General features: G+C 34.1%; 1 long non-coding RNA gene and 1 other non-coding gene across 3 annotated transcripts, besides 1 other annotated feature; one reads left to right on the top strand and one right to left on the bottom strand.

Annotated features, from left to right (window-relative positions):
• The first annotated feature begins 28470 nt into the window (after positions 1 to 28470).
• On the top strand, positions 28471 to 115991 carry LINC02445 (long intergenic non-protein coding RNA 2445). 2 transcript variants are annotated; one of them, XR_007063369.1, is made up of 4 exons: positions 28471 to 28533; positions 30490 to 30574; positions 37430 to 37561; positions 115845 to 115991. It is a non-coding gene; the product is annotated as a long intergenic non-protein coding RNA 2445 (long non-coding RNA). The 2 variants fall into 2 exon arrangements; XR_945092.2 differs by lacking the exon at positions 30490 to 30574 and having other exon boundaries at positions 28493 to 28625.
• On the bottom strand, positions 34093 to 34227 carry LOC124900319 (U8 small nucleolar RNA). The gene has a single exon (XR_007063622.1). It is a non-coding gene; the product is annotated as a U8 small nucleolar RNA (small nucleolar RNA).
• Positions 39302 to 40501: an enhancer, noted in NCBI's record as "CDK7 strongly-dependent group 2 enhancer chr12:74163268-74164467 (GRCh37/hg19 assembly coordinates)". NCBI's record gives its function as "activates an origin of replication core promoter dependent on BRD2, BRD4, P300/CBP, MED14 and CDK7 cofactors, with strong dependence on CDK7, by STARR-seq in HCT116 cells {active_cell/tissue: HCT116}" and the evidence as "EXISTENCE:reporter gene assay evidence [ECO:0000049][PMID:35650434]".
• Positions 115992 to 144179: the final 28188 nt, after the last annotated feature.

Consider the following 144179-nt stretch of genomic DNA (forward strand, 5'->3'; position numbering starts at 1 on the left):
GTTTGTCAGACTTCATATCCAAGCAAGGTGTCCAATCAATGAAGGCAGATTATCTCCTTTCTTTCCCTGTAGTCTATTTTTTATCACAGAAAATATTTCCCAGAATCCTCTCATCAAACTCTCTCTCAAAAAAATGTGTTTTAATGGTGTTGCATCACTTCCCATTTATAAACAAATTTTGCTAAGGAAAATGGCATTGTTATAATTAATTATAGATGGTTGTTTAGAAATTCCAGATTACCCAAATATAATTCTGACATTACCATTACCAAGGAAGAAGCTACTGGTAGTCATAAATCAGTTTATCACAGAACTATGAACCAGCCTGGCTGAAACATTTCAAGTCAGAGGATGAATTGTTAAAAATTAAATAGAAGTCATTTTCTCTGTTCTTTATGAATTTAAGACTTTTGAAACCAACCAAAATGTACATAAGAAAAGTATATGTAGAGTCAATACACATATAAACCAATTTAATAATGAAAAGTAGCCATCAAAGTATCTAGTATAGTATACTAAATTAATTTTACTAGTACATTTTATTTAATACATTACAACCAAGATGTTTTTACTTCAACATGTAATTAATTTGAAGAATATTTTGAATATATTTTGCATAATTTTTCATACTAAGTCTTTGAAATCGAGTGTGTATTTATGCTTAAAATACTTCCCAATTTGGGCTCGCCACATTTCAAGTGTTTAATAGATACGTGTGGCTAGAAGCTACCAAATTGAAGAGCTCAGTAAATCGTTTCAGAAACTATAACTTTTGTAGTTAACATGCCAGTTTGATACTCCTATCTACAATTCCCAGGGAATAATGCATACATGTTAAGAATGATGTAGGTGGCCAGGCGTGGGGAGGCTGAGGCGGGCGGATCACGAGGTCAGGAGATCAAGGCCATCCTGGCTAACACAGTGAAACCCCGTCTCTACTAAAAATACAAAAAATTAGCCCAGCATGGTGGCAGGCACCTGTAGTCCCAGCTACTCGGGAGGCTGAGGCAGGAGAATGGTGTGAACCCAGGAGGCGGAGCTTGCAGTGAGCCGAGATCACACCACTGCACTCCAGCTTGGGTGACAGAGGGAGACTTGGTCTCAGAAAACAAACTAACAAACAAACAAACAGAAAACCAGAATGATGTAAGTATATTTAGAAGAATTTAACAATGGCTTTTCTAGAAGAGTCATCTATTCTACTTCTGAACTGAATGATCTTAGACAAACTGTTTTATCTGTATAGGTCTCAGTCAATTCATCTGTAAGATGGGGATCATAATTCTACCTAGTAACAGTGTTATCAGATTGTTATGAATATTAGGCAAAATGTTCACAGATAAAGCACATACCATCATGACAAACAAGCTCTAATTATAAAATCAGTGACATTAATTGTTGAAAATTAATTCAAAATTGTTAGCTGAATTTTTTTTTCTGTTTTTTTCCAAAAAGGAATGTCATCATTTACATATTTAAATCAATATTTCCATATTATGGCTCCCAATGGCTAAATATAAGTATTTTGCATTTACTACTTAAAATCATGCTAGATAACAAATATATAATTAGGAAAACATAAGTTTTGATTCTGTCGGAGTTTATTCTCACTTTATGAGTCATAGAACATACAGGAAGTTCTTTGCAGATAATTGCTCCCTGTGGTCCAGAAGTTAACAGATTGAAAGTAATAGCACATATTTCTCAGTACCTATTTAATTGACTCAGTAGACTAAGTATGTAATAACTCCATAATATTCAAATGTTTCAGAATATCTGTCTCAAATAAATCCTATTCAAGGTAGTGCCCAGAAAAAGATTTAAAAAAAAAAAAATAACAGGTCCCAATTAGATACATTTTTCTATTTAGCTAAAATCTAATCTGCTGGAAAATTAAATCTTTGAAAGCAGCAAATCTTACCTTTGGTATTATTAAATGACTTGTGGGCTCTCTAGCTAAAAGAGAGTAATATGAGTCATAAGCTATTGTATCTTTTGCTATGATGTGGGTCTTGAAAGCAAGGGGAATAGAATAAGTTAGAAATGAACAGATAAGTGAAGTTTAGGGGACATGTTCTTACTTTTTCATTTCCAGAAAAAAAGAGTAACAGAATAAATAAATCTGGCTACAACTGGGAAAAAAGTCAATAAATCAAATTCAGAAATTTTGCTATCATTACATTAAATATACTGATTGTGTGATGAGTACTGTGCAAAAAGGACGCAGGTATTTTGATAAAGATATTTTACATAAATCAGTCAAAATATATGTCTTGACCTGTTTGTGTGACAAAAAAGCATTAATTTGCTGCAAAGAGATTCTCAATATTTCATTCAAAGGTTTTTTTCTTATTAATAAAAGTTGCTATCACTGCACAGGGATACATTGTTTGAATGCTTAGGTTGATAGTGTGAGAAATACATGGTGGAACTAATAGAGATACAAATAAAATGAAACCAATATAACTCGTGTTGCATTTCCTACTAGATATGATAAACATTATATACAAATAAAGAATTAGCATAAAAATTAGAAAAACATTTTTAAAACTTACAGCATATATTTCAAAACATGACAAAAATACATAGAAGAAATGATGTCATATTTCTTCAAAATCATTTTTGGGGTTAATATTTATTTTGTAATATTATATAAAACAAGGAACTATTTGTTTCATGCTTAGGGAATCTAGATATCTTAATCTGACCCTGCTCATTATGCAGAAAATGAGCCATGTATAGATTTGGGCCTGATTGACTGTGAACAAATTAAAGAAACTACTTCAGGTCCCTCAAATTGTTAGGGCTATTAAGTCTGAAATAGGTTACAGAAAATAAATGATCCTCTACCAAAGTCATTTCAGGGACTCTTAGGAAGGAGTTGGGTTGGCTTGGGTTGAGAAAGGTCAACCAAAAAACAAAGATCAAATGCAACAGAAGGCAGCATCAGATTCAACAGAATGGAAGGATTTATAGTGGTGAGGAGGGGAGAAATGGGGATGGTTAACAGGTACAAAAATATAGTTCGATAGAATGAATAAGATCTGGTATTTGATAGTACAACAGAATGACTACAGTCAACAATATTTTATTGTACATTTTAAATAACTAAAAGAGTATAAATAAAATGTTTGTAACACACACAAAAAGAATAAATGCTTGAGGCGACAGATACTCCATTTACCATAACATAACTGTTACTACACATTGTCCTCCTGGATCAAAATATCTCATGTACCCCCAAAACATATATAGCTACTATGTTTCCATAAAAAATAAAAATAAATAATAATATAAAAAGGGAGGTAAGGAAGCATTTTCCTCTATACTCATTAGTCTGTGTGTTTCTGCAAAGGAGTGAACTGTTTTTCTTGACCAGTTCTTCAATAGAAAGAGAAATCCAAGAGTTTGCCTGCATGTTTTTAACAGTCTAGCAGAATGTTTCCTGACTACAAGAGACTAAAGAGATCAATTTAAAACTATATGTGATCTTTTATTAACAAAAGAAAATTCATGTTGCTAACTAATTTTTGAATCTTGATCTTGGCTATCAAGAAACTCAGAGATAAACATTTAACTACTTTTAATTATTATACATTTTTTTTCATTTCACAATTTATTGTGTAGATCTTTTCATATTCACATGTTTAGATGTAATAGGGTATGTCTTGGGTACTGAGAACCAGTAAGAAGTGACTAGAAACACATGAAAGCAAACGGACCAACAAAAAAAGCCTGAGTTTCAACCTCAACTCTTTTTTGCTAAAAATTATCTCTACCAAACTTTCCAATTAGCAACAGCTACAACAAAACCGCAGCAGTGAACATTTATTGAATATTTGTATATGTTACTGACATGATTATTTTATTCAATACTCACAATGCCCTTTAAGATATATACTGTGGCTATTCTCATTTTACTGATGAAGAACATGAGGATTAGAACAATTAACTTGCCCAAGGTCACAGAACTAGCAAAGTGGTGGACTCAGTATTTAAACTCTGGACTGTCTGACCCCTACAGCACATTCTTAATCAGTTTGTCTTCCCATTACTGGGTATATACCCAAAGGATTATAAATCATTATACTATAAATATGCATGCACATGTATGTTCATTGCGGCACTATTCACAATAGCAAAGACTTGGAACCAACCCAAATGTCCATCAATAATAGACTGGATAAAGAAAATGTGGCACATATACACCATGGAATACTATGCAGCCATAAAAAGGATGAGTTCATATCCTTTGCAGGGACATGGATGAAGCTAGAAACCACCATTCTCAGCAAACTATCACAAAAACAGAAAACCAAACACCGCATGTTCTCACTCATAAGTGGGAGTTGAACAATGAGAACATATGGACATAGGGAGGGGAACATCACACACCGGGGCCTGTTAGTGGGTGGGAGGCTAGGGGAGGGATAACATTAGGAGAAATACCTAATGTAGATGATGGGTTGATGGGTGGAGCAAACCACCATGGCATGTGTATACCTATGTAACAAAACTGCACGTTCTGTACATGTACCCCAGAACTTAAACTATACCTTTAAAAAATGAGTTATGTACATGAATACTCAGGTTGAATAATTTATATTTAAACTAAAAATGGAAGGAAAGCCACATCCTTAGAGTACAGCATTCAATTAGATGAATAAATCTTTTTTATTTTACCATTCCTTTTATCAGTTACATTCACTATAATTACCTTGTGTGCACCTTATATTCAGATATACTTAGTATATTATTAATTTAATAAACATATTAGTTATGAATACATATGGATGATATTCAGATTATATCTAAACAGAGTAGATCTAGTTTATTTCCAGGCTAGTTATATTGAGTTGAAAACATACTGTGCTACAATAAAAATAATTCAAAATATACTGATTAGGTCTTTGATCAAAGGCCTTTATTCTTCAAGCTGTTAGAGAGGAGGTTAACTAATTTATTAGTGACTGTTAGGAGTACATGAATATGAGATATTAGTTAAGCCCAAAGGAAAGGAAGTTGGTTTATTTAGCATTTAGCTTTCTTCGTATGCTCCTTAATTATTTGTTGCAAATTTCAATACAATCTACTTATTGCTTTATTTGCTTCCCTGTGATCATTAATTTTGTTGCCAAAACAAGAATTTTAGGTTTGCATAACATATAATTTCTAAATAGTGTGCACACATTACTTTACCTCTCCCTCACAACATCCATGTACAGTAGGCAGAGTAGAGCTTATTTTCTAATTTATTTACTGATCATGAAAATGAGACTTAGTCAATCTGGTCAAAATCCTTGGCTACAAAGTGGAACATTTAGAACCAACCACAGGCCTTTTAATTTCATAACATAGGCTCTTCCCCAACACATTCTATAAACAATTTCTAGCTTCTAAAGTTGTAAAGCCATATTTTTGTTTTATCTTCACCTTGGTGAGGTATTCGTAATTTCAGGATGGTACTAATAAAGTGAAAGTAGAAAACGTGAAATCAGAATTTTTCAAATTCTTGTTGTAAAATATCAATTTTGCTCCACTTCTCAACTTCATTAGTCTCACTACAACCATAAAATCAAGACACATCTACAATATATAAAATACTTGGTAATATAATACATTATGAGTATACAATACTTAGATATCAAAAAGAGTATTTTATCTTTCAATCTAAAACTCCTAACTTTATGTACCAGTTGTAGTCATTTTTTCCTTAGAAATATGTTGCCCAAACATCATAAAATTTTAGAAATGTAAGCAAATCATACATTATAAAACATTTAGAGTTGTAAGAAAAGCAGATTGAAAAAATAAAATGTAATTTGTCTTTCTAGAAATAACAGTGACTAATATTTTAAATGCTATTTTAATATTTAAAATTATTATCAAATTAGTATTTCACATTCATATTTTATTGCATTTTTGTGTGTTCATATTATTTATAAATATTTATAATATTTTACATGTGCCTATGCAGCCATGTACATATAACAATGTTTACATAATTAGAAACATTGTTTTATTTTATTTATTTATTTATTTTGAGACAAAAATCTCACTGTGTCACCCAGGCTGGAGTGCAGTGGCATGATTTTGGCTCACTGCATCCTCTGCCTCCTGGGTTCAAGTGATTATTTTGCCTCAGCCTCCCGAGTAGCTGGGACTAAAAGTGCACCACACCTATCAAATTTTTGTATTTTTAGTAGAGATGAGGTTTGACCATGTTGGCCAGGCTGGTCTCAAACTCCTGACCTCAGTTGATCCGCCCGCCTTGGCCTCCCAAAGTGCTGGGATTACAGGCATGAGCTACCACACCAGGCCAGAAACACTGATTTAAATATGGTCTCTCTTACATAGTATGGCATTGTAAAAATGTTTCTGTTATCCAATTTTTTCAAATATTATTAAGAATTATTTTTAGAGTATACAAAAATACCGGAGACTTGACACAGCAAGACTGACACAGCCGTTCCACAGTGGCTGAACCTTAAATTGCTTTTTGGTATAGAAATATCTGATATACTAAATCCCCATTTTTCCTCTCCCATATCTGGTCATCTAGCATCCATCCAGTTTTCTCCCCTCCAATGCATTTCATAAAAATAGAGTGCTTTTTACATTCATTTTTGATAATACTACTTCCCTAAATTGCTGCCCATTTTTCTCAAGGTATAAATTAAGACTTTGTCAGATCATACAAGGCACTGCATGAATTTGCCCCCCATGGTTTTGTCATTCTCCTAACAAACCTCCCTATTCTCACAATGCAGTTCCAACTGCATTGGTCAGCCTCCCTCCCACACCAGGAATAGCATATGCATCTTTCTGTCTGCCAATAATCCTACACAAGTGTTATCCTGGCTAATAACAGCCAGAATAGTAGCTAACACTTGAAAATCTTGTGCAATAGATTGAAAAATACTAATTGCTGCAGGCTGAATAGTGTTTCCTTGAATACATGTGTTAAGTCCCTAACTCCTCATGTGACTGTATTGTAGAAAGAGTCTTGGAAGAGGTGATTGAGGTTAACTGAGGTCGTAAGGTGTGGAGTTCGAATCTGATAAGGCTGATCCTCACATAAGAAGAGGAAGAAACACCAGAGCTCTCTCTTTCTCTACTATGTGAGAACACAGCATGATGGCTATCTTCAAGACAGGAAGAAAACCTTCACCAGGAACAAAACCCTACCAGAAATGTTATCTTGGACTTTCTAACCTCCAGAACCATAAGAAATAAATTTCTGTTGTTTAAGCCATACAGCTTATGGTATTTTGTTATAGTAGCCCAAGAAGGTTAAGACAGATTTTGGTACTAAGGAGTAGAGTTTTCGTGTAAAAAATACCTAAAAATATAGCAGTAGCTTTGTAACTGGATATTAGGTAGAGGCCAGAAGAGTTATGAAGTATATGCTAGAAATACATATAGATATTATAGGAAATTTTGGTGATGTCTCAGAAATAAGAAACAGATTACTGGAGGCCGGGCACAGTGGCTCACGCCTGTAATCCCAGCACTTTGGGAGGCTGAGGCGGGTGGATCACCTGAGGTCAGGAGTGCGAGACCAGCATGGCCAATATGGTGAAACCTCATCTCTACTAAAAATATAAACATTAGTCAGGCGTGATGGCATGCACCTGTAACCCCAGCTACTCAGGAGGCTGAAGCAGGAGAATCACTTGAACCCAGGAGGCAGAGGTTGCAGTGAGCCAAGATCACCCCATTGCAGTCCAGCCTGGGCAACAAGAGTGAAACTCCATCTCAAAAAAAAAAAAAAAAAAGAAAAGAAACAGTTTACTGGAAACTGGAGGAAGCTAAGACTTGTTATAATGTGGCAAATAACTTACCTAAGTTGTGTTCTAGTATTTTGTGGCAGGTAGAAGTTGTAAGCAATAAAATGTTTAGCAGAAGAAATTTCTAAGCAAAGCATTGAAGGTGCAGCTTAGGTTCTTTTTATGATTGTAGTAAAATATGAGAGGAAATAGATGAATTGAAGATGGAATTGGTGATTAAAAAGGAACAAGAACTCAGAGATTTGAAAAATTCTCAGTTTATCTATGATACAAAAATGAGAAAGCTTGTTCTTTAGAGAACACTAAGAATGTGGCTGAATAACCATTTGATAAAGAGATCATAGGTGTGATTCATGGACTTAATTACCCATTTAAGCAGAAGCCAGGAATAGAGATAGAATTACACCAGCAGAAACACTGCCAACTGGGACTAAAAGGGGCAGAAAAAAAAAAAAAGAGATAAAATGAAAGAAAGTGTCAAACTTTTTAGATCCTACATGACCCAATCATAAAACTATTCTACTGTAAATGCACTATTCTTCAAAAAAAAGAAAGAATGACCTTGAAGGTAATTCAGAGATCATCAGTGCTGCCTCCTCAGTTTCAAAGGATGGGTCTAGTGCCTCTGTTTTAATAAGCTAAACAGTCTCCAGCCAGAGATGTGGGTGAGGGGTTGCCTAAAGCCTTGAGTGTGGGATCCCCTCCTAGCAGAGTGTTGGGAACATGACAACTGCTCAGTAAAGCCATAGGAGCAGATTGTCACCCTAGTGGGTCCAGAAGACAGGGAAGCAAGCCAAAGAGGATTATTCTCAAGTCTTAAGTTGTAACATTTGTCTTGCTATGTTTTGGACTTGCTTAGGACCCTTCACTCTCTTTTTTTCTTACTTCTTCCTTTTGAAATTTTGGAAACGAGTAACTTGCCTGGTTTCACAGCTTCAGAGCTAGAGAAGCTTAAGAAAAATTTTGCCTCAGGATGAACTGTACCTTAAATTTTACCCATAACTGATTTAGATAATATTTAGATGAAATTTTAGACTTCAGACCTTAGAGTTGATGCTGTAACGACAAGACTTTTGGGGCTGCTGAAATGGAAAAAATGAATTTTGCATGTGATAAAAACATGAATTGAGCTGGCAAGAAGGCAGGAAAATAATGCTGTGGAAAGAACTATATCTTGCCAAAATTCATAGTTGAATTCCTAACCCCCAATGTAGCTATATTGGAGTTAGGTTATTTTAAAGAGGTAGTTAAGGTTAAGTGAGGTCATAAGAGTGTAACTCTAATCCTGTAGGGCTGGTACCCTTATATAAAGATGAAGATACACCAGAGCTCTCTCCCTCATGTGAGAACACAATGAGAACACCACTGCCTGCAAATCAGGAAAAAAGCCCTCACCAAAACCAAAACCCTGCCAGAACCTTGATCTTGGACTTACCAGACTCCAGAACTGTGAGAAATAAATTTCCGTTGTTTAAGCCAAGTGTATGGTATATTATTATAGTACCTAAGGGGCCTAAAATACCAATTTAATACAACCCTGCATAATAGATCAATTAAATATAATGGCATATTTCAGATTAGAACACAGACATTTAGAGACATTAGGCAACTTACTCAATAGTCAAATGACTGGAATAGAACAAGGCCACTTGACTTTCCTTAGGAAGCTCCTATTCATCCTTCAGGGATCAGCTTAAATAACATCTTCTTAAAGGAAGTATAGCTGAACCCTGAACTAAGTTAGATAAGACTATTTTATGTTCTTAAATTGCAAAATATATTTCTATTTTAAAATTAGTATTCAATATTTATTTGCAGGTTGGTTTAGTTTCCTTATGCCTCATTTTGGAATCTCAGAATTGTAATTCCTCTCTTCTTTACCTCTCTATGCCAGCTACTATTGCAGTGGTCTCCATTTAGTAAACTTCAATAAATACTTCTTGAGTAAATAAACTCTTGACACAGTTGTTAAATATTTCATTGAAGTGTGTGTATAAATTTGGAATTGTTGATAAAATATATTATTATACCTGATGGCTAATTTTATGTATCAACCTGACTGGGTCATGAGGTGCCCAGATATCGGGCCTTGAAACTCAGACTGGAGCTTCAGCACTGGCTTTTCTCCATGTCCAAGTTGCAGATGGCAGACCACAGAACTTCCCAGTTTCCATCATTGCATGAACCAATTTCTTATAATAAATCTCTTTTTCTCCATCTGCCTCTTTCTCATTTTATGTACACACACACACACACACACACACACACATATCCTATTGGTTCTGTTTTTCTGGGGAATCCTGACCAATACACTATATATTTAAAATATTAGTTTTTCTATTTATTAAATTTTCTTTATTTGAAATTATGAAAAAAAGAAAAGTATGAATCACTAAACATCAAAATCCTATCACAAGAAATGGCTACTTTTTTATTTCCTAGATATTTATAGAATGAAAGGCTCAGTCTAGCTATTTAAAAGTAGCATTTCTTATTAACACATTCTGATTATAAATAAAATGTATGTTGATATATAAAATTGAGAGGTCACGGTGTAATGGGAATTAGATTAATGCCATAAACTAGCCCTGGTCTGTGCTATGAAAAGGTATGAGATGAAGTCAGAATTTACACTATCTTTCTACATCGGTTGTTCTTAGCAAGCCAAGAAATTAATTTAAAAGTTGACTAGAATAAGTACAAAGTCTTTAGGCCTAAGAATAAGTAAATTAAAACTTCTATTTGCAGCTGGGAGCTCTCACAAAAAATACAAACCTACATGTATGAGCATGCAATCATCTATACTAAAGATCACAATCTAAATCTATGAACCATATAAGGAAATGAACTAAAATCTGAGTTATCAAATTCAATATGCAGAAAAATTAGCTCCCCAAACTGGAAAACACCTATATAATAACTCCAATGAATATCCTCAATTTCAATCATCTCCTAGCCTATTTATTGTTTTCTTTTTCTGAAGTTTTCTTATGTTTTCTAAAAAATGTTCTCTTTATCACTAAATCAAGATGTCATTTTGTCAATTTTGGGCTTTACTGCTTCTAAAGAACTTATAATTCTGCAGTTGCAGTTTTAGCTTTCTATTATTTTCCCTGTGATTTCTCTTGTGATTCTCTCATAATTTTCTGCTTCTTCTTTCCCAGAGGACAAATCGTCATATTATTTTGAAACTATGAAGAAGTTTCTTAAATTCATAGGAATCAAGATGCATATTCCCCCAAGTCTTTAGTGTAGTTCTCTCTTTTCATTCCTCTTTTAGTTTGTTTGTTTACCACATATAGCTTTTTTTCCCTCCTTTATGTGTCTTTGACCAATGTACTAATCAAGCATTATTGGTATGCAGATTGGCTCAGGTGAAGGGAGGCTAAAATTACTTCCCAGATCTAAATGTAGAGAGTCATTAGATGTAGGATTCTCAGATTATTTTCTTCTTTGCCTCTTTCAGAGTGTGGCCTTCTTCTGTAGCTGCTGTAATATCCCAGTGTAGTACATAGAAGTATTAAAATCCCTACTCTCTGTAGTTGGCAGAGAGTTCCATGTTTCAAACACTGCCTGTAAAACTGTACATATTTTATTCAAGATCTTAGTTAATGCCTTCCATGTGATAAGTGATATGGATTTATTAGTAAATAGAGCAGACAAAAAGTCTGCCCTTCTGTAATATATAATCTACTTAGAAAAGTTCCCAGGATGTAACATGTTAATGCCAGTCATTCTATCTACTTCCATTTCTTACCATTGTTCTCTGAGAGTTATAAATTTAAATGGGAGTGGAAACATATGTAATGGAATAAAAAAGACTTTAGATGGATTAAAAAGTTGCAGCCACACAGTAGTGCATATCTATATAATTTTCCTGCTGTTTTAATCCATGAGTTTTTGAGTTTGGGACATGTACCATGTTTTATTTTGTTTCTTAATTTTGTTTGAGGGGCATCCATTTTATGAAATGAAGCCCAGTAATGCCAAAAAACAAAACATGAATAATGCTTTACTCTTGAAATAGGTTGGTTGATTTTAGAGTTATCCATTGTTTCCCCAGATTCCTTCTTTCTTTATTATTATTATTAGATTTATTATTTTTCCTTTCATTTTATTTATTTTATCTTAATAGTTATTTAAATGAAAGATAAAATAGATTGTGTCAGGATATTTTCCCAAACTCAATTTTAAATCAGAAGTTCTAAAGCTACATTTTCAAATAGTCTACATTTTTAAAAGCAGTATAACAGGCAATTTAAAAGTGTGCTCTCAGGAGTCAGTGTTTCATTGAGCATGTAATATTTACTGTAGTGTAGAAGCTGTGATACTTTCTTAGGTTACTTCACCTTTCTGTGACTTGGGTTCCTCTTCTGTAAAACTGAGTAATGACGCCATCCATTAATCCATTGCATAAATTAAATAATAAAATAACTTGTAGAACACTCAAAAAATTGTCAAGCGAATACCTACATTATCATTAGCAGATTACTATTATTTTTCTAATTGCAGCACAAATTCGTCAATGCAACAAATGCCTACTTTATGTTATGGAGAGTAAGTGATAGAACGCATGTATGGTACTTAGCAGAGAACCTGGGAAACAGTGATCCATGAGGGTTAACAAAAACAACAATAATGATACCATTATCATTATGTACTTTTGTATACGTGTGTAAGAAAAAGAAGCAAAAGGTAACATATACAATGCAAAATGTTAGGTTACTACTGAAAAGCTTTTCTTTCTTTTCCAAAATAGCACTATAATGTACTTTTTAACTCTCATATTGAACAAAATAATCCAAGCATGTTGCATCAAATTTCTGAGAGCATGAGCCTAACTTAGACCCCAATATACACTTTCAGAACTGATACCAATGCGCACGCACGCACGCGCGCACACACACACACACAGAGAGACAGAGAGACATACACAACACAAACACATGCCAGGTCTTTATTCACTTAAGATTTAGAACAGTTAAGACTTTCTTAGGTGCTTTGTGAAATTTAATTTCTAATCCACAGATGTAAAATTTTGCTATATAATGGAAAAATAACGTATCTGGGAAAGCTATACATGTATCTGGGAAACTATAATGTACCTGGGAAAATAATGTATCTAATAACCTGGAAAGTAGATACAAGGAGGTATCTCCAAGAGGCTTGTCATCTTGTGGAAAATCAAGAGTGAAATAACAGGCATTGAAAATAATTTATGTGACTCCAGACCCCAAGGAATTTTTTTAGCTAGCTAGTTTTACTGGCTTCTAAAGCTACTAATGCAATAAGTGATTTAATGCATTAATATCTTTGTGGGTTTTCAACAGTTTGCATAACTTCTATGGAATTCTGTGGAAACAAATCTGACATATTTACTCAGTGATGGTGGTATAAAATAATTCCAACAAAAAGTAATTTAATTTCTATTATGATTTTAACCTCACAACCAATCTATGGAGGGAATATTATCTCCAATGCAGTATATTAGAAGGAAAAGTTTTTTTCATAAATAATTTATAGTAGAGTGAAGCAAGTTTAATTTGGAAGCAAGGACCCTTCCCTAACACTAAGTTGATTCCCAAATATAGAAAAAAATGCAAGTAAAAAATTTATACAAAAAAGTTTTACAACTGCAGTGAGGTGTTGTTTCTCCATACAAAAATATTTTTAAAAATGAACAAAATATCTCATGCTATGTTCAAAACATGTCTTTTTTCCTCTATGAATTAAACAGCATCCCAAATATCCATTTCATAAAAGATGCAAAGGAAAGTCTCTTTGAATTACGGAAAAGTTTTCCCAGGCCTATTCTCAACTCTGCAAAGAAAACTGATTATTTTTATTCCAAGAACTGTTTTACTTTAGTCTTTGGATAATAAACCCTATGTATGACAGCCTTGATGTACATTCCAGAAAAAATATGTATTTTCATTTGTTCTATATTTGTTTTTCACCTTTTACCTAAGCCACATATTTGTATGCACTCTTTTAGCACTTCTGAATCTGCTGATGTAGATTCATTTTTAATGTTAAATTTTCATTACAGTGTATGTATGCTAGTTGTAGATGAATTAGAAGACAAAACAGTTAATTAACAGAGAAAATGCATTGTTTGTTGAAAGTTGAGTTATAGGAAAAGTAAATCAAGGAAAGAACATCAAGAGTGCCTGCGAGTTGCTGTAGGAGTGACAGAAGACCTCACTGAGAAGGTGACAGGATAAAACTGAGAGTGTGAAGGAGCAAGGGCTGTGGCTATCAAGGACAAAACAGGTGCCAAGTGATAATAAGTCTATTAAACACTTAATAGAATAGTCAGACTAACTGGAGGTGAAGGAGCCAGAGAGAAAGTGATAGAGATGTGGTTAGAGATGTAACAGGTGGCTGGATTCTCGTAACCCATTCTTCGCTCCTTGACTTGACTCTGAATATCTGGGGAGCCATTGGAGAGTTGTGAGCTGACATATATTTATAGAATCACTCTGGCTCCATTTTGAAAATAAATTCAAAGTGAACAAGAGCAAAAGCAGCACAACAGTTAAGAGGCTTTTGCAATTATCTGGACATGTCAGTAATGGCAAAGTTTATTAAACATTTATTACTCAAGGTCTTAATTTTTAAAATTCCTATTGAAGTTAAAAATTCTCAATTTTAAATACCAACTAAATCTTCAAGTCTTAGAATGTATGAATAGTAGCTTCCTTACCTCACTCTTATGTTCATTGCACAGAGGCAAGCATGTTCATGACCTTAAGGTGCCCCCATCCCCAGTATATTTTGCTCCTTATTTCTAAATCACATATTTTTCATGCAGTCTCTTTTCAGCTTTGGACACTATTTTTAGGCATTCTACAATGGAAAATAAAAATTTAGCCTTCTTACCTCCCCTTCCTACTGACAGACATGATACACACATGCTTATAAACATACATCCCATTAGCCTATTTTATAAATATAGTCAGATTTAGCTAGACAAAATATCCAGCAATTCCTTATATAAAATTTGTTTTTCTAATATTTGCATATCTTAAAAAATGTTGGAATGAAGGGCCTTGTTCACATATTTAGCAAGTGTGTTCAGTTATTGCCTTATGACAAATTTATAGAAAGGAGAGTGCTGGGATGCAAAGTATGTACATTTTAATTATCAATATATGGAGCCAAATTGCCCTTCATGAAGATTGTATCAACTTATAGACCCAATGGTACCATTAATACTTGCTGGTACTTCCTGTCGAGAAAAAATTGGCCACATCTAATTTTAAAATTGATCTCTTGTTATGTAACATTTGATTTTAATTTATTTTATACTGTAAATTTTCTTAATTTCCTGAAATATTGTTAACATTCTAGACTCTGTGCACGTGGAAAGAAAATGAGCTTCAAACTACAAAACAGAAGTGACAAGATATATACCTAAAGTATTCCTGAATAAAATTACTACCTCAAAAGCAGAATTCTCTAACTATCAGAGAATGTGCCTGAAGACTAGTGATTTCAAAGGGTTCATGCTGACCCAAGCCAGTTTTTTTTACATATTTGGAGTACTAATCCTCGATTTCATTAGAAATGCAATTTATTGCACAAATGAGCATAGTTTGTTAGAGAATAATTTTAATTTTTCACATTATACTGAAACTATATCATTGTAGGCTATGTAGATGTAACACATCCAATCATAATAAATTTTGATATGGTTAAAACACTGGTTTTTGTTGTTGTTGTTGTTTGCAAAACTTGAATGACTCTTCCCAGATAATATGCGTGCATTTCATTCTTAGCCTTTCATTTTCCCTTTGTGTGATTTGGTTAGAAAAGAGAGGCAAGTTGAACTCTAATTATTTCCACATCTATTGTTGTGAATTTTAATATATTTACAGACTAGTATAATTGTATACCACTTTTAAATTGAAAAGTATATTTTTTCTGAAGAAATCATACTCAAAATATGACAAGAAAATATGAGGCTCTCATAAACAAACTGTGATAAGTCATGTTTCAACCATAAACAGGAAAACCATGTCATCCCCTCCTTTAGTAAAGTATGCCACTTATTTCATGAGAAAAGTGACATAAAAAGCCCTTTTTAATATTATTTCAAATTCTTCTTTAGGTTTTCTCCAGCAGTGTTCTATTTGCAGCATTTTATCCATTCAAGCACTGAGATGGAACTTGATTTAGATGGCATGTATGCATATTTTGTTTTCTACTGTTCTTGAGAATTTTTTCCTATATGTATGCAAAGGCACAGCTATAGAGGTGTTAATGGATGTCTATTCCAACTAAGTCCTATATCAGCTTTCAATTAACTTTTCTTTTTTGTTTTATTTGCTTGTCCACATAGGAATATTATCTGTCCTGCCTATATTTGTATACGAGAGAGATATATATTTTACTATATTTTCTTACCAAAAATAATTCTTTTAAATTTTAGAAGATTCACCAGAGTTGTTATTAATATTTCAATTTGACAATTTATTTCTATTCTCTTTAGGAAAAAAATGAAAATATATAGGCGATCACTGCTCCTACATAAATAGCTGATTGATTTTCAGCTTCCCAGCTTAGTGACTTCAAAAGTAGAGAAAATGTTTAAGGTTTTTTTTATGCGAACATAGTGAAAGCATTTCTGTCATAAACTAACCATGCCTGGTTTTTGTCTGTCCACTTTTCATTACATTTCACCAGTGTCCTGGAAATTAATGCTGAGGCTATTCACCACAAAATAGCCAAAGTGGACTCCTTACCAGACCAGGCCTTGTTCATGTGCATCTCCTGGCCTGAGTTGGCCTTCCCTAATCACACTAAAGAGATTCATTAATGTCTTGTTTATTTGAATTGAAATAGTGATATTGACAAAAGTAACTTAAAACTCAGAGTACGCAAGTACAACAAGAACATGAGAAGCTGCAGCCCTCAACTCAAATTAACTCTTTATGCCAATTTTGTCTCAGTTTCTTTCTTTAGGTAGACAAACATCATTGACAAATCGGTTAAGATAATGTTATCAGTTCAAAGAATAATTAAGATTAATCATTGTACAAGGAAACCTGAAATTCTATGAAATTTTACAGCTCACATATAAAACAAATTTGATGGAAGTTTCTTTAAGTTTTCCTAAGGAAAAGACTAAGATTTTCTTGACATTACCAATAATGTAATGAGTAATAAAGCAGAGATACGTTTTCTTAAACTAATAATTTCTCTTTGCCAAATTTGCTATAGGAAAACCCGAATTCTTTTAATAAAAAACGAATACCATAAAATTGTTGTGAGATAGAGATATAATCAAAGATAAAGCAGCTAATGATTATAGAAAAGAATTGTAATATAAAAGTGTTTAAAGCATTTAATTAAAACAAATGCTAATTTTTGTTCTGCATTTTATGACTGTGGTGATGAAGATGGCTTTAACACATTTTTCTAAGCTTGACAAAGTTTAAACCAGACTTCTTTACTCTGGGCCTCTGATCTCTATTTACTTAGAGCATTTACTTTAGAAAACTTAGATTTTAAATTCTTTCTCTGCCCCTTTGAAATGCAAACTTTCTATATCTAGGAATGTCTTTCTCAGGGATCTGGGAGAAATTTCTTTGAAAGGCAATTATTTAAAAAAAAAAAAATATGGCTCTGTTTTCCAGTCTCCATGGGAGAATAAGAGCCTAACTTCATTAAGTAACAATTAACAAACTGATAAGGTTTGGCTGTGTTCCTACCCAAATCTTACCTTGAATTATAATAATTCCCATGTGTCAAGGGCAAGACTAGGTAGAGATAATCGAATCATGGGGGCAGTTTCCCCCAACTGTTCTCATGGTAGTGAATAAGTCTCACAAGATCTGATAGTTTTAAAAATGGGAGTTCCCCTGCACATGCCCTCTTGCCTGCTCCATGAAAGACATCCCTTTGCTCTTCCTTCATCTTCCGCCATGATTGTGAGGCCTTCCCAGTCGTGTGGAACTCTGAGCCCATTAAACCTCTTCCCTTTATAAATTACCTAGTCTCAAGTATGTCATTATTGCCACTATGAGAACAGACTAATACACAAACACAGATGGCCAATCATATTGACCAGCCTCCATCAATGTTCTGCAATACTTTTCCACTAGTTCAGCTCAGCATTTAAAAGTCCTCCTGCCTTTTGTTTCAACACAGTTGAGTTCAGTCTCTATTCCTTATTGCAATATTCTTGGCTCCTAGTGAAATAACCTTGAGTAAAGTCTTTCTTTCCACTTGTAACATATCCAGTGTAATTTTTCTTTAACAGTGGTGTTTATTAGTTTTCCAATAATGTATAATTTCTTGACTTTTTCTTCTCTTTCTAAATAAATGTTCACCTCTATATCTAATTTGTATTTATAAGTTTAATTTTGTTTTTTGTTAAGGATCACTAATCCAGTTTTATAAGCTCCAAATTCCACAAAACTGGATTAATCTTTCCTCTTGCTTTTCACCCTAATCTCAAGTATCTAAAAATGTATCAGTTTATCCTCAACACCCTGCCTTCATTCAACATGAACTCAAGGCTTGACAATATTTTCTTTACAGATTCACTCACCAAAGTACAACCAATACCTCAAGAACTGATTTCACCATCATTTTTGGAAAACTTTCTATGATCCTTCAGTAGGAATTTGCCTTTTTTCCTGTGTTTAATAGCATTGTTTGCAATCTTGTAATATAATTTATTATAGCCTGCCAACTATCAGAGCTATCTGTGTGCTTCCTCAAGCTTTTACAGTAGAGACTGTAAGTTTTTAGATTGCAGGGCATGTGTGTTATTAGTCTTTGTATCATCTTCATTAGCTAAAGCAGTAGACACAGAAATATATGTGGAATTAAATTGCTGCAACATGAATTTATTTGATTTAATTTAAAACCTGATTCTCATAAAAGAAATATTGAAAATTCTCCCAAGATAATAAGTTACTTGTAGAGGAAAAGTAATAATTGAGAAGAGAATATTCATGAAATCTTGTCATGTGTCTCAGGGAGATAACCTTCTTTAATGGGTCACAAATGAGCTCAAATTCTCCCTCTTCTCTTGAAGATATCCCTGACATTTTATAGCCAGAGTTAAACTTATCTCTTGGAATACTAAATTTATCTCTAACTATCTGACTTCCCTACTAAACTAGAAATTCTTGAGGTCATGGACAATGATCTTATTTGTCTCTTTGTCCTTGTTGCCTGGTTTAGAACTTTTTATCAACTGGGTGCTTGGTAATACTTATTAGAACAAAAGAAAGAAAAAAGGGAGGAAAGAAGAAATGGGAGAGGCAAAAAAGGAGTGAGAGAGAGAGAGATGACCCTATCGTAATCAGATTTATCCCCATGTTTATCTGATTCCAAAGTAATGATCTTTTTTTTAGGTTACAGCATCTCCCATCACAGGACCAAGAACCAGCTGCAGAGAAAACCTAGTTCTGACAAAAATTAAGACACACACACAGACACACACACACAAATATAAATGCCAACACCCTTGAAGACTATCATTTCCTTTTTCCATGTAAATTACACAGCAATCAGCATAAATAGATTGAATAAAAGATGTATAAGGAAGATGTTTTAAAAATCCAAAGAAGCTGTTCCTCCCACATCCCTCAATATGCATATACCATTCAAAGTGTTTTATTTTAAAGCTAAGAATACTTCTCTTTAGCCCGTGATACATGCTAGGGCAAACACAATTACCTACTCACAAATGGACTTGCAAACTCTCTCTTTTCTTGTTATCCCATTCATGTGTTCTTTTATATTTATTTTAATACAAATTTTCACTGAAAAATCACAGAATTATTTTATAAAATTTACAACATACAAATGAACAAAAAGAAAACTAAACCAGTCTAAATATTCAACAGAGAATCTTAGTCAAGATTCTGTTGCAGTGACTAAAGTGCTGGCAATAGAGACACAGAAAAATAGAATGCTGTTGCCTGCAAATTTATCATTTTCATATATTGCTAGCATATTATAATGTATTACAAATGAACAGTAAGATAAGAATCAAAGATGGATGTTTTAATCTTTGATAATAAAATTCCATAGACTGGGTGGCTTAAACAATAGCCATTTATTTTTCACAGTTTTGGAACCTAAAATGTCTAAGTTCAAGGTGCTGGCATATTCAATTTCTGGTGAGGCCCTCTTCCTGGTTTGCAGTTTGTTGCCTTATCACTATGTCCTCAAGGGGCACAGAGAGAGAGAGAGAGAGAGAGAGAGAGAGAGAGAGAGAGGAGAGAGCGTGCGCAAGCTCTAATCTTTCCTTTTCTTACAAAGACGCTAATCCCATCATGAGGACCCACTCTCATGACTCCATCTAAACCAAATTATCTTCCAAAGACCCTATGTACAAGTATCACTGCATCACTGCATTAGGAGTTAGGGCTGGAATTTAGGAATTTGAGGGAACACAAACATTCATCCATAGCAATAGCCCTGAGTTTACAGTGGTTGTTCCTTTTTAGAAACAGGAACAGATTTGAGGACAAATCCAGAGCTTTGTCTTTTTGCAATAGAGTATCTTATATTTGAGTTGCATATTATACATTCAAGTCCATTGGTGAAGTAAGCAGTTAGATATGTGAGTTAACATTTAAAGGTAAAAGAATCAAGGCTTGTCAGTTAAAATTGTGGAAAGTTGATTTGAAACAATATTTTGTAAGTGAAGCTGTTCAAATTTCAGAATTTGGTTTCTTAAGAAAACAGAGGGCTGGGCACAGTGGCTCACACCTGTAATGCCAGCACTTTGGGAGTCTGAGGAGGGAGGATTCCTTGATTCCAGGAATTTCAGGTTACAGTGAGCTATGGCCATGCCACTGCACTCCAGCCTAGGGATAGAGTGATATGCAGTCTCAAATAAGTAAGTAAGGGAAGACTATTATTTATTCAGTTGTTTTTTGGTAGCATTTTCACCTTACAATTCTTATTTTATAGCTCTAAAAACTTAAAAAAATAATAAAATGGATGGTTACTTTGAATGCTAATTCCCTCATTCTGGCGTTTCTGAAAAATTCTAGTTTAGATACTGAAAAAAAAAAAAAAAGAAGTGCATATATATTCAAGACAGTCACATGTAGCTGATTTTGCCAGAAGAGATTTGTTGACAAAAAGGACCAAACTTTGTAAAATCTTTGAAGAGAGATATTATGAACCAAATGTGAGTGACTATGACCTGAAGCACAGTGTTAAGAGGTCCAGATTACAGCTTGGTTTTGTACATTTTAGGGAGATATAAGACATCAATACATATGAGAAATACATTGGTTCATTCTGGAAAGGCAGGAAAATTTGAAGCAGGGGCTTACAGGTCATGGGTGGAGTCAAAGATTTTCTGATTGGTAATTGGTTGAAAGAGTTATTGTATAAAAACTTGGGATTAGTAGAAAGGAATGTCTGGGTTAAGATAAGGAGTTGTGGAGACCAAGGTTCTTATTACAGAGATGAAGTCTCATAGGCGGCTGCCTTTAGAGATAATAGATGGGAAGTGTTTCTTATTCAGAACTTTAAAAGTTGCTAGACTCTCAGTTATCTCTTTAGGATTCGGAGGGCCTGGAAAAATAAAGATCTAGTTGTGTTAATAGAGAATTTTTACAGATGCAAATTTTCCCCCACAAAAGATGGCTGTGCAGAATCATTTCAAAATATGGCAAAGAAAACTATTTCAGGGTAAAATATTTTAATTTCCTTTTTTATCTGTCATGTGATGTTATGCCAGAATCACATTGAAAAGTAAGCCACATTATATAGTGTTAAATAAAACCCATTTGATGAGATTTTATGGTTTGTAGAGCATGACTCCCCAAGCCCCTTAGGAATTTGGGCAAGAAAAATAAAAAGTCAGATTTTAGCCCTCAAGTTACTTTTTCTCTTGGTTCCGGAACACACCTTTTATGTTTATGGAATAATTAGCTTTCAGTAAGTTATACATTGTTCCATGTGAGAAAAAAAGATATCAGATTAAATTGTACTGAGTCACTGAGCAATTTGAGATTACATACTTATGTTAATCTCCAAGTAATGATTTACCAGTTGTTATGGACGAGACAATGGACTAGACATTCAGGTGCTTTGGGGAATTAAAAAATAATCCTAAATTATACTAGTTATCTCCTTCTCCCTAGTCTATTAGAAAGACTGACATATATATATATATATATATATATAATATTTCACATATATTTAAATAAACTGAAATATATGTGTGTGTGTACACAACCCCATAAAAAGATAAATTTGATGGAGAGAATAGTTAAGTTCTATAATGGGTCTGAAGAGAAAGGCTACATTTTGTTAAACCAACATTCATTGGCAGGTATTAGCTTGGCAAGGCATCAGGTCTACAAATTAATGTTAATATCGTATACTGATTGCACATCCTATGGCTAATTAAGCCTCATAAAATTGTCAAAATATATACTTCAGAGTGACCATTACTGTAGTATAAAGACATTTGTACAAAAAAGTGTTTTTTCCCTTTTTGATCTCTTGACTGCCCGTAATCTGGAATTATTTGATGATGTAATAGCCCAGTGTCTGTGATTTCTGAATTGATTACTGAGGAAAAAAATCTATGGTGAGAGCATGCGTATCAAACTGAAAGAACAGCCTGCTGATTACACAGAAGAACATTGCTATTTACATGCAAATATCTTTGTAATCAGCAGTGATAGGAAAGAAAATGTATGAGAATCTAAAACACTTAAGATTATAAGTGTTCCAACTTTCCCTAGGCGCCTACCTCAAAAAATGTTTTCTTATGAGAAGTGTTTCCAATGAGAAAGTTTAGTTCATTTAACAGAATCATAGCCATATCTCGTTTGAAACATAGGATATTAATGGGTCTTATCTCTTCTCTCTCATTCTTCTAATTTCTTTCTCAGTTTTGTTCTTACAATTCTGGGTTATCTTAAGCTAGATATCCTCTAGTCAATATTTTAGTCTTTGTTCAACAGCTTTTTTAGAAATGAATGCTTAAAGCCTTACTTTTGTTCTTTTTAAAAGGGAGATAATACTGACTGCAGAAGGTATTTTTAGGTTTAATTAAAACAATGTATACCTTAGTAGTTATCTGAGTGCTTGGGGTATCACTTAAGTACTCATAATTGGTGGCTTGTTTTCATGTCATGTGTTTGTTTGTTTGCTTTTTGATAAGCCTGAAATGAGTTTCCAATTCATGTGGCCGTAAGCATATCTCTGAGGAAATATTTTTTATGCACATGATTTTATAGGAGGTGAAGTACAATAGGCAATAAGCTACAATGTTTGCATAACTGTAGGACAACAATATTGGAGGTTCATGATGGAAGGGATTTCTTACAAGTAATACTATTCTACACACAAAAATGTCAGTTGATTATATTCCTAGTTTCAGGACTGAAATCCTGAGAAAAGATTGAAATGATCGTACTTGTACTTGGGAAACTGTTAAGGGTTAAAGTTTTTTGTTGTTGTTGTTGCCAAATGACATTACACACGGCCATTATTCTAAATTCGTGTGATCCAAGGTAACACAAGATATATGTATATATGTATATATATGTGTTATATGTATACATATATGTATATATGTGTATATATACACATATATAATATATAATGTATTATATATTGTATATATATGTGTATGTATACATGTATGTATATATACTATGTATATATGTGTATGTATATGTATATATATTGGGTATGTATATATATGTATGTATATATGTGTATGTATATATATGTATGTATATATGTGTATGTATATATATTGTGTATATATATGTGCATGTATATATTGTGTATATATATGTGTATATATGTATGTACATATGCATATGCATATATATTGTGTATATATAGTGTATGTATATTGTGTATATATGTGTATGTATAATATATATTGTGTATATGTGTATGTATATATATGTATATATATTGTGTATGTATATATGTGTATATGTGTATGTATATATTGTGCATATATATATGTGTATGTATAATATATATACATACACATATATATATTGCCTATTTGAGGTATGAACAACAATACACTAAAGTAGATTAGAAAAGCTAAGAGTTTTAATTGAAGTGACTGTCACAGTGTTATAATACTTGGCAGTAGGACAGCAGTTCTCAAAGGCAGTTCATGGTCAGATTCCAGGAGTCTTTGGAGTAAAAGATATTTTCAAAATAGTAGTAGGTACAACAAATACTGCTGTCAGCCAGATGCTTACATGCAAAAATATAAATTTGGGCACTTACCTCATACTGTACATTAAGCTCAACTTAGAGCATAATGCTAAAGGCAAGAGCCAAAACTGTAAAATTCTTAGAAGAAAATAAAGTAGTCAACCTGAATAAACTTGGGTTAGAGCATGATATCTTGGCTGTAAACCAAAAGCATAAATAATAATACAGAAGATTTTTAAGTTGAACTTAAAATTTTTGAAAGTTATACTTCAAAGGACATCATTATAAAAGTAAAAAGACTACACAGAGACAGAAAAAAAAATGTTGGTCCAGCCAAGTTAATACATAAAATTAACAATCATTACATATACCCAGAGTGTATAAATAACCCTTACAACTCAAAAATAAAAACGTAAATAACCCAGTTTAAAAAAAGACACAGAGTTTGAATAGTCATTTCTCTAGAGAAGATATATGAATAGATAACAAGATATGAAATAATGCTCAACATCTTTAGGAATTATGGAAACACAAATCAAAATCATAAGATACCACTTCATACACTGTCTAAAATAAAAAAGACAAACAATAACAAGTGTTGGTGAAAACATGGATAAATTGGAACCTTTATACATTCTCTGGTAGGAATATAAAATAGTATATTTGCTGAGGAAATCAGTTTGGCAATTCCTGAAAATATTAAACATAGATTACCACTGACCTGATAATTCCACTCCTGGATATCTTAGAGAAATGAAAATATTGTGTACAAACAAAATTTTTTTTTTTTTGAGACAAAGTCTTGCTCTGTTGCCCAGGCTGGAGTGCAGTGGCATGATCTCAGCTCACTGAAACCTCCGCCTCCTGGGTTCAAGCAATTCTCTGGCCTCAGCCTCCCAAGTAGCTTGAATTACAGGTGCCCACCACCACACCCAGCTGATTTTTGTATTTTTAGTAGAGACGGAATTTCACCATGTTGGCCAGGCTCATCTCAAACCTCTGACCTCATGACCTGCAGAGTTATTCACAATAGACAAAAGTAGAAAAACCCATCAACCAACATTAGTCCATCAACTAATAAATAGATAGATGTCATCTATTCACATGATAAAATGTTTGGCAAAAAAAAAAAAAAAGGACTGGCACATGCCACAATGTGGAGGAACCTCTAAAACAGTATGATAAATAAAAGAAGCAGGTCATAAAAGGCCACATATTGTATGTTAGTATTTATATAAAATGTCCAGAATAGGCAAATCTATACAGACAGAAAGAAAATTAGTTGTTGCAGGTTGCTGTGGGAGGGAAATGGGGAATGACAGATAATGGGTATAGAGCTTCTATTTACATTGATGAGAATGTTCTGAAATTCGATTATGGTAATTATTGTATAATTTAGTAAATATGCTAAAAAAACACTGAATTTCATACTTTAAACAGGTAAATGTGGTATGTAAATTATATCTCAATAAAGCTAAGATAATACTAAGGTGTCATTTGACTTTTTTTATCTCTTAACAAGAGTACAGTGGATATTTCCAGAGGCTACATGAGATATCACTGCAGATTAATATAAGGTCAGATATAAAAATTCTAATGTCTCCTTCTAAACCAAATAATAAAGAGATTTGCAAAAGGATAAAATAGTGCTTTAGAAAATGTAAAGCAATGTCTTGAAAAATATATTTATTTTTCATAAAAATGTATTACTTTTTGTTAACATATATGTAAGTTTATTATGTTTAAATGAATTAATAAATATTTGTTAAATGTTCTGAGTATTCATTTCTAATACAGTAAATATATAAAGATGTTATTTACATAAACAAAAGCTCTTTGGTGTCTTCAATGTTTTTAAAAATGTAAAGTTACTCTGAAGGCAAAATATCTGAAAACTGTGAAAATTGGCTAATAAAGAAACAAATTAATGGTTGTAATAGATAGTATAAGAGTGTGTCACCTTTCTATTTCATATACTGTGGCTGGAAGATGAATATAAATTGTACTGTAAGAAAATCCTCTTTTTCATATATTATGATGCATGAATGTTACAATGAAACTTTCTGATGATTACAGAAACATGAAAATAGAAAAGGGAAAATTATTTTTAGTGTAGTATAGTTTGTATTGTTTTGACTCACTAAATGATCATAAAGGCAATGGAGCAAAGAGATTGCTATTTTTTCAGACATGTTTCTCTCTGCAAAATCTCTCCATGAAATAATTAATGATAATAAAGTAGTTTGAAAGTGAATATATGGTATAGCTGTCTTTTGTGATCAAAGACAGCTCTGCTTATGAACATAGCAAAGAGCATATTTCAAGGACAGTAACTCTAGCTAAGAGGAGAGATGTTTTCTGAGTAACTTTGAATATTAAGTTTAGTCCAAAAAACATCCAACTAGGAAATAAATACTCAGGAATACATGCATACCTTAGGTGAAAATACACAGCAGAGGAAAGACACTATATGATGGTTCTTAGTATCTGTTGCTTCTTTTAAATTATACAATTCTAGGCAAATTCTAATAAAACTCTGATGAAATTTCAGATCTAGGCTTGACTCTGCCACTTAAAAAAAAAAAACTGATTTAAACTTATTATACCATTTTCCAACCTGTGAATTCATAAAAATAATGCAAATCTCATAAGAATTCTGGAAGACTTAAACAAAAACTGGAGTTCAACAAAATATTTAGCTTTTTCCATGGCCACTTTGTATTACATAGATAGGGCAATCAAGGCATTAAAGAATAGCAACTTGCCTAAGATAATACAAGCACCAGTAATAGGTGCCAGCACAGTTATTAGTTCAAATGCCCTGACCTGTTTTACAACACTCCACTTTATTTGAGAAGTGAAAAGAACTGCACAAATATAAGCTATTCTGATTACAAAAGTAAAATAAAATTAAAAGGTACTTTTTGTTGAATTTAAGAATCATAAAATTATGTGACTAGAAAGGTCTCCTAATGGCTGTTTCAGGAGTGTACTCAGATCAACTCCAACAGTTATCGTCTGCCTGTTTTCAATGAAAAAATTCAAATTCCAGTATTTAACAACTTGCCATAATATTTTTATTTTTATTTTTATTTTTACTTTTCTCAATGAAAATTGAGATTGCTTCTACCAAGGCTATAGTATTCACAAACAACACTTACTTGGACTTGAGGAGCCCAATTCAGTCCTTTCATTTTACAAAGTCACATAAGTTGGGATTAGTCTCTTTCTTATATTGTCCTAAGTCTCATTGTGCATGCAAGGTACAATAATATTCCTTATTTAATGAGGTAAAAATCTCAGTTTCAAGGACAAATGACTATTCTCCATCAAAAGTTAAAATATTCTGCATACCTTGTTTAGCCCAGTGGGACTGAATAGCAAGAGTGAGTTATGAAGGAAGGAAGGAAGGAAGGAAGGGATTGGGTGGGGGGGAGGGAGGGAGGGAGGAGTGCTTGATGATGGGAATGTGGACGTAAATGAAACATTGATGGAGCTGAAAATAGGTAGAAACACTGAAAGGCCTAACAACGAGTTTTACATGCCATGCCAATGTTTTTAACAAAGAAAAAGTTCAACTAGTTAATATTTTAAGGTGTTGTTATAAAATATTCTCAATTTTCCTATAAGTTGAAGATTTGTCAATTTTCAGTCTTCATTACCTCAAGGCAACAAGTATTTGGAGCTGAGTTGTGACTGTCATCTTTGACTGGAGTGACTTCTAAAAGTATAGTCTGCAGAACACTGGGTCTCTGATACCCTTTCAACATGTTCATGAGGTCAAAACTATTCTCATAGTTATACTAAGATGTCATTCACCTTTTTCCCTGAGTTGACATTTCCATTTATGGAACAACAGCAATAATGAGTAAAACTGCTGTCCTGTAAGGAGTCATCAAAGCAGTGGCCCAAACTGTACTAGTAGTTCTCTTCTTCATTGCTACACATTCATAATTTAAAAATACATATGGTTTCACTTTAAAATGTCCTTGATAAAGCATTAAAATGCTAATTTTATTAAAACTCATCTCTTGCTTGTGCATGTAATAGTCTTTGTAATAAAATGGGAAATATGTAGAAAGCAGCTCTGAAGCATACCACTCTATCATGTTTGTCTTGAAGAAAAGCACTATACAATTACTTGAGCTGCAAGCTGACTACCTGCTTTATTCGTGCAACGCTGCTTTACTAGAAAGACTCACAGACAAACTGTGGTTATTGAGGCTGGGTATTTGGTAGACATTTTCTCTAAAGTGAACAACAAGAGTTTCATTTAAAAGAAAATATCTTACTGTGTTTGATAAGAAATGTGTCAATCTTTGGAATATCTGCATAACTCAGTATACCAATATTTTCCCAATGAACAAAACCTCAAGGAACAAAACCATGCCTGGGTATCTGCCCCATTCAAAGTACAAAATGTAATGGAATAGAGCATGAAGAGTTCATTGTTATGAATTTACATTCCAGAATGCGACAAACTTCTAAGAAGTTACTACTTGTCATAAATTGATGCTAATCTTCCCATAGTACAGAGGAAGACAAGTAAATTTTATATGTAAGTGTTATCATTTTCATTCATATTAAGAGTAGATTGAATAGGCAAGTGGACTTCACATGTAATCACTGTTCACCTGAAAGCCTATACAGGTATATCATCATTTCTAAGACAAAATTGATTATTTTTGGTAGATGTGATACTATATTTAATTAATAAATTAATTACATTGTTTATGAAGGGTATGTCAATTTATCTTAAAAGCTATAAAAAGAAGCATTGAACATATGTAGTACCATATAATTGATTTATTTACATATATTTTATATTTTGAAGTTATTTGATTAGAATCAATTACACCTGTTTTAGTATTCACATAAGAATTTGTAAAAGATATGCTATCCATTAACTTTCAGGTATATAACACTAATTATCTTAAAATTTCAATATGTAAAAGTGTTAAGATGTTTGTTAAATGCAGATTTTTAGGTTGGGTACAAAATGCATAGTCCTCTTTATGAGAATAACTGCAAGATAATTCTCATCTCACTTTTTTTGGAACAATAACAAAAATATGGCTTTATGAGCAGTTGGATTTAATTTTAGCATATTGGGCGTATTTAGTCATGTGGTTGATCTCTTTATATTTTTAAAGTTCACATCACCAGAAATGGGGCTTCTCAGTAGCAAATAGGTATAAAATTATGGAATGCAATACTATCTTCGTTTCTGAAACTACTTGATATTTATTTTATTGCTGTACTTTTGGGACATGCATTGTGTTATTTTTTAATTATACTTTGATTGCTTTTTCTTTTTTTGAGAAGGAGTCTTGCTCTGTCGCCCAGGCTGGAGTGCAGTGGTGCAATCTCAGCTCACTGCAAGCTCTGCCTCCCGGGTTCGTGCCATTCTCCTGCCTTGGCCTCCCGAGTAGCTGGGACTACAGGCTCCTGTCACCACGCCCAGCTAATTTTTTTTTGTATTTTTTTTAGTAGAGATGGGGTTTCACTGTGTTAGCCAGCATGGTCTTGATCTCCTGACCTCATGATCCGCCCACATCGGCCTCCCAAAGTGCTGGGATTACAGGCGTGAGCCACCGCGCCCAGCCGATTGCATTTTTAATTATACAGGTTACATAAAAGTCCATTTTCATTGTAAAGAGAATAGAAAGGTATATGTTTGAAAGAGGGAAACTTCCATTTACCCCACACTCCAATTTTCTTTCAAAATATCTAAGTATGTTACATTCAAATATTTTTGTTATTAATCTTTGTTTTTTAAGTATTAAAAAGTGAAGTTTCCAACTTTTTAGAAGTGATTTAGATACATTTATTTCAAAAAGTATGTAAAATTTAAAATTTAGAAGTATAAAAATAAGATATAATCACAAATTTTCACTACCACAATTATTATTTTTAATAGTTACTGTCCATTCTTCTAGTAATTTTCTTATTAACAGTCTGTTGTATAAATGAGCCCATGCATGCTATCTTTCTTATGTATGAAAACAAAGTACTATTTGAAAACCTATTCATATACACATACAGTCAGATTTCTCAACACACCCACTCTGGTGTGTTTCATAAAAGCCACCTCATTCATGAGTTTGTGCTGAATTCTTCAAGCCCAAGTAATACACTGCCTCACATCTATTAATTTATGTTAATATTTAATGTTTAATATGGTTTTTCATTGGTATAGGGAAACACTCTCTGGTTTATATTTTAATGCTACTTTATTTTTTAGAGACGTAACCATGTTAATATATTTAATTTATTTCTTTTATTCTCAATAGTACATGTATACCATTCCTTTACTAATGGAAATTTTGAGTTATTACTAACTTTTGTAGTTTCAAACTATGCTTAATAAACACGGTTGTTCAGATTCTTGATCCAAAGGATTTTTTATACTTTACTAGAAATTAAGATCCTGGATTATAAGGCAGACAAATTTTTTATTAAATTACATACAGCTGAACTATAATGAAATATAACATCATGTGTTTTATCCAAGTACTATTTGAAGAACAGAGTTTCTAATCATTTTCCTGCTGCATGGAAACATTTGCTACTGTTGGACATATTACCTCTAATAGCAGGTAATGGGTAAAGAAAACATACATTGTTATTTTCATTTGTACTTCTGTATTTTCTCAGGTCACTAACAAAATTACATTGTCTTGTTCACTAAAAAGATGTTTTACTTTTATTTCTTTTCTTTTCTTTTTTCCTTTTTTCTTCTTTTTTCTTTTTTTCTTTTTTTTCGACAGAGTCTCATTCTGTTGTCCAGGCTGGAAGGCAGTGGCACAATCATAGCTGCTCACTATGGCTTCAAACTACTGGGCTCAAGCTTTCCTCCTGCCTCAGCCTCCCACCTAGTAGCTGGTACTGCAGACATGCATCACAATGCCCAACTACTTTTATTTATTTATTTTTTTGTAGAGAGGAGTTCTTGCTATGTTGCCCAGGCTTGTCTACAACTTTTAGCCTAAAGCAAAATTCCCACCTTGGCCTCAAAAAGCACTGAGATTACAGACATAAACCACTGTGCCTGGCCTATAATGTTTATATTTTACTGTGAATATGTTGTTTGTTTCTTTACCAATTATTTGTGTATCTGTCTTACTGATTTGAACATTTAATTTTTTGCTTACTTCTTATAGTTATATATATTGGGCACCCTTTGCAAGACTATTACTAAAATGCTAATTTTGTTGATGATGTCTTTCTGATACAATGTATTTTTCATTTTCTAGCAAGCAAATTTATCAAAGGCTTGATATTTCCATCTTTTAAGAAAATCAAACCTACTCCAAGTTGACAATACTTTTTACATATTTTTAACTTTTTTTGAAAAAAGAAAATTAAAAATTATTGGAGCAATTTTACGCTTACAGCAAAAATGAGCACACGGCACAGAGATTTTCCACATATGCCCTCTGATTCTAAATGTAAACATTGCCTCTCCTATTATTAACATCCCCTAACAGAGTGGCACGTTTATTACAAGTGATGGATCTACTTTAAAACATCATTATCACCCAAAGTCCACAGTTTACATGTTTACATTAGGGTTCACTCTAGGTGCAACATATTCGTTTTTGTACATACATTGTTGTGTGCTTATAACTTTTAAATTCCTTTGGGTAAATACAAATGAATATAATTTCTGGATTATATGGTAAGAGTTTGTTAAGAAATTGTCAAATTTTATTCCAAAATGGCTGTACCATTTTACATTTCCACCATAAATGAGAGTTGTTTTTTCTTCACATCCTTGCCAGCATTGTTTTTGTCACTATTCTCAATTTTTGTCCTCTAATGGATGTGCAGTTATATCTCATTGTTGTTTTAATTTATATTTCCATAATACTAAGCATATTTCCTATGTCTGTTTGTCATCTGTAGATTTCTTTGCTGAGTTGTCTGTTAAGGTCTTGGCTATTTTTTTTAAAATCAGGTGGCTTACTTTCTTATGTTGCGTTTAAGTGTTCTTTTTGATAATAGCCCTTTATTATATATGTGTTTGCAATGTGTTTGTGTTTCCTCCCAGTTTGTGGCTTGTCTTCTCATTCTCTTCACTGTGTCTTTTATAGAACAGAAAATTTTAATTTTAATGAAGTCCAGTTTATCATCTTTCTATCATGGATTGTTCCTTTTGTGTCATTATTTAAAACATCATTGCCAAATTCAAGTCCATCTAGATTTTCTTATGTTATCTTGTAGGAGTTTTATAATCTTGCACTTTACATCTAGGTTTGTGATATATTATGAGTTAATTTTTGTGAAAGGTGTAAGGTCTGTATCATCTTTTTTTTTTTGGTATTGTAAAAAGGAAAGTAGAGGTTCCTCTTCAAAGACTTTCCTCCCAGTCTAATTGGGAATAAACAGTAGCTTCTCTTAGAAGCAAAATTTATTCAAAGACATGCGCTAACATTCTTAAATATCTGCTAGCTGTCATAAAGAAATCAATGTACTTTATGTTCTTAGCTCCCACAATTTAGCCTAAATATTTGCCCTGGCATGCTTATACCGGTTCTAGCAAGCATTAGGTCACAACCTGTTCCTATTCCTTATTTGAAGGTGTTTTTACCTTTCTCAGCATTCAACAAGTTACTTCCTCCTTCCTTTGTTCTCCTATGCCTTTGCCTCTTTTAAAAAGTTCTAAGTTGCTAGCCAATCAGCACAAATACAGAATGTGAGGTCCCGTTCCCGCCAATGGAAACCAGACACAGCAGTAAGGTGGATGCGTCAGGTTATAAATGACCCTGTCTCCTTTGTTCAGTGTACTTTCGTGGCAAAACTGCTGGTGAGTGTAACCTTTCTGCAGAAAGTAAAAATGGCCTTGCTGAGGAAATTAAATTTATGTTCAAATGCTATTTCTTTATGGCACCAGGGAACAAGCATCTCTAACAGTATGTATGCCCAGTTGTTTACAGCAACATTTGTTGAAAAAGACTATCTTTTTTCCATTGTACTGTGTTCATTGTCAAAGACCAGTTAGCTATATGTGTGTATCTATTTCTGTGGCTCTATTGTGTTCCCCTGATCTTTTTTTTATTCTTTTACCAATACCACAATGTCTTGATTACTGTAGCTGTCTAGTAAGTCTTAAAGTTAGATAGCATAAGTCCTCCAATTTTGTTCTTCTTCAATATTGTGCTGGCTTTTGGGTCTTTTGCGTCTCCATATAGACTTTAGATTAGTTGTATTTTTGGAGTGTTTCAGAAGAATTCATATTAATTATTATTTAAATGCTTTGTAGAATACATCATTGAAGCAAGTCAACAGATCCTGAACATTTTTATTTGGTGAGAGATTATTATTCACCGATTCATCTCTTTATTCATTATTAGTCTGCTCAGATTTTATATTTCTTCATGATTCAGTCTTGGTAGGTTGTATGTCTTGAGGAATTCATTTATTTCCTCTCAGTTATCTGATATGTTGGTATATAATTTTTATAGTAGTCGCTAATGATCCTTTGTATTCTTGTTTTATGTATTAATAGCCCCATAAGTTTTAGTATTTTGTGTTTTCAATTTCATGTGTCTCAAAATATTTTTAAAATTTTTCTTTTGATTTCTTCTTTGACCCTTTGGTTGTTCAAGAGCAGGTTTTTAAATTTCCACATATTTTAAATTTTCCAGTATTCCTCCTATTGTTGATTTCCAGTTTCATGTCATTATGGTTAGAAAAAGTGCTTGACATAATTTCAATCTTGATTGAAATGTGTTAAGACTTGTTTTATGGCCTAATATATTATCTGTCTTGGAGAATGTTCCATGTATATTTGAGAAGAATGTATATTCTGTTGCTGTTGAATGCAATATTCTCTACATATTTGTTAGGTCTCTTTGGTGTAAAATTTAGTCAAGTCCAAAGTTTCCTTATTGATTTTCTGCCTTGATGATTTATCCATTATTGAAAGTAGTGTATTGAAGTCCCCTACTATTATTATATGGTTGTCTATTTCTTCCTTCAATTTATTTTTGTGTGCTAATGTTGGATGTATATATATTTACAATTGTTAAATCCTCTTAAGAAATTGGGCACTTTATCATTATATAATGACTTTCATTGTCTTCTTTTTATTATATCAAAATCATCAGAAAGAATGAGATAGGAGCAATCAGGATGTTTCAAGTCGTGATTATGTATAGATGTTGATCATGTTTCTTGCATCTCCAATAATCATGTTATAATCTGTCCTCCAAAAGGAAGAACAGGAAAAGATTATCCCACCTGATGATCATTATTTTCTGTTAAATTTTTTTACTTAAAGTCTATTTTGTCTAAAATAAATATAGCTATCCTGCTATCTTTTGGTTTCCATTTGCATGAAATGTATTTTTCTATTCCTTCATTTTCAGCCTATGTGCTTTCTTAAAGTTGAAATGAGACTTTTGTAGGTAATGCATAGTTAGGGCTTATCATTTTTACACATTCGGCCTCTCTACTTTTTATAATAAAAATTTCTGTTAAAGTTAGAAGCCTTGGCCAGGCATGGGGGCTCACGCCTGTAATCTCAGCACTTTGGGAGGCCAAGGCGAGTGGATCACCTGAGGTCAGGAGTTCGAGACCAGCCTGGCCAACATGATGAAACCCCATCTCTACTAAAAATACAAAAAAAATTAGCCAGGAGTGGTGGCATGTGCCTGTAATCCCAGCTACTTGGGAGGCTGAGGCAGGAGAATTGCTTGAACCCCGGAGATGGAGGTTGTAGTGAGCCGAGATTGCGCCACTGCACTCCAGCCTGGGTGACAAGAGTGAAACTCCATCTCAAAAAAAAAAAAAAAAAAAGTTTGAAGCCTCCTGGCAATTTAAGAAAACACACTTGTGTTCATATAAAATACGGTTTAATCCAAAATGACAGAAAAGAAAATACATAAAAGTAAACCTACTCACATATTTCTTGTCATCTTCTTACTTCCCATTTTCAAAGTCTATGTTAAATTTATATTTACAAAGTTCTACAAAATCTAATGTTTTGATTAAATTGCTTAACTCAACATTTCACTATTAAAATTAATTTTTTATAGATAAGAAGTTACGATCATCATTTTGTCTATCCTGGCTGTTTTATAGAACCTCCAACAATTTGTCAAGTATGGTTCAGGTTTTTCAGCCCACAAACTGAGCAGGTTTCCAGAAGAAGTTTCTGCTAGTGGGTTTTTGCCCTGATAGGTTGTGAATCTCTGTATTTGCCTATTGTTCTCTCCAGTTTGGGGAGCAGCAGTTTGTCCCATAACCTCACTTGTCTTATAGATGCAAGAAAAATTATGGATTGTTTTCTGTTTATTTAGCTTCCTACTTGTTAGGATAGAGTGGCAACTACCAAGTGACTTACATGTGAGGCCCCTATATATTTTTAAAAGTATGTTTTTCAGGCTGGGTGCCAGTGGCCCATGCCTGTAATCCCAGCACTTTGGGAGATTGTGGCAGGTGGATCACTTGAGGTAAGGAGGTGAGACTAGCCTGGTCAACGTGTTGAAACCTCATCTCTACTAAAAATACAAAAATTAGCCCACTGTGGTGGAATGCACCTGTAATCCAAGTTACTTGGGAGGCTAAGACACGAGAATTGCTTGAGCCTGGGAGGGGGTGGTTGCAGTGAGTTGAGAGTGCACCACTGCACTCCAGCCTGGGCAACAGAACAAGATTCTGTCTCAAAAAACAAAAACAAAACAACAACAACAACAACAAAATATATATATATATAAATATATATGTAAAATATTGGTTTTTCAATTATACATCTTAAACAATAAGATTATATTTTAGAATAAACTAAGCAATAATGATTAAACTTCTTTTCCAAAAAATATACTGATATTTACCTTTCTCTATACAATTAATTTTAAATTTTATTTATTTCCAATGGATCTGAACCAACATACACTGTACATAAATGACTAATATGTTTACCACAGTATTTTGTTCTCTCACTTTATTTGCCTAATACCTTACAAAGAACAAAGAGTTATAATTAACATACATTTAAATATGTCTTAATAACTAATTAGTATCATTCACTTAACTGCCGATTTTATTTTATTTTTTGAAAACAAATACCATTATTGAGTCTTTATAATTTCATGGGAATTTTATACAGTAATTCATTCTTTAAGTTCAATGAATAACATAGTTATTTTATAGATTGCCTGAAGTTAGAGATAAATTTGAGAGACTTTAACATATTTGTAATACTGATGTTTTACCTACAGAAACAGGAAATCACTCATTATTTATCCATTTAGTCAAATATTCATTAATGTCTTTCAATAATAATTTATGTTTTGGTCAATAAAGGTCTTGTATACATTTGTTATTATGTTTAATTTACTCCTAAGCACCCGAAGATTGTTTGCTGTTTTCTTATTTCATTTTCTAATTACCAATCCTATATAGAAATTCTTCTGACTTTTAAACATTAAACTTGAATTCCAATCAGATAACTTCATTAAATGTCATTTTATAAATGTCACATCACTTTATCAAAAATAAGTATCCACATTTTCTGTTTATTATTCAACAAATAACCTTTTGATTTTTATTATGGGCATGACATGTGTTAGGTACTGAAAGAGACACACACATGAAATAGAGATATCTTTAGTGATGCCTCACTAGGGTGTTACATTCAGTTCAGCCTGAAGTTGACTCCTTACATATTTTAATTTCAGCCTAAAGGTTTCCCTGTACATAATAAACTGCAACCTAACTGGATGCATAAACAGACTATAACCTACTCTCATGTCAATCACCGAGTTTCAGCCAACTAAGGGTGGCCAACTGTTCAAACCATGTTCAAATAAAGCAAATACCAAACTATATCTGGCAGTTTCTGTACCTCCCTTCCATTTTTTGTATGTCACTTTCTTTTTTCTGTCCATAAATCTTCCACCACACAGCTCTGTTACTGGTGGAGGGTCTTGACTAGGAGTTGTCCAGGTTTTCAGTGTTTTTAACGAAGAATTGGACAAAATGCATGAAGAAAGAAACAAAAGATGAAGCAACAAAAGCACAGATTTATTGAAATAAAAGTACACTCCACAGAGTGGGAGTGGGCTTGAGTGAACTGCTCAAGAGCACTGGTTACAGAATTTTCTGGGGTTTAAATACCTTCTAGAAGTTTCCCATTGGTTATTTGGTTATACCCTAAGTAAATGAAGGAGCGGCCAATGACCAGTCTGATTGGTTGCAGGAGGTGACCAATCAGAGCCTGAAGTAAAGTTACAAAGTTACACCCTATGCACATGAAGACTGGTTGTAGGAGTGGACCAATCAGACATACTTTCCATTTTTCATCTGAGAGGCAGTGGAAAGGGGTGGGGGTTGCAAAGACAGTAGCTTCTGATATTTTTGTTCCTTGGGTATGGAGAGTTGGGGTTTTCCTTTTGATTCAGTTCGAGGAAGTCAGCATTAACTGGCCACATGTTCCCTGTCTCCAGACCCTATTCTACTGCCTCAGCTCCACTGGAGTCTCACTGAGCCTACTCTGGCTTTGGAGGTGCCAAGTCACCAAGAGAGATTCTCAGAGGCCCATTGCATCTATTTCTCTCTTGCATCAACTGGGCATCATGGTAAGTTCTCTAGTGGATTCCAAAGCTCTGCAGATTTGTGTTTTGAGCTCTCCAAGTTTGAGCAAATTTCTGATCTAACCTGGGTTTGGAAGTCATGACAGACTGGACTGTTTCCAGAATTGGATTGGTTCTGGTAATTAACCGGATTAGATTCAGTTTGAGGCCTCTTATGTCTGACTGGGTCAGATAGAAACTAGTAATAAATGGCAATATTGCAGGGGCCGTAAACTTCAGCTTTTGAAAATTTGCAGGGATTTTTGTGTTCTACCTGCTTTGTTTATTTTTCTTGTGTGCTTAGCTAGGGAAAGGTCATTTCCTAGGTTGATCAAGGGGATCTGAGAGCCAAAGCCAAGATTCAAGGCAAAAAATGGGATCCTTAATTTCTAAAGAGCTGAGTAATCTGCTTTCCAGCTATGCCTAAATTTACATATATAAACGTTAGGCTCGGGAAGTGGTACACACTTAGCGAAATAGCAAAATCTTACTGAAGATAATTTAAAATTACAGTGAAACATTCCAAATGAATAACACTGCACTTTAAGAAGTGCAGTGGAAAATGAGGACTCTCAAATTAGACTCATACAGGAATGAGTGCAGATAGATATGCAGAAGCTTCTAAAAAGATTTCAATACTTTTATTCCTTTTTAAAAGACTCTTTATAAAAAGAAAATAAAAAGCTTACATGACTAATTGATAAGAAAAATTAAATCTGCTAACCTATGGCTTAGTTACAATCTAGCCCTGAATGTGAAAGAATCCTACCCTGAAGTGTTTATAGAAGATACGCCCTCAGGTAAAGTAGGCTTGCTTCCTTTTCTGATCTATCCATGCTGATTTTAGGTATGGAGAATGCTTTCTTTGCCTTGTTCTTTAAAATTGACTCTACCCTAAACCCAGTAATTTCAGCTAAATTAAAATACCTAAAAAGTTAAAATGCATCCTTCTGGCATTTAACTGGCTATCTTGAAAATACTTTTGCAACAGAAATGTACAACTTTAAAGGAAATCAGTATTTGTATGGGCATCTCTGTTTATACACTTAAACCACCAGGAACTTTATGAGGAAGACAATGGCTTAAAGTTTACATAACAAACTTTGCCTTTGTTTAAATCTAAGTTCTGTTTCTTAGAGGAGTAAATTTTCTACACTGTTTCACCTGAGTCCCTTCTTTGTAGATGTAAATTTTGAGCTGTCTCTCTAACAATTGTTGATGGCATGAAACAAGTAATCAAGAAATTGATAGTGGGGAGAAACTTTGGAAACTGGCAAATGAAGAATCTTGTAACAAATCTATAAGATCTGCTTCTGTCTGTATGTCTGTTACGTCTATATGTTTATCTGTTATGTGTATGTGAAAATATTTAGTGGCCATTGTGAGACATGGAGACATATTGAAACCATCTTTGCAAAATTATGACTGAAACAGTTAAAGCGATCTAACTTAATCAACTCCATCTTGCTTCTAATCTCCAGGCTATCCTTGTTGATTCCTAGGTATAGGCTGAGTTAACTTTAGGAGAAACTTAGCTTCTTATAGGAATTCGGTGAGGGTGGTGGGAAAAATTGTAGAAAGATGCAAACTTTCTTGGAAGGGTGGAAGGTTTTACAAAAGCATTGTGAAAGGGCTATGGCTGAAGGCAGTCTGATCCTCTTACCTTGAGCTAATAGTAAAAAGCAAATAACAAGGGAATGTAGGGGAGTTTATCTAAATAGCTTATTTACTCATGTGGTCCTAAGACCGACCTTTGATCATCAGCAGGCACATGACTGCTCTCTACTCGGGGCAATGTTAATTACCCTCTAGGGTGTTTACTCTACACATTTGTCATTTAACCTGTACTAAATAAATGCGAACTTTGCCAGCTTATTGAGGCCACTGCGGACTCTGGCAGCAGAGCCCGTTAGCTGTGCTGACAGGCAAAATATCTGTGTCAATGTATGTCTTTCATCTGCCGCTTGGTCAGGGTCTGTAGGTCAGACTTGGCAGTTTATAGTTTATATTTTAAACAAAGACAGTAACAGCTGTTTCCCAAAGCAGACCTCCTCCTTCTTGCCTGGAAACTAGATTGCCTTCATAGGACTAACAGTAGCCGCAAGATTAGAAATTATGATTTAGGAGTCATATAGCTGGAGGCTAGAAGATTCTGACTCTCCCTAAACTGCTCCTAAGATTAGTGCTTGAGATATTTTGCAGCCCCTGCACTTGTTAGATCAGCTGGTACCACCCAGATCAATAAGCTGGCTCTTCTGATCTTCTGGCCCCCACCCAGGAACTGACTCAGCTTGAGAAGACAGCTTTGACTCCCTATGATTTCATCCCTGACCAATCAGCATTCCTGACTCACTGGCTTCCCCCCATCCACCAGGTTATCCTTAAAAACTCTGCTCCCTGAATGCTTGAGGAGACTGATTTGAGTAATAATAAAGCTCCGGTCTCCCACACAGCCAGCTCTGTGTGAATTACCCTTTCTCTGTTGCAATTACTCTGTCTTGATGAATTGGCTCTGTCTAGTCAGTGGGCAAGATGAACCACTTGGGCAGTTACAATGTCCTCAGTGCCTAGACAAGCAGCTGCAATGCAGAATCAAGCCAAGTATGGCCCCTTCTTCCATGCCTCAGCGTTGCCTCCTGGCTATTTTAGGAGGGGTTGAATCTTCCAGGCATAGTCTTCACAGCTCTGTCTTTGAGGTCCTGAGCTCTGCAACTGATATGTAAATTCAGGACTCAGATAGGCCCTGACCTTCACTGGTATCTGGGATGCCACATGGCCACCTGAGACCCAGGATTACTGAAAATGACATTGGGGAAGGTACTTGTGTCATAGTTTCAAAGTTATTTTTAGTAATTCAAAATCTTAAAGTCATGTTATGGTAAATAATAAAATATCTGTTATGGTAAATAATAAAAATATCTGAGTCATTTGTAAAATACTAAATCATCAATTATTTAAAACAAGTTGAAGTTTAATATCTTGGCAAATTATTTTTATATGGCATAGAAAAGCTAATTATATTTAGATCTGTTAATAAACAAAATTTTATAAAACATTTTTCTATAAAATTATAAAATGGTTTGTTCTACAAATCCTGATATATAACCATTCAAAATTACTTCCTAGGGATTTTTTTTTAATTAAGGTTACTAAGAGTTAATGTAGTTAATATGTATAATTAAAACTATTAGATATAAAAAAATCTTTATAGAGAGTATGCAAACAAAAACAAGATATACTTTTGATTAGAAAAGTTGTAAAGGCCGAAAAATGTGTGTTTGTTAAAAATTTTTATCTAATTTGAAGCTAAAGGTTGTTTCAGATAGAAAAAATAAAAAGTATTTAAGTAAAACCAAAACATAAAAAGTTGAAAAATTTTAAATTATAAGATATTACAAAAGGCATAAACCTTTTGTATTATCGTAAGATAATCTGGTATGGCCAAAATTAATAGAGATTTAATTAATTTACTTACACAGTTTTACTAAAATTGACTTTATTGATTATATATAAATACAAAAGTAACATGTATTTTTCTCTGTTGAACAAAAATTACATGTAGTGTTAACAAGTGTGAGTAAAATACTTCTGTTCACCTTTTGAGTAAATTGTAAACAATAAAAAAAGAGTAAAGATAGAAAAAGAGGCAGATTCTGTCTCATTTTAGCTGTCTCAGTATTTTAGAATATTGAGAAAACTGAGTCACCTATTAAAGCATGAAGATTTTTGTTTTTAAAAATCTTTTAACACTTTGGCAAAATGAATCACTATTATTTTATAGTGACCTGTGATTCTACTTTGATTAAGTGTTTAAACCTTTTGTTGTGGTCTTTCTGCTCCTTAGCTTAGCTAGGTCTGAGTTCTTATCTCACAACCAGGAAGACTTAGGTGCACAGACCCTGGAGAGTGAGTGGAGTAAAAATTATTCAGCAAGATGGAAGCTCTCAGCAAAGAGGGAGTGTGGGGTGTGGTTCCCCTACCCAAAGGTGAGAAAGTCTCCTGCGTGGCTGGGTCCAGGGCCTTTTACGTACTCAGAATAGGGAGTTGCTGATTGGTTTGTGAGTATTCAAAAAAAGGTTAAAGCAAAGATACCACTTAAAGGTGGGCACAACAGTATAGAACACCAATTAGGAAAGGGTAGGTATACTTTAAATAAATGAAGGATGGGTATCAATCAGAGGAAACCACACCAAACAGTAAGAGAAGTTCTCAATTCAGTCTGAGGGTTTAAGTTTTAGCTTGGCTTTCAGGCTTTAAACTGTCTTCAGCTTGGAGGTGGGGTTTCACTAGGGATCCTTCCCTATCTGCTTGGGCATTTGGCTTCCTCCTGCCGCTCTCACTTTGACATATTTGAGAGACTTCCAAAAATCAAATTTCAACCTAAAAAGTAGGTCTTTTTTTCAACTCTAACTTTGGAATGCTACAGAGGGCCCCTGAAGCATCCAAAAGAGAGATAAAAAGTATTATTTGATATGTTAAATTATATGAAATGCATTGCCAAATAATAAGTGATGTTTAATCTTCTTTGAATTATATTTTATTAAACATGTTATTCATATATGTTCAAAAATTATATGGGATTCCTAAAATTTTGATATGTTTGTATATGCACTATCAGTCACAATTATGGTTATTATGTTAAATTATTATAGGCCATAGAAATAACTAAATTTTCTTACGAATTGTACCTTTAACTATGCCCATTTAAAGTCATTTCCACAGTTGATTGCTTAATTTTGATGCAATTTCTGAAAACTTCACAAGCAAGCAAAATCCTAGAATATTGTATCTTTAAGGAGGTTTATGAAAGGATGAAAAAGATTCTGGAAAGCACTCTTGTGTAAAGTTTTTGATAACTTTAGGATCATATCATTTAGACTTGGTAAGGATTCCCAGAACACCAATAAAAGGATAGACTGGTTTATAAAACTGGTAATCCAAGTGGTATAAGAATTAATTGAATGCCAAGAAAATACTTTGTCACATTTTCATGTTAAATCAGCCAGTACCAAAATTGTTAAGATGGGCAATTTGAATGAATTCAATGTTCCAAGTCAAATTATCTATGATAACCCATCTAAAAAAACAATGCTATGCACCTAAATTAGAAAAAACAAAATTGATATTTAGGATGTATGCCCAGGGTTAAGCATGGATCCTTGGAGAGCCTTTATGGCCACCTGGTCGTTCCTGAGTCCTTAAATCTTCCATTACTAAAAGCTCTGAATTTCATGACTCATCATGGAATGGGGTAAAATAGTCCAAAATATATGTAAATATATATTTGTGGTGACTATTTTAAATTGCTAAAATAATTTATGACCAATGTTTGGTTTTACAATCCCGTAATACTGGGCCAACGGTCAAAACTTTAGGCATATTTTTGCTACCTGATGGCTCATTTAAATATTTACAAAGGAATTGTATTCAGTTGTCATTTCAATGCATATTTCTGTTTTTATAAAAGTTTTCTGATGCAAGAGAGCTGATGTTATAACAGTAGCTACAAGGTTATTAGGAAATATGTTTTCCTCATGGGACATTCCTGGAGAAATCTCCAGTGATAAAAGTACTTGTTTCACTAGACAAGTTGTAAAACAGTTAAGTAGGATATTATAAATACAATAGCATTAGGCAAAGCTAGCTGCATTGACTGTATTGCCTTGGTAAAAAGTATTGTAGATTAATGGTAATCAGATCCACTTCCAGGGGAAGATATAAGTTGATCTCAAATGAAATAGTCACTGGAAGGTCTATGCACCAAATAATAGAAACTCATGTATCTTCCACTCTTAAACTCTAATATAGCTAAAGGCTTTAATGCATCATGCCAAAGTGTATTTTAACCAGTGAAAGAAAGCTTTTTGTGGTCCACTAGCTGAAGATAATCAAACTTTTCACAATCTAGGACCTGGAGATTGGGTCTTCTGAGAATGACATTAGAGAAAGACCACCCTTGCCATCTATACTGCAGCAAAATGTCCCGGACCTTGGACCTTGGGTTTATAATCTCACAACTCAGAAGAGCTCTTCCAGACTCTTGAAATTATATCCCTATCAGAGACCTTAAGATAAAGCTAGCCAGGAACATTTCTCCCTAGAAGTAGATGACATCCCAGATGTGAACAGCCTTTCCCTAAGATCACAAGTCTTAACTTCTCTGCTATAATGAAACTCTTATCTCTCAATTTTTCCATTGCCTAGGCCTCTATGAATGTAGAACTGAATAAGGGGTCTCTTGTGTGCACTCATGGGGTATACTTTTATTTTTGGAGGATTTCACAACCAATTTTATACATGGATAAACTTACACCTTGACAGATGGAAGAGGAAAGGCCAATGAGGGCAAGAAATTTTAATAGTACCTTTGCTGCTTTATAATCAGTCAGAAAAAGAACATTGATCCACTCCTGTTAACCTACATCATAGGTGAAAAAGAACATTGCCAGGAGGCCTTCACTCTTCTGGATGGGCATAATTTTTTAGGTCTCTTTCTTTATGGTTTGGAATAATTGTGGCAGTGATTAGAAATTTATCCCTCATAATAGGCTCTATAGAAGATTCTACTGAAAAGGCTGTGGTAGCACAATGTATTTTAAGTTCTCTTGCTAAAGTTGTGCTATATAATAGAATTCCTGTAGATTACTTGCTGCCTAAACTGAAGTAGCTGTGTAGTTACTGATGCTTTTAGTTGCACATAGAGAAATACATCAGGTATTATAGAGATTCAGCTGTAAAGAGATAATGAACAAGCTGCTTGTTTAAAATGAGTTGACTCTTTAGCTCATTCTTTGATCCATTTGATTTTAGTTGGTTTTATTCACAGGGACTTTTGCTAAGGAGCATACTCCAAACTCTTGGTATTATCCTCTAGAAAATCATAATAGTAGTCTCCCTGGTGGGCTATATTCTTGCAAAAGTTTTAAATATTTGCATGAGGCCATCTCTAGGATGACAAATGGTATGTCTTTGACTGGAATGACAAAAACTCAAATAAACGTGTGACCACGAGGATACAGTAACTTCTGAATGACATACTGAGACTAGAAACCCCAAATAATGGTAACTGAGGGTGGCACTATGCCCTAAGTTTTTATTACACTGTCATCTAAGAGATAACCTGACCTGAAGGTGGGAATTTTTTAATAAAATTATGGGACGCCATTGTTTTGAACTGAGCTCATGTGCTAGGCCCAAACAGACAAGACCAAACCAAAGTCAAGTCATCCATGCTAAATGTGACATAATTAAACTGAAACTTTAAGGCAAAAGATAGATCCTAAAACAAACCAGCCTTTTTTCTCTCCAAAAAACAGTTGATTCTAGCACAGGAAGAACCCGTCTACTCTAACTCTTACAAAAAATAACTTGAAGTCTGTATTAGTCCATTTTCATGCTGCTGATAAAGACATATCCAAGACTGGGCAATTTACAAAAGAAAGAGGTTTAATGGACTTACAGTTCCACATGGTGGAGAACCCTCACAATCATGGAGGAAGGCAAGGAGGAGCAATCACGTCTTACATGGATGGCAGCAGGCAAAAAGAGAGCTTGTGAAGAAAAACTCCCATTTTTAAAATAATCATATCTCATGAGACCCATTCACTATCATGAAAGCAGCATGGGAAAGACCTACCCCCATGATTCAATCATCTCCCACTGGGTCCCTCCCACTACATATGGGAATTATGGGAGCTACAAGATGAGATTTGGATGGAGACACAAAGTCAAACCATATCAAACCATCTTTTTTCCACATTACAAAAACCATTGTCCTGTTATTTCCCAGTGGAATTTGACACCAAATAAGTACATTTATGATGGTAACAGAGTGACATCAATACCTAAAGTTTTGGTCTATCTCTTAAAATTGAGAAGATGACCAAAAGGGTAATTGTAAAATTAAGTTTAGCCTAAAGCTGCATCCTTACATATTTTAAGTTCAGCCTAAAGGTTTCTCTGTATATAGTAAACTGCCACCTAATTGGAAGCATAAAGAGAGTATAACCTATTCTTGTGTTAATCACAACATTTCAGCCAATTGAGGGTGACATACTTTTCAAACCGTGTTCAAATAAGGCCAAACTGTAACCAGTCTGGCTGTTTCTGTACCTCACTTCCATTTTCCATAAATCACTTTTCTTTTTTATGTCCATAAATCTTCTCCCACATGATTGCACCGGACTCTGAGCCTGCTCTGGCTCAGGAAGCTGCCTAATTCATAAATTGTTCTTTGTTCAATTAAACTCTACTAAATTTAACTCATCTGAGGTCCTTCTTTTAAAAGAGAGATAAGCAAGTCTGATGAAAGAAATTTCAACATATCCTCTGCTCTCCTACTTTCTCTTCTGTCAGAGGATGACTAAAACAGGACATTTGATTGAGATTGGCACTTGTTCCCCTGGAGACATAAAGAAGTAACTGATAATGATTCTTAAGAAGAATAGTCCCCTTGGTAGAGAAAGGGATCACCTTAGCACAGAAAGGAGGAGTCATTAGTTAAAGAGCAGGAAAGATACCTCTATAATCTGACAGCCTTTTCTTAATACTGATTGAACACTCTACACTATCTCTAAAACAACCTTGTTAAGTGAAAGGGCAGGCTGTCATCCTCCATTGGTGATAAAACTCAAGTTGGAAGAGAAAGTCAAATAAGAAGATCCAGATTTTATTTTAGCTGCGAATTAGAGACTTGATATAGGGGATTAGTGCACCTGGAGCTAAGAATGTTAACATTTATAAAGATTTCTCGACCCACACTTGGGAAGTTGTATGAGATGGGATGCAGAGATGGGGTTTGTAGAGATGAGTTTGTAAGCCAAAAATAAAATCCTAAGCCTCCCAACTGACTGGATCTCTGGACCAAAGGAACCAAAGAGAAACTGAAAAACTGAATGCCCAGCCATGATGGAAGGGGGGTCAAATACACCTTGCTATACTCCTTCCCTTTTTGCAGTTTAAGCACAAATGACCAGCATTAACTTTAAAAGAGATATTATAAGACTGACAGAAAAGACTCTCTGGCAATAAAATACTAAATTCAAACATGACTCCAGTATAGCGTCACATGCCAGATAGCTGACCCTGAAGGAAATCAAAATATTTTACCCCAAAATATGTTTGATATATTTTGAATGGCTCTGCAAAGCAATATTTTGTGGGAGAAATTTCCATCTGTAGGGAATCTCCATTAATATAGTCAGGCCTTTCCTGGATCTAGGAGATACTAAGAGTCTGATACCTTTCGAAAGGAGGCTTTTAGTATCTATTCTCTCTGTAGCCTCTTACCTGGAGGCTTCATCTTCATAACAAAAACCTTGGCCTCCACAACAACCCCTATCTTAACTCTTGCATTTCTTTCTACTGACTTCAAGTCTTTAGAGAAAGCTTAACTCTTTCAACCAATTGGCAATCAGAAAATCTTTGAATGTATCTGTGACCTGTAAACCCTTCCTCTTCAAGATATCTCACTTCTTCGGGCCAAACCGATGTATACCTTTCATGTATTAATTTATAATTTTACCTACAATTCTCATCTCTCTAAAATGTATAAAACTAATCTGTAACTGGACTGCCTCTGGTACACTTTTTCAGGACCTCTTGAGACATATCCTGGGGCAGGGTCACTCATATTGGCTCAGAATAAACCTCTTTAAATATTTCAAAGAGTTTGTTGTTGTTGTTGTTGTTTGTCTACATGGTGACAGAACTATTCTTGTGACAGGGATTTTTCACGATAAAGGATTTCTAAGGAGTGACTACATGCTTGCAATACAGTAAAACTGAATTTTGCAATTTTTTTTGTGTTTTATAGAATAGCTGTCCATTGAAAGGGGAGGACTGAGTTTCTGTAAACTCCTGTATTTTACAGCAAATTAGTAAATGCAAAATATTTGCAGAAATTTGTTATACAAACTTGAAATACAGAGATGAGGAATGTGGCTTCTGCCACCATGGTGCTCAGTTTTAGCATAACATGCAGAGTAGAGGTATTATAAAATATGTAATAGATATTACATATATATGTTCAGTGCTGTAATAAATAAAAACACACAGGGTGCTCTGATAACACAAAGGAGAGCATTCAGTCCAGTCTATAGCACTATGTTAGTTTGGGTTAATCCAGGAAACTACACATAATATGTAACCACTAGGCTCTGACTTGAATGGTTCATAGTATTTAGGTGCAGAGGGAGCAAATGCAATTTGCAGATGGAAGAAAGGAAAGTTCTATTAAGAGAAAGGCAATTGGTTATATTCTAAAAATACAAAATTTACAGCAATGATTTTATAAATTGTTTGTACTCAGTTTATTATAAAAAGGGTATATTCCTACTTAGTCCTCATTGAGTCTTTACACTTGGTCACACAATTGGGTATGGTGAACAAATATTTTATTTTAATAATGTTACTAGTCATATATTTTATGACCCTAAGCAGTTACATTAAAACACCATACTCTGTTTACACTCTTCATATTTATGGAATTCATGGCATATTTATTTGGAGATATGATTATCCTTTAAATAAATGATGCATATTATAGTTTTTGTGAATGGCTCTTGAAAGATTTCCTATTTTTGTATGTTTGTGTTCTACTAAATTCATCAACAAAGATATTTTAAAGCCTGTATCTCTGAGACATGATATAAGTGACTATAAAAAAATTATTCCAATGTCTTTATTACTACTTAAAATTTTATGCTTATAAAGTAATTACATGTCCCACTGTTTTGGTCCTTAGATTAATAAAATAAATTTTAACATGTCTAATTAAAAGAAGAAGAATTTTCTTTCAGTCTATATTTCTAATCTTCATAATTGATTTAAATTAATGAAAATGAAACACTGAAACCCAAAACAAATACCAAAATGAAACCTTAATCTTTATTTTATTTATGTTCCTTTAATTTCTGGAATCATGAACTTTAAAAATGGCCAGTTTGCTATATATATATATATATATTTTTTTTTTTTTTTTTGAGACAGCCTCTCACTCTGTTGCCCAGGCTGGAGTGCAGTGGCATGATCTCAGCTCACTATAAGCTCCGCCTCCCAGGTTCATGCCATTCTCCTGCCTCAGCCTCCCGAGTAGCTGGGACTACAGGCGCCTGCCACCACGCCCAGCTAATTTTTTGTATTTTTAGTGGAGATGGGGTTTCACCGTATTAGCCAGGATGGTCTCAATCTCCTGACTTCGTGATCCGCCCGCCTCGGCCTCCCAAAGTGCTGGGATTACAGGCGTGAGCCACAGCGCCCGGCCTATATAAATATTTTCAATATACGTTTATCCTGACATTTTTAAAAATATAAATTTCTGTTAGAGTAGAAGGCTTCTGACTATTTAAGGAAAACATCATTCTATTTATATAAAATATATTTTAATTGAAGGTTTAAGAAAAGGAAATACATAAAAGTAAACCTCACATATTTGCTGTCATCTTTCTTCCTATTGTCAGGCTGCATTAAATTTGTATTCACAAAGTTCTACAAGATCAATGTTTTGATATGTTTGTTCAACGTTTCACAATAAATGTGACTGATTTGATAGCAAATAAAATTGAATTTAAAATTGTGAACTGCCAGTCATCTCAAAGATTACTTGACCTTTTTATATTATTTTATAATATAGTTTAATAATGTTTAGACCTGTCTTCTGTTTCTTTTTTATTATGTATAGAGAGGTCTAAGTAAAATTTTTTTCTTTCCAGTTTATACTTTGCCTCATTATTTTTGAACTACTATTTTTTAAAGAAAACTGTCTCCAATTCCATCTTTAAAACAAAAAGGAACGATTGCATAAAAGTAGAATAGTAAAGATTTGTGATGGCCCCTTTTGATTTTAATGCTTTTTAGGAGACCATGAAGAGCTAAAGTTCATATGTTATGAATGCTTCAGACAATTGGGTTTTCAAAATATAGAACCAAAATGTTAAAGATATAACATCTTAAATCCACACTGATATTAACCCTTAAGACATATGGTGGCCCTTTGATTCTGGGTTTTATAGATCTTTGTACCAAAGATAATTTTGACATGGAAAGCTATATTGTAGTTGGTTACAAACTGTCCAGTCCCTGGCGTATAATAAACTGTTCTCTACCAGATAGAATGCATGTTTACAATACTCAATTAATACATCTGGCAGACTTTAATTGCATTAGCTTTGTCGCACCAGAGGTGGCATAACTTTCATGTGACATAATTAGGTTTGCTCAATTTAAACAGACACATTAATGCAGCTCAGCAAGGCTCAATTAAATCTGTTTCAAAGCAAAATCACAATGTGAGGCATTGTGGGTAATGTTATGCAAATTATCATATTGGCAGAGAAACTGAGTAAGGTTTCAACAGTGCCTATTGGCATAAAATGAATTTTTCCATTTGGAATATCAAGGCAAAAACAGTAAGATGTCTGTGTTGTAATTTCCCTTTTTCAGGGCTTATCAAAGTGGTGCAGCTGTTGACCTAGTCAAATAAATTGTTTTGTCACTTTGGTTTTCTTTAAGTAATATTTTAAAGTTTTCATGATAACCAAAGTATATATTGTTTCAAAATCTAAACACAATTTGTCTTCTTCTAGGCACCAGACATAATCAAAGATTAATCTTTATTAGTCCTCCATTTCCAATAGGGGTGTTGATTAGTAAGTGAGGTAATACAGATCTAACCTTATTTAGATACATTCAGTGACCATTCTCAATGGGTGGCAACTTTAATTTGTTTGTGTAAGTCTATGTGTAATACTGCTAGGCAGTTGAAGAAAATATTCTTACTCTAATTAAATATATGAATATTACTAAAATTATCCATCACATGCCAGGAATATTTGCAATGATAACATTTTAAATTGACTTCATAATTGAAATGTCTAATAAGAGGATTCTGATTTTATTAAGTGTTTGAATTTTTAATATGTTAAAAATATAATTTATATTACTGGAATTCTGGTGTGATTATAAGAAGTTATCAATTTTTATTTTCTCTGTATCATATGCACACATACAAACATATTTAAATAAATATATTAAAATGTATAAAACATTTATAAGTAAAATATGTATTAAGTATGTAAAATACATATTGCACAGTCTCTATCATATATGCATGCGTGTGTGGATTATAAATTAGTTATATGGAGGAAAATACGAAATCTTATCTACCCTCATTCCATTACATAGAAATAGCTCCCCATTTCCCCCTTTTAGCTCACTCAATAGGGAGATATGATCACATTATTACTCTTTTTTTCTGACTCATTTTGAAAAATATATTCAAAATTAAAAATTTCAAGGGCCTGTTAATGTTCATTTTAAATAATACTCAAACATTTATTAGGAATATTTCATAATGTTTATCTAACATCTATATTCTTGAATAATTATTATATAATTTTTCAATAAGGTAACATCAGTGCAGAGATGTGAGCAAATCTATACCATCTTCAGGTTAGCAGAAAAGATTCTTATAAATAAAGAAATCAACATGATACAAGAATCCTTACAGTGAGGATATGATAAACAGGAACCTACTGAATCATTTTATATTTTTTTGTTATGGTTTCATTGTAGAGTTTATAATTTTTTTAATGAAGGATGTTACAAGAAAATAAAGCTTTGAAAAATGACTCCTAGTACTATAGTATCATTTTGATTATTCACATAGAGCTTGTCCACCCACAGCCCATGAGCCACATGCATCGCAGGACAGCTTTGAATAAGGCCAAACACAAATTCATAAAATGTCTTAAAACATTATGAGTTTTGTTTGTTTGTTTGTTTTTTTTAGTTCATCGGCTATCGTTAATTAGTGTATTTTATGTGTGGCCTAAGACAATTCTTCCAATGTGGCCCAGGGATGTAAAAAGTTTAAACACTCCTGATTTACATAAAATTGGAACAGTGAACGAACTTAGACAATCATTGTTTCCAAAAGATAAAGAGGTAACAGAAAAAATGCTTTACACCAGAGGTTGTGATCTAATTTTCAATATTAAGGTCCAGAAAATTGATGCCTAATGATACTAATCAGCACTATTATTAATAATCTCAATGTATAAAATGCCAAAATTACTATGCTGATAAAGTAAATTGCTGCAATATACCTGAGGGAAGTTTTTACATGAGGAAACATAATAATGATAATAAAAATTAAAAATAACAGAAAGATGGCTAAGCGTTTCTTATTTTAATCTGCATAGAGTCATTATAAATATTTTGTCCCACCATTGAAACATAAGCTCTGCTCTAGCAAAATGCAACAGTTTATGTTAAGTTGTATAAAAACATTACAATCTTAGTGTTGTACTAAGTGTACTAGTACTTAGTGTTGTACTAAGTGTTGTACTTAGTGAATCAAACTGAGTCCATGTTCTCAACTAATTTATAGCGTGCATGTGGGATTTTAAAAGAAACTCTTAAATTTTGAGATAATTATAAATTCACTTGCAGTTGTAAGAAATAATAGAGGGATTTCATATACGTTCATTCAATTGTAATGTCTTATATAACTATAGTATAATATCAAATTAGGAAATTGACTTTACCTGAGTTTTCACCAGTTTTACATGCAACGTGTGAGTATGTGTGTGTATTTACTTCTATGCAATTTTAGAACATATGTAGATTCATATGACCACCATCATCACAGCTAAAATACAGAACAATTTCATAATATGTAGAGGCTATTTTTAGTAAGATCTTTTACATATTTTGTTTTTTAAACAATTTTGATAAACAGTTTCTAAAATATATTACTTGGGTCACTGTTTAAAGACAATACACACACAACATCACACAATTTTGATAACTTGGAATAAATATTATGAACACATATTTTTATAATATCATAAAACATTTATCCACCAGCTTTATACACAGATATTTTCTTACCCTTCAATAAATTTCATTTCCCCTGTGCTCATAGTCACTATTCCTAATTCAACATTTTCTTTAGTCTACCATTTGTATGCATTAAGGTAAACTGAAAAACCAAAACTTAAGTCACTGTTGACCTCAAGGGCGGTGTATATGGTTTTGGTGCAATGTTTGTATAAAAAAATATTTTTGTGCCACTGCACTCCAGCCTGGGTGACAGAGTGAGGCCCTGTCTCTATTAAAAATAATTTTTGATCACTACAATTACTTGTTGGGACAAGAAATTTCAATCTTTGGATTTCCTTTGCAATTTTGTAATACTTGGGAAAAACCTAACAAAGAGTCTCAAATTTTTAAAAGAAAATAGGCTGTAAAAACATTTTAAAACAGCGTGTGTTGTTCCCCTCCCTATGTCTATGTATTCACATTGTTCAGCTCCAACTTATAAGTGAGAACCTGTGGCATTGGTTTTCTGTTTCTGTGTTAGTTTGCTGAGGATAATGGCTTCCAGTTTCATCCATGTCCTTGCAAAGGACATTATCTCCTTCCTTTTTCTGGCTGCATAGTATTCCATGGTGTATATAGCTTATGCGAGCTGGGCTTCACACCTAGGTGATGGTTTTATAGATGAGGCAAATCACCATGGCACATATTTACCTGTGTAACAAACCTGTACATCATATACATGCAACCTGGAACTCAAAATAAACAAACAAATAAATAAATGAGAAAAATATTTAAAAACAGTTTGTACTTGAAGGACTAGGATAGACGAAGTGCAGGTTTTCTTTCATTTTTCTACAGTAATTTTAGTTATTATACATCCCTGCTTTATTGTATTTTTGAGTAATCATTTTATTAATTTATCTGTTAGCTCTTTATCGTGAAGTCTCTATGTGCCAAGTCGTAAGCTAGGTGCTTTGTACAGAATGTGTAATTATGTAGTGAAATAAACAGATATTAATATTTCCACAGTTATGGCTAGTGTCATAGATGGGTGCATAAGAGTGTACAATGAGTGTGTTAACTTGACCTTAAGATTGAAAGAAAGCTTCCCTGAAAAAGCTGTATCTATGTATGACTTGAATAATCAGCAGGCATGAACCAAGGGAAAAATAAGGAAAATACACTCAGACTTTGAGGTAGAAAGTAACAGACACACATTCAAGAGATGAAAAGAGCTCCTTTATATCAATACGGCAAAAGAATAAAATAGCAAGGTACTGTGTGAAAATCAATGCACATTTTGGAAGCATGTAAGAAGAAAATTGCCTCATACTTGAGTTTTACAGTGTTTAAAGCATTTACCCAGTCATATCTCATTTGAACCTACATATTCAATAGGTGGGCATACATTTATTGAGAACATACCATTTTACATTGTGTTAATCTGAGTAATATAACTCATGGAGAGTGTTCTCTTTGTTAGGTGAATGCAAATTAGGTTTCAACTTAAGCCATTTTAAACTCAATTACCAAGAATAGTTCAATTTCTGTTATTTCAAAGAAAAATACATCATAGTAGAAGCAAATATCCTCTAAGGATTTGTTTAGAGAGAATCCTCATTTAGTATCTTGAGATGTGCCAATTGTGGAAGCAACGGTGTGCAATGCATCTCCACTAAAGAATGCCTAAGACCACATTAATAGCCTCAAGGTAATTTATTATGTATAGGATCGCATAAAGCTCTCATCAGCATGGAGTTACTACTCAACAAATAAAAGACAGTAAGTTTTCAGCCTATTATTAAACTTAATTTGTGCTGATTTAAAATTTAATATTAATATTTTAAAAAATTGATTTTAAACTTTAGATAATTTAGATATTTCAAAACATTAATTTTAGTAGAAGAAAGTAATACATACAATTACATTGTTACTAAGCTTATCATTTACACAAAATTGTTTTAATAAGATATGAGGCAGCAGTATAATTTTCTTTAATTTCCAGAAATATATATCTTATTACCAAAGTTATTTTTTCTTAAATACTAGAAGTTCTTTAAAATAATTCTAAAGATCTTGCAAATGACTGAGATAAATAGATTGATTTGAATCATAGATATCATCTTGTTATAGTAGTCTGATAGTCATTTTTTTTTCCCTATAATCTTTGCTTTCTTTAAAAACACAAACATTTATTATTGGCTTTCTTGCATACATTACAATATTTTTAAATTATGCATACTTAGAAATGTATTGAACATTAATCGTCTCATCAGGAAAACAGAACTAGAAACCTATGTTCAAAATAATTGAATAGATTTTTACTTAAAAATAGGTTTTACATTAAAAGTATAAAAAATAATGACTTTCATTTTTTATTGACCAAGTTATTTAAATTGTTTTGAATATTTGGACATGTAAATTCATTATACTTTTCTAATAAAATAAATATTTAGTGCTTATTGGTGGAATTTATTTCTGTCAGAACATTTTAGTTAAAAATAAAATACATAAGGAGTTGATTTTAGAAACTACTTTAGGCCGGGCCCAGTGGGTGCATATATTAATACTTGCTATATCGGCAGGGTGCAGTAATCCTAGCACTTTGAGAGGTCAAGGCAGACAGATCACTTGAGGTTAAGAATTCAAGACCAGCCTGGCCAACAATGATGAAACCATGTCTATATTAAAAATACAATTGGAAAATACAGTTGGAGTGGCTGTGGAAATTTCTTATAATAAAACAACATTAAAGTTTGCTGTGTTGGTTGACTCCTTTTTTCATGAAAATTTCTCTGTAGCATGTGATGCTGTTTGATAGCATTTTACCTATAGCAGAACTTCTTTCAAAATCTGAGTCAATTCACTAAAACTCTGCTGCTATTTTATCAACTAAGTTTATTTAATATTTTAAATTCCTTGTTATAATTCCAATAACATTCCCATGTTCTTCATCAGGAGTAGATTCCACTTTATGAAACCACATTCTTAGTTCAATTACAAGATTCAAATCCTCATGTGTTAATGTTTTATCATGAGATTGTAACAATTCAGTCACATCTTCAGGCAGCCACACTAATTCTACTTCTCTTGGCATTTCACTGTATCTGAATTTACTTCTCTACTGAAGTCTTGAACCCCTCAGAGTCATTCATGAAGGTTGGATTCTATTTTGCATTCCCAACAGCAATGAATGGTGCTTCAATCCTCCTTGAAGGTTGAAACCGACTTCCTTCGAACTTCTGTTGATGTTGATATTTTGACCTCCTACCATGAATCATGAAGTTTCTTAATGGCAAATAGAATGGTGAATATTTTCCAGAAGGTTTTCAATTTACTTCACCCAGATCTATCAAAAGAATCACTATCTGTGGCAATTATAAGCTTACAAAATGTATTTCTTAATAAAATTTGAAAGTGAAAATTACTTCTCTATCCATGTGCTACAAAATGGACATTATGTTAGCAGGCATTAATACAATGTTTATCTTCTTGGACCCCTCCATTAGTGCTCTTGCATCACCAGGTACATTGTCAATGAGCAGTAATATTTTTAAATAAATCTTTCACTCTGAGCAGTAGGTCTCAATGATAGGCCTACAATATTCAGGAAACCATACAATAATTGCATGTGCTGTCATTCAGGCTTTGTTGATCCATTTATAGAGCACAAGCAGAGTATATTTTGCATAATTTTTAAGGACCCTAGAATTTTAAAAATGGTTAATGAGCACTGGCTTCAATTTAAAGCCATCAGCTACATTAGCTTATAACAAGAAAGTCACCATGTCCTTTGAATCTTTGAAGCTGGGTATTGACTTCTCCTCTTACCTGTAAAAGTTCTAGATGGCATCTTCCTTCAATAGAAGGCTGCTTCAACTACACTGAAAATTTTTTGTTTAGTGTAGTCATCTTCATCAATTAATGTAGATCTGAATAACTTGCTATAGCATCCACATCAGCACTTGCTGCTTCACCTTGCACTTTTCTGTTACAGAAACAGCTTCTTTCTTTCAACTTCATGAACCAACTTTAGCTAGCTTCCAACTTTTATTCTGCAGCTTCCTCACCTCTGTCAGCCTTCATAGAATTGAGGAGAGTTAGGGTATTGTTCTGGATTAGGCTTTGGCTTAAGGGAATATTGTAGCTGGTTTGATCCTTTATTCAGACCACTAAACCTTTCTCCATATCAGTAATAAAGCTGTTCCACTTTCCAGGATTCATGTGTTCACTGGAGTAGCACTTTTAATTTCCTTCGAGAACATTTTTGTTTTGTTTAATTTTGCATTCACAACTTGCCTAATTGGTGCAGGAGGCCTAGCTTTTGTCCTGTCTCAGCTTTCAACCTTCCTCCTTAGGCTTAATAATTTTATTTTTTTATTTAAGGTGAGAGATGTGTAATTGTTTCTTTCACTGGAACACCTGGGATCCTAATTTCAATATTGTTGTGCTTAGGGACTACAGAAGCTGAGAAGGGGAAGGTAGGGAAATAGTTGGTCAGTTGTGCAGTCAGAACACACACAACATTAATCAATTAAGTTTGCTGTCTTCTACAGGCATGGTTTGTAGTGTCCCAAAACAATTACAATAGTAACACTAAGCACTATTTGTAACACTTATCACAGAACAACCTAACAGATATAATAATAATGAAAATGTTTGAAAGATTGTGAGAATTATAAAAATGTGACACAGAAACATCAAGTGAACAGGCACAGTTGGAAAAATGGTGCCTATAGATTCGCTGGACACAGCGTTACCATAAACCTTCAATTTGTAAAAAACAAACAAACAAAAAAACCCACATTATCTGTAAAGTATAATAAAGTGAAACATAGTAAAATGGGGGTTTACTTGTATTTTAGATTAAGATTTTTGATTTCTTCCATTAGCCTTTTATTAGTTTTTCATATAGATATACTGTACATATTTTCATACATGTACACCTGCTTAACTTTTTGAGGCTATTATTCTTTTAATTTTCAAATTTCTATTGCTCATTGCTGGTATATAGCAAAACAACTGACTCTGTATATTAATCTTGTGTCCTGCAAGCTTGATATACATTTACTCTTGGTCATTACCAAAAGTTACTCCTGTAAATGTATATGAAGCTTGCAGGACACCAGCTTAATATACATTTACACCAATAAATCTTGGTAGTTTTCAGGTACCACCAAGAGTTCTTTCGTTGATTCTCGGGGATTTTCAAAATAGACAATCATATAATCTAAGACTAATTTATTTTTCTTCCAATTATGTATTTCTTTTCTTTTTTTTTTTTTTTTTTTGCCCTAAGACTCCCAGTAAGGAGTTGAATAGAAATGATGAGAGAAAACATTCTTGCTTGCTTTATTTCTGGTCTTAGGAGCAAAGTATTCATTCTCTCACTAGTTAAACCTAATATTACTTGTAGATTTTTGTAGGTGTTTTTTATGAAGTAGGAAATCGCCCCTATTTCTAGTTGACTGGCAGTTTTTGTCATGAAGGGGTATAAAATGTTTTTTGCTAGATGCACTTTATGTATCAATTTATGTTACAATATGGTTTTTACTCTTTATTCTACTTATGTGACAGATTACATTGATTGGTTTTTGAATTTTTATCCAGTTTTGCATACCTGAAAAAATCCCCACTTGTTCATGGTATATCTACATATATTTATATCTATCTATGATATATGTATGTATATATACATATACACACATACATTATTGGGCTTGATATACTATTATTTCTTAAGGATTTTTGCCTAAATAATTGTGAAAGATAGAATCTGTATTTCATTTATTTATTTATTTATTTGTATTAGAGCAATGCTGACCTCCCAGACTGAGTTAAAAAGTGTTTTCTGTACTATTATTTTCTTAAAAAAATTGTGGAGAAGTGAAATTTTTTTCTTTAATATTTGGTATATCTCACTATTGAAATATCTGAGCTGGTTATTTCTCTCTTTTTTTGGAAGCTTATTGACTACTAAATCTATTACTTGAATATAGGCTGATCCGCATTATCTATTTCTCCTTGTGTGAAATTTGATAGTTTGCACCTTTCAAGAAATTGGTCTATTTAGTTGGATTTTTCAAGTTTGTGAGCATATAATTGTTCATGGTATTCCTTTATAATCGTTTTAATGACTGTGGTATCAGTAGTAGATACCTGTCTTATATTTCAGATGTTGGTTGTTTGTGTCTTCTATTTCCTTGGTTTTCCTGCCCAGAGGGTTATCATTTTTTTTTGGTTTCTTAAATAAAATTGCTTTTGATTTCATTGATTATTTTTCTGTTGTTTTTCTATTTATAGCTTCATTGATTTCTGCTCTATTTTCATTTTTTATTCTTTCTTTTGGCTTAAAATATTCTTTCTCTAGTTTCCTAAAGGGTAAACATAGATAATTGATTTTAGATTCTTTTTTCTAACATAAGCAATTAATAGTCTAAATTTCCCTGTAAGCATTCCTTTTACTGACTTTTACATGTTTTGATAATTTATTCTTATTTTTACTTAGAAGAAAGTATTTTAAAGTTTTTCCTTAAGACTTCTTTGGTTCATGTACTATTTAAAAGTGTTTAGTCTCCAAATATAATGATTATCTAACGTTTTAAAAAATTTAGTTTAATTCCATTGTGGTCTGAGAACATTCTTCATATTATTTATGTTCTTTTACATTTGATAACTTGTATTTTATGGCTTAGAATGGGTCTATCTTGGTGAATGTTTCATGTGAGCTTGCGAAGAATGTACTTTCTGCTGTTGCTGGATGGAGTCATCTATAAATGTCAATTAGGTCAATTTGATTGATAGAGTTAGTTAAGTCAATATATTCTTACTGATATTCTTCTTGCTGGATCTGTCAATTGCTAGTAGAGGTGTGTTGAAGTCTCCAACTATATGAGGAGACTTGTATCTCTCTTTGCAGTTCCATCAATTTATAAGCACATATTTTGAATTTCTGTTGGTAGGTGCAGACAGCAGACGTGTTTAGGATTTTTATGTTTGTTGTTGAATAGAGGCTTTTATCATTACAAAATGCTCCATTTAGGCATAATATTCCCAGTTTAAAGTTTGAATTGTTTAAAATTAATATAGCTAATTTAACTTTCTTTTGATTGATGTATTAATATTATAATAGTATATGCTTTTCAAGTCCTTTACTTTTAACACATGTGAGTCTTGATATATGAAGCAGGTGTTCTATAGACAAGATAAAATTACGGATTTTTTCAATCCACTTTGAAAAGGTCTATCTTTTAACTGTATTTAAACCACTATTATTTAAAGTGATTATTGTTATATGTGGATTGACACCATATTTGTAGTGGCTTTTTGTTCTGGGTGTTTGCTTTTCTTTGTCTTCATTTTTTCAATCTTTTTCTGCTTTCTATGGTTTAAATTGAGCACTTTATATAATTCCATTTTATCCTCTCTCTTTGCATATCACTTATACCTCTTTTTAAAAGTACTTGGTGTCCTGATGTTTGTATTGTACATTTTTAAAATAATCTATGCCCATTTTCAAAAAATACTGTAGATCTTCACGGGTAGTGCAGGTGCCTTATGACAGAGTCTAATTCTGCTGAATTTCTTGCTTTCATCCTTTATAACATTGCTTTTATTTATTTTGCTTATACATATGCTATAAGATGACAGAATACATTGTAACTATTATTATTTTTAACAATCACCTTTTGGAGCAATTAAGAATAGTATAAATGAAATATTTTATGTTACTTTGACTTATTCTTTCTCTAATAGTCTTCTGTTCTTTATCTAGATTCCACTCTCTTACCTATATCACTTTCCTTCTCTCTGAAGAACTTCTTTTAACATTCCTTGCATGGTCTGCTTATGCTGAGTTCCCCCAATTTTTGTTTGTTTGAGAAAGCTTTATTTCTACTTCATTTTTTGAAGGAAAATGGTGCTGAATATAGACTTGTTGGCTGGTGGTTACTCTCTTCCAAAAGGTTAACTGTTTCTCTCCATTTTCTTTTTTCTTCTGAAGACTAGAAGATTATCAATTTTTTTTAATTTTTGGATTTAAACTTAGATTTGGTAATGCATTATCCATGATAACCACAATAGGTTTTGTTGAAATTGTGTTCTTCTAAAAATATATTCAGCTTTCTAGTCTCTGCCTTCCCAGAAGAGCTAAATTTATTCATGTATTCATCAAATATTTATTAATCAAGTGTAATGTGGCAGGGACTGTTTTATTCTGTGTGTTAAACATCAATAACAACATCAAAATTTCTTACCAGCATAAAGCTTATCCTTCAATAAGCATTAATGTACATTGACTTATTTCTTCTATAAGGAATTTCTCTTTCTATAATAGTATACATTACATCTTAGAGATTTAATAATAGACAATATCTCATATATATTTTTTCCTATAAGGCTGAAGCAGATAGGTTTTTTTTTCCTCATCATCTATGTTTCTATGTTTTACTTTCTCTTTAATTGATATGCAATAACTGCATGTATTTATGGAAGACAAACTTATGTTTTATACATGTAAACTTTGGTAATGATCAAATCAGGGTAATTAGCAAATCCATCACCTCAAACATTTATCATTTCTTTGTTATGAAAACATTCTAAATTTTATCTTCTAGCTATTTTGAAATATACATTATTTTTAACTATAGTCACCCTACTGTGCAATAGAACACCAGCATTTATTCTTGCTAACTGTAACTTTGTATTCATTGATCACCCTTTCCTCATTTCCCTTCCCTTCTCCTCTCCCAAGCCTCTGATAACTACTTTTCTGCTTTCTACCTTTATGAGATTTATGAGATCAACTTTTTTAGATTCCACATTTGAGTGAGATCATGTGGTATTTGTCTTTCTTTGTCTGGCTTATTTTATTTAATATAATGTGTTCCAGGTTCATTGATACTGTTGTAAATGATAGGATTTCTTTCTTTGTTATGGCTAAATAGTATTCCACTATGTATATAGATCACATTTTTTAATCCATCCTTCTACTAATAAACACATTGATTTCATGTCTGAGCTATTGTGAATAATGCTGCAACAAACACAGGAGTGTAGATATCTCTTGTGAATAATGCTGCAACAAATACAGGACTGCAGATATCTCTTGAATATACGAATTTCCTTTCCTTTACATATGTACCCAGTAGTGGGATTGGGATTGTTAGATAACATAATAGTTCTTTTTTTTTTTAGGACAGAGTCTCACTCTGTCACACAGGCTGCAGTGGCATGATCTCAGCTCACTGCAACCTCTGTCTCCTAGGTTCAAGTGAGTCTCCTGCCTCAACCTCCCATGGAGTTGGGATTACAGGTGTGTGCCACCATGCCTGGCTAATTTTTGTATTTTTAGTAAAGATGGGGTTTCGCCATGTTGACCAGGCTGGTCTTGAACTCCTGACCTCAAGTGATCAACTCACCTTGGCCTCCTAAAATACTAGGATTACAGGCATTAGCCACCATGCCTGGCCCACATAGTAGTTCTATTTTTAATTTTTTTGAGGAACTTCCATACTATTTTTCCTAATGGCTATACTTATTTACATTCTTATCAACACTGTGTAAGAGTTCTCTTTCCACCACATTCTCACTAACACTTGTTTCCTTTTGTCTTTTTGATAATAGCCATTCTAACTAGAGTGAAGTGATAGCTTATTGTGGTTTTCATTTGCATTTCCCTGATGATTAGTGATGTTGAACATTTTTTCATATACCTGTTGCCCATTTGAATGTCTTCTTTTGAGAAATATGTATAAGATATGTTGTTGAATTTTAAATTGGATTATTTGCCTGCTATTGAGTTATTTTAGTTCCTTACATATTCTGGATATTAACCTGTTGTTAGATGTATAGTTTGCAAGTATTTTCTCTTGTTTTGTAGGTTCCTTCTTCACTCTGTTGATTTTTTTTTCTTTGCTGTGCAGAAGTTTTTTGGTTTGATGTAATTCCATTTGTCTTTTTGTTTTGTTTTGTTGTTTATTTGTTTTGTTCTTTGGGTTTTCTTATCAATTACATTCTTACCCAGACCACTGTCTTGAAAGTTTTCTCCTGTTTTCTTCTAGTGATACATAGTTTTGGGTCTTATAGTTAAGTCTTTAATCTATTTTGAGTTGATTTTTGCATATGATGAAAGACTGTGGTCTAGAATCATTTTTCTCCACGTGGATATCCAATTTCCCCAGGATCATTCATTGAAAAGACCATACTTTCCCCATATGTGTTCTTGGTGTCTTTGTTAAAAATCAGTTGGCTGCAAATATGTGGATTTATTGCTGTATTCTCGGATTTATTATATTGATATATGTGTCTGCTTTTCTGCCAGTGCCATGCTGTTTTGATTACTATAGCTTTGTAGATTTGATAGGTTCAAAACATCAGTGCCATTATTTACAGAAATAGAAAAAAAATCCTAACTTTTATATGAAACCACACAAGATCCCAAACAGGCAAAGCAATGCTAAGCAAAAGGAACAAAGCATTACACTAGCTGACTTCAAAATATACTACAAAGCTATAGTAATCTGCAGATGGCTTTGGTTAGAATGGACATTTTAACAATATTATCTCTTCCAATCCATGAATATGGGATTGCTTTTCATTAATTTGTGTCCTCTTCAATTTATTTCATTTATGTTTTATAGTTTTCAGTGTTCACGTGATAGGTTTGGATGTGTCCCCACCCAAATCTCACCTTGAATTGTAGCTCCCATAATTCCCACATATTGTAGGGGGAACCTGGTGGGAGATAATTGAATCTTGGGGGAAGTTTCGCCAATACTGTTCGCATGGTAGTAAATAAGTGTCTTGAGATATGATGGTTTTATAAGGGGAAACCCCTTTCATTTGGTCCTCATTCTTTCTCTTGTCTGCTGCCATGTGACATGACTTTCACCTTCCACCATGATTGTAAGGCCTCCCCAGCCACATGGAACTGTGAGCCCATTAAACCTCTTTTCCTTATAAATTACCCAGTCTCGGGTATCTCTTTATCAGCAGCATGAGAACAGACTAATACAACAAACTTGGTTAAACTTATTCCCAGGTATTTTATTATTTGTAGCTATTGTAAATGGGACCCACTTTTTCCACTTCTATTCAACATAATACCAGAAGTCCTAGCCAGAGTAATTAACCAAGATAAAGTTATAAAAGCTATCCAAATAGGAAAGAAGAAAGTTAAACTGTCCCATTTGCAGGTAACATTATCTTATATCCATAGAAAACCCTAAAGTCGTCACTAAAAAAATGTTAGAACTAATATACAAATTCAGTAAAGTTGTAGGATACAAAATAAACATGCAAAAATCAATATTGTTTCTACACATGAATAGTAAACCATCTGAAAAAATTAGGAAAACAATTTCATTTCCAATAGCTACAAAGTAAATAAGATCCATTTTTATCTCCTTACTGAGAATTGAGTGGATCTTATAGCCTACTCATTCACCTAGGGTAGAACACTGAATGAATTGACTTTACGCTAGCTTCCCAATTACAATTTGAAACTTTTCTTGGTTTTGAAGCCTTGTCCTCTGTTCACAAAGCAGCCTTTAAAAGTCAAGGCTGTTGGTTACAAAGATTGGTAAATGTCTAAAAAGCAGCTATAACATTACTTTTACATTTTGGTTTCTAGCTCCCTCTTTGTTATATATCTCATTTTGTCCAGATTTATGAAGTAGTTTAGATTACATATGCTAGAGCAATATTTAAGATTTATTTATTTCTGTCCCCTTCTGTACCTTTATATACTTGCTTATTGCCAAATTCCAATTTCTCTTCTAAAGAACAGTATAATGTTTCTATTATATAAGTAATTTGATGCTTTCCAAATATAAAATAATTTAAAATGCTGGTAAAAAAGCTATCAGTTTACCCAGTGTCTATTTCATTGAACATAACCTGACTTATAAGTTCAAAAATAGTGAAGCTATATAATGCACATTTGAAAGTACACAGTTTTCTTGTTTCCTTTTTTGCTAATAGCTTTTATTTGCAAACTACTTATTTCATATTAAACCTACCTTTACTAATAGTTTATTTTATTAATCAATGTTTAAAGTTGTATTTATTTTGTTTTGAAGCTATTTTAACTTAGCTCTAAAATGAAATACTAATATTCACATATACTGTACCTAGAAAAATAGTGTAATTTTTAGAAATTATAAATTCAATTAAGTGTTCTTCTAAAGCAATTGGAAAATAATATGTGCTTTTGCTTGCAAAGCAGAAATTAAATGAATATTGGTGGCCTAAAGAAAATTATAGTTTAAGTGATTTCTTATTTTATTTATGCTGAACAAGTATAAATATTATATTTATTTGGTAATAATTATCTAATTTTTCGGTTATGTAAAGAATGCATCTATCTGTGCATTTTTAATATGGTCATTGCATTAAAACTTAACAGAGGCTATTTACTATTTGTATAAAGTTTATTTGCATCTTAATTAGAACTCTGAAAATCTGAAACAATATTGTAGTATACGAATAAATAGTTTCCATGTACACAACAGCTAAATGCACAAGCCAAAATCTCTCAGGCTATCCTAGGCAAACTTTTTCACTTTCCTATACAGACATACAAAATACATTTGAGTTCGAAATGATAGGTCTGCTCACTAGAAGAGAGAATATAAGACTTTTTTTATATGTCAGTGCTTCAGCTTGAATAAACATCTTGTACCACTTTAAACTTGACTACAAAGTGTTTTATAAGCTTCTCTATAGCCTTTGCAAGTTATTGAGGTTAATGGTCAATGCAATTGCCATCTCTTATGCAATAAACTACTTTATTTTGTCGGAGCGTTCTCTAAGGAGTAACACAAGCATAAAGGGTATATTCAGCATACATGAAATATAACCCTATTCGAGTAGCCAACTAAATTACAGAATCTCTGAAGCAGAAAAGCTGCCAACTCTGTAAAATGATGGTCTTTCTATTCTTGAATGAAATGAAATGATAAGGCTGCTGATTTCAATAAAAGAATTTAAACCAAAAATCCAGAGTCATACAAAATGAACCTAATAAAATTGGAATGGCAGTACACATAATCTATTTGCTGATTGCATTGAAGGAAAAAAAAGAGGCTAATCAGAATGGCTATGAATATGCTAGCTCATTTTGAAAAAGAACAAATGATAAGAAAAAGAGTAGTAAACTACTTCTTCAACCCAAGGATTACTATCCCAAAGCGCCTGTTCAAATATGCTGTCATCACTGCATTTATCATAGTCAAAGACCTGGATATTAAAGTTGATAATATTTCTAGGCACCAGGAACTGGATTTTTAACTAGAGATCTAAAAACATGATCTTAGTTATAATATACTTACTAATAATATACTTAATAATGGTGATTTATATCACATTGAAATTTATTTGATGACTTGAAACTTGTAGTTGGAGCCTTTGCAACTTTTATATGTTTTATATGTTGCAATACTTGCTGTTTAATTATCATAAGACCCTACATTCTATACTAAAATTTTTTCTTGACTTTTCCCCCATGCCTACAAATCATCAATTCCCAATTAGCTGCCAATGAAAAACTAATACTTCTTCATAATCAGCTACTAAGAAATTTGATAGATGAAAAAAGTAAGTCAAGAAATAAAGAGTCTGGTAAGAAAGCTACTTTAAAACCACTTCATTTCTACTTTTGTATTTCGAGCTTTGTATTCAAGCTTGCAACTAAAATGATGTTCAGTGAAAAGTCAAAAGATGCTTATGTATTTTACTCTTTATATGAATCATAAGGAAAGTTTTCTTGGCATAATACATAAGGTCATACATAGTTTTGTGCTATTTAATATAAACATTAGTTAACTATATTTATAGGATAGCTAAAGATCTGAAGTTTGCAATGTGTTCCACATCCTCCCTCCCCTGTAAAAATTCATATTTCTCACAGATACATGGTTAGGAGATTTTTGGCTAGGACAATTGTGAAAATCTTTGGGAAAAGATCTAAACACATTTTTAAAAACTTACTAAGTAGGTTATTAATGAGATCTAATTCTTATTAAGTACCTAATACATGCCATGAGCTGAGGCTATAAAGACAAATATATCAGAAATCTGTATTCTCAAGGAAACCAAACTCAGGGACAGAAAGACATCATTATTTATTGACTGCTAGGCAATGTCTCAAGTAGCCACATCTAACAACACTTAACAAAATAGCTGCTAGCATCCTAGTTTTATAGATGAGATTAAAATGTGTGAAAATAAATGTAAATCAATTGAATAAATCCTAGAGAAATATATTCCAAATGTTATATGAGGCCAGAGCAAGAGTTAATTCATTGTTTAGCACAAAGAATTACCAAGACTTTCAAGTGTGGAATTTAAGTCAGTCTTTCAGATGAGGCAAAGAGTAAGCTAAATGGAAGATATGATATTATTTATCTATTGCTGCTGAGTAATAATTATCACAAATTTGGTGATTTAAAAATACATTTATTATCTCACAGTTTCTGTGCATCAGAAATTTGTCCATGGCTTAGCTGCATCTTCTACTTAGGATTTACAAAGCTGCATTCAATATGTTCACCAGGGCTGCAGCTCATCTGATACTCAAACGATGAAAAATCAGGGAACAATACCTTTATGAATTCACCCAGGTTCATGATAGAATTCAGTTCCTTGTAGATTTAAGACTGAGGTCTCTAGTTTGTGACTCTCTGTTAATTAGAAACCACCCCAGCTCCCAGAAGCTACCCAGAGTCCCTTGCCATTTGGGTATCCTCAACTTGATCTTTTGCTTCCTCAAAGCTAGCTAGGGAGAGAGATTCCAGCAAGGTGGGCACTATAGTATTACGTAATGTAATCACCCAGTCACATACACAGGTGAACATTACCAACTGTCATCTTTGCCATATTCTATTTACTAGAAGTAATCCATAGCTTCCAACACATTGTAGAGAACTATACAAGGTCATGAATACCAGGAAGCAGGGACATGGAGGAACTTAAAAGTCAGTCTGCCATAGGTAGTATTAAATGAAGAAGATAATGTCTAGGTGAAGTGCATGCAGCAAATAGGTAAGTAGAGAAAAAGGTGGGAAGAAATAATTTATACACATACCTTAGAAGAATATAGTGGCTTATGTTTCTAATAATGCTGAATCATACTTATGTCAAAAAATAAAATTATAGTAACATCTCAAGAAATGTTAATAATAATAATAGTGGCTATCACTTAGCTAAGACATCCTGTACTGTGTTGAGTGTTATGTATATAGTTCTCATATTTAGCAAATAAAAATAGATGTTACCTCATTAAATTTGAATTTTATATAAATAAAAATGATATTTTTGTATTTATAGGTTCCAATTTTTTTAGTATGGTTTATTCAAATACTTGGGATGTACCTGTACTAAAATGTTTTCTTATTTATTTGAAAATCAAATTAAATAGGAATTAACTGTATTTTATCTGGCAACTTAATTATGTATGTATTATCTTATTTGCTACTGACAAAAACAAGGAAAATACTATTAATATCATCATTTTCATTGTCATCTTAAAGATTATTTAACTGTAACTTAAAAATTGTTTGCCATTGTTTGTAGTGTAGATTTTTTAAGTGAAGGAAAGTGTTCAAATACAATTTTAATGCAGTTAAAAGAGGCAGCTGTTTTGACAGTAAATTGTAAATTTATTGCCTTTCAGCATAAAAACAATTCTTTTATATTTACTCAATGAATTAGAAAACTAAAAGAGTATATTAACGAAAATAATTTAAAACTAGATATACTTGCAAGACAAATGTGGACAATAGCAATAATTAAATTTAGGAGGTGGGAAGGCCTAGTAAGAACAGCATTGCTGTGGTATTCTAGCAGTGGCAGACCTCAGATACAGAAATCTAATGGAGTAGGAGATGAAGGATGTTGGTGGAGTCTCACCGTGGTAAAGTGTAACATACGCTATGAAGAGTACTCTGTAATCCTTGGGTTATTTTATTGCTAACTCTGTTTCTTAAGTCCATCAAATCTATGTTGAATTCAGCTTCAGCAAAGGTCTCTTTTAAACTTGACTTTTATTCTCCTATTGGGCATTGCTTTAATATGTGTTATAATCTAGCAAATTCTCTTTCTCTCTTCCTGCAGGATAATGAAAGCTGGTGTAAGCAATCAAAATAAACATGAGTTAACCAAAATAAACATGAGTCATTTCTCCTAAGAAGACATTGCATTCTCTATGTCTAGTAACCTTATAAATACTGTATTTAGTTTGGGGGCCTGAGATGTATATTACAAAATAAGGTGTTTCTGAATCTAATTTCTCACAGTGATTAAGATGGAAAGATTTACAAATATTCAAAAATCATCCACAGTGGCAATGTTGTGTAAGAATAAAGCATTGTTTGCTGAGGGGAGGCAAGATTTGCTGGTTGAATATTACATTAGATTTTTTCACTTCTCAAAATTATTGTAGATCCAATAAGCTCTTACTAACCTTACTGTATATGTTAAACAATATATCATTTCTACATTGTCTCTACTATCTCTCTCTGCTCTCATTTCACTCTAATTTCTAATTTTATTTATTCACATATATATTTACTTAATTTGTCTATAACCAAATGTATTTATGGCAAAAAGTATGTAAACCTTCAACCAAGCCTAGAATATATAATACAGGAAAGGTAACTATATATTTTACATCAACATTTTGCAAATAAACAAGAAAAGTAGATTTTTACATGTGTCTGTTAGGATAGATTATATTATAGGTTATGCATTAAAAAAAATAGCATCCATGTTTCCATGGCTAAACACAATCAAAATTTGCTATCTGCTAATGTTATGTTCCCAAAACAGGTTGGCAGGAAGTTCTATTCTCTATACATACCAAAGGCCCTAAGTGAAAAGAGGCTGCATCTAGGAAATGAAAGTGCAGCATCATGTACTTATGCATTAGTTCTTAAAGCCCTTACCCAGGAGTGACACAAGTCATTTTGGCTTTACTATGTTTGCCCATAATTATATGGGGAGAGGAAAATACAATCCTACCATTGGCCTAGAAGGAGACTAGAAATGTTTGGTAAGAAGTATAAATAACTACTGCTCAAAATTATGAACAAAATTGATTTTTTTTTAAATGTCACCTTATTGAATGTTTGTGGAGAATTCAACAAGCAGACAGATAAATATTTATACCTGGAGATTAAAGAAAACACCTAATTAAGCAGGCATGGAATTGATTTTGCTATAGATACATTATGAGCACAAATTCACAATTTTATCTAATAAGTTCCCCAGAGAAAAACAAAAGAAGTGGCTCTCTAGATACATCAGTAATGTGTACTTTTTCTTCCACTAACTAGAGTAAATGTATTAAAGAGAGTCTTCAGTCAGGTTACTTAAGAAAGAATAAACAGCAAGTAAGTGATGTGCTTTCTAAGCTTCTTTATTCTTAAGACAATCAACCACAAATTTTCAATTTGAATACTTTATAAAGAATATGTGAATTCTCACTTTACATATGATTATTAATTTCCATTTTAAAATATCAAAATATTTAGAGATACCTGAATGTTTTCTTCACTGCGAACCTAAGGAGATACCACTGGATATAATTTTTATGTAAAATAATGGTGAAAACGCAAGCATAGTCAAAAAAGACACTTTTTTTTTGATATGGTTTGGCTCTGTGTTCCCACCCAAATCTTGCCTTGAATTGTAATAATATCCACATGTCAAGGGTGAGACCAGGTGGAGGTAATTGAATCAAGGGGGCAGTCTCCCCCATGCTGCTGTTCTCATGATAGTGAGTGAGTTCTCATAAGATCTGATAGTTTTATAGTTTTATAAGGAGCATCCTCCTTCACTCAACACACATTCTCTCTCCCTCATTCATCTCCTTCTCTCTCCTGTCACCCTGTGAAGAGGTGCCTTCTACCAAAAGAGTATGTTTCCTGGGGCCTCCCCAGCTATGTGGCACTGAGTCAACTAAACCTCTTTTCTTTATAAATTACCCAGTCTCAGATATTTCTTCACAGCAGCATGAGAACAGACTAGTAAAATATACTGGTACTGCAGAGAGTAGGCGGCTGCTATAAAGATACCAAAAATGTGGAAGCAACTTTGGAAATGGGTAACAGGCAGAGGTTGGAACAGTTTCAAAGACTCAGAAGAAGACAGAAAGATGTGGGAAAGTTTGGACTTCCTAGAGACTTGTTGATTGGCTTTGACCAAAATGATGATAGTGATATAAACAATGAAGTCCAGGCTGGGATGGTCTCAGATGCAGATAGGTATTTGTTGGGAACTGGAGTGAAGGTCACTCTTGCTATGCAAAGGGACTGATGGCATTTTTGCCTCTGCCTTAGAAGTCTGTGGAACTTTGAACTTGAGAGAGATGATTTAGAGTATCTGGCGGAAGAAATTCCTAAGCAGCAAAGGATTAAAGAGGAAGCAGAACATAAAAGTTTGGAAAATTTGCAGCCTAATGATGCAATAGAAGATAAAAGCCCATTTTCTGGGGAGAAATTCAAGCCTGCTGCAGAAATTTGCATAAGTAATGAGGAACTGGATGTTAATCACCAAGACAATGGAGAAAATGTCTCAAGTGCATGTCAGAGACCTTCATGTCATCCCCTTCCATCACAGGCTCAGAGGCCTAGGAGGGAAAAAATAACATTGTGGACTAAGCCCATGTTCTGCCTGTTCTATGCAGCCTCAGGACCTGGTGCCCTGCATCCCAGCTGCTTCAGCTCTAGCTGTGGCTAAAAGGGGCCAAAGTACAGCTCTAGTCATTGCTTCAGAGAGTATAAGTCCTAAGCCTTTGTGGCTTCCACATGGTGTTTGGCCTTCAGGTGCACAGAAGTTAAGAACTGAGGTTTGGGAACCTCCACATAGATTTCAGAAGATGTATGGAAATGACGGATGTCCAGGCAGAAGTTTGCTGCAGGGGTGCAGCCCTCTTGGAGAACCTCTGCTAAGGCAGTAGAGAAGGGAAATATGGGGATGGAGCCCCCACACAGAGTCCCCAGTGGGACACTGCCTAGTAGAGCTGTGAGAAGAGGGCTGCCATCTTCCAGAGCACAGAATAGTATTCTACCAACAACTTGCATCATGAGACTGGAAAAGCCACAGACACTGAAAACCAGCCCATGAAAGCAGCCAAGATGGGGGCTATATCCTGCAAAAACACAGCAGTGTAGCTGCCCAAGGCTGTGGGAGCCCACCTCTTGCATCAGCGTGACCTGGATGGGAGACATGGAATCAAAAGAGATTATTTTGGAACTTTAAGGTTTAATGACTACCTTGTTGGATTTCAGACTTGCATGGGGCCTGTAGCCCCTGTGTTTTGTCCAATCTCTCATTTGCAATGGGTGTACTTTTCCAATGCCTGTACCCCCATTGTATCTAGGAAGTAACTAACTTGCTTTTGATTTTACAGGCTTATAGGTGGAAGGACTTGCCTTGTCTTAGATGAGACTTTGGATTTGGAATTTTGGGTTAATGCTGTAATGAGTTAAGACTTTGGAGGACTGTTGGAAGGGCATGATTGTGTTTTGGAATTTGAGGACATGAGATTTGGAAGGGTCCAAGGATGGAATGATATGGTTTGGCTCTGTATCCTCACCCAAATCTTGCCTTGAATTGTAATAATACCCAGTGTCAAAGGTGGGACCAGGTGGAGGTAATTTGGAGGCAGATTCTCCCATGCTGTTCTCTATGGTGAGTGAGTTCTCATGAGATCTGATGGTTTTATAAGGGAATTCCACCTTTGCTTGGCACTCATTATCTCCTGCCACCCTGTGAAGAGTTGCCTTCAACCAAAATTGTAAGTTTCCTGAGGCCTCCCCAGCTATGTGGAACTGAGTTAACTAAACCTCTTTTTTTAATAAATTACCCTGTCTAGGGTATTTCTTCATAGCAGCATGAGAACAGACTAATACATAAGCAGAGACAAAAAGGACACATTCTTTATAATTTTTTTTTAGTAAACGCTTTTTTTAACCTAAAGAGTTAAAAAAGACACATAATAATTGTACAATTTATGGTGTACACAGTAATGATTCAATACATATACATAATGTATACTGATATATAATGCATATTGATCAGATTTGGGTAACTAAAATATCTGTTATCTTAAACATTTCATTTTTTTGTGTTAGACATATTCAATATTTTCTTTCTAGCTGTTTATGACCATAAAACTCATCCTACCATGTGATTAAACACTATAACTTATTTCTCCTATCTAGCTGTAATTTTGTATCCTTTAACAAGTATCTCCCTATGCTGCCCTTCCCCTGACTCTTCTCAGCTTCTAGTAACCTCTGTCTACTTTCTACTTCTATGAGATTAATATTTTTTAGCTTTCACATATGCGTGAAAAGATAAGGTGATTAACTTTCTGTTCATGGCTTAGTTCACATAACATAACGTTCTCCAGTTCCAAGTTCCATCTGTGTTGTTACAAATGACAGGATTTTATTCTTCCTTTTGGTTGAATAGTATTACCTGGTATATATATATATATATATATATATGGTATTACATGGTAATATATATATAGTATTACATGGTTATATATATATATAGTATTACATGGTTATATATATATAGTATTACATGGTAATATATATATACTACCATGTATATATTACGAGATACATATATATGTGTGTGTGTGTGTGTGTGTGTATACATCATGTTTTCTTTATCCATTAATCAGGTTGTTGCACACCTAGGTTGATTCCATATTATTGGCTATTGCAAATAGTGCTGCAATAAACATGCAGGTACAGATGTCGCATCAATATAATAATTTATTTTCCTTAGGATATATACCCAGTAGTGGAATTGCTGAATCATATGGTAGCTTTATTTGTAGTTTTTGAGGAACCTCTATGCTAGTCACCATAGTGGCTACCATAGTTAACATTACCTCCAACAATGTATAAGTGCTCCCTATTCCCTATTCTTACCAACATTTGTACTTTTTGTCTTTTTTATAGTAGCCATCCTAACTTGAGAGAGATAATATTTGATTGCAGTTTTGATTTGCATTTCCCCAGTGATTAGTGACGTTGAGCATTTTTTATATAGTTGTTGGTCATTTGTATATCTTCTTTTGAGAAAGATCTGTTCAGATCATTTGCCTAATTTTTAATTGAGTTGATTGTTTTTTGTTGTTGTTGAGATGTTTGAGTTCCTTTTATATTCTGGATATTAATTCCCTCTCAGATGAATGTTTGAAAATATTTTTATCCCATTCTGTAGGTTGTCTCTGCCCTCTGTAGGTTGTCTCTGCACTCTGTTGACTGTTATCTTTGCTGGGCAGAAGCTTTGGAGTTTGATACAATTATATTTGCCAATCTTTGCTTTTTTTGCCTCTGCTTTTGAGGTCTTATTCATAAAATACTTTTTCAAACCAGTGTCCTAAGGATTTGCTCTGTTTGCATCTAGTTGTTTTATATTTGCATGTCTTACAGTTAGGTCTTTGATTCATTTTCAGTTGATTTTTGTATAGGGACAGAGATAGAGGTCTAGTTTTATTCTTCTGCATAAGTATATCCAGTTTTTTTATAGCACCATTTATTGAAGACACTGTCTTTTATCCAATGAGTGTTCTTGGTATCACTGTCAGAAATCAATTGGCTATAGATATTTGGATTAGTTTCTGGATATTTTATTCTGTTCCATTGGCCTATGTGTTTATTTTTATGCCATTACCATACTGTTTTGATAATGGCATACAAATAAACTAAATAAATGCTTTTACAAAACGTTAGCCAAAACAATATGTAGTATACTTTGAAGTCTGGTAGTGTAATGCCTTCAGCTTGGTTCATTTTTCTCAGAATTGCTTTGGCTATTTGAGGACTTTTGTGGTTCCATATTGAGGAATGTCATTGCTATTTTTATAGAAACTATTGAACCTACAGATTGCTTTGAATAGTAAGGTCATTTTAATAATATTAATTTCAACCCATGAACATGAAATAATATTCATCTGTTTGTATCCTTTTCAATTATTTCCATCAGTGTAATGTAGTTCGTCTGGTAGAGATCTTTCAATCCCTTTATTAAATTTATTACTAGGCATTTTTATCCTTGTACCAAGTGTAAGTAGGAATGCTTTCTTCATTTCTTTTCCAGCTAATTCATTGTTGTTGTTTAGAAATGCTACTGAATTTTGCATGTTGATTTTGTGTCCAAATTTTGTAACAAATTTCACTGAATTTGTCATTATTTCTATGAAATTTTTGTAGTCTTTAGACTCTATCTCTCCCATCATCTACAAACAGGGACAATTTGACTTTCTTCTTTCCTATCTGGATGCCTTTTATTTCTTTCTTTTGGCTAATGCTCTCAGTAGAAATTTCAGTACTTCGTTGAATAAGAGTGGAGAGAGTGGGAATCCTTGCCTTATTCTAGTTCTTAAATGAGATACTTTCAGCTTTTACCCATTCAGAATGATATTTGCACTAGATTTCCATATATGGCCTTTATTGTATTGAGGTATGTTCCTAAGTTATTGAGAGCTTTTATTATGAAAGAATGTTGAATTTTATCACATGCTTTTTCTGTCTATTGAGATTATTATATGGGTTTTTCTCCTTCATTTTTTGATGTGATGTATGATACTTATTGATATGTGTTTGTGTTGAAACATTCTTGAATTCCTGGGATAAAACCCACTTGTTCATGATGCATTATCCTTGTATGTGCTTTTGGACAAAGTTTGTTAGTATGTAATTGATTTTTGCATCTATGTTCATCAGAAATATTGGCGTGTAATTTTCTTTTTCAGTTGTATCCTTGTTTGGTTTTGATATCAGGGTTATCCTAGTCAAGTGTATTGAGTTAGGAAGAAGTCCCTCTGCTTCAGTTTTTTGACATAGTTTGAGAATAATTGGTAACAATTATTCTTTAAATGTTTGGTAGAATTTAGTAGTGAAGACATCAGTCTCATTACCAGTTACTGGTCTGTTCAGGTTTTTCTATTTCTTCTTGGTTCAATATTGGTAAGTTTTATCTTTCCAGGAGTTTATCCATTTCCTCTAGGTTTTTTAAATATATTGGCATATAGTTGTTCATTTTAGTAATATATAATGTTCTTCTTTGTCTCTTTTTACCAATTTTGACTTGAAGTCTGTTTTGTCTGATAGAAGTGTGGATACTCCTGATCATTGTTTGTTCCTGTTTTCATGAAATATATTTATCTATTCCTTCACTTTTAGTGTATGTGTGTCTTTATAGATGAGATGAGTTGCTTATAGCCAGTATATAGTTGGGTCTTATTTTAATCTATTTGGACAGTCTATAAATTTTAAATAGAAAATTTAACCTTTGTATATTCAAGATTATTATTGATAGATGAGGACTTATGACTGTCATTTTATTAATCATTTTTTGGTTGTTTTGATCCTTTTTTGCTACTTTATCTTTGGTATTTGTTTTCGAAGTTGGGTGGTTTTCTGTAGTAATAAGCTCAACTTCTTTCTCTTTCTCCCTAGTGCATCAGCTCTAACAGTGAGTTTTATAGTTTTAAATGTTTTCATGATGGAAGTTATTGTGTTTTCACTTTCTGATGTAGGACTCCCTTGAGCATAACTTGGAAGCCTGTTCTAGTGGGAATGAATTCCCTTAGTGCTTTTTTTGCCTGTGAATGGTATTATTTCTGTTTCATTTCTGAAAGATAACTTTGCTGAGTATAATATTCCTGGCTGACAGTATTTTTTTTTTATTTTTCTTTCAGTACTTTGTATATCATCCCATTTTTCACCTGGCATGTAAGGTTTTTGCTGAGAAATCTGCTGTTAATATAATGGGGATTTCTTTATATGTGACTTGCTGCTTTCCTCTTGCTGCTTTTAAAATTCTGTTTTTGTCTTTGACTTTTGACAACCTGACTATAATGTGCCTTGGAAAGGAATTGTTTTGTTGAATCTATTGGGAGTTCTTTGTGCTTCCCGGACAAAGATGCCCATCTCCCTCATAAAACTTGGAAACTACTCAGTTATTATTATTATAATTATTATTATTATTTGAGATGGAATTTTTGCTCTGTTGCCCAGGCTGGAGCAAAATGGCATGATGTTGGCTAACTGCAGCCTCCACCTCCTGGGTTCAAGTGATTCTCCTGCCTCAACCTCGCAAATAGCAGGGATTACAGGCAACAGCCACCATACCTGGTTAATTTTTGTATTTTTAGTAGAGACAAGGTTTCACCATGATGGCCAGGCTGGTCTCAAACTCTTGACCTCAGGTGATCCACCCACCTCGGCTACCCAAAGTGCAGGGATTACAAGCATGAGCCACTATGCCCAGACAGTTATTATTTTATTAAATATTTTCTATACCTTTTCCCTTCTCTTCTCTTCTAGAATGTCCATAATACAAATATATGTTTAATGGTGTCCCACAATTTTCGTAGCTTTCTTCATTTATTTTGTTTTTCCTTTATTTTTTCTTTTTAAATTTTTATCTGCCTGTTTTATTTCAAAAGACCTGTCTTCAAGTCCAGGTATTCTTTCTTCTGCTTGGTATCATAGGTTGTTGAAGCCTGTTATTATAATTTTCTAGGGTGTTGAAAGAGGTAGATCAACCCCTTTCTGTACCTTAAAGTCATAACAATGAGAGGAGAAAAGAAATAGAAAATTTAGTACTAGCAATAACTTTAGGGCAGTGAAGAAGGGAAGAAAGCAGATTGTGGGCTTGTCTTAACAGAAGATGATGAAGGTAATGAGTATAAATGGGATTTGGTGGTTAACCTTTATTCTGAAAAGCCTCACAAGGCCACTGAAATTGTATCTAGTTCATTTTATTATTTTGTTGAATCTTGTTCTATAACCTCTAGTGTTGACCTGTCACAAAATAGTATATTTTAAAATTTAAAAAATAATAAAAATGAAAAGATTATGTCAGCATTTTTATGCTCACTTCTCTGAAATAGAAGTTGAAAATGTGTAAAATGGTCACACTTTATGTAAACAAGCACCAATTCAATCAGCATGAAAAAAACAAGCTGCTGTGTTTGATGATAAAGAGGAAAGATCTCCACTTGATTTTTTCCTTTTATATAACCTGTTATTAATATGTTTAAAGACACTTTTTTGGTTTTCTCTAAGCCTAACTCTGTAATTATAAAAGAAGTAAGAATGGAGACAATGAAAAACCAAGTTCATTTTTTTTTCTATTAAAAAGTTTCATCTAACTCAACAGGCATACCCTCATAACCACCAAAGCTGTAGCAGAAATGCTTAAAACTTAGGATCTCAAATCAAATTTCCCAGGCTTGACACCTACTTTTGACACTTCTCTGATGTATAATATGTAACAGGTTACTTAATCATTCTGTTCAAATTTTCTTCTCTGAAAACTTAGATAATAATATCTGCCTCGAGAGGTTAAGCAAATGACTAGAAAGGAAGTGAATAGGACAGTCTCATGCACATAACAATGAATAAAAGTTAGCTATTCTAATTTGCTATCCTCACAGTTTTATTATACATGTCTGCTACCTCTGGTATGTTGAAAAGTGTAATGACTTTTGTGTCTTGGTTTTTTTTTTTCAAATTGGACTAACACAATGCTGAATTGAATAATATCATCTATCACATTCTTCAATTTGTAACTTTTATCTGCATTGGCCATTTTATACATTTTATCTTTGTGTGTTTTTGGCCCATTCATCCTTACTTCATAATTTCATTACTCTTGAGAAGACCTACTTTTTATTCTATAATACTTTAATATATGTATTTAAATCCATTCAATTAGCTCTCATTGATCATTAAAAGTGTAAAAATTTAAAATTCATTGTAGAAATATTTTAACATTCAGTAGGTTGCATGTCTTATTGTGATTCTTGATAAGTCCTATATATTCACTGTACAATTAATTTAACTGGAGAATTTCTTTGCTTTCCCAAAGATTATTTTTGACTACTATTTAATTCTCTCTTTTCTCTCCATCTTGGTTTTACTCTTTCTTTTTAAATTAGGGTTGTCTCTTAAATTTCTGTTAAAAATATATTCCTTTCTTTCAGTATCTTTATATAATTAATTTCTTCCCTTGACTTGATTCTTTTCTTAATCCTTTCTTCTTTTGGATTGTTCTGTTATTGATTTACTAGCTTCTTGGCTTCAAAGTTTAGCTCATACAGATCTTGTTTTCTGACAAAACATGTAAAACTATACATTCTTAACAAAACACCACTTTAGGTACATTTGATATATTCTTATAGAGGTTTTTTATTGCCATTTGACTCTAAGAATTTTATAATTTCTCTTTTAATTCTTTTTCAAGAACCAGAATCAAAGAATCCTCCCCTAAACTCCTGAGGCATCATCTACATAGCATCTTTTCTTTAGAAAACTGGATCCCATCTCCAAGGAACCCCTATCTACTCTAGTTTTCAATAGTTACAACTTCTTTCCTTATTTTTCTCCAGTCTTTGGGGCGCTAGTTGCTTTCTGTAATTTCTGTCTCGTATTCATAGAGCTGATATTACTTAATCACATACGTAAACTTCAATTGTGTGGGTTGCAGAATTACAATATAAGTTGAATTCCAAACCTTGTCAATTCTCTCATGTGAAACTCAGGGGTAATTAATTGGGAGGAATTATGACCTTGAGACATAGAATGATAACATTTGTGTGGACTAAAATGAAGCTGAGAATGTTGAAAACTTTAGTTGCACTGAGCCTTCTTTGTAAGCAGAAGCAACTTGTTCTCTCTCAAGTCTGAGGAGGCAAATGTCCCTTGCTTAAAAACTCCATAATATCCTCATCTGGTGACAAAGGTCTTGTGAGGTCATGCTTACTATCCTCAAAAACAGCAAACAAACCCCAACACACTGTTGTTGCCTCCAAGTATATAACTATGGTTATATCTTAACATACTCCAGGATAGAAGTAAAATATACATGGGAGGAAACAGCTTTCACTTCACAAAAACTGTAAAGTTTTGCTAATTTATAATTTTATTTATTATTTTAGCAGAAACCTAAGAAATATGCATGCAAATGGATTCTAAGTTTCTCAATATAAAGATAACAGAGTACCTCAGAGTACCAGGACAAATTTATACACAAAAGTGAGTTTACCTTTCATGCTGGATTTAGTGTGTTTAACTTAGCTTAAAGTAGCTTTCATATATTACTCTTTGATTGACAAAAATTTGGACTAAATGGTGGTCAGTGTGTTCAATGATTTGCAATGACAAAATTGTTGTTGTCTAAAGCAAAATAAAGAATCCAAAGTATTAGGGACATATGAATGTTAGATCAGCTTTATAATGTGTTACCAGTACCCATTCCTCAAAGGTATTTTAAAAAGAAACTTTATTCAGCAAGATATTGAGAGATACATTGTAGAGGGCAGTGCTAGTTTCCCCAAAAATATCTGTGATAGATGTCTTCCATACGTGATGTAATTGAGACAGGTTCTCTGGTTTCAAAGGAAATCATGGGATCCTGGTGTAGCAGATGCCAAGAGGCATGATGCAAATACTAGAGACACGGTAGGCCCATTTACTAAAGAGGATGATAGAGATAATGTGTAATCAGAATGTTCTGATCTTCAGGGATAACTGGCAATGGCTTGCTGAGTAATGTGTACCTAGGATAAAACTGTTTAACAGCCTATTGCAATGTTACTTGATCTAGATACTAGGAATATCTCCAGACCTGGTGACCAGAAAACTGACTAAAATTAGAAAAATGAAGTTATATATTTTCACCATTGAGTTCAAATTTTAGTCAAATGTTAGGTTTCCAGACCTCAGCCAATTTACAAACTTGGTACACCGGCATTGAACTGAATTCCTTAGGACTTAAAAGACCACTTTGTTCCACTAGCTAAAGGAGACGATTATGCTTGTCAAGTGACAAATATAATTTTTGTCTCAAGTTCATATTGCAGAGCCCAGGTATTTCTGTGGACTTGTTCAGCATTGATAAAACCCATAAAAATTGCTCTCTGATATGTGGCTACAGGGTGTTTTTGTTAGGAAGGGCAAATGGAAGCTCTTTCTCTAGGAGTATAGTAAACCTGAAACAGTAAAACATTAACACACCCTTGGCAGTGGTGGGGGAGAGATGAGTGCCTCTATCAAAGACTTTGAAGATACAGTCATTGTGGACATCACCTCCCTATTACAGTCCCTGTTTGGTCTTTGGAGCAGGCTGAGGGATCTTCGTAATTGACTGTGGATTATATTAAATATAATCAGGAGGTTAGTTAACCTCATTAAGTTTAGCATCTTTCCTGAAACATTCGAGACAGTTCCTGACACCTGGCAAGCAACTATTGACTTGACAACTCTATCTTCTTTATACCAATTTTCAAGGATAATGAGAAGTTCTTTGTTTTTGCCTAGTAGGGATAAAACAACACATTCAAAACTTTGTCTTAGGGATATAGCAACTATCTTTCTTTCTTCCCTAATATATTCCTCAAATACCTTATTGTTTTCATATAACAGAACTCACACTGAGCCCTAAATAAATGACATTAAATTAATTTTGAATCTGATGACAAGGAAATAACAAGTACTTAAGTTAGCTTTATAAGACTCAGGTAAGCTAAGAGTTTGGATAAAATGCCCAGAGAATCTCGGGAGCCTGCTATATTGAAGGGGAGAGAGGTATACATCAATGATGTAAGCATGTCTGTACATTCTCTCCAAGGTAAAGAAGCTACTTTAAAGTTGGGAGAGGATTAGGACAAATACCTAATGTATACTGGGCTTAAAACCTAGATGGTGGGTTGATAAGTGCAGCAAACCACCATGGCACATGTATACCTATGTAACAAACTTGCACATTCAGCACATGTATCCCAGGACTTAAAGTAAAATAAAAAAAGAAGTTACTTTACTGTTTACTGTCCACCACTAAAAGAGAGACATGAAACTCCTAGGATATTTGGTATTGTAATGACAGCATATACTACATATGAGTGCACTATGCTAACTCACTAACTGAGAAAACCATAAAGCTGCTGGTTTTGTGTAGGTACCAGATGCAGATCAAGGGAATCTCTGCAGGTATCTCAGACTACAGTCTGATTCTACTGCTTGGGCTTTTACAAGCCGGAGGATTTGATGTTAAAATTCTCTATGATAGTGCCACACCAAGTATTATTCATAACCTCTCACAGTCTCAATAGTAAGATAGGAACATGCAACATTAGGCAAATAACCATATCACTAAGAGCATTGTTTAATATATATGTTTCTCAATTAAGCAGCAAATTGGTTTATAGTTTAGTACAAACAGCAGTTTGAGTTGTGCTCATTGATAAAGATGTTTATGAAGCCTCTGGAGAGCCTCCATAGAGGAATCACAGTTCAGACATCTAAGATTCTAGTATGAATCCATTCATTCCTCTGGAGATAATTATTTCACTTTTGGAAAACAGCTTCTGGCTACTTAGAGACCGTGGTAGAGACAGAATGTCATGGGGCCTCCAATGACCATACCACGTGTGTTGCCCCTCATGAATTGGGTATCCCTTTCCCTTCAAACCATAATGTTAGGCATGTGTAGCATCTATATTTTTTCAAGTGTACACAGTGGTTAAGAGACTGGGCTGAAGCCGGTCTGAACACAAATAAGTTACATGAGTAACTAGATTATGTTCCTTTTTCATCTGCTATTATTACATTTCATTCTCTCCCTCAATTCATACTTACAGTCTGATAGAAAGATCATTATGACTGCTAGTTTTCAGATGGATCCACATGATACCAACTGGAAGTGTACTTCTGCAGCAGTACAATTCCATTAAGAAGTATTTTTGAAAGAAAGAGATGAAAGAACTCTTTCTACTAAACATATCTTCAAACAGTGCATTTTATTGCCCAATTTGTTATTTGAGAGATGACTAGAAATGTGAATATACATTGATTTATGAACAACAGCTAATGGGTTTCCTACATGGCTAGAGGTTTGAAACCAGCAGGGTTGGAAATTTAGTGTCAAAATGGTCATGGGAAGAGATATGTGGAAGAACCTCTCAGAATAGAAACAAAAGGGATAGATATTTACATTTTGGATCCAGAGTGCCCACCAAAAGCCATCCATTGCAGACTAGACTTTCACTGATTAGATAGACAATATGATACATTCTGTGTATATCAGTTAATCATCTTACTCCTGGACATCTTAGTGCTTGCTCTGTAGTCTTATATACAAAATGTTAATAATGACACAGATGGAGGTTATGCATGGGCTCAAGAACATAGGTTTCCTTTTAAAAAGGCTCCATAGTCTCATTCTGAGCTCCTGATATGGCTTCATTCTCTGAAGGAACTAGGCTTCCACTCACTGGCACACTGATTACATTGGAATCCTTCCACAATGGAAGAAGCAATAATTTGTTCTCATTGGAATAAATAGTTTTTGAGTATGGATTTAATTTTACAGCTCATATTTCTCCTTCTAGTACTACCATCTGTAGAGTTAGAATGTCTTATTTACCATTATGGTATTCTCTGTAACATTGTTTCTGGTCAAATAATTCATTTCATAGCAAAATAAAATATACAATGGACTCATTCCATGAAATTCACTGAAACAATATTTCTTACAGAGCAGCTCATCTTGAAGAATTTTAGAATCATACTCTGAATAATCAACTATGATATCATGTAGGAGACAACATTCAGATTGGATGGAATCCTATCCTTCAAGAAAGGGCATCATACTTTTATTTGAATCAGTGTTCAACATATAGGGATATTTCTTCCATAGTGAGACTATCAACTCTGGAAACCAAGGCATGCTAGTGGGAATACTTTTGTTATTCTAAAGCTAATAATCCACTCAAACGATTCTTCCTTAAGATTCAAAAAATTTTAAGCTATGTGGGTTTGAAGATTTTAGTTTTCAAAGGAAATATGATTTTGCCTATGGATATACAATGATTACATTTAATTGGAAGTTTAAACTGCCTCCTGGACATGGTAGATGCCCCATGACATTGAACAAACACATAGGGAGGTTAGGCTACTGGCTGGGATAACTGCTTCTAACTATCAAAAGAATACTGGGCTTGCTGCTACAAAGTGGGAAAGAGATAAACAAGGTTTGAAATTCATGTGTTTTTTTTTTGGCATCTCTTATTACTTCTATATCAAGTATTGAAAGTGGGATAAAAACTTAAGATGACTCAGTATTCAACACAGTAAAAATGAAGACATAAATCACTCCATTAAGACCCAGAACAGGTGAAGTTTGGACTGAGGTCATGAATAATAGAAGAAGAAAAAGATAAATATAAACTATGACTTTGTGACATGTTACAGAAATGAGAATTTCAACTGCTATAATTTTTTTTTGCTTGTTATATATTTAATGGTATGTATTTACTTTCTCTCCTTTCTTCTCCTCCTCCAAATAAGTATATTTATCTTTACATTATGGATTATTACTAAATTTTCAGGAAAATTATTTTAAAAACTCACGTTCCATTATGTTTATTTTTGATAGACAATGGTATCCCTACCACAATAGAATAAGATAACTAAAGGTAGAAGTAGGTGGTAAAATTTGGATGCTGAGATACTGAGTTTAAATACTAGCTTTTTTTTTTTTTGTAAAGATGGGATCTCACTGTGTGACCCAGGCTAGTCTCAGACTCATGGGCTCAAAAGATCCCCCACCTTGGCCTCCCAAAATGTTATGATTACAGGCAGGAGCAACTGCATCTAGCCAGATGAGAATATTAAGGTTACTTAACTTCCCTAAAGATACATATTTTTTTCCTTTGTGTTTCACTTAGGAAAGTTTCTTCCTTTTTCTTATTTTTGAGACAGGGTCTCACTCTGTCATGCAGGCTGGAGTGCAGTGGCACGATCATGACTCACTGCAGCCTCAACCTCTTCAAGCTCAGGTGATCCTCCTGCCTTACCCTCCAGAGTAGCTGGGACTGCTGGTGCATGCCTCCACGTCCCACTATTTTTTGTATTTTTTATAGAGTCAGGGTCCTGCTATGTTTCCCAGGCTGGTCTCAAACTCCTGGGCTCAAGCCATCTTCCTGCCTTGGCCTCCCAAAGTACTGGAATTATAGGCATCTACAGGCATGAGCTACTGCACCTGGCTTAGTTTGTAAAGTTTCTATTAACCTATCTTCAAGCGTTCTGATTCCTTCTCAACTGTGTTAAGTTTACTGATGAACCTGTCAAAAGCATTTTTCTTTGCCGTTGCTGTTTTTGGTTTACAAAATTTTCCTTAGTTATCTTAGCTTCCAACTTTCTGCTTATATTATCTTAATAATATTGCATTCTGTCTACTTTTTTATTAGAGATTAGAATATAAACCATAATTATTTTTAATTCCATGTCTGATAATTACAACTTATGTGTCATATGTAAATCTGGTTCTGATGATTGCTTTGTCTCCTCAGACTGTGTTTTTTCTTGCCTTTTTACATCTTTTACAATTTTTTGGGGGGTGAAAGTTGTATTGGTAGTAGGAACTGGGTAATAGATCTATAGTGTGAGGGTTTATGTTAATCTGGTTAGGAGTTGGGGATGCATCTAACGTTTATTATAGTTATATGTAACAAATATTTCAAGTTCCTCTAGTGTCCTTATTTTTGTCTCCCTTCTTGGTTTTGGGCTTTGCTTTGTACTGCTTCTCTGAGAGCGTCTGTGTCTTACAGCCATTTCCTCTGTAATCTACTGCTATTATGCAGTGTTGTTACCCACCACAGGTTCCTGAGTTCCTGAGTTCTCAATGCAATAGAAATTGACATGAGGCCAAAACAGTTTTCATTGGAGTTTATGCCCAGGCATAAGGGAGGAAGCACATGAAAGAGGATAATCCCTTGACTGACTTTCCAAAAAGAGCTTGTAGAGCTTTTTTATTAGGCAAAGTCTGGGAATTGACATCAAGAGTATGGTATGCAAACTGGGCTGGGCAGCCTGGCTGGGCTATGAGGGGTAGGGTATGCAGAGCTGCATTATCTGGTTTCAATGCTTATCTTGAGTAATGGGCCGTCTGGTGGTCTGACGGGGGCAACAAGGCTGTAAATGAATTGTGTAGTATTCCTTCTTGAGGTGGGGGACTCCACAACCCTGGTTATCTCCTAAATTCCAGTTCCTGTAATTCTTTAAGTAAAAGGATTATTAGCAGTGGGGTAGTGGAGTGGGTTTTGTGATCAGTGGAAATTTACGAAAAAATGCTGTTGTGGGGGACGTGAGTACATCTCTACTCTGTCTCAGCATGATGCTAAAGTATGGGAAGGAGTGTTCTATAATCTTCTGATTACATCAAGTCTCTTATAGGCCTGCGTCTCAAGAGTGTGGCTTTTGCGAGTATTTCTGTTTTTTGTTTTCTAAAGGGATCTCTCTCTCTCTCTCTCTCTCTCTCTTTTTTCCTTCACATTCTCTCCGTCCTTAGTTGCAGTATTCCCAGTCTAGTTATTTAAATCCATCTTTCATGTTGACTATGGATTTTTATTTTCCCCCTTGGGTGAGACAGGAAGACCGTGGCAGGCTAGAGTGAGACAATGTTCCCTTACTCTAGCTGGGATAAGGTTTCAGTACTGCCCACTAGTGACATCTTTTTCCCTAGAGACTAGGCTTTTGTTAGGGAGAAGGATCTATGAGGGTTTCATAGTGATTACTCTTTTCCTCCCACTGTTACAGCCACAAGGAGTATCCTTTTTGAATTATGGACATGAAAACCTTGTGAAGTTCCTGGAGGAAAGTTAATAAGAATGTGGGTCCCCACTATGATTATTGCCAGAGTATATGCTTAATCCCATGCTAGTCCCCACTCACCCTCTAAGAACTAGTCAATATTACTAATTAAGTAATCTTACTCTTCCTACCATCTTATGGTATTCAGCAGCTTCTACTTTAAGTAAGCAAATCATGGACCTTTCATCTCTCTGGATGTGTCTGTCTCTCCGGATTTTATGGTAGCCATTTGCTTTGTGACCTCAGTTCTCTGATGGGTTCAAAAAAAGTTATTGACATTTTATTTGTCCAGCTTTTTTTGTTTTGAAGACAGGAGTAATGACTTCCAAATTCTTAATATGTTAGATCTGAAACCAGTACTATTATCTTTTTAAAAAAGAACTAAAAATACACATTGCAAAAGATTTAGTATTAATTGTGAGAATGAGTATTAATTGGTTTTATAAGCTATTAAATATTATGAAAATGTTAGATACTCTTATCAGATTTAACTTAAAATGTTTTTACAATTAGAAACCTTTCTTTCCTCTTCATAATCAAAGTGAGTGGATTAAGTAATATTTTTGGTTCTTTCTAACATGAGAAATGACTGTTTTTCTTAACCTTTTTAGTCAATATCTTGCTTTTAAATATCCATCAGAAACTGTGACCGTTCTTGGTTCACTTTTTCATGCTTGTGTTGAAACTACTAGAAACAACACTTTGGAATTGTAAAAATCAATAAGCCTTTTGATCTAACTCCTTCTAATGTCACTTTCCCATCTGGAGTTTTAGGTACCTTTATGATTCTTCTGACTAAAAATATTTCTTTTATATGTATACTTTTTGTTTTTTTGCTTCTATTACTTGAGGGAACAATTGATCCTCATCAACTTGCCAACATTTCCTTTTATTTGGTTGGCAGGATGCCTGCTCTTGTTCTAGAACTCTCAAAATATTTCTCAACTTTATAGAAATAGAATAGATTTATGCTACTTGCAGTAAGCTCGAACATAGAATTGTGAATTGTGGTCATAAAACTAGTGAGAAAGATAAAGTAGTGCTAATTAGCATGGAAAAGTAGAGAATCAATGGAACTCAGACCCAGGATACTGGCTGTGTATTATTGCGTAAGGTAGTGTACCTGTCTGAAACTCTATTTCCCAACACCAAAAAAAGTGTGTTCACATTGTAAGTTTTATATGGTTATTTAACAAGCATATGTTGAAAACCAACTCTTTGCCAGACACCATTCTAGATGCTGAGAACAGGCATGAACAACAAAGTCAAGTTTGTTGCAGTCATGGAGATTATTTCTAGAGTGAGGTTAACAACACATAAGAAAGAAATGAAGACCCAAGGAATTATCAGATGGTGATGAGTATTCTACAAAGGATTAAAGTAAGGGGATTTGATAGACTTCGTAGATGCTACTTTAGATCAGGTACTTAAGGAAGAAATCAAATCTAAATGACCAGGAATTAACCATGCAAAGTTAGAAGAAATTGCAGGCAGGAATAAAATTGGCAAAATTTGGATCCATAGAGAAGACTATCTTTCCTAGAGGATAGTAAGTAAGAAGGAAAAACATTATAAATTGAAAAATAGAGAAGACTGTGATCTGATATTATACGTATTTGTAAGCTAGGTAAGGAGCTTAGATTCTATTGCAAATATATTCAGAAACCACTGACAATGAATTGAAATTGGAATTTTCTTCCAATTCCAGTACCACTTATTTAAATAGCCCTCATCTTCATTCTTTGAAAATGTGGAAGTTAATATATACTTGAAGATTACAATCTTAAGTAATTTGCAAATGAGATAATGGATTTGAAGGTATTTGTAGTCATGTAAAAATTTATATTTATGTATTCTTGTGTAAAAGTCATATAATTTTTTATACTTATTTTATATATGAGAAAAATCTAGCTCTTGATTTTTAAATTATGTGTCATAAATTATTAAATCAGGCAATGTCAAAGATAGTATCTGAACCTAGGTTTTCAGACACTAAGAACTCAGCTCTTTTTATCAACTACATATTTTATCTGTGTAAAATGTGAATCATAGGGACCCAAATATATCTTCATTTGAAAAGCTGATGTTTCTTTCAACTTCTTCCCATTTTTTTATGGATTGACTCAACTCTCAAAATTGTTTGCTTTGCAGACATTTTTCTTTATTTTTGATTTTGTTATAAAACATATCTGGTTTTTTTCTTCTAGGTTTTCTTTTTTTTTCCAGCTAGAGTCATTTTATACAGCCCTGCTCCCTGAGCTTTATATTTTGTATCTTTTCCCAAGTCCACAAGTAATCATGTTTTCCCTTACATGTAAACCATTTATTTATTTTGTTTATTTAAGAATTTTATTTTTCTTTTCACTTTCTAAGTAATCCATGATAACTGCTAAGGTCTGATTATCTGTGCTCCTCCTGAATTCATATGTTAAAATTTTTGCCCCTGAAGTGATAATATGACTTTAGGAGGTGGGGCCTTTGAAAGTTGATTTAGTCATGAGGGTACAGTCCCAGTGAATAGCATTAGCACCCTCATAAAAGAGGCCTGAGAGAGACAAATTGCTTAGTCCAGGATGTGAGGACATGGTTAGATGGTGCCATCTATGAACCAGGACACTGGCTCTCATCAAACAATGAATTTTCTGGTGCCTTAATTTTGAACTTCTCAGCCTCCAGAAGAATGAGAAATTCATTTCTGTTGCTTAAACGCTACCAAGTTTATGGTATATTTTTATAGCAGCCCAGATAGACTAAGATAATAACTTACAAAAATTTTGAAACTTTATATTAAAATATTATTTTCCTCTTTATTTTTTATTTCACAAAATATATAACTGATAATTTCCACTAAATTTGTTTTCATTCCTTATTCCTTGTGAAAACTTCACACAAGTTAATTGATTTAATTCATTAAATATTTATGATTGGTTACCAGGTTTCAAACACTTGCTAGGTATTGTGAAAATAATGCAAAACAGAACACAACTGATCTTCAAATGATGGATTTCCCTACAGTTAGAGTTTTCAAGTGACTTTTGCTTATTAATTGCACCCTGGAGCACAGCTATGGCTATGGCATGGTGACTTGAATTTTGCCTTCAACACTAGGGAGAGAAACGTTTTAAACCTCTGATTGTGTGTCTCTAGCCACAGTTGCTAGCTACTCCTAGGTCCTGGTTGACCCTTTTAGTAGCCTGTGTAGCTGGACTGAGATTAAAAGCTCAGGTGAAAAGCAGGAAGAAAAATGATTGGGGCACTTAGTGTGTGTATGCCTCCTCTCTTCATAATGCTACAGATTTAAGAATGAATAAGGCTATTTTTTGTGATTTAAAATAACAAATCTTCCTATTTTCTTACTACATGTAAAAATAATGTTCTTTATTTAAAAATTCTATACCTTCCTCAGACAGCCAAAATCTGTATACTAAAAGAAGCCCAGTACATTTTGCTCATCAATAGCTAAGAAACAGAACAAGGACAGAATTCTGTTTTGTGACCAAAAGCTTAATCTTTTTTTCACTATTTTGACTACAATTTTTTTTAAATCCCATTATACTATCTAACTTCTAGACACAAGTATCATAATGATAACACTCTAAAAGCATAGATACTTTATTTTGTAATCTGTTTCAGACTTCCTAAATGATACATTGGAAAGAACGTTGATTTGGCAGTGATCTCACTAAATAATTTGCATGCAATAGTAGCAGCATCATCTATCACAGCTGACTATAAGAATCACCCTGACATTTATTAAGTGAAGTTTTATTGGTAACATAGATACATATTTGTCACTAAGTATAAAACTGTTAGTTTATACATAGACAATTTATAAAATATTGTATTCCAAAGTTTGTTTTGTTTTGTTTTAATCAGTTATGGAGAAATATGATACAGTAAAGAAAGCAAAAGGGAGGACATGGTTAGAATGTAAAGAAGAGTAGTAAATTCCAGGAACTTTTCAAATATAATTGAGTAATTTAGGAAAAGATATTTTACATTTTGATCCATTAACTCTTGATTTGTAAAATGATAAAAATATGCACGTTATACAGTGTTCCCTTGAGGATCAAATGGGATAATACAGATAACTATATTGGGCTGTTGTATTAGCCCATTTTCACACTGCTATAAAGATACTACCTGAGACTAGGTAATTTACAAACAAAAAAATGGTTTAATTGACTCATAGTTCCACATGGCTTGGGAGGCTTCAAGAAATTTACAATCATGGTACAAGGTGAAGGGGAAACAAGGTACATCTTACATGGTGGCAGGAGAGAGAGAGCACAAGGGAAAGTGCCACTTTTAAACCATCAGATCTCATGAGTACTCGCTCACTATCCCAAAAACAGCAAGGGGGAAGTTTGCCCCCATGATTCAATCACCTCCCACCAGGCCCCTCCTTCAACACATGAAGATTACAATTTGACGTTAAATTTTGATGGGGACACAGAGCCAAATCATGTCATCCATCCCCTGGCCCCTCCTAAATCACATGTTCTTCTCACATTTCAAAACACAATCATGCCTTCACCAACAATCCCCCAAAGTCTTACCTCATTCCAGAATTTACTTAGAAATTCAAGTCCAAAGTCTCATCTAATACAAGGCAAGTCCCTTCCACCTAAGAGTCTATAAAATAAAAAAAAAAAATTAGTTACTTCAAAAATACAGTGGGGATACATGCATTCAGTAAATGTTCCTGATCCAAATGACAGAAATTGGCCAAAATAAAGAGGCTACAGGCCCCATGCGAGTCTGAAATCCAGCAGAGCAGTAATTAAATCTTAAGCTCCAAAATGATCTCTTTTGACTGCATGTCTGACATCCAGGGCACAATGATGCAAGGGATTGGCTCCCAAGGCCTCGAGCAGCTCTGCCCCTGTGGTTCTGCAGGGTACAGCCCATACAGCTGCTTTCATGAGCTGGCATCGAGTGTCTGTGACTTTCCCAGGTACATGGTACAAGCTGTTGGTGGATCTACCATTCTGGGATCCAGAGGATGGTGGCCCTCTTCTCACAGCTCCACTAGGCAGTGCTTCAGTGAGGAATCTGTGTTGGGGCTCCAACCCCACATTTCCCCTCTTGCCCTCGTAGTGGTTCTCCATGAGGGCTCCACTCCTACAGCTGACTTCTGTTTGGATATCCAGGCATTTCTATACATCCTCTGAAATCTAGGTGGAGGTTCCCAAAGCTCAACTTTTGTCTTCTGCATACCCACAGGGCCAACACCATGTAGAAGCTGCCAAAGCTTGGGGGTTGCACCCTGTGAAGCCATGGCCTGAGTTGCACTTTGTCTCACAAAACCATTTTTCCCTTCTAGGCCTTGAGGTTTGTGATTGGAGGAGCTGCCACAAAGATCTCTGACAAGTCCTGGAGACATTTTTCCCATTGTCTTGGCAATTAATATTCGGTTCCTCATTACTAATGTAAACTTCTGCAGCAGGCTTAGATTTTTTTTTCCCCCAGAAAATGGGTTTTTCTTTTCTACTGCATGGTCAGGCTACAAATTTTGCAAACATTTATGCTCTGCTTCCCTTTTAAACATAAGTTCTAATTTCAAATCTTCTCTTTGTGAACACATGACTGTACACTTTCAGAAAAATCCAGGTCACCTCTCGAATGCTTTGCTGCTTAGAAATTTCTCCTGCCACATACCCTAAATCATCCCTCTAAAATTCAAAGTTCCACTGATCTCTAGGGCGGGGCAAAATCCTGCCAGCCTCTTTGCTAAAGCATAGCAAGTATAGCCTTTGCTCCAGTTCTAAATAAGTTTATCATCTTCATTTGAGACCACCACAGCCTGGACTTCATTGTCCATATTACTCTCAGTATTTTGGCCAAACCCATTAAACAAGTCTCTAGGAAGCTCCAAAGTTTCCCACATCTTCCTGTCTTCTGAGCACTCCAAACTGTTCCAGCCTCTGCCTGTTACCCAGTACGAAAGTTGCTTCCACAGTTTTAGGTCATCTTTATATCAGTACCCCACGCTACTGGTACCAGTTCTTTGTATTAGTTCCTTTTCACACTGCTATAAAGATACCACCTGAGACTGGGTAACCTATAAAAAAATAGCTTTAATTTGCTTACAGTTCTGAATGACTAGGGAAGCCTCAAGAAACTTACAATCATGATGGAAGGTGAAGGGGAAAAAAGGCACATCTTACTTGGTGGCAGGAGAGAGAGAGAGTGCAGGGAGAGGTGCCCGTTTTAAACCATCATATCTCATGAGATCTCCCTGGCTATCATGAGAACAGCATGGAGGAAACCTCTCCCATGATCCAATCACTTCCCACCAGGTCCCTCCCTCAGCACATGGGGATTACACTGCAAGATGAGATCAGGTGGGGACACAAAGCCAAATCATATTAGTTGTTCTTGCGTTGCTATAAATACTTGAGACGGGGTAACTTATTTTTAAAAAAGGTGTAATTGGCTCATGGTTCTGCAGACTGTACAGGAAGTATGACTCTGGCATCTGCTCAGCTTCTAGAGAGACCTCAGGAAATTTACAATCAGGCTGGGCACAGTGGCTCACGCCTGTAATCCCAGCACTTTGGGAGGCCGAGGCGGGTGGATCACGAGGTCAGGAGATCGAGACCATCCTGGCTAACATGGTGAAACCCCATGTCTACTAAAAATACAAAAAAATTAGCTGGGTGTGGTGGCAGGTGCCTGTAGTCCCAGCTAACTTGGGAGGCTGAGGCAGGAGAATGGCATGAACCTAGGAGGCGGAGTTTGCAGTGAGCCAAGATCGTGCCACCACACTCCAATCTGGGCGACAGAGCGAGACTCTGTCTCAAAAAAAAAAAAAAAAAAAAAAAAAAAAGGAAATTTACAATCATCACAGAAGATGAAGGAGGAGCAGGCATATCACATAGTGAAAGCAGGAACAAAAGGGTGAGGCAGAAGGTAACACAGACTTTTAAATGACCTGAGAACTCACTCACCATTGCAAGAACAGTACCAAAGGGGATGAAGCTAAACCATTAATGAGAAAAACACCTCCATAATCCAATCACCTCCCACCACTCCCCATCTCCAACATTGGACATTACATTTCAATATCAGATTTTGGCAGGTATACACATCCAAATTTTATCAATAACTATACAATGCATGTGAAAATGTTTTACACACTTAAAAACCTATACTAAAAAAGCATCATTTGTTATTTCTTAGAACTCTAATAATAACTTAGAGTTTTACTAGTGATTGACAGACGTATTGTGTGATGGATAAAACTGTTGGCTCAAAGTTTTACTCTTTGATGTAGTCTTGTCTTTTAAGCTGCTTTTGGTTAATGATATGTCGGCAGAAGTAACAGAGTGCTGATTTCAAGTCTGGCTTTAAAGAAACATCACAGATTTTCACTTTTTCTCTTCCACCACTGTTATCATCATAAGAAGACCAGGCTATAACTTGCCTGCTGGCCTAAGGAAAGTTAGAGAATTAAACATAACGTCTAGGTTTTTGAGCAATAGGCTAGCCAGTGGCTTTATTTATAGAAATGGGTAAAATTCAGAAATGTTTGCATTTGATAAGAAAGTGTTTTGGACACGTTAAATTTCAGATGCCTATCAGGCACCCAAGTGAAGACATCAAACAGGAATTTACATATCTGGCTTGCAAGCTCATTGGAAATGTTTAGAATAGAAATGCAAATTTGGCACTCATCTATTTTTAGACATATTAAAAGTACAGGACTTTATTAGATCTAGAGAGTGAATGTGAGTGAAAACAAGATCTTTGACTAAGCCCTGTGGTACTCTTAATATTTAGAATTTAAGCAAAGAAAGAGGAGCCAATGAAAGAGACTAAGGAAGGATGGCAATTTAATAATAAGGCTAAGATAATGGTGTCCCTGAAGATAAACTCAAAAAGTGTTTCAGGAGAATAGGAGAAAATGAGCACATATGCAAAATCAAATTAAGAACTTAGCTGGTTAGGAGAGTTGATGACTGAACTAATCATTCATTTTGGTAAATTTAAATTTCTTAGTGATGTTGACTAGAATTGTTTCAGTGGGTTGAAGATGTCAATTATTTTTAGAAATTTTATTGAAAAGAGGAGCAGAGAAGGGGTTAAAAAGGTCAAAATGGTTTTTAAAATGTTAAAAAAAATACGTAATACATGTCTGTATGTTCTTGAAAGTGATCCAAGAAAAGGAAAAATGCATTAATGCAAACAGAAAAGATAATTCTAGAAACAATGTTATTATTATTATTATTATTAGAAGAGATGAGATTCCATTATACAGGTAAAATTTGGTGGTTTGCTTAGAGAGGAGCAAGAATAGCTATTCTACTTTAATAAGAATAAAAGCAGAAAATGTGAGTATAAATTTAGATTGATTGGTAGACTGTATATTGAAAGTGGAAGATTTGGCATTTACTTCATCATGGCGTCTAGATCTTCAGTAAAATAAAATAAAATAATAAAATAAAATAAAATAAAATAAAATAAGGGATGCAAAATGATAATAGGGTAAAATTGGATGACTGGAGGGAGAGCCGGAACTGTGAAATGGTCATCTTGAAGAGTTGTAGCAATAAAGTAGTAAAAATATAGAAAAAGCCACTGAGATTTATGGTCATAAATTTAATGTGAAACCAGTCAACAAAATTATAAATTTTTTCCTGTCATGTTCTAACTCAACTAGAAGGAAAATAAACCAACAGTTAAAATTAACCAGGAATAGAGATTTTCTAGGTAGTAGTATGGTTGATTTCAATATATTAGTGACTAATATGGTTTGGATGGGTTCCCACTCAAATGTCATTTTGAAGTATAATCCCCACAATCCCTACATGTCTTGGGAGAGACCTGGTGGGAGGTGATTGCATCATGGGAGTGGTTTCCCCCATGTTGTTCTCATGATAGTGAGTGAGTTCCCACAAGATCTGATGGTTTTATAAGGGGCTCTTTCCCTCTTTCTCCAGTCTGGGGTAGTATCTTTACAGCAGTGTGAGAATGGACGAACACAGTAAATTGGTGCCAGTAGAGTTTGGTACTGTTATAAAGATGCCAGCAAATGTGGAAGTGACTTTGGAACTGGGTAACATGCAGAAGTTGGAATAGATTGGAGGAATCAGAAGAAGACAGGAAGATGTGGGAAAGTTTGAAACTTCCTAGAGACTTGTTGAATGGTTTTGACCATAATGCTGATAATGATATAGACAATGAAGTCCAGGCTGAGGTGGTCTGCAATGAAGATAAGAAACTCACTGGGAAATGGGGCAAAGTTCACTCTTGTTATGCTTTAGCAAAGACACTGGTGGCATATTGCCCCTGCCCTAGACATCTGTGTAACTTTGAACTTCAGATGAATGATTTAGGGTATTTGGCATAAGAAATTTCTAAGCAGCAAAGCATTCAAGAAGTGACCTGGGTGCTTGTGATGGTTAATACTAAGTGTCAACTTGATTGGATTGAAGGATACAAAGTATTGACCCTAGGTGTGTCTGTGAGGGTGTTGCTAAAGGAGATTAACATTTGAGTCAGTGAATGGGGAAAGGCAGACCCAACTTTAATTGGGTGGGCACCATCTAATCAGCTGCCAGAGAATATAAAGCAGGCAGAAAAACGTGAAAAGGAGAGACTGGCCTAGTCTCTCAGCTGACACCTTTCTCCTGTGCTGGACACTTCCTGCCCTCGAACCTCACACTGCGAGTTCAGTTTTGAGACTCAGACTGGCTCTACTTGCTCCTCAAGCTTGCAGACAACCTATTGTGAGATCCTGTGATCATGTAAGTCGATATCTAATTAACTTCCCATATATATATATATATATATCCTATTATATATATATATATATCCTATTATATATATATATCCTATTTTATATACATATATCCTATTTATTTATATATATATATATATAATAGTTTTGTCTCTCTAGAGAACCCTTACTAAAAGAGGTTTTGGTACCAGGAGTGGTTCTAGAGGAACAGAATATTAAGAATGGAGTTCTTTTGTTGGTTTTGGGGTTTCTGGAGTTGGCTGCTTAATATGATTAGACTTCAAAATGCTAAGGATTCTACTTCTAACAGTGTGGAGAACGCCAATAGTCCTTGGCATAAACTGTTTAGAAAGTTATGCAAAATAAGTGCATTTGACACTCCTGACTCACCACTCATGAGAGGCAAGGAGTTGAGTGACTCTATACATAACACCTTTGACCATATGTGGAGAACCAAGGAACATAAAGAAGCTGGTTGGTTGCTCCTAAAGTTCAGGGAACAAAGTAATGAAAGAAAATGATGAACTCAGGCATTCTGTCTCTTAGCTTCAGAAGCAGATACTGAGCCTCAAATCTGCTAAGATTGCCCTGAGTGAGACTTATCTCCTGTAGAGAAAGAGCTAAAAGTGTGGAAAAACAGATACAAGGTCTTATCATGCGAATGGCTGACCTGCAATGAAATGGGCATGCACAGCCTTGCCAGATATCTTCTGTTAAAGTGAGGGCATTGATTAGAAAAGAATAGGACCCTGCAGCTTGGAATAGGGATGTGTGAGAGGACCCTGATGAAGTTGGAGACACTGAGCTTGTAAACTCTGATGAACGTTTTTTTGACAAAAGGAACAGCTACCTCATCCCCAGTAGTGGCAACTTTCCCTCCCCTACCCATGCTGCCATCAGCCTTTCCACATTTCTCTGAGGAGATAAGCCCTGTGCTTCCTGAGACAATAGTGATGGCCTCCCCTGAGGCAGTTGCCAGGCCAAATAATGTTGATTCTCTTCAGGAGCCATCCCCAACACCCCTGTTTGCTTCTAGATCTAAACTTTACTTCTAGGCCTAACGTCCTGGTAGGATCCTTGAGGTGAGGTTGAGAGTGTGACCCATGAGGAGGTGTGGTACACTCAAAAAGAACTATTTGAGTTCTCTACTTTATATGAACAGAAATCTGGAGAACAGGCATGGGAATGGATATTAAGGGTATGGGGTAATGGTGGAAGGAACAGAGTTGGATCAGGCTGGATTTATTGATTTGGGCCTACTAAGTAGAGACTCTGCTTTTAATGTTGCAGCTAGGGGAGTTAAAAAATGTTCTAGGCCAGGCACAGTGACTCACACCTATAATCACAGCACTTTGGGAGGCTGAGGCAGGTGGATCACCTGAGGTCGGGAGTTCAAGACCAACCTGAGGTCGGAGTTCAAGACCAACCTGACCAACATGGAGAAACCCTGTCTCTACTAAAAAACAAAACAAAACAAAATTAACCAGGCATGGTTGTGCATGCTTGCCTGTAATCCCAGCTACTCGGGAGGCTGAGGCAGGAGAATCACTTGAACCTGGGAGGTGGAGGTTGTGGCATGCCAAGATCATGCCATTGCACTCTAGCTTGGGCAACAAGAGCGAAACTCCACCTAAAAAAAAAAAATGTTCTAATAGTTTATTTGCTTGGTTAGCTGAAATATGGATTAAAAGATGGCCCAAAATGAGCAAGCTGCAAATGCCTGATCTCTTGGTTTAATGTACAGGAAGGGGTGCAAAGGCTTAGGGAGATTGGGATGGTGGAATGGATTAGTCATTTTAGACCTACTCATCCCAGCTGGGAGTGTCCAGAAGATATACTCTTGACCAGTGCCTTGTAGATATATCTTTAACCAATGCCTTGTGAAATAGATTTGTGAAGGCAGCACCTGAAGTTTTGAAGAGCCCTGTAATTGCTCTTTTCTCTGTATGACAGATCTAACAGTGGGAACCACAGTCACTCGACTACAAAATTTAAATACAATGGGAATAACTGGATCCCAAGGTGGCAGGGGCCAATTGGTCACACTCAGTGATCAAAGGCAAGGTGGACGTAGCTACCGTAATGAACAGCAGAGGCAAAGCAGCAATCAGAATAGTTTAACTCGTGTGGACTGCTGACATTGACTAATCAATCACAGTGTTCCGAGAAATGAAATTGATAGGAAGCTTACTGCATTCCTACTTAATTTATACAAGCAGAAAGCTTCTAGGTCGAATGGAGAAAGGACTAATTTGAATTATAAACACAGAGAATCATGGCCCCTAAATCAATTTTCAGACTTGAGCCAGTTTACAGACCCCAAACCCCCTGAATGAAGGGGAGGCTGGATCCCTTTGATGAAGGACCCCACTACATTACTGACAATTTTCCTATCCTTCCTTAAGAATACCTCTGGCCTTTTACCAAGGTAACTGTACATTGGGCAAAGGGAAATGATTAGACATTTCAGGGACTACTGGACACTGGCTCTGAGCAGACATTGATTCCAGAAGACCCAAAATGTCATTATGGTCCCCCAGTTAAAACAGGGGTTTGTGGAGGTTATGTAATTAATGAAGTTTTAGCTCAGGTCTGATTTACAGTGAGTCTAGTGGGTTCACGGATTCATCCTATGGTCATTTCCCCAGTGCCATAATGCATAATTGGCATAGACATACTTGGCAGCTGGCAGAACCCCCACATTGGCTCCCTGACTAGTAGGGTGAGGGCTACTATGGTGGGAAAGGCTAAATGGAAGCCATTAGAGCTGCCTCTACACAGAAAAATAGTAAATAAAAAAAAATTACATCCCTGGAGGGATTGTAGAGATTAGTGCCACCATCAAGGACTTGAATGATGCAGGAGTGGTGATTCCCACCACATCCCTGTTCAACTCTGCCATTTGGCAGGTGCAGAAGACAGGTGGATCTTGGAGAATGACGGTGGATTATTGTAAGCTTAACCAAGTGGCGACTCCAATTGCAGCTGCTGTACCAGATGTGGTTTCATTGATTGAGCAAATTAACACAACTCCTGGTACCTGGTATGCAGCCATTTACTTGGTAAATGCCTTTTTCTCCATTCCTGTCCATAAGGCCCACCAGAAGCAATTTACCTTTAGCTGGCAAGGCCAGCAATATACCTTTACTGTCCTACCTCAGGGGTATATCAACTCTCCAGCTTTGTGTCATAATCTTATTTGGAGAGACCTTGATCGCCTTTTGCTTCCATAAGATATTACACTGGTACATTACATTCATGACATTATTCTGATTGATCCAATGAGCAATAAGTAGCAAACACACTGGACTTGTTGGTGAGACATTTGCATGCCAGAAGGTGGGAAATAAATCCTACAAAAATTCAGAGACCTTCTACCTTAGTAAAATTTCTAGGGTCCAGTGGTGGGGGTCTGCCGAGATATTCTTTCTAAGGTGAATAATAAGTTGCTGCATTTGGTCCCTCGTACAACCAAGAAAGAGAGAAAGAGGCACAACCCCTAATGGGCCTATTTGGATTTTGGAGGCAACACATTTCTCATTTGGGTGTGTTACTCTGATCCATTCATTGAGTGACTCAAAAGTCTGCCAGTTTTGAGTGGGGTCCAGAAAAGGAGAAGGCTCTGCAACAGGTCCAGGCTGCTGTGCAAGCTGCTCTGCCACTTGGGCCATATGACCCAGCAGATCCAATAGTGCTTGAGGTGTCAGTAGCAGATAGGGATGCTGTTTGGAGCCTTTGGCAGACCCCCATAGGCGAATCACAGCGGCAGCCTGTAGGATTTTGGACTGAGACCTTGCCATCTTTTGCAGATAACTACTCTCCTTTTGAGAGACAGTTCTTGGCCCGTTACTGGGCTTTGGTGGAAACTGAACATTTGACTATGGGTCATCAAGTCACCATGCCTGAACTGCCTATCATGACATGGATACTTTCTGACCCATCTAGCCATAAAGTGGGTCATGCACAGCAGCATTTTGTCATCAGATGGAAGTGGTATATATATGATCAGGCTCAAGCAGGTCCTGAAGGCACAAGTTACATGAGGAAGTGGCTCAAATGCCCATGCTCTCCACTCATGCCACCCTCCCTTCTCTCCCTCAGTCTGCACTGATGGCCTCGCGGGGAGTTCCCTAGGATCAGTTGACAGAGGAAGAGAAAACTAGGGCCTGGTTCACAAATGGTTCTGCACAATGCGCAGGCACCACCCAAAAGTGGACAGCTGCAGCACCCTAGCCCCTTTCTACAACATCCATGAAGGACAGTGGTGAAGGGAAAACTTCCCAGTGGGCAGAACTTCAAGTGGTGCACCTGGTTGTGCTCTTTGCATGGAAGGAGAAATGGCCAGATGTGCAATTATATACTGATTCCTGGGCTGTAGCCAATGGTTTGGTTGGATGGTCAGGGACTTGGAAGTAGCATGATTGGAAAATTGGTGACAAAGGAATTTGGGGAAGAGGTATGTGGCTGGACCTCTCTGAGTGGTCAAAAACTGAAGATATTTGTATCCCATGTGAGTGCTCCCCAATGAGTGGCCTCAACAGAAGAGGATTTTAATAAAGCGGAAAGGATGACCTGTTCTGTGGACACCACTTAGCCTCTTTCCCCAGCCACCCTTGTAATCGCAAAATGGGCCCATGAACAAAGTGGCCACGGTGGCAGGGATGGAGGCTACACAAGGACTCAGCAATATGGACTTCTACTCACCAAGGCTGATGTGGCTATGGCCACTGCTGAGTGCCCAATTTGCCAGCAGCAGAGACTAACACTGATCCCTCGATATGGCACCATTCCTCAGGGTGATCAGCCAGCTACCTGGTGGCAGTTGATTATATTGGACCTCTTCCATCATGGAAAGGGCAGAGGTTTGTCCTCGCTGGAAAAGACACTTACTCCAGATATGGGTTAGCCTATCCTACACAAAATGCTTATCCCAAGACTACCATCCGTGGACTAATGGAATGCCTTATCCACCAACCTGGTATTCCATACAGCATTGGCCCTGAACAAGGCACTTACTTTACAGCAAAAGAAGTGTGGCAGTGGGTTCATGCTCATGGAATTTACTAGTCTTACCATGTTCCCCATCATCCTGAAGCAGCTGGATTGATAAAACAGTGGAATGGCCTTTTGAAGTCACAATTACAATACAAACTAGGTGAGAATACTTTGCAGGGCTGGGGCAAAGTTTTCCAGAAGTCCTTGTATGTTCTGAATCAGCATCCAATATATGGTAGTTTCTTCCATAGCCAGGACTTATGGATCCAGGAATCACGGGGTGGAAGTGGAAGTGGCACCACCCACCATCATTCCTAATGATCCACTAACAAAATTTTTGCTTCCTGTTCCCATGACATAACGTTCTGCTGGCATAGAGGTCCTAGCTCCAGAAGGAGCAATGCTGACACTAGGAGACACAACAACGATTCCATTAAACTGGAAGTTAAGATTGCCACCTGGACACTTTGTGGTGTCCTCCTACCTTTAAATCAACAGGCTAAGAAGGGCGTTACAGTGTTGGCTATGGTGACTGACCAGACTATCAAGGTGAAATCAGTCTACTACTACACAACAGAGGCAAGGAAGAGTATGCATGGAATACAGGAGATCCATTAGGGCGTCTCTTAGTATTACCATGCCCTGTGATTAAGGTCAGTGGGAAACTAAAACGGCCCAAACCAGGCAGGACTACAAATGGCCCAGACCCTTCAGTAATGAAGGTTTGGGTCACTCTACCAGGAAAAAAACCACAAACTGCTGAGGTGCTTGCTAAAAGCAAAGGGAATACAGAATGGATAGTAGAAGAAGATAGTTATAAATACCAGCCATGACTACGTGACCAGCTGCAGAAATGGAGACTGTAATTGTCATGGTATTTCCTTCTTCCTTTGTTAAAAATATGTTTGTGCATGTATACACGTGTACTAAGAAAATATCTTCAGTTTATTTATTTTTCCTTTATCATATAAGATTTATTGACTTCACAGCATTTAAGTATTTTTAACTTTATGTAATAGTATTTGGGTTGGGGATTGGTGCATTTCCTGTTGTACGAAGGATAGTGGTATTAGGCATAATTATGACCTTATTATTGTCTTTATTTGAAAATTATGTATAATCTCAGGAGATGTTTATGGGTTCAAGCTGACACTGGATGGACTTTTCATGGTTAATACTGATTGTCACCTTGATTGAATTGAAGGCTACAAAGCATTGATCCTGGGTGTGTCTGTGAGGGTGTTGTCAAAGGAGACTAACATTTAACTCAGTGGAATGATAAATATATATATATATATAATATATATATATGCATATATATATATCTCCTATGGAGGATATATTTTTATATATATTCTCATGTGGAGGATATATTTATATATATATATGTATTCTCCTGTGGAGGATATATTTATATATATATATATTCTCCTGTGGAGGATATATTTATATATATATATGTTCTCCTGTGGAGGACATATTTATATATATATGTTCTCCTGTGGAGGATAGATTTATATATATATATTCTACTGTGGAGGATATATTTTTATATATATATATTCTCCTGTGGAGGATATATTTTTATATATATATATATTCTCCTGTGGAGGATATATTTTTATATATATATATATATTCTCCTGTGGAGGATATATTTTTATATATATATATATTCTCCTGTGGAGGATATATATTTATATATATATATATATATTCTCCTGTGGAGGATACATTTTTATATATATATTCTCCTGTGGAGGATATATTTATATATATATATATTCTCCTGTGGAGGATACATTTATATATATATTCTCCTATGGAGATATACATATATATATTCTTAGGGAGATATATGTATATCTTCTACAGGAAGCAAAATTTTGCTAGTGGGTCACTAGGAGTGATGGATCTCTAGGCCAGAAGAATGTTATGTCATGGAAACAGGAAGCAAAAATTTTGCTAGTGGATCACTAGGACTGATATATATATATACATATATATATGTATATATATCAGTATATATATGATATATATGTATATATATTATATACATATATGTCATTTATATATATATATATCAGTCCACTGACTCAAATGTTAGTCTCCTTTGACAACACCCTCCACAGACACACCCAGGATCAATGCTTCAATGCAATCAAGTTGACAATCAGTATTAACCATCAAAAGTCCACCTAATGTCAACTTGATATCCTATGTATATCCTATTTTATATATATATCCTATTATATATATATCCTACTAGTTCTGTCTCTCTAGAGAACCCTGGCTAATACAGTGCTCTTAAAAGCACTAAGTTATATGCATTCACAAAGATGGTTTGGACTTGGACTTTTGGGTTAATGCTAGAATGAGTTAAGAATTTGGGAAACTGTTGGAAAGGCATGATTGTGTTTTGATATATGAGGACATGAGATTTGGGAGGGGCCAGGGGCATAATGATATGGTTTGGCTCTGTACTCACTCAAATCTCATCTTGAATTGTAATCCCTGTAATCCCCATATGTCTAGGGAGAGACCTGGTGAAAGGTGTGTGGATCATGGGGGTGGTTCCCCCATGCTGTTCTCATGGTAGTGAGTGAGTTCTCATGAGATATGTTGGTTTAATAAGGGGTTCTTCTCCCTTTGCTCCACACACTTCTCTCTCCTGCCTCCTTGTGAAGAAGTTGCCTTCTTCCCCTTCTATCATGATTGTACGTTGCCTGAGGCCTCCCCAGAGGTGTAGAACTGTGAGTCAATTAAACCTCCTTTGTTTATAAACTACCCAGTGTCGGGTAGTATCTTTATAGCAGTGTGAGTCGCTTATACACCGATTTACTATAAAAAATATGTAATTTGCATAAAGTCTGATGTGAATCCAGATCCTCTCCAGGGAATCATTCCTCCCTGTGTGAGCTCAGTATTTGGAATTGCTTTGATATTTTGGCACCTTCAACCAACACATGTTTTAGTGATTGCTCAGCAAAAAGGAGGAAAGACAGGGAATCACACACTGGTTCTATAATATTTGTACTAAAATGTGGCATATGACACATTTATGTCCTATTGGTCAAAGCTGGTCAGTACAAAGCAGTGGAGTATTCTCTTAGATGCAGGATGCAAGAAGGCCAGAAATATTGGTGAGGGTCACTAGTATCTTGTATATCAGATGAGCATGATAGAGGAAAATTAAATCAGTTCAATGGATGGTATATTTAAAAGAGTTATTCTAATAATGTTTCATGGAATCTAAGTTATAAAACAAGTTAAATAAGGGAAAGCAAGGTATTGGGTCATGAATACCAAAAGGTTCCAATGTAATGAGGTCCTAGACTGTCCAAAGCTTAGTTGACAAAGGGATAGTAGACTCAGATGGAAAAGTTGAAGTAGATGGCAAAGAATGAGCATTGATAAAGACATTTTTTATGTTTGTTTTAAATGGCAGTAATTTTCAATGGCACTAATTGCCAGTAAGAATGGGAAACTAAAATAGTTTAGAAGAAAAGTCATTGGAAATGCCAGTCATTGGAGTGACAAGCCATGGCATTTGAAAGTTTACATATATAGATATTGCAGTTTCCGGTGTAAAAGACAGGGAAGTGAAGTAGCAATGTGCATAGACTTTGCATTGAAAGACAGGTGGTGGAAAGTATAAACCAAGCAGAAAGAATTGAGGTTTTAAGATAGGAGTAATGATCTTGGTGAACACTAAGGAGATGTAGACTCCTTGAGTAACAGTCAGATTCAGACACTGAGAGAAGACTTAGTAAAGATATAGAGATTTGCTGTTAACAGAGGGTAGTTACAGTGACTGTGTTTGGGAGTTAGGGAATGTTAGGACATTGGGTCCAATTAGGGGATCTATAGAGACATATGGGTGATTGTGGAAGTTTGGGGATTTTAGTTGTTTCCAAAATAAACAGGACTATAAAATGATTACATTAGTACTGATGGTTTCTTAGGGAAAATTGGGTAATCAGTTCTAATTATAGCTTCCTTTTTAGGATTAATCTGTTTAACAGTTTGTAAGCAGGCAGCATATAGGCCAAGGGAGGGGCAGTCTTACCAAGAACATCAGTTGCTCTACGGATCTCTGTAAATCTTGTTTGGCAGTGGCCCCACTAAGGGAAATAGTAATGGGAAAAACAGAGCTTTGTGTATCTCTTAAGTATTATAATAGGATGAATTAGGGCCAGAAAAGAAGCAGTAGTACATAGAGCATTTGCACCTTTGAATGGTTTTCCACGTTGAAATCCCACTAATAATGATAATTTCTGCTTTAACTTTCTACTGTTGATATTAATATTTTATGGTGTATGCTCACAAGCACAAACCCAAACAAAGCAAGACTGCATGTGTGTGTGCCCAGGCACTTATTAGATATGTTCTCAAACAAGTAACTAAACTTCTTTGGGCTTCAGTTTCCTATCTGAGAAACACTACCAATTCAGTTGTTATCAGAATTAGACAAAGTAATATGTTCAAAGCACCAAGAAAAATACCTAGCACAGAGCTTTTGATACTATTATTATTAAGTAAGTGTTGTCTACTGTTTTCATTGAATAGTCTTCTAAAGTATGGTCAAATCTTTCTTCTATTTGTAAACTATATCTTGTCCCTGTGTGCTAGTAATCATTTATGAAGACCTTTAAAGATGATTGTGATTTGGTCTTTGTGCATCATAAAGGGGAAAATCAAGAATTTGTTTATAACTGTAGATACTGAATTTTAGATCTAATATTTAAATCTATTATTTTGAGAACCTAACTTGCAGATCATCCCATATTTCACAGTCAATGCTAAATAAGCGGATGTTTTATTGTTCTGTTTTTCTAACCTTCACCAGAAAAATAAAATATTTCAATAAAGCTGAAACAACCATCAGAGGCCTCTATTTGGAGTGTGTCAGTGAACCAGTTACAACATTTATCATATACCAATAAGAACCATTATTTAATTTTAGGATTTATGCCAATAATTCTTTATCCTTCTGATTGCAAAATAAAAGTAATAACTCAATCCTATTAAATATGCAAACTTAATGGTGGTGGTGGGGTTATGTTTCACAGAATGCTAGTGATGTCTTTATCAGAATTCAGTGTCAGGTTGTTACCTCTTCATGAAATGAATCAAAAAGCTTCCCATGTTTTCTTCTCCTCTTCCAGAGACAAAGAAATTTTATGCTCTGTGATAGGCTCTGGTTCTACTACAAACTAACAGCATTTTGCTGACTATTTTTGCTTATACATATATATATATATATATATATATATATATATATTCTCTATTTTCATTCCCATCTACCTTATTTTTAAATAAAATTGAGAACATATTGTTTTTCTAAAAAAAAAGACCACTGCATTAAGATTTTTATTTTTGTAGCTAGAATTATCTGTAATATTATCTTCTACTGTTTTTTTAATTTTTTAAAATTATTTTCTTATTTATTCATTATTCTGAGATTAAATGCCTATTTTAATTCTCTTTTTTATGTCTTTTTATTTCCTTGCTTATTTTACCACAGGTTTCTTCATTTCATTGATTAGTCAGATAAAAAATTCCTGAATGTATTTATCAATTATATATTTTACCTTCAATTTATTTAATTTTTTGCTTTAATGCAATTTCAGACACATAGTTTTGTTATTCCTCTTCCAGTTTCTTAAATCGAATTCTCATTATATTTATTTTAATTTTCTCTTCATTCATAATTAACTAACATTTTACTGATTTTTCTTTTGAAAATATTTGATGCATTAGTTTTGACATTTAGGATGTAGTTGTTAATGTTTAAATAGTCTAAAACTACTGTTTAATTATCTCTTTTCTCTAACTAAGAAGACATTTACTTTTGTACAAGAGGGTAGATTAAAAATATTTTTGGTGACTTCAAGATGTTTGCATTGAGGTTGAAGACTAGGACTTAAACAGCTTCAGTGTTTTAAAGCATGTTGAACTCTAATAAGCAATTGCTGGCTTTTGAAACATTAATGGTTACTAGACAAAAGGATCTGTTTTATGGTATAAAGTTTAATACACTCCTTCACCTTATTATTTTATTAGAACATAATACAATGTTAAGTACAGGTCTGGCATAGAATAGTTCTGGGTAAAATGCTGGCCTCATTTAACAGCTATGTGACCTTGAATCACTCACTTTCTGTCTCAGGATAAATCCTATTTAAATTATTTTAGCTTTATTTTTCTGTATCAAAAATTACTATGATGGCTAAATGAAATTTGTAAAGTACTTAATATATTGCATAGAAGAAAATAATTTTTATTAAATTATTAAATTGTAATTGCTATTGATATTATTGGTTTAATTATTACTATTTATGATTATGTACATCTTACAAACACACATATCAAAGTCTAAAAGAGGTATGATTATTTTTTCCAACTGCTTTTGTAACTTACTTGCATATTTACAGCCAATGCAGTATGATTAAGGCACAGGAGTTTTATGGCAATTTTATCTTCTTAGAGAAATATAAAACTAAAAATCTTGTGCTCTGAATTTATCTGGCCTGGATATCAGTCTGAACTCCATTGTTTTCCAATTACATGGTCTTTGAAAAAATTAACTCGCTTTATTTATTTATTTATCTTGGAAACAAAAATTATACCAAGTATAATTTAGAACTATATATGAGTTAATAAACATAAAGTTATAGAACAGTCACTGGTACAGTATAAAAACTCACTAAATGCAGCTATTACTAATATCATATATTAAGCCCTTCAAGGAAAAATATATGTTATACTATGAAATGTCACCCATTTGCTTTGTTTACCATATATGTACCTATTTTTAACTTTTTAATGTCACTTAATTTCAGGTATGACTATTTCATGTAGTTATATTCTACCTTTTGTCACTTTGTTTTATTTTAATAAGTACAACTCCTTAAAATTTAATGTTTTAATTGATACAAGTTGTGTTGCATTTATTTGCAAGCTTGCTATATGCCTCAATTTTTAAATTTTCTTGGTTGTGTTCTTACTTGCTTGAATTTTTTCCAAAGTGATTTTTAATAGTTTTTTTAAAGTTGTTTTTAATCTGTATTTTTCTAGTTGATAAAATTAAGAAAAATACTAATTTTGGCTTACCTATTGACAGGTCTCTTCACACGGACGCGCATTAAACCTATAACAACAAAAAAAATTTAGCCCACTTTTGTTTTGCTCTATTCAAACCAGTTAAAGATTTTTCTCAATACTCTGTCATTTTACATACATAAAATTTTTCAGTATTTGATATTTTTACCATCTGCCATCTTTTTCTGACAGATTAACAAAAATGACTATATTTTTTGCCATTTATCTTTTATTTTAGTACTTAACTTTATTCACTTACACTGTAATTGTTCTTTACATTTTTTCTCTATCTTTAATCTCCTTTCATTATATACATATCTTAAATTTTGGAAAGAAAGGAATGAGAAAGACTTTTTAACACTATGGACATGAGAAGATTTTTATTTTTTATTGAGTTCAAACAAGTGACTACTTAGCAAGGCTTGACATTTGGTGGTCACAATTTTTTTTTCAGTCAATATTCTGAAAACTGTGCATTGTGAATTCTGGCATTTTGTTTGTGCAGCAATATCACAACAACCACTGACCTTTCTTCAGTAGTATCCATTACTTTGTTTATTTGTCTTTCTTATTTTCCATTTGTGATGGCTTAAATAATGTTTTTCTTATCTTTTTAGTTCAAAATTTTTTCATAATAAATCATTTTTGTTGATATTCCTGAGCAAACTATGAAATCATTATCAGCTTTCTGTCACTTGAAATCTTTAGCTATTTAGTCATTTGCTTCTGATACAGAAATTATTGGTACCTTTCACTACATTATCTAACCTTGACATTTGTCACTCTTCTTTTTTCAACATTTGAAATTCATTACCCTTTATTCTCCACATTCTGGGAGAGATTCTCACATTTGTTTTTGAGGTTAATGATTCAATTTTCTGTAGCACCAAATTTTATTTTCTTTCCCTGAAATGCAGTCTTTTTTAAAAAATAATTTTTCATTTTGGACTTATGTTATTACCTTTTAATCTCTTCTGATTTATTCCTTATGTTTTGGTTTTCTCATTTATAAGAACAAATGCCTTGAAATTCATTAAGAATGTGAACAACATTCTAAATTTGTTATTTTGGTTCTTGCATTATATAATTTCAGAAGTATGTGCTTTTTGTGTGTCTTCCAGGTACTAATACATTTACTTATAATGTGTAATGTAGAAAAATTGTTCCATGTTATCATTTTGTTCTTATATTATGTCTATTACTGTAAATACGTATTGCTTAGTATAGCCTAAATGCAATAGAAATAGGACCAAACAAATGGCTTAACACAATAGACGCTTATATATATTTTTTGCTCCCAAAACAATAATTGTTAAATGTACAGGAGGCAGATGATCTTTTATCCATGAATTCATTCAATGACCCAGGCTCCGATTTATTATATCTCTACCAATGCACAGATATTTCTTATTCTCTGTATGCACCCGTCATAAGAAGAAAGAACAAAAAATAGACTGCATAAGTGGTTTTAATGGACCAGAACTGGACCATAATGGCTCACGTCATTATGGCTCATGTGCTGTTGGTGGGAACTCAGTTCTATAGCTATGTCTAACTCTGAGTAAGCCTGAGAAATGAGGCCATTTGTGTGCCAGAGAAGAAGAAAATGGATTTGGTTAATAGCTAGCAGTCTCAGAAATTTTCAAACAAGGCAATATATGGTCTGTCAATATACAAGCCAGAATGAAGTAGACTGAGTAGGGTGTCTTTAGAAATAAATATTAATTAGCAACACTGGCCTTTAAACCTGCTTGGTAACGTCACCCTTTCTCAAACAAGCATAAAATCTCAAATCTAGCCCATAGTTTTTCTACACATTTGCATATCTTAGCAAATATTTCAGTCCTTAAGTATTAAATAATAAATCAATAAAGTCTTGCCTAAGCTAGTATCAAAAGATAAACTCACCCAATTTAGAATTTTTTTCTTATTCAACTTCAGCATGACTTAGACTTGAAAATATACAGTGCAAGGAGAGAGAGTTTGTCTTTTTTTGGTATTTTATGGGCACACAGTAGGAAACATTAACGGCTGTTACTTTCAAAGAAATGGGAAGTCACATTCCTAGTTGACATGGTAACATGCAAAGCTCCAAGCCAATTTCTAATCTTTAATAGATTTTATTTAGGGTTTTGAGTGTTTTCCCTACTGAAATAAAATCTTCTTTTTTTTTTCTCAGTTGATTTGCTGTATGTAATTCTGAATAAATACAGAAAAGTCCATGGAGGAAAATGCATTAAATGCTCAGTCGGCTTTGTTCCTATTAGGTTTCTTAATGTTTCATAGCCTACTAGTTTTAGTCAAGGTACAACTTCTATGAAGCATAAATTCTCATCAGCACCCTACAAATCCTCCTAAATACTACTGGCTTCTCTTTAGAACCCTACCATTCCATTACCAGTTATTCTCCACAATATGAAACATTTGTCTAAATGTAGAGCTATGGTAAGTATAATAGTATTCATGACTGAGGAGTATCATTCAGTTTTTGGACTCCACATGTACTGAGACAGGTGTTAGATCTTACAAGTATTATGAAAGATAACATTAACATAATCAGAATGACATAAAGCCTAAGTAATTTTTTAAAATCCAAATTTATCTGCCTTATCATTAGTGCAAATTACTTTTTGCTTTACATTTTCTGACAGCCTTAGCTTTCATTAAGAGTTTTCATTTTTTCTTCAGTGATGCCACAGGTGTATTTAAAGTGAGTGCCTTGTCCTTTTCTGTTTAAATGTTATTATTATGTAACATACTAGCCCTGAGTATTTGTATATTATTTACAAAAAATATATAAAATTTCTAACTGAATAACTGTGCTGTAGTTTGTCTAAATTTTACTATTATGGGATTCACACTAAAAAAATAGAACACTTTTCTTAATTACACTTGTTTAAGACTATCTTACAGAAGGCGTTTCTCAAACTGATACCCATTGGAGAACTTTTGTTACTGACCCACAAAGAATTACTACAGAAATTGGAGTATTTACAAACATTTCTAGAAAATGCCATTGCTGTAACATACAAGTATGTGATAATTTTTTAGAAATCCATTTTTTTCACAATTATCCTTCTATGATGCAGACAGGCAAAATAATCTTTCACCACAGATAGTTTGAGAAGTCGTGTCCAAGAAATATTCAGTACTACTTCCATTATGCTTTGTTTTCCTGAGTCGCTGCCTATGTCCTGTCTTCCCAGGTCATCTATCATTTATTCCATCATCCAGCTTTTTCTGTCAGAACTGGTCTGTACAGCCGGGTGGTGGCTCACACCTGTAATCCCAGAACTTTGGGAGGCTGAGGCGAGTGGATCACCTAAGGTCAGGAGTTTAAGACCAGCCTGGCCAACATGATGAAACCTTGTCCTAAAAACACAAAAATTAGCTGGGTGTGGTGGCTCATGCCTGTAGTCCCAGCTACTTGGGAGGCTGAGACAGGAGAATCTCTTGAACTCAGGAGGTGGAGGTTGCAGTGAGCTGAGATACTGCCACTGCACTCCAGCCTGCGTGACAGAGCGAGACTCCATCTCAAAAAAAAAAAACCTAATCTGTACATTGAGTAATCTATCCCTTTTTTGCACCCTTCTCCAGCATCCCAAAGTCTTTCACTGAGATTTAAGAAAATAACATTGTATCATCAAGACTGTCCTAAATTCTCAGTCTCACTTCTAAGTGTTTTCAACAACCACATGCATATGCATACACCTCTGCTTCATCATTTTCTAAACTATTTTGTTCCTGCTTTTTTTCTTTCACCTTCATGAATAGTCTCTATTTTTTTCAATCAACAAACTTGTTCTAGTTTCACCTGTCTAAAATATCTGTCTAATCTATCATTTATTATCAGTCATCTATTCTTTATAATTTATCTATTATCTATCTAGCTATTACAACATAACATTCTTTTCCAAATACTGTCTCATTCCACAATTCCTCTTCATAAACATAAGTGAATGAATAAATTTTGAAAGAAGGGTCTATCCTTACTGCCTGTACTTTCTCATTTACCCTTCCCTCCTCACTGCATCCCTGCTACTGCAATAAACTGCTTAATTGATGTATCAGCAATATTTAATGAAAAATACTACTTTGTATTCTTACATCAGTTTATTTCTTCATGTTCTGTTTTCTTGTCACCCTCTATTTTCTTCTAGCTTATTGCTCACTCCATCTCAGTTTCTGGTGCCTGATGCTCCTTTTACGTCATTTGAGCTTAGATCAGGACTCGATCATCAAGCCTACTTTTCTTTTCTGAATATATCATCTTTCTCAGGCAATCTCATGCAGTTCCATGACTATAAAAAACACCCATATGCTGAGACTCTCAAATGTCTATCTCCAGCCTTAACTTTTCATCCAAAATGTAGCCTCATTTCTGCAACAGCTTACTTGACATCTCCATTTAGACAACTATTAGGTCTGTCCAATTCAAGACATCCTGAAGGAACTCATAATTTTCTCTTCTACATGTGTCTTTTCCCTATGCTTCCCTTTCTTAGTAAATGACACCAGTACTAACTTAGTACTTAAACCAAAAAATTGATTATCTTTGTTGATTTTCATACATTTTAACCTTTCCTTTAGAAAATATTTTCATCTCTACTTCCAAAATATATCGCAGATTCTTTCACTTGTCCTCCACTGCTTCATTAACATACTTGGCTGGATCATGTTTATAACTAGATGAGACTATATTAATAGCCTTCACTGGTCTTTGTGTAAGCTTCCTTCTTATGCTATTCTCCAAGCATCAGTCACACTAAATAGTTGAATCACTCATCATGCAAGCATTTAAAACTTTTTAGTAACTCTTTGTACAATTATAATAATATCGAAAATTATTGTAGTAATGTAAAAGTATTTGCTTTCTGCTCCTCTCTCAGAAATCCCCGAAATATTTCTACACTTGTTATCAATCTAGTCACATTGGCTTTCAGAGAGCTCACAGCATTTGTGTTTGCTGTTCCTTTTGCCTATAATATTCTTCCTTGGCTTCTCAATATTTATATGCATGTCTTGTCTGAAACCATGGCCCTTGACAGATCCTTCTCAGCCAATCAATTTAAAGGTATTCTCCATTGTTCAGTATCACAATACTCCCTTCTATTTTTATCAAAGTGTATATCACTAACTGATACTATCTTGTTTGTGTGTGATTTTGTTTTTCTTGTTTATAGTCTTCCCACCTTCTTCTAAATTAAATGTATGTCCCTGAATTTATTAATAAAGTTTGTCTTGATATGTGCTATACTTAGAAGAAGGCTTACTGGAAGTCTGAAATATTTTTTAAATGAATGAGATTTAGAAGCAGCTGAATTAACAGCTACTGGCCAGAGGTTATTTTAAACAAGAAGTTATTTAGGTCATGTTTTATATGTATATTTGATCATTCAAGTTAATTTTAGTATTTATCTAGAGATTCAAACAGTTATGCTAATTTAAATTTTTCTCTAGTGGTTTTACCCAGACAAGAAAATGGTGGGAAAACTGATGTTACATAAAATGAAATATCTCTAGGAGCAAAGGAAAATAAATAAAAATATAAAAGATACCAAAGGTTTTATTTTTCTTTTCTATTTTCCTTTTATTTTAGTTGGCACACACAATTATATATATTTTTGGGATACAGTGCAATATTTTGAAACATGTATACAAGTGCAATGATCAAATCAGGGTATTTAACATATCTATCACCTTGAACATTCATCATTTGTGTTGTGAACATTAAAAATCCTCTCTTCTAGCGTTTGTAAATATACACTAAATTATTTTTAACCATATTCATCCTAAACTGCTACAGAACATTAGAATGTATTCCTCCCATCCAGGTGTAGCTTTATATCCACTAACCAAACTCTCTTTGTCCCCCCTATTCCCACTACTTCTCCAGATGCTAATAACCACAACTCCACTCTCTGCCTTTGTAAGCTCAATTTTCCTTTAGCTCCCACATATGAGTGAGAACATGTGATATTTATCTTTCTGTGCCTGACTTATTTCACTTAACCTAATGTCCTCCAGTATCATGCATGTTGCCACAAATGAAAGGATTTTCTTCTTTTTTTATGGCTGAACAGTATCCCATTGTGACTACATACCACATTTTCTTTGTCCATACATCTTTTGATGTTGATGCCATATTTTTGCTATTGTGAATAAAGATGCAGAAAGCATGGAGTTCAAATATCTCTTTGATACACTGATTTCCTTTCCTTTGGATATAATACTCAGTAATTGGATTGCTGGATCATATGGCAATTATAGTTTTCATTTTTAGGGAAACCTACATACAGTTTTCCATCATATATGCATTAGTTTACATTCCCACCAACAGTATATGTTTTAAGAGTTCTCTCAAATGATTATTTTAAAATATAGTTACTATAAATAAATGAAAACTGCTTTAATAGACCTTACCATTTCAAATGGTTACAAGAAAGAAAATTATCTGCTTTTACAGATTATTTGTTTTTCAACTCTGTGACTTGGAAAGGGACTAAGTATACTGACAAAGCAAAAAATAATGTAACTTCATTAAACATGCTAATTTAGATTCCTCTTAAAAATGCCAAACTATATTTTATTACTTTTTCAATTACAACTAATCTATTTTTGAAGTTCTAATTAAGTGCCTGAATGAGAAAAAATGTTCTTGTTTTAGTTTTTAAAGGATTAGTGGTTGTTTCATTGACTGAAACATGAAATATGAATTAAAAAATTTATTTCTGGATGCAATAACAAAATTTTAGGTTTTGAGTAACAGTGAACTGAAAACTTTAGAAATATTGTGTATGTGTTTTATTTTAACTGTGTTCTCTTAAAATGTTGTAAAAAAGTATATTTCCAGTTTAAACTGGCATATCTTAAATTTGCATTTGGGGACAGAGATGGATATTAGCACCATGCTTTGAAAATTTTAGTTCTTACTTTCAATTATTGAAAGTATTATTTTGTCTCACCAGAAGAATATAACTGCCACAGTTCAAGTTATCATAGATATCCCCTGTGGTATCATATTTTACTCCATGAGAGTCTATGTGTGTTGATGTATAAAGATATGCTTACTGTAAATATATAAAAATTTTTCTTCAAACCTTTTGTCTGTCTATACTCTCTAAATAATTGGTTTGACTTGGGAAAAAGTCTTAATTTAAAAGTGAAATTTCTTCAAATTTTCAAAGACCATTAATTATTTCACAGAATTTTATTATTTTTAGAAAAGTATATTTAGTGAGGGAATATAATGATAGAACATTTTTATTATTTATATAAGTTTTACATCAGCTAATTTATATAAGATACAGCATTTCCTTTGTAATTCATGTGTATTTGGTTGGAAAAATAGGGCTAGTTTACTGATGAAGTGAGTAGACACATGGGAAAAAACTGGAACAAGTTCTAACACTGTAGAATCTTAGTTTAATACACAAACCAGGGTTGATAAAGTGAATAAGAGAGAAACATTAAAATATGAACCATAGGCCAGGTGCGGTGGCTTGTGCCTGTAATCTCAGCACTTTGGGAGGCTGGGGTGGGTGGATCACTTGAGGTGAGGAGTTCAAGACCAGCCTGGCCAACAAGGTGAAACCCCGTCTCTACTAAAAATATAAAAATCAGCTGGGCATGCTGGCATGTCCCTGTACTTCCAGCTACTCAAGAGGCTGAGTTAGGAGAGTCGCTTGAGCCTGGGAGGCAGAGATTGCAGTGAGCCGAGATCGCAGCACTGCACTCCAGCCTGGGCAACAGAGTGAGACTCAGTCTCAAATAAATAAATATATATATGAATATAATCCCCAAAACATGAATCATGGCTAAATCTCTAAATATCTTTGGTTTTGGTTTTATTTTCATAATTAGTTGATGTAAAAAGAGTGATCAAGGAGAAAAAAATCTATTAAAAGAAATTCTAACCAAAATGTTACTTTTTCAGATTATCAAGTCTGCCGTGATGTCTATCTACATTTGGGCAAGAATACAAATGAAGGTTCACCTGAAAGTTATGAAGGAGGCTAAGAAATTGTTACATAATACGTAATATAATTTTCTACCATGTAAAATATAACTCTATAAAAACAGAATTGAAGCACATGTGGAATGATATGTTTTTTATGTCACTGAAAGTCCACAAAATATCAAATACAGCTGTATTTCAATGATATTGTACATGTCTTGGTGTTCCTTGCTGGAACAGTGATATCTGTATTATTAGAGATAAATATAAATTACTTCTATGGTTTTTATGGTTTTAGGTCTTAACATTTAAGTCTTTATTCCATCTTGAGTTAATTTTTGTAGAAGATGTAAGGAAGGGGTCCGGTTTCAGTTTTCTGCATATGGCTAGTCAGTTTTCCCAACACCATTTATTAAATAGGGAATCCTTTCCCCATTGCTTGTTTTTGTCAGGTTTGTCAAAGATCAGATGGATGTAGATGTGTGGCATTATTTCTGAGGCCTCTGTTCTGTTCCATTGGTCTATATATCTGTTTTGGTACCAGTACCATGCTGTTTTGATTACTGTGCCTTTTAGTATAATTTGAAGTCAGGTAGCATGATGCCTCTTTCTACTTAGGATTGTCTCAGCTATGTGGGCTCTTTTTTGGTTCTATATGAAATGTAAAGTAGTTTTTTCTAATTCTGTGAAGAAAGTCAATGGTAGCTTTATGGGGATACCATTCAGGACATAGGCATGGGCAAAGACTTCATGAGTAAAACACCAAAAGCAATGGCAACAAAAGTCAAAATTGAATTGGATCTAATTAAGCTAAAGAGCTTCTGCACAGCAAAAGAAACTAGCATCAGAGTGAACAGGCAACCTACAGAATGGGAGAAAATTTTTGCAATCTACTCATCTGACAAAGGGCTAATATCCAGAATCTACAGAGAACTCAAACAAATTTATAAGAGAAAAACAAAAAACTCCATCAAAAAGTGGGCAAAGGATGTAAGCAGACACTTCTCAAAAGAAGACATTTATGCAGCCAACAAACATATGTAAAAAAGCTCATCATCACTGGTCATCAGAGAAATGCATATCAAAACCACAATGAGATACTATCTCATGCCAGTTAGAATGGCAATCATTAAATAGTCAAGAAATAACAGATGCTAGAGAGGATATGGAGAAATAGAAACACTTTTACACTGTTGGTGGGAGTGTAATTTCAGAAGCATGTGCTCCTTGTGGAAGACAGTGTGGCGATTCCTCAAGGATCTAGAACCAGAAATACCATTTGACCCAGCAATCTCATTACTGGATATATACCCGAAATATTATAAATCATTCTACTATAAAGACACATGCACACATATGTTTATTGCAGTACTGTTTACAATAGCAAAGACTTGGAACCAACCCAAATGCCCATCAATAATAGACTGGATAAAGAAAATGTGGCACATATCCACCATGGAATACTATGCAACCATAAAAAGGGTGAGTTCATGTCCTTTGCAGGGACATTGATGAAGCTGGAAACCATCACTCTCAGCAAACTGATACAGAAACAGAAAACCAAACACTGCATGTTCTTACTCATAAGTGGGAGTTGAACAATGAGAACACATGGACACATGGAGGGGAACATCACACACCAGGGCCTGTTGGGGGATGGAGGGCTTGGGGAGGGATAGCATTAGGATAAATACCTAATATAGATGATGGGTTGATGGGGGCAGCAAACCACCATGGCACGTGTATACCTATGTAACAAACCTGCACATTCTGCACATGTATCCCAGAACTTAAAGTATACATATAAAAAAGAAATAAACATAAATTGCAAATTATTATATATAATATACATTTGTATTTCAGATAAATCACAAAATAATAATATTGTAATTGCTAATTTGTGATCATTTGTGTTCTGTTGACAATAATGCCCAATTATATATTTGAGTCATTATAATTCTAAGATAGTCATTAAGTAATTTCAATTTAGATATATTTTGCTCTATTGAAACAGGAATAACTGTAATTATCAATATAATTTTTCAGACCTTATATGAATTCAGATATTAACCATTGATATCATACTTAAAGTCTGTAAAAAATCATATATACTGATGGATAGAAGCTATTGAAATTTTTTATTATATGCAACTTTATTACTTATATTCCAATTTTTACTATCTATTAGCAATATATAAATCCATTCAGTACTTCTTAAATATTTTTAATTGTTTTTAAGGTATAGTATTATAAAGAAATCAGAAAATAGCTCAATTTACTATTTATATTTTTTCAAGGAAAATTTACCTTGATTGATAGTAGCCAGGAAAGAATCTGAAAATAATGATTGGGTTATTCATTTGGATTTTTTGTATATAATTCTTTTTCAGTCATGCAAGTAATTTTTGTTTTTCTGTTCTAATTTTCTTGGAATATTGAAATGTTACTTTAGTTGAATATTTCACATGTACTACCTTTGATTACCTTTTTTCTTTAATTTCTTTCTTAAAATTAAATAGCCAAAAGTTACATTTTTAGGTTTTTAAAACTTTTTATAACAATTTATTTTGCAAGAATTTATTGTATTTATGCTATCTGAAAAATTTATTGATTTTATTGTCTTTCCTCTTTATTAAACCGTGTCTGTTTCCTATGAGAGCAATGAAACAACTCAGGAATCTTTAATTTGGACATGATTGCAACAGACAAGAAAGAAGATTTCTCGGGGGCCAAAACAGTGTTAGGAGACTTGATGTTTTGATTATGTATGATTTCATGCCAGTTTTGACCATTAGATCCTGAGTAATATAGGCATCCATATGTTCTCTCATATGTTTATTTATTTTTTAACCTGCTTTTGAGATGTAGCACTCTCTAAAGCCAAAGCCTAGAGTAGAGAAGTATAGGAGCAGTTACAGATAATTCTTTTTGCCTTCATCATACCCATCCTAGACTGGCTGCCTGACTTCACTATCACTTACTGACTTGGACCTGGTATTTTCTTAGGACTGTTTATAGCGATAGCCCCTGTGATTGAGTTTTGAGAATCCTGTTGGTTTATTCCATTGTCTCAGATATTTTACTCTTGTGACTAACTTTGCTGTCTAAAATATGTTTGATGCCCTGACTACACCTGCTGCCAATTTGTCTCCTCCACCAAAAACTATCCTATTCAACTCTTGTTTCCTCCCCTCTCTTTGCTAAGCTACTACAGCTAAAATTAGCCATAATTTCTTTTAAAACACATAGTTTGCTTAATGTGGGCTGAAATAAAAATTGTGACAAGACATAAAATTTAATAAACTGTGATAGTACAATAATACATAGGAAATGTATTATTATTTCACTACCTATTGAAGGACTAAACTAATATTCAGTTTATTACCCAGATACTTCCATGCCTCATTTCTCATTTTTCATTATGAAACAAAGATCAAAATATAATCATTTAAATAGAGTTGAAATTCTATTTCACTTTGGAAAAAAAGTACACACTTTTAAATGTAGATCAAAGTGAATAAAGTCAATACAATGAAAGAATATAAGCTAAATACTTTTGAGAACAGAATTTGCATTGCCAAATATATAAAAGAATTTCAGCCTTAAAAAGAAAGGCTGTTATTGAGTAAAATGGTCTCTTATGTGGTTGCAATGGAAGGAAGTTTTCCATCTGTGTCTGGAATTAATAGCATCTGAAAAAAGAAATTGAATGCACAATGATTCTTCTACTTGGCAATATGAACATAGATATATTAGCTGTCTTGAGACAAAAAAACACCCAGAAGCAAAGAATATTAAATGAAACAATGGTGAGTTAGATAACTATTGTGAGCTACAGAGAGAAGATGGAAAGTTGTAATGCATTTATATGAAGCCAGGCACCACAACTAGCACTGGAAAGTGCTGTATGGAATAAAATTAAGAATGCTCTTAGCTAGCTCCCTTGCTAGTGACCTTAAGGAATTCCTTTAGAATAGACCAGTTTACAGACTTGATGGTATTTGCAAGAGGAAAATGAATGTAGGGAAGCACATAGGGACCCAGAAAATGGCAAGAAAAATAAAATCATTTGTTGGTAAGCCCTTTGACCATTGCATGAATGTAGAAATTTTTAAAAATAATGTAAAAACAAAACAGAAGATAGAATCATGATTTTTAGAAGAAATGAGACTCAAAGATCAGTTTATCTAGCCTCTCAATCATTAAACAAAGTTCTAGAGTAATGAGAATATATTTGTTCCAAGGAGAATATTGTTAATTAAAAAAATTTTAAGACTCATATTTTCACAAATCAAAACACTACTTAATTTATACCCTATATTTTTATAATGACTTTCAAGCTAAAACTGATGTGATTTCTAGGGGACTTAAAAATTTGTTGTATATGTGATGTTGTTATTAAAATAGCAATTGCTTTAGCTGAGTCAGTTTGCCTCTTACCTAGAATTTTTGCAGGAAAAGCTGAATTTAAGTAATTAAGTGTGACAGTTAACTATTGCACATAACTTGTTACCAATATATTTTATATATCAAATCCCTATTCAGATCATGTCAGAGGAAACATAATTTAACTGATAATATTTTTTAAGGATGAGGTATAAACACCTGCTAAAAAGGAAGCAGAAAATAACAATTTTTAGTGAGTATAGAAGTGTAATAATTTCTAGGGCATTTACTCTTTAAAAATATTTATGGGCCAGGAGCGGTGGTGGCTCACGCCTGTAATCCCAGCACTTTGGGAGGCCGAGGCAGGCGGATAACGAGGTCAGGAATTCGAGACCATCCTGACTAACATGGTGAAATCCTGTCTCTACTAAAAATACAAAAAATTAGCTGGGCATGGTGGCGGGCACCTGTAGTCCCAGCTACTCGGGAGGCTGAGGCAGGAGAATGGCGTGAACCCAGGAGGCGGAGCTTGCAGTGAGCCGAGATCCCGCCACTGCACCTCAGACTGGGCAACAGAGCGAGACTCTGTCTCAAAAAAAAAAAATATATATATATATATATATTTTTTATATATATAAATTCATATATATATGAATTTGATACTTAACCTGTATACTAAACTCTATAAAAAATATCAGTATTTTTAAATTTTTTACTTGTAATTTAAAAAACTTGATGTGAAGAATAAAGTGTGCCTATAATGACAAAGTACTTTTTAATGCATTTATGTAGTTACTTCATTTAAACTTGCTGATATGTTTTGGATGTTTGTCTCTTCAAAGTTTCATATGGAAATGTGATTCCCAATTTTAGAGGTGGGGCTTGGTGGGAAGTGATTGGATCATGGGGGTGGATCCCTCATGAATGGTTTAGCACCATTCCCTTGGTGATAAATGAGTTTCTCAAACAATTAGTTCATGTGAGGTCTGCTTGTTTAAAAGAATCTAGGACCCCCTGCCCTTCTCTCTCTCTCTCTGGCTCCCACTCTCTCCATGTGATGTGCTTGCTCCCCCTTTACCTTTCACCATGACTGTAAACTTCCTGAGGTCCTAGCCAGAAGCAGATGCTGGCAACATGTTTCCTGTACAGCCTACAGAACTGTGAACTAATTAATCTTCTTTTCTCTATAAATTACCCAGTCTCAGGTATTTATTCATAGAGATGCAAAAACAGAATGACACACTTGCCTAGTAAGAAATGTGTTGGTATTAAATGCGTTGTTTTTATTAAAAATTGTAATAACACTTTTAATTCATTTGCTCATTCATGGATGCAACATTTCAGTAGATATTTTTTACTTAGAGGACTGTGAGTGTTAGAAATTTTTATTATTTTACATGAAAGATAAGCTAATACAATTGTGTCAGTAAGTCTAGACATTTTCCAATGGTAATAAATGCCTAAATAGTTTCAAGGGTTCTCTCTCTGTGTTTATGTTGACTGTTGAAACATATTTATGGGACATATTTGAATTGAGCTGAATGCTTTTACATTTTAAGAACAACTTCTGGGAAATAATATGTAAACAGATGAAAATAAAACTCTAAAAAGATGTTCCTGATTAAGTCCTATGATCAGTGCTACAAACACATTCCTTCACAACACTGTGGGCAAGTTCTTTGGCACATCATTTAACATCCTAAAAACTAGGCCTCCTTCTCATGGTTTTGCACAGCAGTCAAGTATTTTAAAATTCCATGTATATATAACCTTGTTAACAGCATTGAGGTTTTCCCAGACATGTGCATTTCCCTAGAATATTCTATATTCAGCCCTCCCGTTTTTTATAGTAGGGTTAATTCCAACTGCTCCTTTAAGACACAACTTTAAATAAGACAGAGCTATACTCACTCATCACTCAACTTTGCTAATAGTCCCATCATCTCATATATAACTATTTTTGTAATTATCAGTTTAATATCATACTATAATAGTGTAATGATGGATACTCATAAATGTAATTATGCATATGATTATTATGTACAATTATCTACCACTCACTAGAGACAGCTCTACATATTGAAAAATGAGAAGAAACAGTTCTGTGATATAAAATACTATAGAATAAGAAATGCCTAATGTTTGCGAAGAGAAAAGAAGGATGCTTTGGAGAATTCTAGGAAGCGTATACCAAATAAAGGAGGTTGACTTTCATTATTTAAAAAAAGGTAATGAGTGACAAATATAATTTTTAAATGAGAAGTGAAACTTAAACATACTTTTGAAATATTCCCATCAAGAATAATTAAAATTTCTTTTTAAGTTTGGGGCCTAAATGGTTGCCATGAGCAGTTGTGATTTTAGAAGAACAGAAGAAAACAGAAGAAACTGTTCTCTACATATGCAATTGATTAAGAATCTATTACTATACACAGAGAAGAGAAAAAATCAATATTTTTATAAGCTACATTATCTGTATTACAAGAAGTTCTCTTTCATACATAACAAGTTATTTCTCTCATTGTTTCATAATTACCCATACATTAAATATTTACAGTTTTGTTCTTCTTTAAAGGTATAGAGAAACTGGTGGCCACTATTTATAGAATGATTCTATTTGCTATTAAAATTAACCAAATACAATTTTTGCCTTTTCAAAGTATTTTAAATATTTTGAGATTTAATGCTACGTTGAATAGAGCAATCTTTCCATGAATTAAGTGTTTTCTAAATATAATGAATATACTTTAAAGTAACATGTCTCTATTTTTTTTTTTTTTTTAAATTTATTTTTTTATTGATAATTCTTGGGTGTTTCTCACAGAGGGGGATTTGGCAGGGTCATGGGACAATAGTGGAGGGAAGGTCAGCAGATAAACAAGTGAACAAAGGTCTCTGGTTTTCCTAGGCAGAGGACCCTGCGGCCTTCCGCAGTGTTTGTGTCCCTGATTACTTGAGATTAGGGATTGGTGATGACTCTTAAGGAGCATGCTGCCTTCAAGCATCTGTTTAACAAAGCACATCTTGCACCGCCCTTAATCCATTTAACCCTGAGTGCACACAGCACATGTTTCAGAGAGCACAGGGTTGGGGGTAAGGTCACAGATCAACAGGATCCCAAGGCAGAAGAATTTTTCTTAGTGCAGAACAAAATGAAAAGTCTCCCATGTCTACTTCTTTCTACACAGACACGGCAACCATCCGATTTCTCAATCTTTTCCCTATTTTTTTATGAAACCAGAATGCCCTACGTAAAAACAAGGGCCACAGATTAATGAAAATATTCGAGAAATATTATTTTTGCTATCCCTTTTCAAGCACACCAATCATAATGCTAGCTCCTAACATTTATAAAGTACTTAAAATGTACTAGCTATTGTTATAATCAGTTTACATACTGTAAATCATTTAATCATTGCAAAAAATTTTGTAAAGTGATTTGTTATCCTCATTTGATGGATAAAACTGAAACACAAAATGATAAAAAGCCCTGCCTATTCTCATATGATAAACACTTGTGGAGATTTGAACGTTACCAATCTAGCTCAAAGAACAGCCAAATTCTTTGTCAGTTCATAACAAGGATGGTCTTTACTCCAGTTTCCAATAACGCGTTTATCTGTTTCATCTGAAGCTTCTTCAGAATGGTCTTATTTCTCATATTTCTATCAGCATTTGTGTAATGACCACTTAACTAATCTCTAAAGAGTTCAAAACTTTCCGTAGTCTTCTTTTCTTCAAATCTCTCACAACAATTTAAACTTTTTCTATTGTGCTCCTTCAAATTATTCTACCTTCTTCTGCTCATTACCCAGTTTCACAGCTGTTTTCACGTATTCAGTTGTTATTAGTGACACCACCCTCCTGGTACCAATTTTCTGTCTTTATTTTCTGTTCTTAGAATACCTAAAACCGACTTATTTATAAAGAACATAAACACACTTATTACAAGTATGAAGACTAAGAAGTCCCAGCTTGAGGGACTTCTTACAAAGGAAGAAGAAACAAAATAGAATTGGGTTTTTTATTTTAATTACTTTTTTTTGAGACAGAGTCTCACTCTGTCCCCAGGCTGGAGTGCAGTGGCACGATCTCAGCTCACTGCAAGCTCCGCAAACCGGGTTCACGCCATTCTGCTGCCTCAGCCTCCCGAGTTAGCTGGGACTACAGGTGCCTGCCACTGCGCCTGGCTTTTTTTTTTTTTTTTTTTTTTGGTATTTTCAGTAGAGATGGGGTTTCACCGTGTTAGCCAGGATGGTCTCGATCTCCTGACCTCGTGATCCGCCCACCTCGGCCTCCCAAAGTGCTGGGATTACAGGCGTGAGCCACCACGCCCAGCCAGAATTGGGTTTTCTTAAAGGCTGGGGAGGATAATGGAGAGGGGGAAAAAGAAGAGGTTGGTTAATGGATATGAAATTACAGCTAGATAAGATTACATTGTAAAATTATTTAGCACTGTAGAGTGACTATAGTTAACAAAAATTTTTTGTAGATTTCCAAATAGCCTGAAGAGAAGATTATGAATGTTCCTAACACAAAAGAATTATAAATGTTTGAGATGGATTTGCTAATTATCCTGATTTGATATATTACATTTTGTACACATATATTAAAATATTACACTGTATAATATGTGCAATTGTTATAAGCCAATTAAAAATAACAAATATAAATAAGTAACGTTAAAATACCTCTTTTCTGCATTAAAAGGATACACTACATTGTATTAATAAAATGTGATTTTCTTTAATTTCCTTAAGCATGTTTCCATAAATATCAAATTAATATTAAATATATTTTTCTAGGAATACTGATGAAGACCAATATTAAGTTTTTTATCTTTTTATTTATTCATTTATTTAAAATTTTTCTTCCAGCTTTTACGTTGAATTCAGGGGATACATGTAAAATTTTGTTACATGTGTAAATTGGGTGTTGTGGTTGTTTTATATGCAAATTATTTTATCACCCAGGTAGTGAGCATAGTACCCAATAGATAGTTTTTCTATTCTTACTCTCCTCTCAGTCTCCAACCTCAAGTAGTCCCTGGTGTCTCTTGTTCTTCTTTTTGTATCCATGTGTACTCAATGTATAGCTCCTACTTTTAAGTGAGAATATGTGGTATTTGGTTTTCTGTTATGGCATTAATTCCTTTAGGATAATGGCCTCCAGCAGCATCCATGTTGCTGTAAAGGACAAAATTTAATTCTTTTTTATGGCCATATAGTATTCTATGGTGTATATGTACCAATTTTATTTTTCAAGTCCACTGTTGATTGGCATCTAAGTTGATTCCACATCTTTGTTATTGTGAAAAGTGCTGTGATTAACATATGTGTGCATGTGTCTTTTTGGTTGAATAATTTATATTCCTTTAGGTATGTACCCAGTAATGTGATTGTTGGGTCAAATAGTTCTGTTTCAAGTATTTTGAGATTCTCCGAACTGTTTTCCACAGTGGCTGATAATTTACATTCCCACTACCAGTATATAAGTTTTTCCTTTCTTCTTTTTTTTTTTTTTTGTTTTTGCAACTTCACAGTCATCTTTTTTTTTTTTTTGACTTTTTAATAGCCATTTTGACTGGTGTGAGAAGGTATCTCATTGTGCATTTGATTTGCACTTCTCTAAAGATTAGTGAGGTTAAACATTTTTTCAAATGTTTGTTAGCTGCATATATGTCTGCTTTTTAAAAGTGACTGTTCATATTCTTCGCCTATTTTTATGGGGTTGTTTACCCTATAGATTCTGGGTATTAGACATTTGTCAGATGCATAGTTTGCAAATATTTTCTCCTGCTCTGTAGGTTGTATGTTTACTCCATATATATGTATATGTGTGTATATATATATTTTGTTTGTTTGTTTGTTTTTTTGCTGTGCAGAAACTCTTTAGCTCGATTAGGTCCCACTTATCAATTTCTGTTTTGGTTAGAATTGCTTTTGGAGTCTTCATTATAAAATCTTTGCCAGGGCCTATGTCCAGAGTGGTATGTTCTAGTTTTCTTCCAGGGTTTATGTAATTTTAGGTTTTACATTTAAATTTTTAATCCATCTTGAGTTTATTTTTGTATATGGTGTAAAGGAAGGGTCCAGTTTCAGTCTTGTGCATGTGGCTAGCAAATTATCTCTGCAGCATTTATGGAATAGAAAGTCATTTTCCTATTGTTTGTTTTTCTCAACTTTGTTGAAGATTAGATGGTTGTAGGTGCATGGCTTTATTTCTGGGTTCCCTAACCTTGTCCATTGGTCTATGTGTTTGTTTTTGTACCAGTACCATGCAGTTTTATTTACTGTAGCCTTGTAGTGTAGTTTGAAGTTGAGTTGTATAACATCTTCTATTGGATTGCAGCCCAAACTACAACACCAAAAATACTTTGCTAATATAACCCCAATAAAACCAATGGGAAGAATTCAGCCACAAATTAAGACCCTTGCAGAAAACTTCAGACCTCTGAAAATATCTAGAAATAAAACCAACTAAATATATGCAAATTACACCAGAGTTAAAAGAATATCAGCCCACACAAATGAGAAATATCTAGCACAAGAACTCTGGCAACTCTAGAACCCAGAGTTTCTTACCTCCAAATGATCCCACTAGCTCTTCAGCAATGATTAACCAGAGTGAGATGGCTGAAATGACAGACAGAATTCAAAACCTGGATGGCAGCAAAGATTTTTGAGATTCAGGAGAAAGTTAAAACTCAATCCAAGAATTCTATGGAATCCAATAAAAATATTCAAGAGTTCAAAGATGAAATAGTCATTTTAAGAAATAACCAAACTGATGTGATAAAACTGAAAAACTCAGTATGAGAATTTCTTAACACAGTCAGAAGTATTAACAGCAGAATATACCAAGCTGAGGAAAGAATCTCAGAGGTTTAAGCCCAGTTTTTTGAATCAACTTATGCAGACCTAAATAAAGAAAAAAAGAATAAAAAAACAATGAATTAAACCTTTGAGGAATATGGGGTTATGTAAAGAGTACAAACCTATAACTAACTGGCACCCCTGAAAGAGAGGGAGAGTAAACAACTTAGAAAACCTATTCAAAGATATTGTTCATGAAAATTTCCCCAACCTTGCTAAAGAGATTGCAATTCAAATTCAGAAAACTCAGAGAACCCCTGAAAAATACTATATAAGACAACCACTGTCAAGAAATAAAGTCTCAGATTCTCCAAGGTCATCATGAAAAGAAAAAAACATTAAAGACAGCTAGAAAGAAGGGGCAGGTCACCTACAAAGGGAATTCCACTGGGTTAGTTGTGGAACTTCCAGCAGAAATCTTAAAAGCCCAAAGCACTGGGGTCTATATTCAGCATCCTTAAATAAAATAAATTTCAACCAAGAATGTTATAATCAGCCATAGTAAGCAACATAAGCCAAGGAGAAATAAGGTCCTTTTCAAACAAGCAAATGCTAAAGGAATTTGTTATCAACACACCTGCCTTAGAATAGATCCATAAGAGAATGCTGAACATAGAAAGGAAAGACTGTTGCTAGCCACCACAAAACCACACTTAAGTTCACAAACCCCAGACACTATAAAACAACTACACGATCAAGTCTGCATAACAACCAGCCAACAGCATGATGACAGAATCAAATCCACACATATCTATATTAATCTTGAACATAAATGGGCTAAATGCTCCACTTAACAAGAAACAGAATTTGAAGTTGGATAAAGTATCAAGACCCAAGTGTATGCTGTCTTCAGGAGACTCACCTCACATGAAATGACAAACATAGGCTGAAAGTATTGGGATGAAGAAAAATCAAGCAAGCAGAAAACAAAAAAGAGCAAGAGTTGCTATTCTTATTTGAGACAAAACAGAGTTTAGTAATGATCAAAAAAGACAAAGAGCATTACATAATAATAAAGAGTTCAATTCAACATGAAGTTTTTATTTTTTTAAAAATTCGTTAGATTCTGCCCCCACAGTATCCTTTAAGATGATTTTACTATTGAAATCATGAATCTCATACATTGCCTTGGTGATTTGCTTTATAAAAATTCCATTTGCCATCACTGTGGTATGAATTATGAAGAAAAATGTTAAACGACTTAAATCCAAGGCAAAAGCATTTATGGAAAAAAGGAAACTAGATATAACTTCTTATTTCAGTGAAAGATTGATTTTTATAGCCAGAATAATGGTATCATAAGTAATTGTATCATTGTTATAGGCTTCATGTCTAGTTTAGATATTTTATTTTGCAAGTTATTAAATTACTGTTGTATTGATATTTTCATTATCTTCATAAAATGTTGCCTTAAGGATTTATTTGTCATTTATTTGCTCAGGTGTAAGTAACAGTATAAAAATTTAACACTTTAAAATTTTTAATAGGATATAAGACACTTAAATATAACATTTACTTAAAATTTTGTTAGAAATTCAGTTATTTTTATTATATTAAATTCAGTTATTTAAAATTACACATTGAAGCATAAAACAAGACAGTACTTAATTACCTTACTATAAATATTGTGTGTCATTACACAGGTAATGAACACTTATTCTAGTCACACATTTTGACACTCACAGGTTTACAAAAGATTCTCATGTTCAGGGGAGAATGCAATAATTTCCAGAGACCAGAATTGTTAAATTTAATACACTTAAATAATTTTTGAAAATATTTCTTCCTTTTTCTTTGTTAGATATGGTTCCAGAAAGACTTGGAATATTTTCAAATAAAATAACAGAGTTTTAAAATGTACAGAGATCTTTGAGATAGCTAATCCATTTCCTTCAACTTATTAAAAAAATTTTATGTACATCTCTAGTACAAATTTATAAAAAATATGGCTGTGTTATTGGCATATGTACCTTGAGCTTGGCTGATTTATCGATAAATTCCACCTGCCTACAAGGATGAGATCATAGTAGGGTATGTCAGTCACTATGTATAAGTAAGCTGACTAATGATTAATACAGTAAAAGTAATTCTATACATAAAAGGATAGTTGAAATTTTTTTTTGAGATGGAGTCTCACTCTGTCACCCAGGCTGGAGTCCAGTGGTGTGATCTCAGCTCACTGCAAACTCTACCTCCCAGGGTTCAAGAGATTCACCTTCCTCAGCCTCCTGAGTAGCTGGGATTACAGGCGTGTGACCATGCCCAGCTAATTTTTGTATTTTTAGTAGAGATGGGGTTTCATCATGTTGGCCAGGCTGGTCTCGAATTCCTGACCTCATGATCCACCCACCTTGGCCTCCCAAAGTGCTGGGAATACAGGCGTGAGCCACTGCAACTGGCCCAATAGTTGCAAATTTTTATACATACATGCATACTTTCTTTACTATTTATAAAATGAAGTGGGTAGAAATGATGCCATCTAAAGTAATTTCCAGCTTCATAATTCTTAGAGTATATGCTCACTCTTTTCCTAATAGTTTGTAACTACTTTATTAATTTATATATGGAATTATTATATATAGCCTTATATTCTGAATCTCCTTTCTATCTCAAATACCCATATTTATATTCATGTAGCCAACAGTTCAAGGTTATTCACACTAATGAGATTTTACTCTTTCTCTGGGTACCATTTTTACTTTGAAAAATTAATCCTGTATTTTCAAGTTTCTTCATCTATAACATTCTTACAATGCAGATTATGTCACAGAGGTAGGACAGAATAATGTAGACTGAATGTTTATGATGACCCAAATTCACATGTTGAGATCCTAACCCCCAATGTGATAGTATAAGGAGGAATGGTCATTGATAGGTGATCAAGTAATGAGGCTGGAACACTAATGAACAGGATTAGTGCCTGTAATAGCATGTTCTCATACTGCTGTAAAGAACTACCTGAGACTGGGTAATTTATTAAGAAAAGAGGTTTGATTGACTAATATTTCCACAGGGTCTACAGGAAGCCTGGCTGGGATGCCTCAGAAAACTTACAATCATGGTGGAAGGAGAGAGAGAGAGAGTAAAGGGGGAAGCACTATACACTTTCAAACTACCAGATCTTGTGAGAACTGACTTACTATCACGAGAATAGCAAAAAGGAAGTCTGCCCCCATGATTCAGTCACTTCCCACCAGGCCCCTCCTAATCTGACATGAGATTTGGATGGTGTATTAGTCAGGGTTCTCTAAAGAGACAGAACTAATAGGAGATATATATATATATGAGTTTATTATATATATTGGAGTTTACTAAGTATTAATTTACACATTCACAAGGTCCCACAATAGGCTGTCTGCAAGCTTGAGGAACAAGGAGAGCCAGTCCAAGTCTCAAAACTAATGAACTTGGAGTTTGATGTTCAAGGACAGGAAGCATCCGGCATGGGACAAAAATGTAGGCTGGGAGGCTGGGCCCATCTCTCCTTTTCATTTTTTTCTGCCTGCTTTGTATTCGCTGCCAGCTGATTAGATGGTGACCACCAGACTAAGGGTGGGTCTGCCTTCCCCAGCCCACTGACTCAAATGTTAATCTCCTTTGGCAAAACCCTCACAGACACACCCAGGGTCAATACTTTGTATCCTTCAATCCAATCAAGTTGACACTCAAAATTACCCATGACAGATGGGGACACAGAGCCAAGCCATATCAGTGCCCTTATAAAAGAAGAATCAGATAAATTTCTTGCCCCTTCCACTATGTGAGAACAAAGAGAAAAGAATGCTGTCTGTGATTAAAAAAAAAAAAAAAAAAAAAAAAAACAGAACAGTGAGACTCCAGCACTTTGGGAGGCCAAGGTGGGTGGATCACAAGGTTAGGAGACAGAGACCATCCTGGAGCTACAGCCGTTAAACCAAAAACAAAAACCAGTAAGTAACTTTAGGTGACAAAAATATAGTTATAAGAATTGTTCCTGCTGGATAATGTATAGCATTGCAGGAAACAAACCTTAAAACTTGTTTTAAGGTCCTCTGTGGTAAAAGATCCTCAAATAAAACTGCTAAAATTCATATGCTTAACTTTGGATAAGACGAGTGTAAGTTAGAAAAATATTCAGAAAAAAATTCTACAGTTTGAAAAAGCAAAACTTGAGTTTGCCATGCTGTAAGAACTACATTGAATTCACACACATGAAATAATATGTAGGTATTATATTGGGTATTTATAAGTAATACAGAGATTATTTAAAGTATATGGGAGAAGCTGCACAGGTTATATGAAAAAACTAGGCCATTTTATATAAGGGATTTGAGCTTCCACAGATTTTGTTATCCATAGAGTTGGGGTGTGGGGATGGCGCGAAATGGGTTGCTGGGACAAATCTCTCATGGATACCAAGGGAAGACTGTATTCACTTACCTGGGCAGATCAACTCAGGTAATTAATACCATAGACATAACTGCCTTTTTGTACAATATTAACTTTAGGAGATGATCATAAATTAACCTTCTATCATTTCCTCTGTCTGGGCAAAGCATAAGCCTATGAAAATCTCTTTTAAGGGTTGATACCATCTACAAACTTTGTCACTCTGCTTACTAAAATTTTGATCTGACATGATCTTAGTTTTTGTTCACATTGGACTGGAGATACTAAATGTAAGGTTTAGTATCTGTGTAAATATAGTTCTTCTACATGCTGTGTTTTAAGTGAAAAAATAGAATATTGCCAGTGTTCTTTATCCACACAATTTCATAGAGGGAGTTTCATCAATGGCTTTTTCTTTATAATTGTAATACATGGAAAGTCCACAATATTCTCTTCTTTGCTAAGATACAGACAGTTATAAAGGAAAGAGAAATAAGAATGTAGGATTTTTTAAAAAGTTAGGCAATTGAAAGTTTAGAGAACAAGTATCCAAAATTTTGCCCAGCACTAACCTCAAATAAGGTGTCAGAACTACAGAAGGCTAACATTAACCACTCATATTTTCAGACAGAAAAGCATCCAGTACATGGGCAGAAAGAATAGGACATTTCTTTCATCTAAGAAGTCATATATCAATGTCTTCAGGTCATTCATGAAACATTTCTTAAACTCTTAAGTTTTCTTTTAATCCGTTTCAATCACTCTTTTATTAGAGAAATAAGTGAATGTTAGACTTCATCCAATGAAACAGAAATAATTTCTCATTGTAGCCAATACAAGTAGATAACCACAATGAATATCTATCTAATTAGTTGGATACCATTAAAAAATAGTGAAGTGATAATTTTATATAAAAGCAAGGCTAATTGTATAACTTATCTAAACTTAGAGTATGCAACAATTTTCTATTTAATGCACTGGAAAAGAAAAAAGTTATTAAAGTGCAATGTAATTTAGTAATTTAGGAAACCAATAATATACTGATTCTGGTGCAAAGTACATTATTTTCCTTCACTTCCCATAATTTGGACAATTTGTAATTGTCAAAAAAAAATGGACACTTGTTTTTTTACTCCAGATATTTCACACTTGATAGCAGTATCTAATTAATCAGCAATTGTCTAACACAGATTGTCAACAGAGAGTAGTTCTGTGAATATTTAAAGTGGAAGAAGAATTTATTTATAGATTTTAGGATTTTGAGAAAGTTTACATATGAAGGAAAAGAGAGAAAACCTATATTTGTAGAATAATACTTTTTTAATTAAAAAGAGCAAATCAAAAGATGTTTAAATATGTCTTGAATGTTAATCAAAAAGTATGTATTTATTTTTTACAAACCACTGGATCTTCCATTGTAAAAGATGTAAATAAATATACTATCACATATCCTATAAAAATTAGTCTTAACATTTAGTAAAAGGGGAATAGGTACATGTTTCAAACTATATATATAGAGTTATATAAACAATTTCAAAACATATATACCTATATGTACATGTATATATTATACATATATGTACATATATATGTGTGTATGGGTGTGTGTGTATCTATCTGTATATCTCTCAAAAGAGAAAAGCCAAGATGTAATATTTCTTTATTATTGCAACAATGCTACATAAAACATAGTCACAAAACTCAATGGTTTACTACAAAAAACATACACTTCTTAGCTGAACTTCTGCTGGGATCTTCTGAGCTATGTGTGACTGCTGGGGTGGGTTTGGTTGAGTTCAGTTGGGCCTACCTATGGGCTGCAGGTCACATTCAGGTCTTATTCACATATATTCACATATCTTCTTATTTGAGGACTCAGGTTGAAGGAGCAAGTGCTATTCGAGATATAAAGCTCTCAAGGAAGAGGGTAGGTTTCCAAGAAGATTACATGTATACCCATAGTGCCTTTTAGATTAATTCTATGCTCAGAATTGGTCCTTTGTCATATCTTCCTAGCTGACATATGAGCAAGCATGACAGATGAGCAAGCCCCAAATCAGTGGAAGCTGGAATGTATTTCTCACTTCCTGTGAGTCATATGGAAGTATAAGACAATGGATAAATATATCCTATATATATTTCAGGGAAGCAACGAAGATTGGGAACAATAATTCAATGTATTACACAAGAATTTTTAAACAGCCCAAACACTGCCTAGAGAGAGCATATGATAACCCTGTTTTATTATCAGCTTCCTTCCCCAACCACTGTCTTCCACCTAACAAGAAACTATGACCTCCTGAATTAAATGAATTACATATTACTCAGATTTGGATCCCTGATTTGGATCCCCAGGACTAAAGGTAGCTAAAGATAGTGAATGAGTGGGCTATTTCAAATATCTTGTAACTGGAATTTAATCTTCCAGCATGTCACCTTCTAATCTATCCTCCATTTATTTTCAGAGTGGTTTTATTCAATATTGTCTAATTGTCAGACATTTATTTAAAACTCCCTTTTTACACTTCTCCATTGCCTTTAAGACAAAATGTATACTTGATAACTTCCAATACAAAGCCAAGTTAAGACTTCTTATCTCCTGCAAGGCCTCAGCAATCCCTTCCTTTGATAAAATGATATTCTATTCACCAGGCTTCCACACATTTGGTGCCAAATCATATATAGTGGTTTGATAGATAATACACTTATATTTTATATGTATTTTTATATGAATATTCTCACATATTCAGTATTTACTCTACAATTGTGCCTTTATTATTCTGGCCAAACAAAACAAGATAGATTACTCCTTGGCTCGCAAAAGATTTCTAAAATCAAATTTTCAAATATCTCACCTTTCTATTTGTCTCTCAGTATTAACCTTAAATTTTTTTTAAGATTCGTTTTCTGTCATAATGTGTAACTTTCCTTCTCTCCTTTTAGATCACTCTTTTAACTTTCTTTCCTTAACAGTAATCAGGCTTCTCTCTGAGAATATCACTTCAACTGAAGAGTGCTTAATTGATGACTATTTATTTATTTATTTTTTATAAACCATGTGCTTTAAAGGTAACACACAAGATTGGCATTATTTTTATTCTCCATTAGAAATTCCATATTACTAATCCTGCATACATTTTCAGAATAAAATAATCTCCATCTCTGAGTTGAATAAAAGTAAAATAAATTTAAAAATTTAAAAAAGAAAAGAGAAAGAAATGCAGATCATTTTAAGATCAAGTCATTGAGCTACACCAATCTCTTCCTCTTCTTAACACTGTCATCTGTGACTTTCAGTTAGTTCCCATCACTCATCAAAGATTTTATATGTGGTTTAGATATTTTTCTTTATCCCAAGCCCTAACTTCATACGGATTGACATTAACATTCATGTACACAATGTGTCCAGCTGCAGAGCTTCTTAGTTTTTACAATTTCTTAATGAGCTTCTGTGGCTTCTCACTTGTCACTTACTTTCATGGTCAGACTTTGAGCCTTTTCATAACCCGAATCTGCTCAATCTTTAAAAATCACTAATTCAATAATCTCACTTTATGGCCAATGTCTCATTTCCTCAAGTCTTGTTCAACTAATTTTATCAATTTTTTTACTTCATCAAGATTTCCAGTTTCTTGAAATTGGCACATTTTACAAGTTTATTAGCTATCTCATTTTTTCCTACTCAGCTTTATTCATTTATTGATTTTATGATCCATTTGTTCAAGAGTATATCTAGGTATATAAATTTCAATTATCTCTCTGAATTTTTTTCAAATCCATATTGGAAATTTCATCTTCTGTGAACTGAATAATCTTCACCAAGACTGACCCTGATCATCCAATTGCTTCATGAGATTTCCCCTAACAGGACAAAATTTTTTCCACTATAAATTTTTAACCACAAACCTTAATTAGGGTCTCCAATTTGTTCTGCAATCCTACATTTCTGGCTCTCTTCCCCATCTCTTATTTGACCCGTTTCTAACTCTCTTCCAATTTCCAGCTTTCAGTTTCTTCCCATTTACTCCAAAAAGATGACCTTGTACAACATAGAACTGTTTTGTGCCTCAGATTTCTTTCATATGTACAGCTCCTAAATGTTGGCTTGCTGTTAATTAGCTTATATCATTATGATTATTAGTGGCATTTGCTTCTCTCCTCTTTCCCTATGTTACAATAAAATTCTGACTTCCCATGTTTCTCACATAGTTGCATCATTTATGTTGGCTTTTAAATCAATTCAAGTATATCCTATTCAAAATGAAAAAAATAAAAGAATGCAACAAAATCTTGCTTTTCACATCGTATTTAGTATGCTTTCTTACCTGGAGCAAAGTTCTATAACATCTTATCCATATGTTCTGCCTCACTCTATTTTATTTTTAATCTCCCCCTCACTACACCATTCTGTCTTTCAGCCTCTATCTCTCTATAGATAAAATTCTTACCAAGGTTAATAATTATTTATATGTCAATGAATACATTACTGCTGAACACTCCCACCTTCTCAGAACACTCTATTTATACTGTATTTTATTTTCAAAATTCTCCAGATTTTACTCATACTTCTCATCCTTTGCAATCTACAACAAAATGTTAAATTTTCTTGAGTTTCAGTCCCAAGGTCTCAAGTTGTCTCAAGCTAGAGTATTCTCCTAGGCAATTCCTTCTTTATGTCTGACTTTCACATATATTAGTCAAAAAAAACCAAAAGCATTTATCTGATAAGAATGGCCTTTTAGCTTCAGATACTTATATAAAACTGCGTAATTAACATTAATTCTTATATATCTCGAAGGCACTCTTACATAATAAAGACAGAAACTAAAATTATGATCATTACCCACATACATAATCCCTTACCACTGTTTTTCTTCACAAATGGAACTATTATCCATCAGGTTATGTAAACCAGAAACCCAAGAATCATCTATGACATCCGCCTTTCATTTACCCCAATATCCATATGACTGGAAAATGTTATTGATTTAGCTTACTAAAAAATCTCATGAGCTTGAACACTTATATGAAATACTATGAATCTCACAGTCTTCCCTAGTCCCAGCTACCACCATTTCCTTCCCAGTACAAAAACGTTGATATTTACCCATTTCAATTTTTTAAAAATCCAGAACAGTCTTTTAAGTGAGCAAATAAGTTCATATTACCCCAATACATAGGGCAGTTTAATGGCTTTTTACTGTTATCAGGGTGAAGGCAACATTACTTAAATGCTCTGCATGTTTGGGTACCCACCTAATTCTCCAACCTCATTTACACCACATTCTCCCTAACTGCAGCAACACTGGCTTTCTTTTAGTTCCTCATATTCACCATGCCTCCTCTCAAAATATGCTTTTACATGCACTATTCCTGCTGCCTGGTTATAATTCCAACCTCTCTTCCATCCGTTTACCTGAGGCTTCTGTTTTTCACGAAACCATCACTTTGAAAGAGGTAATTTCCCACATACTAATTACTAATTAATTGATTACAGATCAAATGATCAATTATAAACTTTTATAGCTCCACCACTCTCTTTTTATAGCATATTACTTTATGACACTAATAACAATATAGCAGAGGATACTTCTTTTTTTGAATTATTGTTGAATCTTTAGTGGTTGTCAGAGTACCCGCCCACACAATAAGTGCTTTGTAAATGTTTGTTGGATGACTAAGTGAAAAACTAACAGAATGGCTTGTTCAGTGATTATTTGTAATACATTATTTTTATTGAGATGGAATTAGACATACCTTGGCACTAAGCTGGTGTTCCATAAATGTCAGCCTGAAATGTGTGAAAAACAATTTTGGACTTTGTGTTTATATTATTGGGCAAACAAGTCTATTTATTCAAATAGACTGGCCATCAAATGAAATAGTGACTTGAAAATTACGTTACTTGTCAAAATATTAGATAATCTGCCATATTTCATTTTCCTATTGATAAAATATGTTTTTGACAAACTCATTTGCAGCAAGCATGGGCTCTATTACTGTTTCTAACTAGACTAATAATATACTGTATTCTTTTTTCTAATTTCTTCCCCAAACTTTTAGAGACAATAGGACGAAATTTTTTCTTCTCTTTATTACCACTTGTTTCTATAGCACTGTTTTTTTTTTGGCCCTTAGTCATATTTTTACCAAACTACATTAAAGATAATTTTCAATAGAATTATCTATTTTCTTGAGCATAAATTATCTGGTGTATTTTTATCTGCCACTTTTACAAAGCCATCACAATGCTAAATATAAACTTCTCATAATTATTTTTGAATTAAAGTATACATGACTTCATTGATTTTACAGCACTGAAGAACTTACCAGTAAAATAGGAACTATGATTCTGTAATGGTCAAAACATGAAGCATACTTTTGTTAGTTACAACTGTCCATTAAGGACACTGAAATGTTGTTAAATTATTCTTCACTATAAAATGTATGGAAAAGAAAAAATGGGCTCTGCAGAGAGGTAATTTTTCTATATCATTTTAAACCTGTTTAGTAGTTATGCTTGATACAGTCACGGTGAAAAAGTGGCATTTCAGCTTTTTTAAAAGAAATTATATCATACTATCTCTCCACATCCTCTCCAGTACCTGTTGTTTCCTGACTTTTTAATGATCACCATTCTAACTGGTGTGAGATGGTATCTCATTGTGGCTTTGATTTGCATTTCTCAGATGGCCAGTGATGATGAGCATTTTTTTCATGTGGGACTGTAAACTAGTTCAACCATTGTGGAAGTCAGTGTGGAGATTCCTCAGGGATCTAGAACTAGAAATACCATTTGACCCAGCCATCCCATTACTGGGTATATACCCAAAGGATTATAAATCATGCTGCTATAAAGACAAATGCACACATATGTTTATTGCGGCACTATTCACAATATCAAAGACCTGGAACCAACCCAAATGTCCAACAATGATATACTGGATTAAGAAAATGTGGCACATATAAATCATGGAATACTATGCAGCCATAAAAAAGGATGAGTTCATGTCCTTTGTAGGGACATGGATGAAGCTGGAAACCATCATTCTCAGCAAACTATTGCAAGGACAAAAAACCAAACACTGCATGTTCTCATTCATAGGTGGGAATTGAACAATGAGAACACATGGACACAGGAAGGGGAACATCACGCACTGGGGCCTGTTGTGGGGTGGGGGGAGGGGGGAGGGATAGCATTAGGAGATATACCTAATGTTAAATGACGAGTTAATGGGTGCAGCACACCAACATGGCACATGTATACATATGTAACTAACCTGCACGTTGTGCACCTGTACCCTAAAACTTAAAGTATAATAATAAAAAAAAAAAGAAATTATATCATACTATCATACTGGTCTTTAAGAAAAAAAGAAAATTATCTTAAGGAGGTACATTTTTCATATTTCTGTTCATTATGAATAAATCAACACTTCGGCAACAAACTTTACTGCCTATAAATGAGCATTTCATTGAGACAAAAATGAGAAAAGAAATACAGATGATGTTATGTCAGTTAACTTTTTTCTTTAATTTAGAAATCAATTTTTGGCTGGACATGGTGGCTCATGCCTGTAATCCTAGCACTTTGAGAGGCCACAGTGGGAGGATCCCTTGAGTACAGGAGTTTGAGACCAGCCTGAGCAACATAGAGAGACCTCATCTTTACAAAAAATTAGAAAAAAAATTAGCTGGACATGGTGGCATATCTGCGGTCCCAGCTACTTGGGAGACTGAGGCAGGAGGATCGCTTGAGCCCAGGAGGTCGAGGCTGATGCTCAGATAATAATCTTTGAAATACTTATTCAGTCATTTTGTTTATTGACTTTTACATAATTTCCTTTGCCAAAAATGATTTGAGGTGGCTGATACAGAAATATTTTTGATTTACATTTTGCAATTAATTTTAAAAAATGAATACACATTAATAAAGATTAAAATAAAGCCAGAAATAATATGACAAAACATGCCATTAAATCCTTAGCAACTGTAGAAGTTGAGAAAGAAAGATGGCTTTGAGTTCTTAGGAGCTAAGCAAGAAGGATAATGTAAATTCAAGGTTCACTGTGTCTATAACTAAGATCATTTGCTTAGAATTTCATCATTTGTTTAACTGAATCTAGAGATACGTCCTTCTCTTGAGCCCTTTTAAAGGGTATAATAGGGTATAATATGATTTCGTGGACACAGTATGATTTGGTGGGCAAAGTCCTAACCAAAGAAAAGCAAAGAAACAAAAAAAAACCAGTCCCTAAAATGACAAATGGCACTATTGAGATTAATAGGGCCATTCGTTAAATAAATTTTCATAATGCAAGGGGATTTTATGTACCTGTCTCAAATATCATATAACCAATTACAGAAAGGATAATGACATTGTGGTTTAGGCACTCTGTTCTATAATAGTGAGCCTTAACTAATTAATATATTTCAGAATTTAGATGAAAAGTTGAAGTTATTAAATTAAAATCAGCCTTCCATAAATGTTAGCTATCAAGATGGAGTTTTTGACTGTTATTAGGCATGGTTTTGTTTTGTAATATGGAGTAGGAGTGGACATACTCTAAATTGTTAAGAAAATATTTGTATTGTCTTGTTAGATGTCAAAGATATTTTGTTGATATAGACTCCTGGTTCCTAGTGGGAGAGGATGCAGAAGAACTGTGAATATCCGTATGAGAGGATTTCCTCATAGTCAAGAAGACCACTTGGGCCACACCTGAATGTTCACTTGGGTTTTGGTAGTATTCGTGGTCATTGAGGTAGGAGGCTAACTCCTTATGGAAAAATACCTCTGCTTTCACCCAAGAAAAAGAACCAAAAGTCCAATCTGAATTATCTTGTCTTCAAAATTCTAATCATCCTATACATCTTTGAATGATGATCTTTTGAAAGATGACCTCTCAAATAGCAAATTTGCTGCCAGATTTCAAAGATGCTTATTATCTAAGTTCTAATAACCCTATTTTTTCACAGAATGATTTTAACACAACTTAAAATGTGACTGTTGGCCAGTGTGGTGGCTCACGCCTGTAATCCCAGCACTGTGAGGCTAAGGTGGGCAGATCATCTGAGGTCAGGAGTTCGAGATCAGTCTGGCAACATGGTGAAAACCTGTCTCTATTAAAAATACAAAAGTTAGCCAGACGTGGTTGTGCAGGCTTGTAGTCCCAGCTACTCTGGAGGCTGAGACAGGAGAATCGCTTGAACTTGGGAGGCAGAGGTTGCAGTGAGTTGAGATCATGCCACTGCACTCCAGTCTGGGTGACAGAGGGAGACTGTGTCTCAAAACAAACAAACCACAACAAGAACAAAACACATTGACTGTCACTATTATCCCCAAATACCATAGTTTGTTTTGGAGATGACTATATTGTTATAATTCCACACGTTTACTACCTGGGTTACTCAGTTTTTTCTTACAATGTTCAGTCTCACTGGCATTTTAGGAGTTCCTTGAAAACACCAAGACTTTTATCATTTCAGGCCCAGGTCCTTTCTAAGACACAAGCTGTTCAGTCTTATTCCTGTTTGTTGTAGTGATATGCAGAAATGTCCTAACAATTAGTACACAGCTTTGACACTTCTATTTGGAGAGGCCCAGTTAGTGCAAAGCTCAACACTTCTCTATGATGGTTGTGGCAGGGTTTTCCTTTATCCCCACTGGATATAATAAGTTAAGCTGTACACCTGGGTTGTTGCTGGCATCCATCTTATACTTGCTGCAGCAGCCTTGAACAAAGACACAATTATGGATGGCACAATGGAGAGACAAAAACAAACTGAGCCTTTGATAATTATATTAACCTTCTAAGTCAATCTCTGCCTCTTGGTTTATTGAGACAACAAATTGCTTATTGTTTCAGTTGTAGTTCATTTTTCTTTTGCATAAAACCTTTTGATATTATTATAAGAACAGTGTTTTCATAATCATTGTTTTTACCAAAAGGAGGCAGCAATACTATGACTCTGTGGTGGATCATTTAAGACTTCTTAGCCTTCTAAACCACTATGTTTTTAGGAACTGGTTGAATGCTAACTAGCTGTCCTATGGGACACTTATTTAAATTAGACTTATTTTTTCCCAGCTCAAAAATGTGGAAAATGTAACTATCTTAATAGATTGTTATGAGGATTAGAAGTAATGTATGCTATTTTCTTGCACAGTGTCTAGCACAGAGTAAACCTCAATAATTTATGGCTATTAGCTATCATAATAACAAAATCCTATTTTAAAGCCAGGCTTACTATTGTTTAAAAAGTTTAGGAGACAGAAAAAGCATTCAGTTAATTGTTCCTTTTTTCCCATTATTCTCCAGTGTCAACAACTTAATTTATTACTCTGTCGTATTTGAAAATGTTTTTTCTTAAGCCAACCAACTTTGAGGCAATGAATAAATGCATATAAGTGGAGATACTGAAAATGTACTCACAAAATTGGTTTTCTTGAAACCACATAATTACAACTGTCAATCCTTATTTCCCCAGTGTTAAAGGGAAGCTCACTGATAATGACCACTACTGGTGAGTAATTAACTCCCTCTGATCTAGGTCTCAGAATTTCTTGATAGTGTGTGTGTGTGCTTCTGTGGAATTCACTACTACAACAATATAGCAAAAGCAACACCAAAAATACAAAGAGGCTCTTCAGAAAACAAAATCCCAGCAGGTTCAAGTTTTAAAGTAATCTACATGCTGGCAGATCCAATAAACCTGCTGATTATTGGCTACTCACTCTAAATCCTGCTGCGTCTTACCTACTCAACTGAAGAGGCTGCTGTTCTAAATGATTGCTAATAGTACATGGCAAAGGGATATATGTTGAGATCTATTATTGTTATCAGGAAAATGATAAGAACAGTTGCTACTACCCTGGAGACAGAATGAAGTATTGAAATATCTTGTCAAATGTATTTTTACTGCATAATTCTGTGCAAAAAGTAGCCTAGGTGTATACTTATTTATTTGATCCTGTTGTGTGCAGTAGAGATTTTTCTCTTGTATTAATATTTTAATTTGAAATGTTATTTGCAAAGTGACTTCTTCAAAAACTATAGATTTTTTTCCACTTTAGTTTTTAACTTACCATTTTCAACTTTTGAAAATATCATGTCACTACATGCAAACTCGGTGTAATTAAGAGAAATATTACTGGGGATTAACTTACGGCTATAATGCCTAAGTTCCATGTTTGTCTTATGAGCTGCTGATTGCTGTTGCTCAGCATTGACTCTCGTTGACTAATTAGTCCAGACACCAAAATGTTGTCTACTATTGAACTGAGAGTGTCTGTAACTTTTGTTGTCATTGTTTATATTTCTTACATTTTCCTGGCTTTATCTGGAGCATTCTCTTACTTAACTACCTCATTTGTAGTGTCTGCCTTTTGATCATGCACAGCCATTGCACATAATTCTGGAGTTTATAAATTGTCAAAGCCAGGAAAAAACAGACTTTCAGTCTTTCAAATGTCCCCAAAATGCAGGCCTGATATTCTTGAGAGTTTAAAAAAGCTGAGTGATATACTTAACACTTGCTGTAATGTCCATCTTCAGAGATTGTACTGGTGCTCTCACAAAATTTTTCTTTTTCTTCGTCACTTGCTTTCATAGTCTTTAACTCATAACCATTTCATCTCATGCAAAATTATAGAATACTAATTAAATACCATAAACATTATACGGGGAAACTCCCTTTTATTATTCCAATATTAGACATTGGATCTTCATTATATATAGTACCAGAAGTATACTTATTTTTCTGGTTTTATTGTAAATAATATTAACACATTTTAGCATTTGATAGAGATAATTTAGAAGTATATATTGAAGTTTAACATTGACCCAAGCTAGCTTTCATTTGTTATGGAGTTATGACAGTATGCATAATTTTTAATCATTCAACAAGTACTGTTCATTCTTCTACTTGTTTTACAGCTATACCTGTGTTATCTGGAGCTGTGTCTGTCCCTATAGGGATAGTCTCATGAAGACTCGAGTCTTTCTGTTTCATTAGACTTACTCTAAATTACTTAAAGGAGTCTAAATGAATCTGCTTCTCTTTTGTCCATCACAATGTCTACCATTCTTGGGAATAGGTTTAGTCATTTACACACCCACAGAGTTCTGAGCCTCAGCTTCATCATTTATCCCTGAGAGTGAGCTGCCTATTTGCCTAATGACCATTGTGCCCCTACGGTGTCTATTTGCCCCTCCAGTACTCTCTTGGAAATTACTCTAATTGCATATCCTCAAGGGTTCACATTTATTTTGTTTAAAGTTTTCTTTAGTTGTATTTGTTTAATGTGGTTATATTTCTTTAGAATGGTCTTTTCTATGTCACACAGGAAATGTGAAGTTTGAAGCCTTCCTTTTTTTGCTCAGGTTAGTTGGTGTAAGAACCCTCAACACCTGTGAAGATCAAGCTGTCAGAGTCTGTTGGGCAGTGAAGAATTGATGAGAAATGAAAGATACGTGGGAGGATACTTTTAGTAGGCTAAAGGAAATTAGATAATTTGTATGGCTGAGTTACCCTGTTAAGAAATTAGAAGAGAAAAGGGTTCAGAAATATGTGCCGAGACTTCCATGTTCTTACTCCTACCTCAAAAACAGAAATCAAATTCTAAATACTAGACAGGATCCTAGGTAATATTCCTTCAACCGATTCCAAATCATTTATTTCC

The sequence above is a fragment of the Homo sapiens genome, chromosome 12 (assembly GCF_000001405.40).
Source record: "Homo sapiens chromosome 12, GRCh38.p14 Primary Assembly".
NCBI lineage: Eukaryota > Metazoa > Chordata > Mammalia > Primates > Hominidae > Homo > Homo sapiens.